This window comes from Archocentrus centrarchus, chromosome 8, assembly GCF_007364275.1.
Source record: "Archocentrus centrarchus isolate MPI-CPG fArcCen1 chromosome 8, fArcCen1, whole genome shotgun sequence".
In the NCBI taxonomy this organism is placed as follows: Eukaryota; Metazoa; Chordata; class Actinopteri; order Cichliformes; family Cichlidae; genus Archocentrus; species Archocentrus centrarchus.
In genome coordinates this window covers 10,929,807-11,042,994 of record NC_044353.1, presented here as the reverse complement: position 1 = coordinate 11,042,994, position 113,188 = coordinate 10,929,807, and the positions used below count along the sequence as shown (strand labels likewise).

At 41.5% G+C, this 113,188-nt stretch overlaps 8 protein-coding genes across 13 annotated transcripts; 3 read left to right on the top strand and 5 right to left on the bottom strand.

The window, feature by feature from the left end:
- Nucleotides 1–19,103: 19,103 nt before the first annotated feature.
- Nucleotides 19,104–22,091, top strand: atp5mf (ATP synthase membrane subunit f). The gene is made up of 4 exons (XM_030736634.1): nucleotides 19,104–19,173; nucleotides 20,052–20,159; nucleotides 21,711–21,827; nucleotides 21,968–22,091. The coding sequence occupies exons 1-4, from the start codon at nucleotides 19,158–19,160 to the stop codon at nucleotides 21,994–21,996; spliced, it is 270 nt and encodes an 89-aa protein (XP_030592494.1). The 5' UTR covers nucleotides 19,104–19,157; the 3' UTR covers nucleotides 21,997–22,091.
- Nucleotides 22,092–22,195: 104 nt separating this feature from the next.
- On the bottom strand, nucleotides 22,196–26,765 carry cpsf4 (cleavage and polyadenylation specific factor 4). The gene is made up of 8 exons (XM_030736633.1): nucleotides 26,225–26,765; nucleotides 26,079–26,129; nucleotides 24,633–24,785; nucleotides 24,430–24,525; nucleotides 24,209–24,302; nucleotides 23,898–23,970; nucleotides 23,548–23,706; nucleotides 22,196–22,879 (listed from the first exon to the last, which is right to left on the bottom strand). The coding sequence occupies exons 1-8, from the start codon at nucleotides 26,325–26,327 to the stop codon at nucleotides 22,811–22,813; spliced, it is 798 nt and encodes a 265-aa protein (XP_030592493.1). The 5' UTR covers nucleotides 26,328–26,765; the 3' UTR covers nucleotides 22,196–22,810.
- A 1,769-nt stretch (nucleotides 26,766–28,534) lies between these two features.
- Nucleotides 28,535–34,207, bottom strand: shmt1 (serine hydroxymethyltransferase 1 (soluble)). Of its 3 annotated transcripts, none has more exons than XM_030735361.1 (12): nucleotides 34,073–34,207; nucleotides 33,267–33,388; nucleotides 32,758–32,903; nucleotides 32,535–32,650; nucleotides 32,257–32,417; nucleotides 31,451–31,532; nucleotides 31,114–31,326; nucleotides 30,864–30,977; nucleotides 30,641–30,763; nucleotides 29,423–29,539; nucleotides 29,202–29,312; nucleotides 28,535–29,093 (listed from the first exon to the last, which is right to left on the bottom strand). In XM_030735361.1, exons 2-12 carry the CDS (start codon nucleotides 33,357–33,359, stop codon nucleotides 28,921–28,923), a joined length of 1,449 nt encoding a protein of 482 aa, XP_030591221.1. In that variant the 5' UTR covers nucleotides 33,360–33,388; nucleotides 34,073–34,207; the 3' UTR covers nucleotides 28,535–28,920. The 3 variants fall into 3 exon arrangements, with proteins under 3 accessions (XP_030591221.1, XP_030591220.1, XP_030591222.1); XM_030735360.1 differs by having other exon boundaries at nucleotides 34,003–34,138; XM_030735362.1 differs by having other exon boundaries at nucleotides 34,069–34,129.
- Nucleotides 34,208–36,694: 2,487 nt separating this feature from the next.
- pdap1b (pdgfa associated protein 1b) lies at nucleotides 36,695–43,762 on the bottom strand. The gene is made up of 6 exons (XM_030735363.1): nucleotides 43,623–43,762; nucleotides 43,254–43,345; nucleotides 41,086–41,193; nucleotides 40,812–40,933; nucleotides 40,379–40,530; nucleotides 36,695–37,742 (listed from the first exon to the last, which is right to left on the bottom strand). The coding sequence occupies exons 1-6, from the start codon at nucleotides 43,633–43,635 to the stop codon at nucleotides 37,687–37,689; spliced, it is 543 nt and encodes a 180-aa protein (XP_030591223.1). The 5' UTR covers nucleotides 43,636–43,762; the 3' UTR covers nucleotides 36,695–37,686.
- A 274-nt stretch (nucleotides 43,763–44,036) lies between these two features.
- Nucleotides 44,037–47,157, top strand: bud31 (BUD31 homolog). The gene is made up of 4 exons (XM_030736143.1): nucleotides 44,037–44,344; nucleotides 44,793–44,915; nucleotides 45,945–46,111; nucleotides 46,696–47,157. The coding sequence occupies exons 1-4, from the start codon at nucleotides 44,251–44,253 to the stop codon at nucleotides 46,744–46,746; spliced, it is 435 nt and encodes a 144-aa protein (XP_030592003.1). The 5' UTR covers nucleotides 44,037–44,250; the 3' UTR covers nucleotides 46,747–47,157.
- Nucleotides 47,158–56,562: 9,405 nt separating this feature from the next.
- Nucleotides 56,563–60,959, top strand: tob2 (transducer of ERBB2, 2). The gene is made up of 2 exons (XM_030736065.1): nucleotides 56,563–56,822; nucleotides 59,186–60,959. The coding sequence occupies exon 2, from the start codon at nucleotides 59,387–59,389 to the stop codon at nucleotides 60,590–60,592; it is 1,206 nt and encodes a 401-aa protein (XP_030591925.1). The 5' UTR covers nucleotides 56,563–56,822; nucleotides 59,186–59,386; the 3' UTR covers nucleotides 60,593–60,959.
- Nucleotides 60,960–68,454: 7,495 nt separating this feature from the next.
- On the bottom strand, nucleotides 68,455–86,499 carry LOC115784044 (thyrotroph embryonic factor-like). Of its 2 annotated transcripts, none has more exons than XM_030735086.1 (4): nucleotides 86,197–86,499; nucleotides 72,514–73,062; nucleotides 71,153–71,370; nucleotides 68,455–69,966 (listed from the first exon to the last, which is right to left on the bottom strand). In XM_030735086.1, exons 1-4 carry the CDS (start codon nucleotides 86,300–86,302, stop codon nucleotides 69,751–69,753), a joined length of 1,089 nt encoding a protein of 362 aa, XP_030590946.1. In that variant the 5' UTR covers nucleotides 86,303–86,499; the 3' UTR covers nucleotides 68,455–69,750. The 2 variants fall into 2 exon arrangements, with proteins under 2 accessions (XP_030590946.1, XP_030590945.1); XM_030735085.1 differs by lacking the exon at nucleotides 86,197–86,499 and adding an exon at nucleotides 73,701–74,019.
- A 1,478-nt stretch (nucleotides 86,500–87,977) lies between these two features.
- LOC115785277 (zinc finger CCCH domain-containing protein 7B-like) lies at nucleotides 87,978–109,108 on the bottom strand. Of its 3 annotated transcripts, XM_030736818.1 has the most exons (22): nucleotides 108,905–109,108; nucleotides 108,573–108,640; nucleotides 108,423–108,459; nucleotides 105,110–105,307; nucleotides 102,396–102,554; nucleotides 100,413–100,493; nucleotides 99,975–100,017; nucleotides 99,705–99,877; nucleotides 97,520–98,108; nucleotides 96,644–96,696; nucleotides 96,458–96,551; nucleotides 96,072–96,233; nucleotides 94,472–94,686; nucleotides 92,844–92,944; nucleotides 92,517–92,698; nucleotides 92,100–92,185; nucleotides 91,607–91,767; nucleotides 91,305–91,410; nucleotides 90,350–90,458; nucleotides 89,961–90,097; nucleotides 89,653–89,819; nucleotides 87,978–88,618 (listed from the first exon to the last, which is right to left on the bottom strand). In XM_030736818.1, the coding sequence occupies exons 2-22, from the start codon at nucleotides 108,629–108,631 to the stop codon at nucleotides 88,438–88,440; spliced, it is 3,093 nt and encodes a 1,030-aa protein (XP_030592678.1). In that variant the 5' UTR covers nucleotides 108,632–108,640; nucleotides 108,905–109,108; the 3' UTR covers nucleotides 87,978–88,437. The 3 variants fall into 3 exon arrangements, with proteins under 3 accessions (XP_030592678.1, XP_030592679.1, XP_030592680.1); XM_030736819.1 differs by lacking the exons at nucleotides 108,423–108,459; nucleotides 108,573–108,640; nucleotides 108,905–109,108 and adding an exon at nucleotides 106,616–106,636; XM_030736820.1 differs by lacking the exons at nucleotides 102,396–102,554; nucleotides 105,110–105,307; nucleotides 108,423–108,459; nucleotides 108,573–108,640; nucleotides 108,905–109,108 and adding an exon at nucleotides 100,119–100,161 and having other exon boundaries at nucleotides 100,413–100,471.
- Nucleotides 109,109–113,188: the final 4,080 nt, after the last annotated feature.

Sequence of the window (113,188 nt, the reverse complement as noted above, 5' to 3'; positions counted from 1 at the left end):
AATTCAGAGAAGACACGCAAATTAAAAAGAAACAGGGCTGGAACGCAAGCAGAAATATTGAAAATGTGAAGCAGCGGGAGCCATACTAAACCATGTCTTACAGAAAAGAAACCTACAGCTGCATGACAAGTACTTTTGGATATTGTTGATTTCACATGTCTGTCTTTTCACAGCGCCGTCACTTTATATCTGAAATGAGCCCAAATGGCAGCTCCATGCTTCGGCATCACTGCATAGAGTGCATTCGTTGACTCACAGCAGAACAACATGTATACAAAAAGCAGAATTGTAAGAAATGACAATGGGATTACTCTTGTACAAAAGAAAAGTATTAAAATATCCAAAAGAAGACAAATTTGTTACAAGATGTCAGCTTTGGTGTCTGTCCCGCAGATTTATTTTCACTGCACAGCACTGGAAAAACCGCACACACTATACTGTTTAGATTCTCTGTTGGCTTCTTCTTCAGTGTGCAATACCTTCATCTGGGCAACATCCCACACTTTATACACAGAAGTATGTGCTGAGAGGGGATCACGAGCAAAAAGAATCACACTGTGGCTGTAACTTTGGAGGTGTACATAGCCTAATTACTGTATGCATGCATTACTGTAGATGCCCCACAGCAGAACATATATCTGACCCAGCTAAAGAATTGGCCCTAAGACTTATTGATTTTCTTGCAGAGTTAGATTAGAAGATCAATACCTCTCTCACACCTGTGCCTAAAAATGTAAAGCTCACTAATAACAATAACAAACCTCACTAATCCTTGTATCTTTAAACCATTCAAAGAAAAAAAAAACTTTTAAAAAAATGGAACAAATTAAACAAATAGAATCACTGGCTGCTCCATTTCAGTGCCCTTTCCCCTCAGACACTTTCTTCTCATTGGCTGCTCCTCTGAAACAAAAGGTTTGAACTGTAGGTTGTGCAGGTGGCTCGCCCTGTTTGACATAGAGAGCCAGGAGTAGAGAGAAAGTCTGAGACAGAGCACTTAGAGCAGTCTGCAGCCATGGTTAATATGAGAATCCACCATTTTAACAGCACAAACTGTGTGTGACAAAAAATAGGGAAAAGCACAATTGATCCACTTTGGACACATCCAGGAAACGTTTTCCTTACCTTTATGAACTCAAATTTACATAGTGCCTTTCTACTCTAACTAAGCACTCAAAGCACTTTTTACTACAAGCCTCATTCACCCAGTCATAGACACATTCATACGAGTGCTTTTTTCCGTACCTAAGCACCTTGTCTAACATTTGCATACACGCTCACACTCTGATGGATGCATGCTGGCAATTTCAGTTCAGTATTCTGCCCAAGGATACTTTGACATGCAGACTGAAGGAATCAGAGTTTGAATCACCAACCTCCAAATTGATAAACAAGCCACAGCCATCCAGTTTATGCCAAATTAAATATAAAAATGCTGCATGCTTTACTGTGTGGAACCTTGAAAAACTGAATTTTTATCTCTAAATTCCTTTCAGTTCCATGATGCAACTCCAAAGGAAAAAGTCAGTGGTTAAAGCAACAGGGAAAAGCAGAGATACATAGAAATACAAGGCCGTAAACCTCTGCCAGCACTAATATGCAATTCATTCACCAAACTCCGCTTCGCTAACAGACATGCAAACATATCCTGTGGCAGAAACGCTTTCTTAAGATGAATTTAATCTGTGTGAAATTCCCTGGATCTGGTACCTGTTTATCTCTTTAGCTGGCTGTTTTGTTTGTGCACCTGTCTCCCTCTCACTTCACCTGTCTGTCTGGGTTATAACTGAGTTTCCAGCTCGCCCGTCTCACCAGCTCTCCGTTTGGCTGCGCACCCGCCTCCCTCTGCTCAGCTTGAAGACTCACGGCTCTGGATTTATGCTGCATGTTGAATAGTAATGGGTCGCCGTGTGGATTTAGCCTACAGCAAAATGTCCAGAAGAGGAAAAAAAAAGACTTCTTGTAGATTTGCTGGTGTCCACATCTTACTTATGTTGTGGGGATCTAAATCTGGTTGCACAATCACGTTGACTGAGGGGGGATGAAAAGCAAATCCCCCATCACTTAAATCTTTACATTTTAAAGCAAAGCCCTTTTTTTTTTAAGGATACTAGTAGTTTTGGTTAAGGTTAGATTAAGTCTCCAGGAAGTAAATGTTAACACTGTGGGAGCGTGTGTCCTGTAAATATTTTTCTCAGCAGCTCTCTGTCATGAATGTGTAAAAAGGTCAGAGCATGTTATGCCTCCTTTGCTCAAATGGAATTATTTTTCTTTCCAACAGTACCCTGAGGCGCTGCACTGACAGAAGTGTGTGGTTTACCATCTGTATCCAATATTTATCCTGCTCTTTACCACATGAGCTTAGAGCTATGCACTCATCCATCCCTCCTTCCAGCCTGGTAAAGATGCTGAGCCTTGACTGTGTCTATATTTAGCTGCCGGTTCAATCAATGACAGCAGAGCCACAGCGCCATGACTCTGCATACTGATAGTACTACTGCCTATAACAGCCGCCGCTCACCTCTGTAGAAAGAGATTGAGAAAGGCAGAGGGAGGAACGAAGGGAGCTAAAGGGAGGAAGATAGGCGAATGAAAGAAAGGATGACAAGAAGATGAGAGCAAAGCAGGCGAAAAAGAAAAGAAGACAAAAGCAAACAAAGACAGATGGGGCCTTAATCCTATCACAGTGGAAGGGTACGAGAAATAGGCAACGGGAGGAAGAAAAGGAGGAGGCAACCGATGTGCGAGGCAGGCAGGTGAAGACGAGAGATGAAAGGAAAGAGCAGGTGTAGATGCAAAGGCACAGGTATCGAGAGATAGAGACAGATGGAGCGAGGAGGGGGAAAGAGAGAGAGATGAAGCGGGAAGAGGAGGTGGGGAGTTCAGACGAGCAGAGATGAAGACAAGTGAATCGAAGGGTGAGACACTAGGAGAGAATAGCTGTGGTTTATGAGGAAAGAGAAAGAGAGGGTGGAAGAGGCAGAAAGCGATACCAGGCGTAGTAGAAAGTAAAGGATAGTTTTAAAAAAAGTGGAAGTATAAGGAAGCAGAGACTGCAGGCCTTCCTGCAGCAAAAGAGGAGAGCGCTCTGTTGGTATGAGCTTGGTGGAGACATGAAAAGTAGAGAGGCAGGAACAGGTTCAGGAGGAAGAAAGAGTCAGAGAGTGTCTGTTGACTGTGATGAGGCTCCAGTGAGATCTGACAAAGAGAGAAAAGAGAGGATTTTCACCAGGCAAGCAGTGCTGCATTGTGGACTCGAGAGAGCGGTCGACACTGACTCACTGCTCACTGGTGTTAAGACCAAATTCAGAAGTTGTGACCTGATTAGGAATTTTAACTTCAGCACCACTTTTTTTTCTGTTCAAAATAAAGCTACAAAAAGGAAGCAGCGTGGCTCAGTCCGAAGCTAACAGTCCAAACCTTTAAAAACATCTTCTCTGATAGCCCTTTCAACCTAAAAAAACCTAGAAATCATGGAGCTGCAGCTGCAGCCAAGTGCCCAACACCACCACCTCAATAGCCTTTGTAAAGGCAGGAGAGCAACCCAGAGATGTGTGCAATGAGGTGGCAACTGGGATCCTGTCAACAGCTAGGGACTGGAAGCTCTCAGTGGACCTGGACAAAGAGCTGACATTCCCACAGCATATTGTCAGCACCATCCTGAGGACGAATATCCTTCTGGTCTCAGGGTTAAGGCACATGTATAAAAGAGGGCCAAATATCATCAACTGGTGGTGAGCTGTTGTGAGCAGGGCTGGAAGGCGAAGTGTATGCCCACTGAAGTAGACTGCAGAAGCTTTGTGGGGCACTCACTGCACAGAGCGCTCAGTACACTGGGCATTACTGGAGGAGCGAAGAGCAGCGTCATCAAGAACATCACCAAAGCAACCGAGAAAGCCTCGAGATGCCTCTGGATACAAAGAGACAAGCGATTCCTACCTGAACACAGGCCACAGTCTGATCATCCGTGGTCGGGTCGCATGGAAGAGGGTGTATGATGTTGGAAGACCCGAAACAGACCCCAGGATACATCAATGATGATGTGTTCAGGTACATCAAGAGATGTATTTTAGAACCCCTGCATTTACAGAGCCCATTTTATTATTAAAATCAGATGTTTTTTTCTCATGCCAACAAGTTAGTCTATTATCACATGGACATAAGTTATGTATTTTTTTACTATGAACAGATTGGTGAAAATGAACATTTCACAGTCCTGTGAAAAATTAAGAACACCCATGATTTTGTAGCTTGTGAAACTAGCTTTCGCAGCAGTAACTTCTGTCTGTCAGTAAATTCTGTCTTGTTAAATGAGACTATTAAAGCCGAGCTGTAGCTGCCAAACAGGTGGCCTCACATTTGGCTTTAGAATACTTTGGTATACAGTTCACAGTTAACTGCTCAGGTCCTGTGGATGCAAAACCATCTAAAATCATCACCCCTTCACCTCCATGTTTGACAGCTGTTACGAGGTGTTTGTGCTGATATGTGCTATGTTTGGTTTTCTCTAAACATGGCACCGTGCATCATGGCCAAACATCTCTTCTTTAGCCTCATCTGTCCAAAGGACATTGTTCCAGAAGTCTTGTTGTTTGTTCACTTTGCAAACCTAAGCTGTGCTGCCATGTTCTTTTTAAAGAGACGAGTCTTTCTCCTGCCAACACTTTCAAACAAGCCACACTTATTTAGTCTTTTTCTTCCTGTACTGTCATGAACTTTAGCATTCAACATGCTAACTGAGGCCTGAAGAGTCTCTTGGGGGTTTTTTTTTTTTCAGTTTCTTTGAGCATTGCAGAGTCTGGGATGAATTTGCTGGGACGATTGTAGCATTGTGTTAATACACACATGAATGCTTAAGAACAGCAAACTGCCAAAACGTCTGCTTCTATAGAGGCGCTCACACTTGCTGATGATCAATTAATCTGGTGCATTTGATTAGCAGCACCTGGCTGCTACTTACCCTCTTAATTCCTATGGAAGCAGTAATGGTAGACTTGGTTTATCACATGACTGTATATGTGTCTCAGACAATTTATGAATCACATTACCAAATAATGGACAGATCTCAACTAATAACCTTTTATTTCACCTGGAAACATCATACAATGACATTCTTGTGGATCTTGCAGGTAGAGACAGTTATCAACAGGAATCATTGGCAACACAGGCTGTGTCCTTCAGTCCTTCAGTGTGAGAAGCAAAACATGTCTGTGTGTAAGAGCAAGAACTTCATTGTGTAACACTCTGGGGAGACACTAAAACTTTTGTTTAGCAAAGTTCTTTTAATGAAGTGGTCACTCCGGGGTGGCTGTAGCTCAGGAGGTAGAACAGGTCAACTACTAATCGGACAGGTGGCAGTTTGAGCCCCGGCTGCTGCAGTCTGCATGCCAAAGTAAAACCTGAGCAAGATGCTGAACCCTCAGTTGCTCCCAATACATTCATCAAAATGTGAATGTGTGCGCAAATGTTAGATAGAAAGATATAGGAAAACAAGTGCTTGTATGAGTGGGTGAATGCAGACACGTTTAAGTGCTCAGATATAGTAGAAAACAGTTGATTTACTTTCTGCACAGGAGTTTTTTAGCAACCTGCATTGTGCATTTGATCCTGAACACAAGTTATTCTTTGCAGAATATAAACTTTTGTCCACAAGATAAAGCAAAAGCATTTTTGAGACTTGTCTCATTGCAGAATTACGCCATGAAAATGACAATGAACGTCACAAAATGAAAATTAAAGGGTGCTGTTAAATTTTTTCTTCTTTTCTACTATCAAAACTGATACGCCGTAACAGGGCTGTGATAAATTTTTCTGGAAGTAATTTACTCAGAGAGATGCTCACACAGCAAAAACCTGCTTCTGTTAATGAGAGGAACATTGCTTCCAGTCATTCCCAGAGAATCCTAACCTTGACCAAGATTCAAGTTTTAAAGTATTTAAGCTTAATTTAAGGGTTTACTGCATGCTGTGGGAGTCAGATGTTGTCTCAAAAGACACACACACACACACACACACACACACACACACACACACACACACACACACACACACACACACACACACACACACACACACACACACACACACACACACATACAATACATAAAGATGAATGTAGATACACTCACACACTAATCTTCCCAGTTCTCACACATGCACATATTATTTCAGTGTCTTCATTGTCTCATAGGGCATGCACAAGGAAAACACATTCAGACAGAATATGCACGCATACACACACACACGCACCCTCACACACACACACACAGACACTCTCTCTCTCTAAGAAGCTGTGAAGACTGGAGAGTGCCTTAAGCACTTGGAAAGCACTTGCTGTAAATCCACACTATTGTTGTGTTTGGCAGTGATCTGTGCTGGGACGGAATTACACGACAACACAGGCAAATCCCAGCGTACTCTTTTCTTCTTTTTTTTTGATGTGACACAGAAATGCACGCAAACACATATACTGTACGAGCATTCAAATAACACACACTGATTTAAGCTTCTGAGACAGATATATAGATAATGCTATTCATAGTCCTGCTGCTCTGTTTTGGTGTTTTCTCAGGAGACATATGTGTTTGCACGCGTGTGCGTGTGTGTGTGTGTGTGTGTATGTGCGAATTTCTGCTCTGAATCGCTCACAGGGTCAGAGTTCAGTTATTTATTTCTCTCTCTTTGTCTCATTGCCTCCATCTCGTGTGCATTAAAAGCTGCTCTGTAACAAACAGCTTCTCCAACACTTCCCTTACTCTGCTTGTGGCTTGTATGCACAGTGTGTGTTTTATTGTGTGCTTTTCAGTGTGCGGACTGTAATTTTATTTTTCTTTGCCCCTGCTGCAGTAGTTTACAGCTAAACAATTGAACCAGTCTGTGTATAATCTCCTGCACAGGCCTGCTTTGGTTCTCTGATCCACGACTCCATTGTTTTAGCTCTCATAAGACGGTTCTCAGACACAGCCTGCAGCTGATCTCAGTGAAAAGCTCCATCAATACTTGTTCAGCACCAGACGGCACACAGACAAAGTTAGTGACTGAGCATTTCAGAGCTAACTAGGGATTTCTGACAGGAGGCAGTGGAGACCAAAACAGATCTAAAAGCTTGAATATTGGACTTACATTAAACAGATGCTTTAAAAATTACTCTAAAATTCAATTCCAACCCCAACAGTGTGCGAAATGTAAATAATAACACAACGCAAGGATTTGCAAGTCTCATGAACCCATGTTTCACCCTCAATACAACACAGAAAACATATTAAATGTTTAAAATATTTTAAAATATACCATTTTAAGAAAAGAATTTTTGAATTTGGTGGCAGCAACACATTTCAAAAAAGTTGGGACTGTTGTGACAAAAGGCTGGAAAAGTAAGTAGCACTAAAAAGAAATATTTAGCCTAACTAATTAGGTTGATTGGCAACAAATCGGTAACATGATCAGGTACAAAAAGAGCATCTTAGAGGGGAGTAAAGATGAGCATAGATGAGCAACAATCTGCAAAAAACTGCAATTAAAAATTGTAAAAATATAAATTGTAAAATAAATTGTAAAATCATTGTAAAATAATGAAGACTGTGAATATCTCATTGTCCTGTTTTTAGTTTACATTTTACATTTTGAATTGGGGTTGTAAGTAAATAATAATAATATCATTATTATTATTATTTATTTATTTATTTATTTTTTATTTAACCAGGAAGTCCTGTTGACATCCCAACCATATAAACTCAAAGACATCTCAAATACTGCAAATACATCATGAAATATAAATCACAATGATATACAATATAAAATATGTGTAATATAAAACATTAAGTGGCTTCTCAAGAGAAACATCCACAAGTCTCCTTCACTGCATTCCTTGTTATGCACTTAAATTCACCAACAGAGGCATATTAAAATTGAGGTATTTCTGTAAATATGCAATTTCTTTCTTATAAGTTCAGCATATGAAATCAAAACATGTGATAGAGATTCTAATATAGCTTTGTGCCTGTTGAAAGTTGGCAAATCAGCTCAGATGTGATGAATTTAAATTTTTACTTGATGAGGACGATGCAGTTTGATATTGTTCCAATACAAAGCATGAAACTGAGGACATAGCTACTGCTAATTGGTTAATTGCCAACCCTTGCCACTAATTGGGCTTTTACATTCACAGTACACATAAACCACAGCATGCTATAGCTAAAACCCTGCAATAAATAAACATTAACTGGGAAAGAAACATAGACACAGAATAAAATACATAATGCATTTATTTTAAAAGAAATTGTGGCGTCTTGTCTGATTCAGTGCTGGACTAAACAGACATTATGATTCATGCACTGTGATGGAATTTTGAAGCTTTGTGCTTTTGAACCATGAATTATTCATCAAGGATAAACGAGGTGTCAGCTGGGTGCTGTCCTAAATAAATGAAGAAGCCCACACCCTGATAAGTATTCGGGATCCACATTGTAAATAAAGCAACCAATTAATTTAAGAATAAAGTGAAAGTCTACTTTGAGCACCCTTTAAAAAAGGTATAAACTGCAGGTGTGTGTTCACTTTCTGCTCTAGTGTGGTTTTGATTAGTCCGTTTGTCATTAGCACCTATTACAATTAAGTGTGTGGGTGAATTTGAATGGGAAAGTTTGATTTAGTGGATGAAGTCATTATCACTGTGCAGAATGAAATGTTCCCTGTGGGGCATTTCTGTGCATGCAGCATCCTCCTCCACCCCGCTGTCCCACCTCCTCTCTGTCAAACACACACACCAGTTTCCTCTGCGGCTGTTATCAGGCTAGTGAGCTTCTCTGAGTATCTCCCCCGTTGATCAGCATATCGCAAAATTGTTGTTACATTTTTTTACATTTCTGCACGTCGAGAAGAAAAAACATGCAGGTCACTGGCAGACGAAGAACGATGAGAAAAAGACATCCGTAATAGCATTAAGTGTATGAAGAAAAACTGGTACTGCCAGAGGAAAGGCAGTGGAGAAGAGGTTGGTGTAAAAAGAGAGAAAAGAGAGGAAATAAGCAAAAGTGAGTGACACTTACAAATGGGGAAGGGAGGAATTTCTTGCAAGGCCAGAGGAAAAAAGTGGCAGTTTTAAGGAAAACACAGAGAAAAGTCTGAAAAAGTACAAGGATGTGCCTGGTGAAGGATGGATGAACAGGGAGAGACTGGCAGAGTGGCTGTTTAAAGGTCATGTGCATTACAGAGTCGTGTGCAGAGACATGGGCTCCATCCCCTCCTCTTTCCTCTTCTTTATCCTTCATCTCCCTCCATCATTTTCTTCCCGCTGCCAGTTCCTCCTTTTGTAATATCTCTGTTCTACCGTCGTCCTCATTCATTCCTGTCTATTCTTAACCCTCACACACAGACCAGCTCCCTCTCCAGCCCCCCCCATCTCTCATTCTTTCTCCCTCTATCTCCCTCCATCAGCTTCAAAGAGCTGTCTCTGTGGCAGACCTCGAGGGCACCTGCCTCTTGAGGTGGAATAAAATCATACGTCCCCTAGTGCCTTTGTCTGTGTGAGCGTGTGCATGTGCGTGCGTGTGTGTGTGTAGCTGCTACAGACTTCTCTGAAGTGCACCGAGGCCCCGGGCAGCACTACAGCAAACAAACAAAACTAATAAACACACAGGTGAACCTGGGCCGCAGGGTCACTTCTGCTTCTAGGTTCATTTCCTAAATGAGATTACGTTACAGTTTTGCTGGTAACGCTTAGAGCCCAAATGAAATTTGAGTGCAGACATGTGTGTTTGTGCTGCATGGTTGCTCGGTGTGTCAGTCTGTCATTGTTTGTATATGTGCATCGGTGTGTGTGTGTGTGTGTGTGTGTGTGTGTGTGTGTGTGTGTGTGTGTGTGTGTGTGTGTGTGTGTGTGTGTGTGTGTGTGTGTAGGCGTTTGATGACAGCATTTGGGAAAATGCCACTCTGGAGGTCGGTGCTGGCTTCTCGGTGGCAAAGGATGAGATTGGATTAGAGGTTCCGGCCCGCGCTGTGTGTAAAACACACACAAGATGTTGGTTCCGCAAAGTGTGTGACTGAATCTGACCTTCATGGAGAGAAGAGAAGAGCAATGTGGATAGACTGAGCTGTTTTCTGCAGGTTGATATTGCAGGTGATTGACTTTTTGTCTAGTATAGCATAAAAGGCCTGGTTGATCTATAATTTTTTATTTCTGTATTTAAACAAAACTGAGCTTTTTGTATTTGGCCCTAAAAATCTCAGCCACATGGTATCTAAGGACATACTTACTCTGGATGGCATTATCTCGGTCTCTGGTAACACTATGAGGAATCTTGGAGTCATTTTAACAATGATATGCCCTTTAATGCTCACATTAAACCTGGATCTAGACCCAAAAGCTCACGGGGACTAGAAAAATACATCATATTTCTCGCATGTTAGCTTGTCTTGTTTCACACGTCTCACATACGAAGTCCTGAATGATCACTCCCCATCGTGTCTTAAAGGACATTTAGTACCATACTGTCCCAGTAGAGCACTTTCCTCTGAGACTGCAGGATTACGTGTGGTACCTACACTTCCTGAAGGTAGAAAGGGAGCTTGCAGCTATCAGGTCCCTCTCGTGAGAAGCTTGATCCCACTTTGGATTCAGGAGACATACAGCTGCTGACAAGTTTCAGCTACTAGTTATTCATAGTTTTAGGTACATATTTCCACCTGTATATGAGGATTTCATAAAGAAAACAATTAAAAACAAGCAGCAGAACTGAGCTGTGAACACAATACATGCACATCATCATGTATTAATATGGAAAACTTGTTTATCAACAAGATTTTTGTTGTAACTCTGTTTTGGTCTCTACCAGCTCATGAGGCAAATATTTAGGTTGCTGCTAAACACTCTTCTAAGTTTACTGCTCCTCTACTAATTCTGTGGCCAGGTACTACAGGGAGCTGTTTAAAACTTCATTATGAAGAATTGTATAAGGTACTTTCAGCTGCCCTTCCTGATTCTACCCCTTCCATTTGTCAAGGTTTGGAGCCTGCATGAGGCGTGCATCAGTTTGTGACTCTGAGGCTGGGTTTGTGTCGCCTCGCAACTACGCCATCATCGAGAATTTTATGCTGTGCCTAAACAGGATTGAAGGTGTGGGCTGTAAAACCAAAACAAAGGGCTGAAGGAAGCTGAAACGGTATGCAGAGCTTAGGGGAATAACAGAGCTTGAGTTTTTCCTCTGTGGCTTTTAGTGACCTATATCCATACAAGCAGTTTGTAATCTATTCCTCACATGAAAATATTGATTTTAATGTCTTTAATGTCTTGATCATTTTTTTTATCTGCTGAATGTGCATGAGACAGATACTTCATAGCAAAAATATGAAAACTGAGCTGCATTTCTAAAGTTTTTGGCTGAACATGCTGTAAAGAGAATTCAATCATCAAACATTTTTCTCTCTCTCTCTCACTCACACACACACACACACACACACACACACACACACACACACACACACACACACACACACACACACACACACACACACACACACAATGTATTCATGTATCCACCTATGGGAATGAAAAGCCGAGCTGAGGATAGTGGGTGTTGGACTTCTCTACAAGTCCTCCATCTAATGAAAGTCATTAAAGAGAAGCAGGAAAATCAGTCTAATAAAGGAAAGAGGTTGGTGCTGAGTCTTGAGTCTTGGATGGAGGCCAAAGCCACACCAGGCATAATTCAGTTGGTGGTGGTGGTGTGTGTATGTGTGTGTGTGTGTGTGTGTGTGTGTGTGTACATGAGGGAAGGGGGGATTACAGAGGGGTTTACTGATTGGTGGGTGCAAGTCAACTCACAAATAAAGCGGCAGTGGCGCAGTGGGTGGGCACTTGCCTTGCAAGTCGGAAGGTTGCTGGTTTGAGCTCCTGTCCCTGCGCTGCGTTGTGTCCTTGGGCAAGACACTTAAACCTAACGGTAGCGCTGGTCTCTGGCTGCATGACCGCAGATGCTCGTCTCTGAATGAGTGATCTGGAACGATCATTTCGTTGTGTGCGTGCACAATGAGTTGAATCTAACATCTAAATTTTCACTTCTTCAGTGAAAAGTCTGTCATAATTCTTATTCAGTGTATACAGAAATCACTGCTCTCTCACTTTGTTAAACTTCTCTTCTTTCATTTCTGAAGGTTGCCGAAAATGTAGTGAGCAGAAGATCGTGAAGGTTGAAACAATCACTGGGAGCAGAATAAATGAGGTAACACAAAGAGCTGTTTTAATTTTGTTTTTCAACAGGCTGTTTACAATACACTTGTCTTAAGTCATTTTCACACATGCACTCCAACCACGAACTTTGCTAGCCATTACCTGGTAGAGCTGCATGTTTGAATGCAAGTGTGTTGTTTAGATCAGTGTAGGGAAATGTCCCATGCATTTGCATTAGGAGAGTGTATTTCATGTGTATGAAGTCAAAGAATTCAGCCAAAATAGGCACAGTCATCTAAAGTGCATTTGTTGCTCTGCAGCAAAAATCAACATGGCTAACACAGAAATGACTGTATATCAAGAAGGCTCATAGAGTTTTCTCTGTAATCAGGCTGCCCTCAGTTTGTCTCGTTGACACAAACACACAATAAACACAACATATACTTTATAGATACCGATAGATGCTGACCAACCCTGTCTCAATTTCTGTGACAATTTATTAGTAATTGATGCAGTGACTACAGCTGTTTCAAGTGTGTAAATGGACAAGGTTGGCGGTTCGATCCCTGGCTGCTCCAGTCTGCATTCCAAAGTATCCTTGGGTAAGATAAGAAATAGTAAGAATAGAAAGCACAAGCATAGAAAGAAGTGCTTGTATGAGTGTGTGTGAATGGGTGAATGAGGCATGTTGTGTAAAGTGCTTTGAGTGCTCAACATAGAGTACACAACAAGTAATGTATTTGATACACTTTTAGTATGACGTTGGTAGCTGAGAGTGTTTCTTGGAACTGTGGGGAAAATACCTGCAGTGTCTCACTTGGATGGAATTGTGTTCCAGCAGGACTGTGCTGTGAGCACGAGAGCACTGATATTCATGCCTCATAAAGATTTCTGTGTGAACACCTGAAATGGTTAAGCAATGGAAGTATTCAGATTCTTTATAAAAGAAGTACTAATGTCACACTAATCACATCTGGAGAAACTTTGTTTTAACTTCACTGAAAGGACATTAAGAAAAGTTAAAGTGAAAAGCAGGAACTAAAGCACTAGTGAGTGCACCATTTCAGTCTGAGGTGTAGTGGAGTTGACGTGGGAAAGATCCATAAAATTGAAATTATTATTTTAGTACAGTACTTAAATAAATGTATCTTATTGTATCCTACTACTTGGTTTAAGCACAGCCTCTGTGTACATAAAGTAACTCCCAACCTGATTTTAAAGTTCTTGGTGTTCTTTTGTTCCAAAATTATATTTTCCAGTGGCAAAATCTGGGATGACACATGGGAGCCTGCCGGTGAATTTCAACATCACTTTGTCCATGTCCGAAGTGCTGCCTCCTTCAGCCAGCGAGCAGCTCTTTGCATATTATTTAACACAAAAGAACCCGAACATGTCAGCTCACAAAGTTCTTGTAAGCATTTTTAGGTGCAAAGGGTAGCAATTTTGTGGAACACTGAACGACTGAAGACATTTAAAAATACATGTTGCCACAATACATGTGTGCTAAGCTAGCTAAGATAGCCGCTGTTAGCCAATCAAGTTCAAGTTTGGCTTACCTCTTACAGGTAATCATCCAGGTACAGTCACAGGGAGGGTTTGCTCATGTATGCTCCGTTACCTACAATTCAGCAGCTCACACCAGTTTGAAAAGTTTAAGGATCAGTGTTGCCAGATTGGATTGATGCTCCAAATAATACAGGTTAATTCATACTTTGATTCATAACTTTTCAACATTACACAATAACTAAACAGCTCACCAAGTGATCCCTCTGCTGCAGAGGTGGGAAGTAACGAAGTACAAATACTTCGTTACTGTACTTAAGTAGATTTTTCAGGTATCTGTACTTTACTTAAGTATTTATTTTTCTGACTACTTTTTACTTTTACTCCCTACATTTTTATACAAGTATCTGTACTTTCTACTTCTTACATTTTCAAACAGACTCGTTACTTTTTAACGTCAGAGAGAAGTTTGCATTTCCGGTCAGTGCGCCTTCAAACATCAAACGATCTGAGCCTAAACGGAGGAATAATAATATATAAGAGACAATCGTACTGGCGTATCCTCCATCACCGGCTTATCGGGTACAAAGGGATTAAATACACAAACCCGTATAATTAACGTCTCATTTATAGCACTATAATCAGGGTTACAGCGGGCCGGACCGAATCCGTAAGTTGCGCTGCGGCACATAAACAGCTTAGCTAGCGCTACTGAAGAGGAGCGAGCATGAAGGGAGTAACGTGTGGCAGGTAAATGCAGCGTTTCTAAATGCTCAACAAATATCAGCAAACACACAAAGTGTGTGCAGTTTGTTACACAGTGTGTCTGCTAGCTAAAAGAAGAGCTGCTGTATTTCAGGGAGAGCAAAGAGAGAGAAGTTCACTCAGAGATGGAGAAAGAGGACAGGAGAGGAAGAAGAGAGGTTAGATTTAAAGGTAAGGACTGGAAAATAAACTGAAGTATGCTGACGTTGTGTAATTCAAAGATTCTATGAAAATGCTGCAGTTTAGTGTTTAATAAATAGGTTAGTTTGTTGTACTGTATTTACAGTAAAGCTCTGTGTTGGACTGGAGCACAGTGTTTGTGTTGATGGTCAGAGTTACAGGTTACATCAGTGCAGCAGAGATGAGTTTGAATCAAAGCTGCTGATGCTGAGATTCAATCACTGAATCCAACATTTCTACAGCCTGTATGCTGTCAGTGTAGGGGATGGAGATCAGCTCAGAGAGCTGTGAAATACTGGGTTACATCTTTGTGAGTTCACTTCATCCACACAGAGCAGTAAACCTCAGAGCAGCAGCAGCAGCAGGTCAGCTGATCACAGCCTGCGCACCAACATCATTTACTGCAGCTCACAATAGAAAGCTGTGATTCTTCTCCCCATGCAGAGCCACTACAGCTGATCTTAGGGTTCCTCCACCTTCTGAAGCCCACTGTAACCCCTGAGTATCCTCATGTTGGTGTTTAGGTGGAGGCACAGTCACCCTCTACTATGGAGGACACAGAGAACAGAGCTGTTTTTAAATTCCCTTTCACAGTTTGTGTCCTACATAACAGATTCAAGCTGAGTGCATTCATTAGAATTAAAATTTAGATTGGAATAACATTTGTATTCTCATGTACTATTTTATATTATTACAATAATATATAATGAGGTTCGGTTTGTTTTACACAAAAATAGCAGGTAGAAACGTCCTCCAAAGAACTACTTTTACTTTCTTACTTTGAGTACATTTCAGAGCCTGTACTTTTTTACTTTTACTTAAGTAGAGAAGTTGAACCAGTACTTCGACTTTTACTAAAGTATTTTTTAACATAAGTACTTGTACTTCTACTTAAGTACAGAATGTCAGTACTTTTGCCACCTCTGCTCTGCTGCACATAAATAAAACATCAGTGGACAGTAAGGTTTGATCTAACTTGTTAAACTGCATCAAGTTTGCTAGCTGAATGACTGGGTGTGTTCACATCACTAAGAATTCAATGTACAGATTTATTTATACAGTTTTCCCAGTTTTCCTACTTGTTGTATTTAAAAGTAGGAAAACTTGGAACAGAACACCCAAAACCATCTCCACCTGTCTTTGTCAGCCAATAGCCCAGAAAATGTCCTAGTGTGGCAACACAGATGAAGAGAACGCTGATGTGCTAGCTATTTCTATTCTGAATGCTTTTTTTTTTTCTTCCTCAGCAGGTACCTCGTTCATTAGTTTAATATCCTTTCTTAGTTCTGCTTTGAAGAGCCACATCTGTCTTATTTCTCTGTCCTCACTGCTCTCCTTATGGCACATTTTTTATTCTTGATATTGTTCATTTTAAAACAGACGGGGAAGATCTCAGCACACAGGTTTCAGAAAAGTGTTTTTGGGTGGGAAGCTGTGAGATGTGACTTAGATGACATTTTAAAGGAGAATCCCTTCACATGTCATCATGCACCTCAGATATGCTTGCAGCTTCAGTGGATGGAACAAGCATTACTGTTTCAAGAATGCAGCTAATTATGGCAAAATATGTATATTGTTACAACGCTTGCGTCATTAAGAAAATGTGACTCTAATGCGCACCAACTAACTCTGGACTGTAAGACATCGTAAATTGTACTTGTCTTTTGTTCAGATCTGAGGAGCAGGCCATCTTTGAAGACATCTTCATAGCAAAGGATGACGACCTGAAACACCACAGCACCACCTCAACCACAAACACAAGCCCCAATCTGAATAAGACTTTGACTGTATCTTCAGGTACATTATGTATAAATGCTGCAAGCTGGTGTTGTGCTGCTCATTGATCGGCTGCCTTTCTGAAAGAAGAAAACAAACATCTGTCTGATAGAGTGTCAGGAGACACCAGTAGTAAACCCTTCAGGTCAGCATTTCAGAATTCATGAGCACTGACAGGCTGTGCTTTCTAAAGGAGACAGAGCAGAGCATGCTATCTTTAGATACCAGTTTAGATACATATTACATTAGAACATATCACATATGATATCTTATTAATCCACAACCCTAGCTCTGATTCATTTTAAATGAATAAAATCTCATCCACGTGTGCATTTTTTTTCTTTAAATAATAAATTCACTTTTTGTTTCCACTGAATCGGTCTCCTTCCTCATAACCTTGTAACCATTATAAGCCAGGCTACAATTTTTTGTGCTTAAAAAGAATGGATATTGTGTATAGTGCACATAACACCCATGTGAGCTGACCCTAAACTGTATGTTACAAAGCTAACTGTGAATTACTGGAACCTGGGCAATGGTTGCAAACAAGGTGGATGCGCCTTGTTGAGTTGTGTGCACATCGAGATCTTGCATAAACGAAACACCACCATAATACCATGTGGTAGCCTCCATCCAGCCTCTCAAAATCTTTTTGCCCTGAAAGATTCAGAGAGAGCACCTTGGCTGGCATGCGTTCAGGATTTCACCGAGCCATGTAACTTTGCAACTTCCGTTCTGTTTCGTTCCGTCTGCAGTTAACAAGCTTGATGACTCATCCCAGCAGGATCACAAAAACACGATACCCACCTACTGATTACCTGACAGAACGTCCAGTCCTAGCATGGACCCAGAGGCCACGCTGAGCAATTAACCTTAGAAAATGTTTAAGGTGCCTTGAGGAATAATCTGTCACAGACTTTGCTGTCTGTGAGTTGCATTGCCCTAAATGATGAAAATCAGTTATAAGCCCATGTCAAAAGTCTCTGGATTTCTCTCAGGGACTCCAGTGACCTTGAAGGCTTGATCAATGATATGAACACTAGTGTCCATCCAAATAAGCCCTTGAGAATGGGCAAGAGATGCTTCATTGCCAAGTAGGCTGTTTGGGACAAGAGTTGTCCTTCCCACTGAGCGCTCTAAACTTGCTAGGCTGTCCTTATCTGTCATATCAACGCTCCACCTGTGAGGTGAAGCATTTTTTGGTCACCAAATGCACAAACTGTGCAACAGAACTGTGCTGCTCCAACAACTGTCAGGGATGATTAAGGCACTTGTGAATAACTATAACCTTGACCTGCCTGTATAGATGAAGATCTGTTGTAGAAGTTGGCATCAAGTGACCAAGTACTCTTGACATGAAGCTTCAGCCATGAAGTGCTGCATTATATTTTCCATAAACTGTCTTGCTTTATGCTCTGGCTGTAACATTTGGGACTGGGTGAGGAGCATCACAGAGCGTCAGAGCTTCTAAAGAGAATTATTTGAAAAACAATTTCATAGAAGGAGACCCAGCAATGCAGTCCGTGGATCCACCAAGCAGCAGATCAGCTCTTCCAAAAAAAGTAGTTGATGGTGGAACCTCAATAGGCGGGGTTACAGGCACCCACTGAAAGAGTGTTGCCCACAGCGTGGTCGGTGCAGCTTTGCTCACCGTAGGTAGGTTTGCTTTCCCAGCTCAGTGGTCTCAAAGCTCACACAGGAAGTCTCTAAGCTATCTTCAGCCTTTTCTCTCTCACTGAGACTGACTAGAAGGGTCTTCCCTAAGGTTACGCACACTTGAGACATTTAGGGCACAACTTATGGTCATTCTCAACCTGAAACTGAAGATAACCATGACAGCTGTTTAATTCACAACAGGGGCAAAGCTAAGAACTCTGATCCAGAACTGTGACCAGGCCAGTAAACACAAATCAGCACCTCCAGGAGACTTTGCATTACAACACAGTAAGACAAACAAGTAGCTGCCAGTCAGTCTTATACAATCTGCTGATAGCATATTCCTCTGAACTGAGCTTGTAGCCATCCATTCATGCAAGAACTGCAGCTGTTTGAAGGACACAACTGGAACCTAGGAGATGAACCTCCTCATATCCAGCTCGGGATCATCCAGGAATTGTAAGAGGTGACAAACTCTGATTGCCTAAAGTGGTGTTAATTGGTGCAATAACAGTGACCTTGACGGTGATTATCTGAATCAATGTCAGCTTTGTGTAAAAATATCACGTTATTCTTTTAAATATCTACCCAATCAATAAGTTATGAAGGGATGATCTCACCCTAATTATTAAACTAAAGTCTTGCTTTCATTATGGTGTGTAAGACACATTTATCCTTCTTTAATACATGCAGAGACCGATAACTGAATGCGACATTAAAAATATCTAATTTTAATAATAATAAAAAGATTCACGGAGAAGTAATTCAAGGAGTAAAAAAATGCTTCAGCCATTCTTATCATTCAGTGCAGAGTACAATAAGATAGAAGAAATACTTTATTTATCCGATATTTAGGAAATTCAGTTGCTACACTGGTTAAAACAGCAACATCAACAACAACATAATAATAATCGGAAGAAAATGGATGGATGGAAAAATAATAAATACGAAGGAGTATTTTTAGAGTAGATCTAATTTGTTGCTCTCCTCGTGGTTTTATCGCTTCTGCCGCCCTCTAGTGAGTATACTTAAAAACTACGATTTCTCCCAGAATGCACTCTGTCCTTTAATTCCCATCATTCCCTGCAGCAAACCTTCTGCACCGGTCAAGATGGCGGACAGGCCAGGTATCGTAATGTTTCTTCTGCCAAAAATATCGCACTTTTTTAATTTTATAAGTCATAGTCTTGGTATTGATGAGGCATTCAGGTACTGTCGGGTGTTTTCTGTCAGACAGGCCGTGAATTTGTCACTTAAGGGTCTTTTTTGGGACTGAAGGCCCCACTAAACCCTTCGAGTCACGTCAAGGACTTTGCGTGTCATTGGCGGCTTTATTGTTAAATTAATCTGCAGGCCGCTTTTCGACGTTTAACTCTACCATTCAGTGTGTTTTCCGGTTTGGATGGAGTTCTAATGATGGCACAGCTGTAGCATGTGTGAGGTATATAATGGTTTCTTGTGGCTAGCTTGCACGGTAGCCTGCAAACACGGTGCGTTCAGCACTATGACGGCCTCTTCGACTAACCTTAATCATAAAGCACATTTACCATTTACAAAAAAAAAAAAAAGAACCAGAATGGCTCTTTTTGTGCTTTACGCTGTTTTGAAAAGTTGTCCAACTGTATTTCATTGATCAAATCTCCAATCAGCTGCACACACCTCACAAATGTCAGATCAGCTGCTGTGCTCCGAGTTTGAATCACTGCAGTTAAAAAGGTTAATTCACTGAATACTTTGGGTGAAGTTGTTAAATATTTCTCAGATTGATCTGTTAGTTTGCTGATTATTTGAATGAGTGGTGTTTTTTTTGTCTGAGGAAAGTCAAAAAGCAGGGAGTTTATGTTGTTAGAGGAAAAGTGCGGACAGTTTAGTAAGACATGAGACTACATGTTTAAATATGTTTCAAATGGCTAATGATTGGTCGTTTGAAATAATTCAAAGCATATTTTATTCATTGTGAACAGTGTGCACTTTAAATGATGATGCTTTGTCTACTTGTTTTTAGTTCCCTTGGTTGAGAAGCGGCTGATGGACGTGAAACTTAACGAGTTGGGAGCCTGGCTTGGAGGGCGAGACTTTACACCCAATGGCATCCTCTCAGCCATTCGCAGGGGTAAAAGTACAACCTGGTCTGACTCCTTCTGGAGGGCAGGGGGAAAAAAAAAATGTCTTTTTACCTCCTGGGAGTTTTCTTTCAATCACTGACTGGTTGTTTAGCTCCTAAATTATTTTCAGTTTCTCAAATTTGCCTGGAAAGTGAACAAAATCTGTTCACATCACAGTCTGCATCTTCTTTCAGCTGCTCCGTTTAGGGGATCATCTGCCTCCGTCTCAGCACGTCCTTAGCATCCTCCTCTATCACACCAGCCCTCTGCATGTCCTCCTTCACTACATCATGAATCTTCTCTGTGGTCTTCCTCTTCTCCACCTGCCTGGCAGCTCCATCTTCAGCATCCTTTGCCCAATAATATTCACCCTCCTCTGTACATGTGAAACCAGCTCAGCTTTGCCTCTCTAACATTGTTGCCAAACGGTTCAACCAGAGCCGGTCCTCTAATGGACTAATTTCTAAACCTGTCCATTCTGGTCACTCCTAATGAAAATCTGTCTTTTTGTCAGTGCCACCGTCTCCACACCATCCATCCATCTTTATTGTCTTGTAAACTGTCCTTTCACTCTTGCTGCTCTCCTGTCACAAATCACTCCTGACACTTGTCTCCACCCACTCCAACCTGCCCGCACTCTCTTCTTCACCTCTCTTGTGCACGGTCTGTTGCTTTGGATGGTTGACCCAGATATTTAAACTTATCTACCTTCACTACCTCTGCTCCTTTCATCTTTACTGTTCCAACAATCTCACGTCACAAACAGTATTTGTCTATTTTAGAACATGTGAGGGCAAACCATTGTTTACATTCTCCAACTGTAAAGTTTTGTCTTAATGTTTTAATATACCTCCATCGGTGTGGATTCCAGATCCAAAAAAAACAGTGGAGGAAAATGGAGAATTGAAGTGTGTAGGCTTGTGTTCACTTTCACACACACGCTATTAAAACTGGACTTTAGTCAGAATTACATTGAAATTTGCCTATACTTAAAGCTGTTAGACTATATATTTTATGTGTTATTTATTGTCAGATTAGGGCCCCTTTATCTGCACAAACACAGGTAGGACTCAGAGTGGCGTGGATAGCTGTAGGCCTAATCATGCCACTATTTCTTTCCTCCACATTTATTCTGTCATTTGAAAAAATAACTTTTAGTTCTGTAATTTAATAAATGCAACTAAATCATGGTAATATAATGAAAATTGAAAAAGTTGAAGTACCAAATCAGAAATGGACCACTGCAGAGTTAAGAGTCTAATCAGTTATATACCTATTAGTATTACTGATAGGCTAATTTATGCTGTGCAAACTTCTTTATGAAGCTCATGTTTTGTGGTTCCATACAGATTGTTTTTCTTTTAGGGTCACAGATTGCTGAAACATGTCTGACAGTAGAGGTTACTGACCCCTGCGCTGGTAGCTTTGCTTATTCTTAAGAGACTAATTGGTGAATGTGGCCTCAGTAGTAATTAAGGTCACAGGATGAGCTGCCCTCTTGCATCTATTGAATACAAAACAGGATATTTGACCATGCTGTTTCCTGCCATCTCTTCTAGGCCACGACAGATATTACAACAAGTACATCAATGTGAAGAAGGGGGGCATTGGAGGTGTAGCCATGCTGCTCGTTGGCTATGTGGCCATCAGCTACTTGTGGGAATACGACCACATCAGTAAGAAATATACACTACCTTATAAGTCTGTTTTTCTTTACTTTAGATTTATTGTTGCACTTGTGTCACTGCTAAGAAAACCTAACATTTTAAACATCTTCTGCTTCCTTGCACACACCCCTTCCCCTCCTCTTTTGTAGAACACGATCGCTGGAGGAAGTACCACTGAGCCCCTTCAGCAGACCTCCGGAGCACCCCAGCTCTCTGTTCTCGGCTCTGTTGTGTTATGTGACTGTTGTGACCAATAAAACAAGGATATAAGGATTCACTGTTGTGTATGTTTGTTTTGGGCGTGGGGTGAGTGTAGTGTTGTATTGGTCAGAAGTGGCTGGCGCACCATTGTAAGAAGATCAGAAAATTATAAGAGGTAAAATCAGAAACGAGAACATTTATTTGTACAGACAGAATATGTTCAGACTGTTAACAAAACGCATCCTCCAGCTGGTTTGTGCTGCCACGCGGCTGCTAAATGAACTACTTTCAGGCTGAAAGACCCAAAATGTGACTTTTAGAGTGAGCTTGGATTTGGGTGCTGACTACAAACTGCGTTAAATTACATTCCTACTGACAGCACATTTGTTCAATTTTTCACGGTCAGACTTACACAGAACATATCATGTGACTGGCAGTTGCAGTCACATGATGTGAGTAACAACACCTGTATTGATGTTTGCTGCAGACTGGACCCTGGGAGTGACTCTTCAGTCACCTGGACTGCACAAACCCAACAAATCGGGCCGGTCAACCTTTTCTGTGCCTGCCACTTTCATGTGTTCGCAGTTTGTAAGGATCAAAAATATATAGTAGCAATGTTTCCCTCCCACTGCCCTGTGTCTGTCAGGTCACACACAAGTGGCAGTTAAAGTCTTTTTAGGTACACCAGCATATAGAGCAGAGCGTCTTTTTTTCCCCTTTCGTCTCTTCTGCTCACATCAGGGGCAGTGAGCTACAGCACTGTGGTGTTCAGGCTTTGAGGCTCAAGGTTATTGTCCACTCAGGAAGGCAAGATGGCCTTTAGTGCATTTGTTGGCATAGTGGCCCTTCTCACCACACTGCAAACAAGGAGAGAAATTAAGCAATTAGTGACATTCACAGGGTGTTCCAGCTGTTCCGAGTAGGAAGGAAGTGGAGAAAGCCTCTACATTTAAAGGGGACCCTTTTTTTTTTTTTTGTCACATATGCTGTTAGTGGTGGATGTTCATGTAAAATGTGTGCAAGGTTTTACATAATGGTATCAGTGAGGTCAAGTAAACCCTGTAAGCCAAAAGCTGAGGTTTCCAAAGGCTTTAAATAATTAGTTTCAGCAGATTATTTAGGCCTGTAAATCATGCAAAACTACTCAAGTTAAAGAAAAAAATAAGTATGGAGCTATAAATCAGTATAATAGATCACCCTTTAAGAAGCTGGATAGGTTCACAAGATTATTACCAGTGATGTAAAACCACTTCTGTGCATCTATTTTATTCAAGGTCCATTGCAAGCACTCAGGTGAAGCACATATTCTAAGTAAAACCTTACAAGTGCATCAAAACTTAAAACTATTGCTTCTAGTGCACTGAAATGTATGGCAGGTGCATGCTGTGGTAGTATAACCAACAATGCAGTTTCATTAATGAATGTAACTAAGGCTAGGCTTCATATTTATGCTCAAAGTGAGAGACTGTTGTCTCAAACACAGTCTGAGCACAGCTTTGATCACACAAATGTCCAGCTGATTCACCTTGTAGCAGGTGACCTGGTCCAGTGGACGAGGCCCTCTGTTGGCATTTAGATTATTCTGCTGAGCAGCAGCCGTCACGTTGTTCTGCTGCCGCTGTGCTGTGCTGGAGTTGGTCAGCTGGATTAAAGAGACCGACGAGCGGCCGATGGTAGGCACAGGCTGCAGCAGGAGACGAGAGAGAGAGATGGCATTTTCAATTTACAGGATATTTCAGAAACAGAGCAGCAAATAATTAGGAAAGGAGCACTGCGAATCATGTTGAAAATTATATATATATTTTTGATCCTCTGAGACGGATCCACACATGCGGGATCCATCATTTGAGTGTTTGCATGCGTGTATGATCTTACCTTTGCCTGGTTCTGGTTTTGCTGTGGCAGAGGAGGCTGTTCAGATGCGCCCATGGGCAGCTCAAATCGGGGGCTGTGGAGGAACATGTCAGTGTTTAAGTGGGAAGTGAAGTCTCAGTTTTAAGTCCAGCTATCTGTCATTACAAAATCAAAACAGGACAATATCCCAGTATCCCAAAGCAAAACAGACAATTTAAAGTGGAATATAAGGTAATTAAATTCCTGTGCGATTTGTTGGCAGATTTAACTTACTTAATGTGGAGCAAAGGTGCTATCAGTAATTAGGAATCAAATATAAAAGGACTGCTTACTGCATAAATTTACAGGATTTTCCTTCTGGACAGAATCCCACCAAGTAGTTCACACAGATCACCCTTCTGGTGTGTCTGTGTCTGCAGTCAGGACCTGAGATATGAAGACAGACACACAGTTGGGGACAAATGATGCTTTTCTTCTATTCAAACCACAGAAGTGACAGGCTTTTGTCTATAACCAGTGGGTTTAGGGTCTTAGTACCAGAGTTTGACCTTACCATGTTTGCAGAAGCCTCGGTCATACCAGGGACAGTCTTTGATCTTAGACTCTGGATCGATGTGAAGGAACGGACACTCTTTGTTGCTGCACTCACCTGTGAGGGTCACAAATTAAAGTATTAATCAGTACAGCATTGAGCGGACAAGGTTTGTGGAAGAAAGTTAAAAAAAAAAAAAAAATGCACTCATGATGTCAACCAACCAAACTTGGAGTAGAAGTAGCATTCAGGCATCTTGGTCATGTCATATTCATGAAGAAACTCGCACTGGTCTCCCTTCTTACACAGTCCTCTGAGCCAGTGTTTACACACCACCGTCTTCTCTCCGCTGATGTGTCGGAACGGACACATCCCACCTGTGAAACAGAGCACACTCTATGACCTTCTCCTCATTAAGACCCACATGGCTCTCAGTGTTCTGCTGGTCACTTAAACCAACACAATTTAATACTTTTTATTTGGACATACTGAGATCAGCAAAGGTTGACCTAATGGCACATATTGAGATGGTTACACAAACGCTTAACAGGACGAACAAATCAGTTCCAACAAGTGTTACATCCTGAAGTAAATCAAATCACATCTTGAAGCAGGGTCTTGAGTCCAAGCTTTCTAAATACTACCTGTGAAATTTGCCTATACTTAAAGCTGTTAGACTATGTATTTTATATGCTTCATTTATTTGTCAGATTAGGGCCCCTTTAAGTTGATTTATCTGCACAAACACAGGTAGGACTCAGAGTGGCGTGGATAGCTGTAGGCCTAATCATGCCGCCATTTCTTTCCTCCACATTTATTCTGTCATTTGAAAAAATAACTTTTAGTTCTGTAATTTAATAAATGCAATTAAATCATGGTAATATAATGAAAACTGAAAAAGTTTATTATTATTATCTCTAACTTTGTCTCCAAACTGCTGTCCCTCTGATGTACTCATGTCTAATCATATCCATTCTGGTCACTCCTAGTGAAAATCTCAACATCTCCAGCTCAGCCTCCTGTCTTTTTGTCAGTGCCACTGTCTCCAAACCATATATCACAGCTGGTCTCACTATGATCTTGTAAGCCTGCCCTTTTACTCTACCCTTCTGTCACAAATCACTCCTGACACTCGTCTCCACCCTGCCTGCACTCTCTTCTTTTCCTCTCTTGTGCACTGTTTGTTGCTTTGGATGGTTGACCCCAGGAATTTAAACTCATCCACCTTCACTACATCTGCTCCTTGCAGGATCACCTTTCCACCTGTCTCCCTCTCACACACATGTATTTTGTCTTTTTTAAGTCTGTCCATCATCGCTGCAAACAAGAAGCAGCTCCAAGCCGATTCCTGATTTAAATTATCGTAGATTGGAAAAAAAGTAATTTTGTTTAGAACTGTTAGTATGAATAACATGAGTCACAGTGTAATGACTATGATCTTCCCCTGAAAGTCAGTGAGGTAGAGCACTGCTGGAGCCATGTGTGGACAGTATAGCTAAGTCTGTATTTGGACCTGAGAGGCTGAGCTTGCTTGAAAAGGATTAGCAAGCACTGATTTGTGTGTTTGGAAGGTATGAAGTGTCTAAATTCTAACTTTACGGAAAGTATTTGATATTTGCGCTGCAGTGACATCACTATAGAGGTGAAACGGGGTTATGTTGTGTTTTTACCTTTCTGACACGCAGCTCTCATGAAGAACTCACACACAGCAGACCCAGACTCTGCAGAGACACACATTATCACAGGGTCAACGTGGCGTCACTTTTACCTGTAATTCCGCTTTAGGTTAACAAGCAGCTAGCATCCCAGCACTTACTGTCCATGCCGGGGAAGGGCAACGGCTGCGCTCCCAGCTGCTGCTCTACAGCAATCTCCAGGTCAAACTTTATGTGGTCCACGTTGGCCAGTATCTCCTGCATGTCTTCTTCAGTCTTCTCACTCCTCCAATCACAGAAATGTCCTTAAAGTTAAGCTAGCTCGAAGTGGAGCTACTAGCTACTGAGTTCCCTCTCAGCCAGCTAACGCGGCTAGCAGGGTTAGCCAGACTAACGGATAAGTTAGCGCTGATCTCCGACCTCGGCGACACAGAGATCAGAACCGCTGCCGTGGTTTGTAACTCAGGTGTCAGTTTTAAAGAGAAGCCGTGGACTCGAACCGTCCCGTATGCGTTTGTTTGTCTCTAAGCTTCTCCTTGTTCTGTGTGGATGATGAGAGGCGCGCAGGGTGACCTCCGACCTGACGGAACCAGGCAAGATTAAACGATCCCAGAGCGCTTTGTTAAATCCACGGACCCCAAACAAACACGTACAAAGGGTCCACTGAAGCCCACTGAAGTAATTTTTTCTTTTTCGATAAAATGCACTGTTGTTCCATTTGTGGTGATTATTGTTGTTTTTGTAAATATTATGTACAAACAAGTTGGGGAACTTTAGAAAACATGTTAAATATCCTGTTATACTCACATAAACAAAACAACCAAATCAGCAGGAACACCAGCCTAAATCAGCCTACCCCCCCCCCCCCCCCCCCCCCCCCAAAAAAAAAAAAATCCAGTTGAATCCAGGTAACCCATAAATCAGGGAAAGAATATACAGTATTTTATACATATTTAATTGTGTCCAATCATGAGCAGATATTCATTAACCACACAGTTGTAATTGCATTTAAAATAGCTCACACTCTTTAACAACACTTTTCAAGGGAGTGGGGTGGGGTTTTATGAATGTGCTTCCTTGCACTTAAACACATGGGAATATTTGCTCTTACTGGTCTGGATAGATTCATTAAACACACCTTTAGAATCACATCTTGAAGCAGAGTCTTGAGTCCAAGCTTTCTAAATACTACCTGTCTCAGAACATTATGAAAAAAAATGTTTTTTTAATTAACTTTTTAATTTCCAAAAAGATCCAAATACTGCCTTTGGCTTTACAAGAAATGAAAAAAAAAAATTTTAAAGAAAAAATAAAAAAGTTTCCATTTCCAATTTAATCAGTGGTCTGTTGTTAAATGCAACATTGTGGTACTGAACCTCGGAGATCCTTTATTCATATTTTACAGGAATGTTTAAATCTGATATATGAAATGATGCTAAGGGTGAGACAGCCTCCAATTTCCCCAAAGTGTGCATGAATGAGTGCAGCAGCCATTTGTAAGAGCAGAGTCCTGTGATGTGTTATTTTGATATTCAGGCTGAGCAATACCTGCTTTTGACTAATTTGCACCCTTACACTAAGCTTCACTTCTCACTTCTTGTCTGCGGATGGAGTGTTAAATATTAAACAGTAAAATTCCTATTTAAATCACAATTTCAGATTTTATTAAAACTCTGTAAACAAATGATATCATCACTTGTAGTTTTCAGAATAAAGTTGGGACACTGTAAAATGTAAACAAACTTGAGAATTTAAAATGGGTACAAAGGTAACACATTAGATGTTTTGTTTTTTTTTTTTTTGGTTGGTTGGTTTTTTGGTGCCAGCAGCACGTTTCAGCAAAGCTGGGACAGGATGTGTTCGCTAATGTGTTGTATCGCCCGTTCTTTCAGCATTATAGACCGGTTACAGACTAACCAGATCACGAGACGTTAAACCAGGGGCTTTTTAGCATTACAACACTATCATCATCTTGTCAGGGAATTTATTTTTTTTTTATTATTTCCAGCATATACAGCATGTACACATCCATACAGGATTATCCAAGTCCAGGATATCCCTTCAGTAAGAATTGTACCAGGAAATACTTTCTGCTTAAGAAAACTTATTTTAACCCTTTAAAGTCAAAGTCCAGCTTTTCAGGACTTGTTCAGAACACAGGATCTGGACATTTGAGTTGCCACAGAAGCTTATCTTCCTTAACTTTTACTCTACTGGCATTTTCATTTGTCCAGTACTCTGGTAATGACATTCCACTCAGCCTCAGCTGTTTTCATACTGCCCCAAAACCAAGATTATTAAACCGCTGTAAGCTTCTTTCATTAGAGTCCAGACCACTGATGTAACACAGCCACCGCCTCCACCACCTTTGTGACTGCGTTCATATTTCTATGCAGGAAAGAGCTTCACTTTATTGCTCCACTTTGCACTTTTAGACTGGGGGAAAAAAAACAAAAACTGTAAAAAGTAACTGTTGTTTCTTTCATTCTTATTTTATTCAAAATGTAATTTGGTTATTTAATTTTTAAAACTGTATATGTATTCCATTACATTACATTACTTTGTACTTGAATCTGTGGCGGCGTGCTAGAAAACCTCCGAACTGTAAACTTAACACAAAAGAAAATTAGATTTCTGAGAAGATTAAAGCTTAAATATGATTGAAACATCTGACACTGGAGGAAAATTGAAAACATTAAATCTGTTCTTAGAGAAGAATCGTGTATCAATGACAGCTGTGATGAGAAGTGATTTGAGTAGTGACAGATTTCACAGTTAAAAAAAATAAAAATAAAATAACAGCATCATATCCTGTCATATTATCATCTGTTCAGCTGCCTTCGGTCTGAACTGCCCTCTACAGCTCGGGCTGGCCTGGCATTGGGAACTGAGCAGCGAAAGCCTCCACCTCAGCCCTGATCTCAGCTACCCGCTGCTGGAACTTCTCTCCCTGGGATAGAGCCTGAACAAACTCCTTCAGAGTGGCTTTGGGACCCAGACTTTTCTGCACTTCCACGGTCAGTTCGATACCTGCAGAAGAAAAGAAAGCATGGATTCATATTTTGGGTCTGTGGATGGCTTTAGCTGAAACTAACAGATACACCAACTCCTTTAAATAAAATTAAAAAATATAGTTACCTCTGTGAATGAACTCAGCCACCTTCCTGAAGTCATTCTCCACCAAGCCTCTGGAGGTAAGAGCTGGAGAGCCAAACCTCAGACCGCTAGGGCGCAAGGCACTTTTATCGCCTGCACAGACGTATGAGGAAAACTAAGAATGGGACTTTGCAGAGCAACAACAGCAAAAATGAACTGTGTACTTATTTACCACACTTTTATGCTTGGAATGCTTTTTGTACCTGGACAAGTGTTTTTATTACAAGCAACGGCACATGCTTCCAGGACCTTCTCAGCTCGTCCTCCATCGGTTCCTTTGCTGCGCAGGTCCAGGAGGATCAGATGGTTGTCAGAGCCGCCTGCACGGGAAGAAATAAATAAAAATTTGAGAACCTTTGGCGCCCAGGTGGCTTAGTGGTGAAGCCGGCGACCACATACATACGCTGCAATGTGGTGCTTGCGATAAAAGCCGCTGTGGCCAAAAATGCAAAAAAAAAAAAAATTGAGAACTTTTTGTAATAAAGTTTTGGTTCACTGTTAATCCCTCTGGATCCCGTCCTCTACTCTGTAATTATGACTTTAATGTTGAAGACCGTTAACATAGCCTTGAACTTGGACTTTCATCCTTGGCGACCCGCGGTTTTTCCAAGGTTCTCCAGATCCAAATCTCATCACGTGTGAACACATTTAAAAAACAAACAAACAAAAAAAAAAAAGAAATCAAAAAGTAGTGGATTTGCTTTTAATACAAAAAATCTTTTTTGATCAGGCAACAGAACTCCTGGGATAGCCTTTGCACAAACCTTTTTCCACCCCATGTTCAGACTAAAGTGCAAAATTTGCCTAATAGCCTCGTTGTCGGCAGAAACCATAACTGCAATCATTCTGACGCCTTTATTGGATTTGTTTTGAACACCTGCTCCTGATCACCCACAGAGTTCACAATCCTCGACCTTCACAGGATCTAGTGCACCACTTGAACACGTAATCATGACAGGCCTTCAGAAATGTACAAACACCGAGCTCTTTTCAACTATACAATAGGGAAGCATCATCAAGCATCGCATGAGTCATGTCCCTTTAAAAAAAAAATATTCATGCTTCAATACATTTGAACATCAATTAAATGAGCCCCCCCCATCCAAAAAACGCCAAACAAAAACACAAAATCAAATTATATTTTAAAAAAATAGAATTATGATTTTAATGCATCACAATTGCAACTTAGCATTGTCATATTAGCTCATTATTATGGGACACATTTAGGGTCCTTTGATCATATGCTGTTATGATCCCATTTAAGATACTTGACTTCCTAAGAAGGAAGAAATCAAAGCAAATGGGACTGGTTATCCTTAATGCCACCCATGCTGAATGCTCTTCCCCACTGTACAACTTCAGCTGGCTGTGGAGAAAACTTTCACTTCTAGTTGTCTCTAATGTGTCTCTACAGCACTTACCGGTGACAATCTTGTAGCCAAAGTCAACGAGAGCACTGGATAGAGCTCTGCAGTTAGCGAGAACCTGCACCTGGTAGGCCTTAAACTCTGGTGTCATGGCTTGCTTGAGAGCTACAGCAACACCTGCCAGTGGAAAAAAAAAACCCGCAAAACAAACAAACATGACCTCAGTGAGAGAAATGAAACAGAATTCTGAAAGTGGAGGAAAATGATGAGTTTAAACCTGCGATGGCGTGGTTGTGCGGTCCTCCCTGCAGTCCAGGAAACACAGCTTGGTTAATCAAAGACTCCAAGTTGTAGAGAGTTTCTTTTCCTTTGGCATCCACACTCCGCACGCCTGAAGAGATGGCGTGAAGGCAAGAAAGAGGAGAATGGCAAATGAGAAAGTAGGGTAACAACAAAAAAGGGAGTAAAAGTTTGGGGATTTTTTTTTTTGTTTGCATTTGGCAAAAGCCTCGGGGTTCCTTTTCTACCTTTCCTGTAGTAAATAAGCCCAGCACGGCAGCCACGCAGTGTCTTGTGTGTTGTCGTGGTAACAATGTCACAATGCTCAAAGGGTGAGGGCACCACTCCGGCAGCCACTAATCCACTTATGTGAGCCATGTCTCCCATCAGATAGGCACCATTCTCATTAGCAATCTGCTTCAAGCGGGCATAGTCAAGGTTGCGGGAATAGCAGCTCGTTCCTGGAGACAAAGTGAAAGATTTTTTTCCCCCTCCTTTTTCACATATACTCAGATTCAAAGCTCCTACTCCTACCGACTTGTCTCGATGTGTAAAACTAAATAAACACCAGGAGCCACGTATTACCTGCAATGATGAGTTTGGGGTGGAAGAGTCGTGCATTTTCTTGCAGCCTGTCATAATCAATGTAGCCAGTTTCTGGATTGACCTTGAAAAAGAAGCAGCAGACCACATAACAAAAATATAACCTCTGATATAAACAACATGAACACAACACCACATGCCTGGACTTTGGATAAAAGCCTATTAGACTGAAATTAATTAAAACCCCCTAGAATAAAAATACTCTTAAGGTTTGGCCCACAACTTTTCAGATGTCGGTGTCACAGCTGATGCGTCTTCTACACCTCTGAAACTTGACAGTACTAAAAACTTCCCACAGCTTCTGAGAAGTTTCAAAATAAATTCTGCTAGATCCAAAGATCCACTTGGTTTTGGCCACTTCATTAGGCACACTTGTTCAACATCTCAATAATGCAAACACCTTATCAGCTGTTTTCAATACAATTAAGCATGCAGACATGGTCAAGATGACCTGCTGAACTTCAGACCATCAAAATAAGGAAGGAAGGTGATTTAAGGGATTTTGAACATGGTTGAAACTGCCAATCTACTGGGATTTTCCCACACAGCCATCTCTAGGGTTTATAGAGAATGGTCTGAAAAACAGAAAATATCCAGTCAGCAGCAGTTCTCTGCCTCACTGATGTCAGAGGTCACAGGAGAAAGGTCAGACTGCTTTGAGCTGATAGCAAGGCAACTGTAACTCAGCAACTTAGCTTTTGTGTTTTCCAAATAATGAGCTCATCACCTTTGAGAATTTTTTTAACCAACGCCACAGAAACCTTTGGTTGCTGAACATGCATGCACACCTTGTATGGCATGGACTCAAAGAAGATGGAGGTTGCAGAGATTTTTTTTTTGTCAGTCATGAAGCCGTGTGTCAGGTGACCTCCATCTGGAAGGTCCAGCCCCATGATCCTGCCGTGGGGCTCCACAACCGCCGTGTAGACGGCAAAGTTAGCAGGTGAGCCTTACCGAGAATCACAAACACAATGACAAATGAGCAACAGGAGCAAAGATGATGCAGCATGCTAGTGTAGAGCCCGACTGAATTAGACTCAGTCTTAAATGCATCAACATTTCATACCTGAATATGGCTGAACGTTGATACCCCATTTCTCTGAGTCCAGACCATAGGCCTCCAGTGCCCTCTTCTGACAAAGTCTCTCTAGCTCATCAATATGCTCCGTACCACCGTAGTACCTGTACACATAAATCACACTCACTATTACAAATGCCATTTACTTACTGTTAATGCCACACTAATTAGATCTAGACACTTGGGATTTCAAGCAGATCAAGCGCCGTACCTCTGGCCAGGGTAGCCCTCGGAGTATTTGTTGTTCATACAGGAACCCAGAGCTTCAAGAACAGCTCTGCTGGCAAAGTTCTCAGATGCTATCAGCTCCAAACCGTACGTCTGCCTGTGCTTCTCTTTTTTAATAATGGAGAACACCTGAAACACAAGCAAACACACATACTTTACAAGGTTATTCCTGCATATAAAAACAAATAAAACTGCCCACCTACTAAAAAGGTTTAGGCCTTCTATCAAAGGGGGGAAAAAACCCCATAGCTTACGGTATGATCAAAATGTTTTTAACCTGTTTAAGTGGGGTTTAATTGACACATGATTAAATACAGTTTTCTTTTTATAAATTTAACTGGAAAATGCACAGACTTCTGTTAAGCAGGCACTTTCAAAGGCCCACCGCAGGCGAGGATTAAAACCTGGCTGTGTCCAGCAAAAATGTGCCAAGCACGCTCTGCAGTATATGGGTATAATTAGATTTTTAAATAAGATCAACTAAACACAAACTTCTGAGTCGCTGACTTCCAGCGGCGCCAGCATCATCTTGTTGTGCGATTCCCATTCTTCTTTGCTCACATGGTGACCATTTGTTGTAGACATGGTTGCTGGTTTTCACACAGAGTGGCAATCTAAAAATTAAAAAAAAAAAAAAGAAAGAAAAAAGAAAGAAATGAACAGCTGTGTGTGATGATACAGCATGCAGAGAGAGCTCCTGACAACCTGGCCATACAGACGATCTATTATCACAGCACAAAGCCTCAAAGAGTGCACATGCAGCAGCAAAACCCCTGCTACAGTACGAAGTCATATGGCCTCATCGGCTAACCTTTGAACCACTGACCAATAAGCCACTGAACTACAAAACCAGCTCTAACCCTGGTTATTTTGTAACTCAGATAACAAGCTGCCTAATCCATGAGGTGTGCAGCTGCCAGATCTTTAGTTTCCCCTGTCCGTCTCCTCAATACAGTCACGCAACTGTTCAGTGTCAGCCAGCAGCGCATGACTCTCCTTACTCTCATCATCTGCTGCCTGTCCCAGAAAGACGGCGACAGCTGTGCACAGTACACTGGCTAAATCCCCTCTGGAGCGAAAGAGTCCCGAACATATCACAAGTAAAAACCCTCCAAACTAGGCTGCTGCTTAAGCGGAGTAATACCTGAAGCTGCTAATGGCAACCGCATGAAACTAAAAAAAACACTCAGAAACTAAAATAAAACAGACGCTAAACTGGTAAACATACTCGTTCTCCCAGATATTTTCTGCTTGCACTAGCATTAAATTCCGCTGTGAAACATTAACCACTCACGGACCGGCTGCAGAGCCTCCCGCGCTGTCAATGCGCTCTGAGGAGACAGTTCAGCCCCGCGGCTCCGCCTCACAGCGGAGGGTAAAGTCCGCCAAACTTCTCACCAATCAGCGCGCAGCTCCTTCTTCTTCGTTGAGTTTTTGTTCTGCATTATGAGCTGCGTTACCGCCATCCTCTGGTAGGAGCGCGCACAGACCAGTGACTGTGTGGAGAGGTGGAAACCAGTTTGTGGTGTTACTCGTTGTAATAACAATACACTCGCCGGACACTTTATTAGGCACACGTGTTCAGCTGCCCGTTAAGTACCTGGCAGCAGCTCAGTGCATCTTTAGACATGTGGACATGGTCAGGTTCAAACTGAGCATCAAAACGGGGAAGAAAGGTGGTCTGAGTATTTCAGAAACTGCTGATCTGCTGGGATTTTCCACAGAGCGGCAGTTCACCGGCCACTTTATTAGATACACCTTGCTGGTACCTAATAATAGCTAATAATACTCAGCGTTTATGTTTCTCCTGAGTACTAAAGAAGTGGTTGGCTGGGTGAGAGGGCTTTTTATAGAAAACAAACAGGAAATGGAAGCTTTTTAATTGTTAGGTCAGTTATACTAAGTTAACCTTTGTTGCATTTTTGTTTAGTTGGCCTCGTGTTGAGGCCTATTTAGTAGCTACTTTTCTGGATTTCTTTTACTATTTTTGGAATTTATGTACATTGTAACAATTTTTTATTCAATTAAAATCAAAACTTACTTTCTCTGTAAACTCTAGAGATGGTTATCTGGGAAAATCCCAGCAGATCAGCAGTTTCTGAAATACTCAGACCAGTCTGGCACCAACAACCATGTCACATTCAAAGTAGTTTAAATTACATTTCTTCCCCATTCTGATGTTCAGTTTGAACTTCAGCATGGTTGCCTTGACCATGTCTACATGCCTAAATGCACTTAGTTGCTGTCATGTGATTGGGTGATTAGATAATTTAGTTAATGAGCACTTAATAGTGAGTGTATATTTAAGTATACCAAGTATACCAGGCTGAGGGGCAGCAGTAAAATACCAGCTCATAGATCTAGTTTTGGACTATTGCTGGTACCATCCATTGAACACACTACCAAATTAACTACATACTAAATAATTCACAGTTAAGATCAAAGGATGGCTATAAGTGAATTACAGCTTCAGTCATTTTAGTTAATATTTATTTCCTTGCAAGTCATTTTAATTAATGCATCTTCTTGTGTGTCTGTTACTGCATTTCTGTGTTTTTCTGTAGTTTTGTATCTACAGATGATTGTGGTTTTATGTGACTGAGCCTTGTAAAGGTTTACTTGATTAGTGTGGTTATAAAAGCTCAACTATAGAGATGGGATGGGACTGAGCAGTAGCTGTAAATAAACTGCAGCACATCAGTTTCATGCTCTGTATTAGAACTGTTAGCTCTCATCAAACATTTAAACAAATCAATGCAAGACAGAATATTTATAGACATTTCCTTTACAGGCATGTTAACATGGTATACTACAATATACTTTATACAGTTCTGTGAAAAACTAAGTACACCCCACAATTCAACAGAACCACTTTTAACAGAAATAACTTAAATGGTCTTCATCAGTCTCTTATATTGTTGAGGAGGAATTTTTCTTCCCCACTCCACAGCCTTGATTAAGTTCATTGCTATTTGTGGGCATTCATTTATGCACAGCTCTCTTAAGGTCCCACCGCAGCATTTCAATCATGTTGAAGTCTGGACTTTGTAACATTGTAACACCTTCATTGTATTTTTCACCCACTCTGTTGTAGATTTGCTGCTGTGTTTGGAATCATTGTCCTGTTGCATGACCCAGTTTGGGCCAAGCTTTAGCTGTCAGACAGATGATCCTCACATTTGACTCTAGAATACTTTGGCATACAGAGGAGTTCATGGCTGACTCAATGACTACAAGGTACCCAGGTCCCATGGCTGCAAAACAAGCCCAGACATTATGGCCAAACATCTCCACTTTGGTCTTGTCTATCCAAAGGCCATTGTTGCAGAAATCTTGTGGTTTCCTCAGATGTAACTTTGCAAACCTAAGCTGTGCTCCCGTGTTCTTTTTAGAGAGAAGAGGTTTTATCCTGGGAACACGAACTTTAACCTTTAACATGCTGAGGCTTGTGCAGATAGTGAAGTAGCTCTCAAGTTTTTTGCAGTTTCTCTGAGCATTGCGTGGTCACCTGGGGTTGAATTTGCTAGGATGTCCACTCCTGGGAAGACTGTAAATGTTTTCCACTTGTGAACAGTCTTCCTCGCTGTGGAAAGATGGACTTCAAATTGTTTTAATATGACTTTACAAGCCTTCCTAGACTGATAGAGAAGCAATTGTTGCTGCCAAGGATAACTGCTGAGGTTTCTTCTCCTTGGCATTGTGTTAACACACACCTGAAACTGCCAAAATGTCCACTTTTATAGAGGTGCTCACAGTTTCTGATAATCTTTTTAATCAAATAAACTTGATTAGCACCTGGCTGCTTCTTACTCTCTTAAATCCTATGGAAGCAGTAAGGGTGGGCTTATTTTTCATGTGATTCTAATTTGGCTTTTTAACTTTCCTAAAAACAGGTAAGGAAACATTTACCCTATAAAACATTTGAGTGCAAGTTAATTTATTGCAAGAAAATAATTTAGTAGCAACAAAGGGTTACACTAAAACCTTTTTGAACTTGTTTATTTCTTCATGGCCTCATGGTTTGATGATAAACTTGTTAGCCACGCCAACATACATGCACATTTACTTGTACAAATGCTGAACCCATCATGCCATTAGCTTTCTCATGGTGTGTAATAGTGTGGAAACTGGGACACCTGTTAAATCTTTTATTAAATGCTCATAATGCTCCACGGGCCGTAGATGAGGTTTCAGAAACTCTTACAGGCATTAGACCAACCACACCTCAGGAGGTATTTTTTTGCCATCAACTAATGACCAAAACCAAAACACACACACAAAAAAAAAATATATATATTTTTCCTCATTTAACTTATCAAATTCACAGATCACTGCTCAATTTTTAAAATGACTTTCATCCCTGTGAATGCTGCTTTAAAGCATGCCGTGAACTGCCCGGTTCCATAAAGCAAACATCTAAATACTGATGTCCACATCAGCGGACTCGGCGTGGACTCTCGCACCTGAAGTTACGAAAGCCCACTCTGAACCATGTCATAGTTGTAAAGCAAATAAATGAACAGACATTTCACTGTTTCATCTTATTAATCTGAAATATTTTCATGTGTCTGTTATATACAATGTAAGATCCAAAGAAACAAAACAAAAAACAACATATTTGTAAAGCTCAGTTAGGAAAGTTGGAATTGTACAATGAGTTTCCCAAAATTAATGTCGAGCGGTTCATCCCAAGTTTACGTGAATTTGATGTCAATTGTAGCTTTACTCCCTGGAAGGAACGAGGCTGTTATTCCATGCCAAAATATACACAACCCCTCTTCACTGGTGTCTCCTCCAAAGGACACATGTTACAGTAAGTGTCAAATACTCTTCATAGGTCTTCCTTTAAAAAATAGTCAAAGATATATTGCTTCAGTCCATGAGCAAGTGAAAACGCTTCAGATACTCGGCATCATTTCAGTGACAGCGAGTTTACTCCTCTAGTCGCTGCTGCCGCTGCTTCTTTTGCTGCAAGAAAAGAAATTCAACAAGCACGAAGTCAGCTGGTTATCCTGCACATCAGGACACGTATGCAGTGGATCTAGGATTGATCAGCTCTTAATGCATGACTAATGTGAGTCAGACTCCTCATCATGACACTTTTTAATAGACAAGACAATAACTGTCCAGGGCCCAAAGTTATAAAACATCTGAGAGTGGGAAATCAGTCAAAGTGAGTGACACATTTTTGTGACACGTTGATGCAGACGTCAACAGCTGTGAAAGGCCTGCTTGATAGTAATAAGTGAGTATACCGTTAGCACAAGTGTGACACAAACTGTAATAAGCTGTAACTGTATTTCATGTTCTGTCAGTGTAAACAAATGCAGTTTTCCTTGTTTTCATAGCTCGGACAACAATGGGTGTACGGACTCAGTGTTGGTTCTGAAACCTTGCACTGATCACTGCACTGTCATGTACATATTACTGGACTATAGTTGACATTCTTTTATCTTTTAATTATTCTCTGCACTGTATATTTTGTAATATTGTGTTATAGTTATAGTTTTCTAATATCTCTGTATATTTGTAATTTGTATATTTGTAATATTGTCTTATAGTTTTTATACTTATTTGTTTTTATGTAAGCACGAAGTACCGCAGCAATTTCCTAATGCTGTGAACCTGTTCACCCATATGGCAATAAAACCTTCTGATTCTCTCCTTCCTGATCTTCAGTAAAATTAACTGCCCAAGATTTTAGCTCCCAGTCCAACTGAGGACAGAGAAATGAGGATATGCAAATCCCTGAGTATGAATGTGTATGGCGTGGATTCAGTGTAGTACTATACATAAATCATGCTTAAGGAGTTAACAGGACACTGCTTTAACACAGAGATACATGTGCACATTGTGTAGGAAACGAGATCTTTATCAACACTAGCAAGTTTATTAAAGTAGGCCTAATATGTTCTTCCTGACTTTTGTAACAACTGTGGGTGCTAATGTTAAACATGGTCAAAGGGCGTCAGACCGCCCCAAGTATCAGACAGCTTTCTTCTACTCTTGGTTGTGTAGGATGTGAATGAGAGCAAAGATCCCTAATGTGGTCAGTTCAGGAACACAGCTCTGGCTGTGAGCAAAGAAGCCCCGCCCACCTGTTTCACACCTGCTATTTGGGAAGGACAGCCAATCAGAAGAAAGTTGGCATTGAAGGGTGGCCTTAAGGCGGAGAAATGGGCTAAAACAACCCGTTTCAAATAGGATGAACTGAGGACCAATATGAGATAAATAAGGATTATTTGAACTGTGAATGCAAAGCTGCTCCACTAGAGTTTAAGAATAAACATATGGAAGTGAAAATGAGCTTAACAGATCAATTTCAGGAGATACAAATAGAGCAGTGATTCCCAAAGTGTGGGCTGGGGGCCCCTGGTGGGCCACAAATGTACTGCAGGGGAGCTGCAGTAAAAACAGAAACATCATAATTGACTGCTACAACTGTGGTGACATGGCTTTGTTTGGGCAGTAATGACGACACTTTGACCACTGCTGCAACTCCTCAAGTAATGTGCAGAATAATCCAGGCTCCCCTCCACTCAGTATGAAACACGAGAGAAAAAAAAACAAAAAACAAAAACAAACAAACAAAAAAAAAAACATGCAAACATCTTTAAGGCAGAGGAGAGGGACATATAGCACATGCAAAATGTGGCATTAATTGGGGTTTTGTACAGTGTAACTGGACAGTGATACATCACCCAACTAAATCTTATCGCCACTTTAAATTGCTAAGACATTTATTGCTATGATGTATGACTGGCACTGAGTCTTTACTTAGAAAACCAAGGGTTTACTCAATAAATTACAATAATTTACCAGTTTTATCAACTTTATTAAGAAAAACCTCAATCTCTCAGACGCTCTCCTTAGTACAGTCAGTACAGAAAATATTATTTATTAATAACTCAATACTGGAGATAAGATAGGTAACAAATGGGATAGAATTTGAACAGGTATGTCTGTTCAGACTCAAACTGATAATGTTTTAAATTGTCAGCACTCCTAACCTGCAAAAAGCTTCATACGATGACTTTCTAGCTCTCAAGTAAAAGTAAATGGACTGGAACTTATGTAGCACCTCTCCACTAAATCTGAGTACTCAAAGCACTTTCCACAACAAGCCTCATTCTCACACACACACGGATGCACTGGGGGCAACTCGGGGTTCAGTATCTTGCCTGAGGATACGGCGACACACAGACAGGAGGAGATTCTGATTGATAGGCGATCTGCTCTACCACCCGAGTCACAGCCGCCCCAAAACTGTTTTAAATCCTAGCTTAACATGCAAAATTATTCCAAGGAGTAATTCTGACTACAGAAATGGACTCAGATCTATTGAAAATAGTATACATTTTCACTTCTCCCCTCAGAATAACGCTGAACACCACAAAAACAACAGAAAGGTGTGTCAATGACAGTGCAATTTTCCAAAAACTATTAAAAGGTGACTGAATGAATGAATTAGCTTTCATTGCCAATTTTCCTCACAGGAAAAAAAAACAAAAAAAAAAAAACAACATTTACAGCCTGCTGTTTGCTCCAGTCTGTGCTTTTTGATAATAACAGGCACAAATGCCTGCACACCTCGAGCTGCTCACCTTTTTTCTCCTCTTCTTTCTTTCTCGCTGCCTCCTCTCTCTGTTTTCTAATGATGGCGAGGCGAGCGAGGTCGGCCTTCGCCTGGTCTGTCTTTCCGGCCAGGTGCATCTTCATGTAGCGTTCCTTGGCCTTCTGCTTCTCGATCTCTTCTCTGTGCAGAAACGCATGCGTCAGGATGTAGAAAGTGTTATAAGTTAGAGGAAAGTTAATTTTACTGTGAAGGTCTGAACATAAACAGCATTTCATACACAAAGTCACCTAACACTGCATATAAGACCTTTTCTCAAACTGTTAACATTTTGACCCTTCAAGCACATAATCCACAATACTCTAAATGTCATAATCTCATTGAAGAAGCTTCAGTGAATACTATATCTTCAAGTATAGTCCCCTATTGGCTTCAATACAATGTGACAGGCCGGAGAGACGCACCTCTCTCTCCTTGACAATTGCCGGGGCTCCTCCAGCTCAATCTGCGTCACTTTCTTTGACTTCTGCGCCACTCTGTTGGGGTTCTCGATTTCTATCAAACCCTCGACACCGGCTCTCCTCCTCTGCAGACACACACCAACAGCTCATATAGTGCAAGGCAAACACTGACAAGACTGTGATCACAGGAAGAGAAAAAACTGACTGACACAGTGCTTTAAATACAATAATAAGACATTATCATGAGTGTGCTGTGATGGAAAAGGCATTGCAGTACCTGGGAATTTTCATCATCGCTGTCATCTGATCCAGAAGCCGGTAGCTTCTCCTCTGTTGTGTCATTCTGCGCTGCACCTTCAGCCTGCTCTTCTTCTTCCTGCTCTTGCTACAATACATAATCACGGTTATTTTCTACCTTAAATATAACTCTGACACAGTGTAAGTACATTTAAATAATACTGGCTCAAATATACACTACTGGTCAAATGTTTAAAAAAACAAAAACAAAAAACACCCCAATTCTTCCTGCTTTATTGAAATTCAAGCAGTTCAAGTCCAATGAATGGCAATGGAGGTTGACCAAGCCTTGAAAGTTGAAAGTTGATGCAACCAATTCTGAAAAGATGTCCCAACCTTTCATTATTACTTAAACCTTCCTCTGTCTGCATAAAAGTAATGCTGTAATGCAGTGGTACCATACACTCATGAGCATTATTTGAACAGTACTGCAGAAAATAATGTGCTACTATAAAAATGTGAAGAAAAGACATCATAAGAGAGAGACCATCATAACACTTAAGTGTTGGTTTTTCCTGCAGAGAAATTGCAAAGAAATTAATCCCATGAGTGCAATGAGACATTAAACTGTTTGAATTTCAATTAAAAAAAAACCTGGAAGAATTGGGGCGTTCTAAGACTTTTGACCAGTGGTGTTAATCTGAATGATTCACTCCGTTTATAGACTATTCTGGCATCAGCTCAAACATCCAGTATTGGTGGTTTTTAACTCCATCAAAGCACCGCTGCAGCTGATTACATTCATCACTTCCTCTCCTCTGGCTGTTGGACAGCATTTAAGGCTCATTAGAAGCAGCTGTGGTGGTTTATGAAATGTCTCTTAACTATCTCAAATCTTTTTTTTTCCCTTCCTCTCCTCCCCTTTTTACTGAACTGCTTTCCAATAAATAAAACACACATCATTATCAAACCATATAAATCAAGAACAAAAATACAACAAAAAGCACAGAAAATAAATTAATTAATTAAAATTAAATATCACCTCAAAGCTTTAAGGCATTTCTCTTCTCCGGTGTTTTGATAAACAAAGAATTTTTACATCATTTTTAAATGCAAGAAAAGTTGGAGTCACCTTAAAAGAAAATCTACATTTATGAATATAAAACTTGCCAACAATTAAACAAGAATTCCACCTTTGTTATCCATTTTAAAAAAAACAAAAAAAAACAAAACAAAAACACTATAATCACATTCTAACACAGGTATTATGTTCTATGAAATTGAACATTCATTAAGAGGCTCAAGAGAATTTAAAAAGCACAGACATTACAGTCCAGTCTAAACCTCAATCTCACAAATGCAGCACATGCATAAATATTATTCACAATCTTTAAGTGAACTTTCGATTTAGGTAATAAAGGAAATAGTAGCCATCTAGTTCAAACTCCGATAGTTTCCAAACTGTCAGCCATCGAGCGATTTTTAAAAAAAAACAAATAGAAAAACTGTTTTGTAACTAGTAATCTTGCTATTACATTTACTGTCCAAGAAGTTGTAATTATCAGTATTCAGAGTAGGAAATGCAGGTGTTAGAGGAGAATACCGTAATATCCCTTGAACCAGATTCACCAAAGCCACCGGAACAGCTTTAACAACTACTGAAAACTGTTTGAATGAACAATTTAACTGACATTTTATTTTAAAATCAGCAGTGGTCCACAGTGGTCCACTCAGTCTAGAATAGAATAGAATAGAACAGAACTTCATTGTCATTATACATACAACGAAATTAATCATTATACAACAAGTTATATAACGACGTTCCGTCACAATATAACGAAATTAGGTTCGAAACAACCATCCAAAGAAGAACAGACAAGACTAACATAGGGGAGATGGGTGTCCGCAGCCGCTGCCGTTTTTCACTGGCGCCGCCAGTCGCGTCTTTGTAAAAACTAATCTCCAATTCCATACTGCAGTTTTATAAGGAATGAACTTATGCCTATAAAGCATTTTCCAATACAGTAATACCTGCACATGAGAATCAGATAACTTTATGAGGTGCCATAACATCGATAAGTTATGTTTTGTGTCCCAGCTGCTATCGCGTTGCATTACGGGAAGTGTAGTCCCCAGCCGTTTTAGAGTTTCAACAACTAACTTGTGTGTTACACGGTTGAACAAACTCAGAGTGTACACTCCACCAACCTTTTTCCTCTCCTTTTCTGCCTTCATCTGAGCATCTATCTCCTCGGGGCTGGTGTACGTCCGCATCCGACCCTTGTGGCCACCTTTCTTACCTGGAACGACGACGAAAAACCACACACAGATGTAATCACATTTCTCACAGAGCGGGGAGAGAGGAGCAACCAGATAGACATGAGACAAACCGGAGCGGTTCAGAGACATGCCGGCAGTAGCCGCTTAACGATGAAACTGCATTCAGAGCGCAGCTACGGGCGTCAAAGAGCCGCCCCTGCGCTACACGTCGCCCCTCGTCGGGTGGCTAACAGTGGGCGAACACACGCACAAAGACTGACTTCAGCACACACTAACAACTTTCAGAGTCATTCTTACCTCCTTTGGGCATTGTGACAAACGAAGTCTTTACTGTATGCTCCCTAACCGGTGAATGCTGACGGAAAACATAAATGTGTCGGTAGGGGCACAAACTGACAGCTGGCTAAACTTACGATTACGACAAGCAGCAGGATACTCTGAGCAGTCCGGTGATATGCCTGTCCATAAATAGTGAACACAAGGGATTTGTTTTAAATCGCGCGTGCCGCTTTAAACTTCACATCAAATAATTAAACAAAGTTGCCGGTTATGTATCTAAATAATATTAGTTTTTAGTTTTTGTTTTTTAACGAGAAATCTAAATCGCATTCTTAAACTTAAGGCAATTAGTAAGGCTTCTAAAGTGATGCAATAGGCCATGCACGGCAATAAAACATCGCTAACCGTCTAAAATAAGTATCTAGTTTTTTTGTGAACTTATATGTTTTATTAGCCTAAGACAACTTTTAAGAAATTACTTAACGCCTTTAAATAGGGGTTTTTTCGAATGATTACGTCATTCGCGAGACGGAAGGCCTTATTCAACCCTCACAGTGACGTCAGATGTGCGCGCCTGAGACGGAATCTTGAGACTAACAGGAAAACAGCAGAAGCGTTTTGTTGTATTTTCTGAAAAAGAGTCAAAATGCCCAAAGTAAAGAGGAGTCGAAAGCCTCCCCCAGACGGCTGGGAACTCATTGAGCCCACTCTGGACGAGCTGGATCAGAAAATGAGAGAAGGTAGGCCAGGAGAGGCTCCCCGGAGCGAGCGGCCGGGTAGCAGAAGCGCTCCGTGGGTCTATGAGGCAGTATGGTCTCCGCACACTGCGGATTTGGTTCGTTCGGTTTCAGTAAATATTAATATTCGTGTGTGTGCATGTGCAGAACTTAAAACAGAAGCGTACTCGGTGTCCACAGATTGAGAGACAATGAGTGAAAGTGGTTTTGCAGGGCAAATCAGGTGGAGGCTGTAAATTATCCCCGGTCTCAACCACATCCAGTAGCTTTGGGAGAAACTGGAAGTTCACCTGTCTCGCCAAAACTCTCCTAACAGGTGTCAAAATCCTGTGTAGGTACAGCCCGTTAGTACATTGCCTCGGATCAGCTCAGTTACCCAAGTAGATGGGCCTCCTGATTTTATGCTGTTCTTACCCAAGCTGACTGTCCCAAATCTTCCTCTGTGTTCCAGCTGAAACGGAGCCACACGAGGGGAAGCGAAAGGTGGAGTCTCTCTGGCCAATTTTCAGGCTGCATCATCAGCGGAGTCGATACATCTACGACCTCTTCTACAAAAGGAAAGCCATCAGCAGAGGTAGGGAGAGCCAGCTGAAGGGCTCATATTACACAGGTTATGTCCTATGCTTAGGGGTACACATGGATAGTGGTCTTACTTGGTGTCTGGAAATATTATGTCAGTTTTTATAGAGATGCTGTAGGGTCCGTCTTACATTATGGCATCAGCAGCTTGTTTGGAAATTTACCAGTCAAGAGTAAACCTCAAATTTTTATTTGAAACAGTAGGAAAAAAATCACAGGAACAAAGCCCTCACTCCTTGAGAGATTTTTGTACTGTTCAGAAGACCAGCAGGATTTTGTCTGACCCCTTGTGTGTTCTCTGAGGTTGTGTTGATGTAGTTTGGTTGGAGGTGCAGGGTCCGCTCACAGAGAAGTGGTTTTTGAAGTGAATTCATTTAATTTTTATTAATTGTTTTATTGTTTTTCATCCTAAGGTGTCTGTTCGCCTTTAGGTTCCTTGTGTTGTGTTGTGTACTTGTGTTGATGTCTAATTTTATATAATTTTATATATATATATATATATATATATATATATATATAAAATTAGACATCAACGCAGTTGCCTTATTCAGGATGATGTTATCTTCACATTTCCTGGGTCACCTTATGGTTTTTTGTTTGTTTGGGGGGTTTTTTTGCCCTCTGTGGGAAAATAATAATAATAATAATAATAATGAGCTGCTGTAATTCAGCAAAGTCTGTCTCTGTAAGAACGGTGGGAGGTGTGAGCTTGAAGCTCAGTGGTACTGAGTAACTGTTCAACCAGAGTGTATAATGCCTTTTTAATGAAGAGTGTGTGAAGTTAAGCCTTATACACTTTCTCCAAATGTGGCCATACTGCTTGGTTTTTATTTAACAACTACTTGTTTTTAAGATTCCCCACACCTTTTTTATTCATAAAGTAGTAATTACTTCATTTTCCCTTTTCCAACTTTTCCAAGAAGTATTTTCAGATTTTCCTAATAGTTTAAAACAGGTAAACTGAAATATATTGATGGCTGTAGTGTACTAGATGCCAAACCCATGTTTTTTTGCTTCCTTGCAGAGTTATATGAGTATTGTATAAAGGAAGGCTATGCAGACAAGAACCTCATTGCAAAGTGGAAGAAGCAGGGCTACGAGAATCTGTGCTGCCTGCGTTGCATCCAAACACGAGACACCAACTTTGGAACCAACTGCATTTGCAGAGTCCCCAAGAGCAAGCTGGAAGTTGTAAGTTTGACAGAATTTCTTGCTAAAATCCTCTTTATTAGACCAGTTTACAAAGAAACAATATCAGTTGTGTGTGTGTGTGTGTGTGTGTGTGTGTGTGTGTGTGTGTGTGTGTGTGTGTGTGTGTGTGTGTGTGTGTCTTTAGTTTATCCTTTACTTTATTCCTGCTGATGTCTGAGTCCAGAGCTGCACAGTGCTCTCTAACCATCAGCATGCTTACCGAGACATCCACAGAGAGCCTCTGCCTGGGGCAAAAACTGAAAGGAATGATTGTTGTTTTGTTTTGTTTTGTTCTTTTTACCCAACAGTGTGATTGGCAGGAAATGTAATTTCTGTCTAAAGGACGATTCACAAATATAGAATAGAATAGAATGCCTTTATTGTCATTATACAGGATGTACAATACAGGATGTACAATGTACAATATCGACATTTTCCAGAGCGTACAAAGCATACTCTTTTTCAGCCCCCACCTCCTCCCCTTTTTAAAGGAAGCAATAAAGGGGACTGAATATGTTCTAATAAGCAGGAATGTGGAGTTATAAATAACTATCCAACCGCTTGTGTTTCTTTTCTCCCTGCAGGGAAGGATCATTGAATGCACCCACTGTGGATGTAGAGGATGCTCTGGCTAACCCTGATCATTGTTAATTTTTATTTCGGACTTATGATTGATTTTTCTGTCAGACATTGGGATTCACTCTCACAACCCTGAAGCAACATTATACTTTTGGAGTCGCCTTCATTTAAATTGATCCACTCACCCTAAGGTGAGTGTAGGGGGAAATTGAGAATGCACCATGAGGGGCCATATTGTCTTAATTACATTATTTTTCCTTTTTTTTTTTTTTTTTTAAATCCAAATAAACTCCAAAAGAACAAACTTAAGATCAGTTGTTTCTGGATCAGGTCATTCCAGCTTCTCAGTGTTGAGCTCATTTCTAATGTGTGTTTTTTCCATTTATAGGGCAGTGTTTGAATTTTTGCTTTAATTCTTATAGTTCATCACTATTGTAGTGCAGTTTTAAATAAAGCGTTTCAAACTGTCTTCTGTTTTGCATTTTACATTTGCATGTTCTTAGTAGAATATTTGTATAATCTTTTTTTATGTCTGAGCTCTGATTTAATGGCTACAAAGAGGTAAAATCCCACTAACATGTAACTTAGAAAATACAGAAGATTACCAAATTAAATAATTCACCCATTCCTCACTTGAGACTTCAATTATGTCAGTTTAATACATAATTACAGAGGTAGAATAAAGCACAGAAATGTTTTTCATGTTCTCTGAGGTTTCTCTTGTATGAATGTGTATAGAAATATTTACTACGAAAGTTAAACTGACATGTTGCAGATCAAAAGTAGACAGCTGTTGAAAAATAGGTCAGAAAATGAAACATTTTTAGATGTCACAGCTTTGTTACATTCCTTTAACATGTATCGTTTTTTTATTGCAGCTTTTAACTAAATTAGAAAAAGACCTCTCCCCTGCAATACCAGACAAGTATTTTTTATTTATATTTTAGAAAATTTGACTTTCTACGGTATGGCACTGAACAGGAGTGGCCCTCCAATCTCATTGTACATTTTGTGTCTACCTAAGGCAGATAACAACCTAAGGACTCTAGAATACTTTGGTATACAGAGGAGTTCATGGTGAACTCAGTGACTGCAAGGTGTCCAGGTCCTATGGCTGCAAAACAAGCCTAAATCACCAGCCCTCCACCACCGTGCTGACAGTTGGTATGAGGTGTTTGGTTTTTGTTGTGCATTGTAGCCAAACATCTCCACTTTGGTCTCTTCTCGTTGAGGGAGATTGTTCCAGAAGTCTTGTGATTTGTTCAGGTGCTATATTTAATTTTTTTTTGCAAGTATGTTTTGCTTCTGCTGCTGCTAAAATGCCTCCAGGTACAGCGATTATCCCCATTTATATACATTCGTCGAGCACTAGTGAAATCTCCAGCAATACACATAGTATAAAGAACTAATAACCCCCAACAATGCTGACTGTATTGGTGGTCATGAAATAAATGTCTACAGTTCTGAAAGATGATGTATTGCCAAATGTTTAAAGAAATACATGCTGTCATTTTAAATTGAACAGACCCTGACACATATGTAGTGAGTAGCACCAGTACTTGCATAAAAAAGAGGTACCCATAACACAAATACTCAAAGAAGAAGGGAGGGGAAAAGGGGGGAAGTTAGGACTTGAGTTCAACCTGCAGTTATCCGTCACCACAGAGGGAGTACAAATGGGTCACTTTCTTTTGTGAATTTACCTCCATGTGCTCTATAGCAGCATGCAGCTGTGGCCGTTGCTCCCCCTCTGCCTGGCTGTATTTGGTACTGCGGGCATTTGGACTGTGTTAGTGTTTCTCTGTTCTTGATTGACTTGAGAAAAAGTTCTCTCTCATTTCTCAAAACCGAACACAGAGGCAGTGCTCTTTTCACACCTCTTGTTTGTGTAAATCAGCACTGCAAATGTGGACGTATTCACAGCCTGTGTGTGGCGTTGATGCCAATGAATGCCACTGTTGGTGCCTTAAATTTAGCTCAGTCAGCAGCTGTGGGCAGGCAAACTGATAACTTTTACTGCATGTTTTATGTTTTCAGTATAAAGTTAAAATATACAGCAATAAACACATTCTAACACACGGTGGCACCATTTAACTATCTTGATCTTTCTAAAGTCACACTTATCAGAACGATTTATGTTTTGTTTTCCTTTATTTAACTTTGATTCCAGTTTTCCTTTCCATGATGTGAGTTCAACTCTTGATTATAGACAGTGAATACCAGGAAAACTCGTCTGTTTCTGCAGCATTGTCCACCTGTCAGCTGGATAATACAATAGAGGATTTTGGATAGAAAAGGAGGATGGAGCTATGGAGGAAGTGTTGAGTCATCTGGAGAAGAAAAAGATACCTTTTCATATGACATAATACATGAGAGAGTACTGTCGGACACTTTCAAAATGCTTCACTCTTTAATTTTACCTGCACATTAGTCTTTGTCGTCACAAACACCACCGGCAGCAGGGGTGCTGTCGAGCAATGCTGACTGATGATCATTTTGTAGATTGTTTACACGAGAACAGTCTGCTGGAAACGGTTTTGTTTTTCCGTTTCGCTGCCCTCTCTCGGCCAGATCTCTCTGAAAAAATAAATTTTTAATGTAAATGACGGTATATACCCTGATAAATAAAGAATATATCACGTTGCCAAAAACAGAAGCTTCTATCTTGTGGCAGGAGTGTTGTTTCTCCCTCGAAATGACTTGATATCATTAACAAGAGAAAAGTTTGATATATATTTCACAAATTTTAGACCAAAAAGTAATTTACAACGCTTTAAATACAGCCAAATATTTTTTGGCAAATACCAGAAATCACTTTTTGGCAGACAATCACATTTTGGTACAACACCGGTATCCCTGCTATCAAACTACAAAAATGGCCGAACGGGGTGGAGTGGAACGCTCTACAACCTGGAGAGGGGCGGGGCGTGAAATGTCTCATTCGCATTAAAAAAGAGACCGCACCAAAACGACGCGCCTCAGTTAGAACAGGTGTAAACGAGGGGTCTGTGGAGTTCTGGAGGAATTCAGACCAAAGCACTGCAGTTCTACTTTATATAGACCACAAGTGAATGATTTACATATGAAAAGGAAGGATTTAAAAGCATGATATGTGCCATTCATCATAGAAGAATGTGATTAATAGTTTCAAGTGTCTTTGTTTAGACAGCTTTTGACATTGTCCATTAAACAGGCAAAAAATTTAATTTTATATCTGAGTGTTTCTTGGTTTTAGACTGGTCGGTTAGTCTAATTTTTTTCCTTTGTTTAGTCAACTATTAAATTAGTCACCAGGAACATTCCTAGTCTGAAAGCTTTAGTTAATGTCACGTCCCCGGCCTAGGGGGAACCTGGGCATAACATGAGGTGCAACTCCTCACTCCAACTACTCTCAAGAAAAGCCAGCAACACAGAATATGTGAAGATCTGAAGCAGCAGTTTATTTTCTTCAGATGTGAGCAATGCCAAATTAACAAACAAAAGATTCTAGTCTTCCCTATTCTTACCCAACCAAAAACAAAAGTCAAACACAGGACAAATATCTAACTAAATATCTTAACTGAAAACAAGAGAAAACTGGTGTCAAAAAGAAATGGCTTCTCCCTCCTATGACTGCTGTAGTGCTTAATATGTACAGTTACAATTCACTCTGTACAATACTATTTACAGCACTCAGGCTTACAACACTAACTGTACAGAGTACCCCACACTAAACACTCACAATTCTCACACTTAGTCTTAGGCTGTGAACTTGCTGGATCTGTGTCACACATCAAAGTGTCACTTAGGTCCACCAAGTCACACAGTTTACGCGCCAGCGCACGTTGTCACAGCACACAAGGGAAACAAAGTAACAGGATTCGGTGCGTCAAAATCAGGAACGCTCACGACAACTGAACGAAATGTAACGCGCCACGCTAACACATCTGCACCTCTATAGTATTGAAGTGAAAATGGTAAGATGCCACCACAAATAAGGGACTGTTTTTCACCTGTGTTACACAAAATAGTGACAGGGACCCTCTTTTCTAACCCCCCACCACCAAAGACACAAAAGGCCCAACTCCCTCGTCCACTCTGTTATCCCCAGGCTGCAACGAGTGGGTGCTAGTTTAAAGGTGGTATGCTGGAGAAGGAGATTTAATCTTCTTAGATGGCTCTCTCCTCTTTAGAATTGGACACTCAGCAATGAGGTGTCCTTGTTCATGGCAAGAGAAACACTCTCAGGTTTCAGTGGCAGCAGTGGTGGTACGACAGAGGTGTTTAGGAGATCCAGTTTTTGGGCTTACTGAACCTGGTGTATAGCTAACAGATGATGAAAGAACACTTGTGTGTCAGAGTAAATTCAGCAGCTTGTACTGCAGCTGCATCAAGAGTTGTAACCTTTTTGCTTCTTAGGTAAGTTAGAATTTTTTTGGAAGCTGATTTTTGAATTCCTCCAACAACACAAGTTCACATAACTTGTCTAAGGTTGTGACTTTGGTTGCCTCACACCATTTATCAAAAAGAGTCATTTTCTCCCTGGTGAACTCCACTTATGGAGTCCCAGTTTTTTTTCACATTCCTGAATTTTTGTCTGTAAGCTTCTGGCACTAACTCGTATTCATGCAACACAGTGGCTTTCACATCATAGCTTAAGCTGTCCTTAATTGAAAGAGCTGTGCATACCTCCTGGGCTTTTCCCACTAGTTTGCATTGCAGAAAAAGGGTCCCGCACACTCTTTGGCCAGTGTAGGGCACCTGTGATGCACTTAAATGCAGTCAAATATGCATCTACTTCAGATTCTCTAAATGGTGGAACTAATTTGATGTGCCTACTAATATCAAAGCTGTCTTCTGGCTTACGGGATAGTGACTGAGGGGCTGACCGAGGAGTGGAAGGACTGGCAGAGGCAGCAGCTCCCTGCTCCAGCTCCAGAGCTCTCACTCTCAAGCGCATGGCTTCCACCTCCAACCGCTGCTTTTGCAACTCCACCTCCTTTATGCACAGTGTTAGCTGCAGCTCCTCTGTAGACACGCCAGTTTGAGGAGGGAGACTTTGCAGTGGGTTAGGAACACCAGCAACAGCACCCAACTCAACTCCTTCTGCAGAAGCCGGCTCACCAACCAAGACCCTTTAACCAAGCACTGCACACAAGAGCTCCTTCAACTCCTTTTTCTTGACATTTGCACATCAAAGAAATTAGAAATAACTACAAGATCATCCTTCTTATACCTATTAAGTTTCTCCCTAGGTGGACTTACAGTAAAGTCTTCCAACTTAAATTCCATACTGCACCCCCACCCCAAAAAACCTGTCAACCAGAAAAGCAGAGCAAAGGACAACATGAACAACTCACCCAAGGGAACGACGAGAACAATCAAAAGGAAAAAAAAAAAAGCAAAGCATCACATGATAAGCATAAGCTTTAGAAACTAAGGTTAACTTTCATTCTTTATGTGATATTTAACTGCTGTCCTCAGCTGTGAAGAGGAGGCATCATGTCCAAGATGACAAAGAAAAGTGGCAGGAAGTCAGACGAGGAGAGACAGATGCTTCTGCAGCAGAGAGGTCAGGCTGAGGAGGAGCTGAAGGAGGAGGAGATGCTCAGCCTGTTTCTCAAGGTAAGAAAAACCAGCAGAACAGTTCCTATGGAGAGACGCAAGTAAACAACAGGTTAGAGTGAGGCCGCTTTGATTGACAGGTGGATTGGTGACAGAGGTGGCTGTAGCTGCCAGCTGTCTGCTAGGCTTCACCTCAGCTCACCTGAACTATCTTCCCAGGATTTCTCCTGCCAGCTCCTTGTCCTGTTTTGGGAGTTCTCTCAGGGAACTCCCAAAATCTGCAGGACCTTCAAACTTTATTTTGATTAACTTCAGCACACAATTTATGAAGTTTAATGTGTTTTTCGCTGATATTTCCCAAGATGACAATTTTTTATAAAACACACACACACACACACACACACACACACACACACACACACACACACACACACACACACACACACACACACACACACACACACTAAATACAGTTTCTGTCTATCTGTCAGTGCAGCCCAGCAACCCTGTTCACATGTTTCTGTGTTTGTGATCAGGACAAGCTGCAGGAGGAGCAGAGGAACACGATCGTGACCATGCAGAAAATAAACGACGGCTGGAGGGAGATGCTCCGCCTGGCCCAGGAGCCCGAGCTGCACCACGAGACCATTTTGTATCAGCAGATGTTTGAGAAGGAGATGGATGACCTGGAAAGTATCATTAAGGTGCTCTGCCCAGAAGAAGTTTCTCCTGCTCACTGATCGCTGTTCTGCTGAAATTCGACTTTCTGTGGTGTTTTCAGGCAGCAGATGTTGCCCCAGTCTCAGCAGCTTGAGGTCCTGCCGCAGTATCTAAAGCTCACTGCTAAATGAAGATGCTCTTGATGAAATCAAAGCCTTTTATGAACAAACCCAGATGAACTATCTGAAAACTTTGGAGGAACAGGTATCTCTCTGAGGCAGCTCCAACTAACATTTTGTCTTCTCCAGCCACTGAGTTCAGTCCTGTTTCACTGTCTTCTTCTCTGTGGACAGATGGCTACAGAAGAGTTCAGGGAAAAAGTGAAAGAAGCCATCCAGAGAAATGTAGAGGGTCTGCAGCACAGCAACAAGCTGTCAGCAGACATTGAAGACCTGTTCACTGAAAGCCAGGAAAAGGTGAGCCCCTGCCCAGTCAGGCAGCTACAAGGACTGTAAGCTTTGCAGAAGGGAGCCAGATAGTTTGCACAAAGGCCTAGAGAAAGAGAGCTGCAGTTGGATGATGTGACCTTCCCCCTTTCAAGATCCCATCACCAACCCCAGATGGATGCACAGCATTCTACAACATGCTGCATTTGTCAGAGAGCACTGAAAAAGAACCTGTGAAAAGCTCCATTTTATCAGCACTACAATATTGCTCCTGAATGTACTGCTGGCTGTTGAAACTGAGATCTTAAACATACAGGTTCTTTCCACTTTGCAGAAATGAAATTACAAATGTTAAAATTACTTGTAAATTGGAATATGTGGGGATGCCCATCATTCCCTTGACTTTATCATCTTTCTTTTCAAATGCTGATTCAAATGTTCCTGATTTAATGATTTCTTCAAGCTTAGCATTTTCCTCCCTCAATTCATTGCATTCCTTCAGTAAACTTTCAATTTTGTCCTTGCATTTCTGGTTGTTGCAATCTTGCTCAACCTCAACAGGTGAAAGCTGTTCCACAGATGACTGAACGCTGACATCCAGTGCGTCCTGCTTTATCTTTTCCTCCATCCTCTTTTTCTGCAGTCTGCTGCTTCTTTCTCCCTCTTCTTCTTTAAGACACACCCAGAATGGCTGACTAAAGGCCGGACAGTCCTGATCCCCCCCAGGACCCCCAGAAGGGACTGGTCCCATCCAACTATCAACTACCACCCAGTAACCTGCCTCAGCCCAATATGGAAACTCCTGTCTGGCATTATAACAGCTAAGATGACACGTGGCACAATGCATGTCCGGAGAGTAAGGGAAGTGATGAAGAGTCACCTGAATGAGAAGAACAAGATCTGAAAGAAAACCGAAAGGACATGCACATCCGAAACAAATAAAGACTGGGTGCTGGGCCAAAAAAAAAATGGACGAAGAAGAAGAAGAAAGGGTCTGCACACCAGCAAAGCTCCTGAATAATATTTATTAGAGACAAACCTTACATGACAGTGACATTTCGGGCTGTAGATTGCCCTTCCCCAGACTAAGTTTCAGATCTTTGCTGGTGTGTGGACCCTTTCTTATTCTTCTAAGAACAAGATCTGAGCAATCAATACCTACACCCTGCCAGTTGTCAGATACCCTGCTGGGATAATAAGCTCACCAAAGGAGGAAATAGAAGCCACTGACATCAAGACAAGAAAGCTCCTTACCATGCATGGAGGGTTTCACCCCAAATCAAGCACCCTGAGACTGTACGCTGTGGAAGGAAGGAGGCCGAGAACTAGTGAGTGTCAGAACCACTATCCTAGATGAAACAACAAAGATCCATGGATACATCAGGAAGATGGCCACAAAGGATCATGTGCTTAGTGAGTACCTCAGGCAGCAGAAACCCGAGAAAGAAGAGGAGAAAGAACAGGAACCATCATGGAAGAACAGGCTTCTGCACGGCATGCACCACCAGCAGATAGAAAAAGTGGCTGACATAGAAAAATCCTACCAAAGGCTGGACAAAGCTGGACTGACAGACAGCACAGAGGTACTAATCATGGCAGCACAGAAACAAGCTCTGAGCACAAGATCGACAGAGGCTGGGGTCTACCACACCAGGCAAGACCCCAGGTGCAGGCTGTGCAGAGATGCCACTAAGACAATCCAACACATAACAGCAGGATGCAAGATGCTAGCAGGCAGGGCATACATGGAACACCATAACCAAGTGGCTGGCATAGTATACGGGAACTTTTGTGCTGAGTATGACCTGGAAGTTCCAAGGTCAAAATGGGAATTGACCCCAAGGGTGGTAGAGAATGACTGAACTAAGATCCTGTGGGACTTCCAGATACAGATGGACAAACTGGTGATACCTAACCAACCAGACATAGTTGTGGTGGACAAGCAGAGGAAGAAAGTCGTAGCGATAGATGTAATGCCATGTGATAGCAACATCAGGAAAAAGGAACACGAGAAGCTTGAGAAATACCAAGAGCTGAGAGAAGAGCTAGAGAGGACGTGGAAGATGAAGGTACCAGTGGTCCTCGTGGCAATCAGAACACTCGGGGCAGTGACCCCCAAACTGGGAGAATGGCTCAACATCCAAGATCTCTGCAAGAATATTGTCCAGGAGGATGCAATCCTAGAAATAGCTAAAATACTGTGCAGGACCCTCAAAGCTCTCAGGCCTCTGGTAGAGCTTGGAGGAGGACAAAGACTGCTCACAGGGGGAGTGGGGAATTTTTGATTATTATTTATTTTATTATTATGCAAATATTGTTGCTGTCATTTGCATTCGTGCAAAGCTAGAGGTTTGGGTCTCAGGAGGGGCTTGGGTCTCATTTCTGAAATCAAAACAAATAGTTAAAATAGAATTATTATTATTATTATTATCATTGTTGCTGTTGGGGAAGTAAAAATATTCATTAGTATTTTAATTTGATCACGCAAAAATCTGTGCAGTTTCTTGTACAGTATATAAGTACCCATTTTAAAGCTTTAAATTCACATGATTATTAACTTTGTGTAGAGTTCATTCACAGCTGTGTAACTGTGTAAATGCAAAATAAATGTTTGAAAAAAAACGGCAAAAGTACAGATCTAAGGCGCACTATTTTTATAAACGTCAACATAATCATGTCATTCAGCGATGTGAACATCATTTCCCACAAGCCCATGCTAAAAGTCCGGTTGCTTTACCGGCTGCAATCCAATAATGCGTGGGTCCTCCCTTGTCTCAGCCAATGGTGATTCTGTTGCTATCACCACTTATATTTTTAGTAAATTGTTCAGCACCGTATGAAACTACAAATATCCCTCCGCTATATAAACTAAAGCCTGCTAGGTAATTTAGGATTTTATATTAACAGGAAAAACGCACTAACCTACCATTCAGTAATTCTGGCCTCACGACATGTCGAGAAAGGCTGGAAATCCACACCATGTTATGTGCACAGAAATTATGGTGCGATTTCTTTTTTTTAATGTTTAAATAAGAATAAAAATTCAACCTATAACACGCAGATAATAACATAGATAGCATAATGCACCGACGAGAGCGTTACAACCGTTATGTTGGAAAGATTATAATAATAGGAAAAAAGTAGTCCCTGCCGTCACGGGGGTGTGGGCAAGTCACACTGTATAAATACGCCGGGTTGTCAAACAGTAAAGTTTCACTGGACTCTCCATGGAAACTGTCAGCGGAAGAGAAAGTGGGAAAATCTTGGAGCGGCTTTGAATTATTTGGGCATCACTGTGTTTGCGTGTGTGTGTGTGCGTGTGTACGTGTGTTGGGGGGGAGGGGGGCAAACAATAGGATGGTGAGAAAAATATCAAGTGTTTGCCATCCGAATCAGTGAGGCAACACATCCGCTTTGAAGACCTCACAAGGGAATTAAAACAGAAAGGCAGGAGTGACGAACCAGAGCAGCGGTAAGGACAGGTGAGTAATTAACCATCACGGCCGGTGTGCGAAACTGGTATGTTTTATTTGAATGTCATTAGAGTGCAGTTTGTGGTCAGTGGGTTGTTTCTCTGTGCTGCTATTTTCCTTTCTAGACGCTTTAGCTGTCCATTTAAAAAAACAAATAAATAAAAAAGGAGGTGGGAGCACTGAGTCTAAAAGGCTGCACAGGTTTGAGTCCCTGTATAGAGACAGCTTTTGTTTTTGTCCGAGCCCGTTAGATTAGCTGACGTGGGCCTCCCGGAGTGTATTCATCTGATGTTTATTTTCCTTTTGTGCTTGCGGGGGTGTTTATACTGAGGGGGGCTGTCTTCCTCGTTTCTCAGATACTTGGTCGATAGGCTGCTCTCCACTTAATTAGCTTTATCATTTAATTTACAGCGACAGATTGGCAGGGAAGGCTTCTCCGCTTGCATATCAACTAAACCTGTGTCCTCTCTGCTCTACTGCCTTTTGACTCACCCCCCGTAGTCCTGAATGCTCCCTTTTTATCTGATGCAAACCCTCGAGATATTTGTCCACGGTTGTCTGTTTTTTTTTTTTTTTTTTTTTTTTCTTTAAGCATATATGTGCACAATATTCCAAATGTGAGGAAATTTAAAATAGCAAACAGTTTAATTTCTGTTGGTGGAAAGAGAGCGACAAAAGGACATAAATCCCAGCAACATTCATTATTCCAGGCGAGCATGCAGGCCTGTCTGTGTTGTCCTTACCCTCAGGTTTATCTCTAAATGGTCTTTTTTTTTTTTTTTTTTTCCTCGTGTGTTGTCATACCAAATAGTGTAGCTGTGCTGCTTGTCTGGCAGCACTCGGTGCTGTGCTAATGCCTGCATGTAAACAAAAATGCCACCCTAGATCCTGCTGATGCCCCGACAGAGAGGAAAACAAGACGAGGATGAAGCCTGCGAGTAAAAATGGAAATGTTCTAATTATGCAAGGTGGCGGTTTGTGGATGTGGAAGATTTGAGTCTTCAGATTTCACTCTGAAAGCACACATCTGCGGACAACAGCTTAGCTGTTTCCCTGTCATTGGATGACATTGGATCTTGTGTATCTAGCCGTTTTCTTTGGGGGTTTTTGGAATGTGAGGTAGGAAACAGTAGGTGGCTTAGCGATTGGTGCACTCCAGGTTGTTTTTGTTTTTTGTTGGTGACCGTGATTGCTGTTTCAGGTGAAGCACCAGTGCTTTCTTTTCTCCGCTATCAGTTTAACTCTATTATTATTATTATTATTATTATTATTATTATTATTATTATTATTATTATTATTATTAAAGGTGAGGAATTTGCACCTCAGATGATGCAAAACAGGGCCCTATTTATAGCCTCATCCTAACCAGCCCCCATCTTATCCTTCAATGTCACCCTTTTCATGGGAAGGGAAGAATCTTAAGTCCCGTGTAGTTGTGTCACCCCTGCAGCCCTGCATGCAGCCTGTGCAGCTTTATCTGTAATGTTAGAATTGTCTTTAATCTGAAGCATTTTTCTAATCTTAGCCTCAGAATCCCCATCTGTCAGGGAAATGAATGTGAGTGAATTGTTTGTGTACGCGGGCGTGGGGGGGTGGTCACATGCAGTGCATGCTAGGAAGTTGTGTTCTGTGGAGTCGGCTAAATGTCCTTCCATTTTACCCATGTTCTCCAGTACATCCTGTTTTTTTTTTGTTTGTTTTTTTTATTCTGCATATAATCTTGCTTTCAGTTGGTATCTGCATAATGAGTATCTGTATAAAGCATTAAGCAAGAAGCACTTCATGGGATCGGATTCAGATTATACAGGATTTATGAAGCACACAGCACAGCATCTGTTACATCCATCAGTGCATCCTGCAGCTGATAAACAGGAAATCTAAAACTGTACATTTAGGATTGCTGCATTTCAATGAGAATTGTGCAGCATGTACACCATGAAACTGATATTCATGCTACCATTTTATCAGTACTGTTTGAATACAATACCAGCAGGCATTTGAATCCAGATTTGCAATATTTGAACTGTTCTCACTCTTGCAGTCGTATGTATTTCTTAGCCTTGTTTGGAAGCTTACTGGACTCCATCAGGATTTGACATTATTTTTGTATCCAATGTAATTGGCAGGAATTTCTTCTATTGTGATGCATTTTGTGTGGGTGTTTTTGTCAGTCTGATGGTGGTAATAATAATTAAAAAAAAAAAAAAAACCTAACTAAAAGATGATAATCTGATTACAACTCCCATGCAACCCTGGTTTTCTGTGTTCCAAAAATGCTGGCAAGATTATCTGTCTGCAGTGAGATATCATCAGAAAAAACAAATTATTCTTTTTTCATGTCAAGTAAAATTGCTCTTCTCTTGTCTTCATAGTTGAGGACCTGCCAACACAAAACAGCCTGCAACCTGCTGCCTCTGCCTTCCAGGTGCCTTTACCATGGTGACGCTAAAAGAATCAAACGCTGTACAATAAGCCGGAGGGGGAGAAAAAAAACTTGTTGCTGCTGCATTGCCTCACTTTCAGCTCCATCCCTTTGAACTTTGTTCCCACAAGAGCACTAACCTGGTGCAGACATGCATCTGGAAGTGAAGGTTGCTCTAAACTTCATCGTGTCCTACTTGTACAACAAGCTGCCTCGTCGGCGAGCCGACCTGTTCGGCGAGGAGCTGGAGAGGATACTGGTGGCTCGTTTTGAGGGTCACTGGTACCCTGAGGCCCCACTGAGGGGCTCTGCCTTCCGCTGCATTCACCTGGGTGCACCAAGGGACCCTGTGGTAGAGCTGGCTGCCAAAAGAAGCGGGCTGGACACAGAGGAGGTGCGTGCAAATGTTCCTGCAGAGTTGAGTGTGTGGATTGACCCTTATGAGGTGTCCTATCAGATTGGAGAGAAGGGTGCAGTGAAAGTGCTTTATCTGGAGGACCCTCCTGGCCTCGGTTGTGACAACGAGAGGGCTGAAGGGGTCATCAGAGAGGCTAAAGGAGATGCAGAGGCAGAGGAGTCCAAGAGCTTGGGCTTTAACCCAGATGCTCAAGTATTTGTACCAATTGGAACCCAGGCATCTCCTTCCTTAATGCCATCCCTCTCAAGCTCTCCCACACCACTGTCTGCCCAGTCCTGCTCTGGGATCTTCAGCTACCCCAGTTCCAGCACACCCACTGATCCCGGCGTCCATTCTTCCAATACATCTACCCCTTCTCCTCCCAGCAGTGGTCTGCCCTACCTCTCCAATCAGCAGCCACCTGCTGCTCTTCCTGCCGCCCGTCCACAACCCATCACCTTCACCACCGCCAGCTTCGCTGCCACTAAATTCGGCTCCACTAAAATGAAGAAGTGCAGCGGGGCTGGTTCAGCAGCTAGCTCTGTCACTGTACCGCCGTCCCAGAGGGTACACTCCCGCTCTCCTACCACCATTTCAACACCAGAGCTGCTCAAGCACAAGCCCCTTTCTCTCTCCTTGCACTCCCTCGGAGGTCCCATCCATAGCCAGCTCTCCCCCAACGCCAAAGAGTTTGTCTACCCAGGATCACCAGGCCCTCTTTATTTTGATGCCGACACACAGCCCATGCAGCCTCTTGCCAGCCCTTTCCAACCTCCGCACACTGTCAACACCCACCCATCTTTTGATCCATTCTCCAGCCCTCCTGCCCAGAGCGTGGGCATCATTGGCAGCAGCAGTGGGATCTCTTACATGGAAAAGCCGCCATTTGTCGAGGGTTTAGGAAGCTACAACCTGCAATATCCTAGCCAGTCCTTCCAGCCTGTCGTGCTGGCCAACTAAGCCTTCATTTGTAATAAGAATTGTTGCAGGAGCAGTTGGGTGTATGGAAGTGATGCTCCAGAAATTTTCAGTTTTTCTAAGAAATTGTTCTAATACTAAGACATGTTAAGAATTAGTTTTACTACAAAGATTTAAAATGTCCACTGAATATTTCATGTGACTTGTTTGGTATCTCTATAACCCCCCCACCCCCACCCCCACACACACACAAAAAACAAAACAGACCCACCCTTCCCATGTCCACTGCTGTTACTCGTCATGTTTTGTGTGTTGGCTTTGACAGGAATGGGTGCATTTCTTTCTACCTTTTAGCTGTTGCCAGTTTCATGTTTATGAATTTGCAATTAATGCTAATGAGGTTTTTTGTATCTGTTGTTGTTTTTTTTTTTTTTTTTTTTTTTGTTTTTGTTTTTTTTTTTTAACTTTTAGTCTATGGACTCTAGTATAGCTCATTTTTGCACTGTACTGTCATGCTGTGAAAAAGGACTTTGCCAAGTCTTGCAGGGAATGACGGCTGTGGAAACTCAGCACTTTGCTCTGCAATCTGCTCTGCCCTACTTGCCACAAATTTGGGGGTGGGGGGGGTGTCGTCCGCTCTCTGTGCATGTTGTTCACTTCTGTTTTGTTGTGGCTCAGAGTGATTGAGACTCTCTGGTTGTGCGGTGGAGCCCGTTGCCTTTAAAATGCGCACGGGCACATTTTGACTGTTAGTGGATGTATATTGAAAGCAGGTTATTGTCAGCTGGAACGTGCACACGACCTGGGTTTCAATGAAGCGAGAGCAGTTGAGATGAGAATCAAGGCACTAAGAGTTATGTAGTTGAATGTATTGCACCTGTCACGGGAAATTGCAGCTGTGAAGGTCGGAGGGAGAGGGAACCTTTTTTTTTTATGAATGTCATAAGATAAATGAATCTTTGAATTTTAAGATGATAACCATGTGCTGATTACCCCCAGTTGTGCACACAAAGATGCATATTATGGTTTCACGCATATTCGAACATGCACCAGTCAGCAGTGTGTGAAGGTGAACAGGCGGAGGAGGAGGCGAGGGGGAGGGGATGCAGCAGCTAAGCATTAGGGATTGTGATAAATGGCTTAGCATGACTTTGACTATGAAGGAGAGGTTTTCCTCTGCATGGGGTGGGTGTGTGTGTGTGTGTGTGGGGGGGGGGGGGGGGGGTAGTTAGAGGGTTCTGTTGCCCCTGTGCCGTTCAGGGTGTATTGGCTTAGAAAGCAACACTTTAAAACCCAGAGCACGTTTCTGGTGAGCTCAAATGGTATTGAAGCCAAAGGCTCTCACTATTCTCTCCCCCTTCTTAAAATTCTCCAGTGATCTCTGCTCCTCTGGCTTTTACAAAGAAAAACCACAATCATACAGTTTGTGTTGCTCTCATGTTCATCACCCCCCACCCCCACCCAGCTGGCATGATGCAAACAGAGATGCAATGAGTATTATTTATTTGTGGCATTTGTCATGTTACTGGATAGCTTGTCAGAGAGCTGATGTTTGTATTGGGGGGCAGATTTAACAGCTGGGTCTGTTGTCATTGTTGGTTAGTCCCTAAAAGGAAGGGTAACCTCCACATGTCCACATCCAGCTGTCCAGCACTTTATTACTGGGCTCCTGATGCTTAACTGTTCCTTTTCCCTCTGTTTGGCTGTTGCACATTTTATTCAGCTGTCATGAAATGCTTTAGAAACGCTACATTTGCATCACAAATGGGAAGGAGATGCAGTCATACTCTTGGTTCTTTGAATGTTTTGCAGACTAAATATTTTTGTACAAGGACCTTTGTTTTGTCCTCATGCAGATTTTTTTTTTGCAATGTGGCATACTGTCATATGCATGCAAGCTTTAGTTCTTTATTTTTGCAAGGGAATGGGTGGGGGAGGCACACATCTCTGGAAATATTAGGAAGAGAAACAATTTTTTTTTTTTTTTTTTTGTCTTCTAATTTGTTTGAAAATGATCACTTACATTTGTATAAGATGTGGTGAGTCCAGGAATATGTGTATAAAAAAAGTTCTTATGTTGAGATTCTTTGTTTAGTTTCTTACATGCTGAAGTTATTTTTTTCAGAAAATAACATGAATATATGCAATCTGAGACATAAATAAAGATGTACAGAATAAAGTATTGAATGTGTATTGTACCTTGTACAGCGTATGTCTAATAAGACGGGTAAATGTATTCATTCTTCAGTTTGGAGTTGGAAAGATGTGAATGTTTACAGTAGGTTTGTATGGGAAAAGGTGGCTGATCTTTTTCTGTGCTCCAAGGGCAGTCTGACAACACTCCCCGTAGGCAGTACATTTAAACCAAAAATCTCCATTCGTCATTTTGATTGCGCTGCCCATCTACACTTGTCTGAATTTGCTGTATTTTCATGTAGCTACCTTTTTTTTGGGGGGGGGCTGTATTTAATTACTGAATCGACTCTTATCAAAAGGGCAAAATGTTCTTCATTTGACATCAAAATTTCCTCCACCTCTCCTCTTCTTTAGGGAGCCAGCATTGTTCCATCAGCCTGATCCTTTTGGTACTGATACTATAGCCATATCCCAGACTGTCTTTGCTTACACAGATGCTCACCCTTCTCCAGTGCAATGAAATGCCATAATCTTAAACTACCCTGAAGGATTCAAGGGGTTTCTACCTCTCTCCACTATAACTCTTTAATAGGAAGGTGACTGGTTTGGAAAAGATGAAGGAAATGAATGTGCTGTTAATGTGATTCCGATCTGTTGTCGACCCTGGTTTAGATGGTGCGTCAGACACTAATGGTGATTCTTTTAGTCATATGCATGCCCAGAATTGTTTCTTTGTATCCCTCGCATCCTGTTTGATCAAAAATAAAAAATCAGCATAGAAGAGGTAGTGGTGAATTTCCTCACTATAAATTGAAAGCCAGTTTGTCACAGGTTTGAAAAAAGTGAATAAAATGGTTTTTGTTTTTTTTGTTTTTTTGGGGGGGGGGCTATTCTACAATCAGGGTTGAGCAACAATGAAGATGGAAACAAGAATTTTGTATTCTGATGTCCTTTTGCTTATATCAACATGTGTTTTACTTTGCACTTTGTAATATTTCATTGTCATAAAATAAATTTATTTTCTATGTTTAAAAAAAAAAACATTTAAGAGTAAAATAGATCTAATAAAGTTCAGATGATGTATAAATATAGTGCTTTCTTTCCTGCCTGTATTTTATTTTTCTTCCTATTTTGTATCTGTACACCCTGTAGATGTATAATGAATATTTCACTACTGAGATGCAATGACCTGTTTTCTGTGCTGCCCCTTGGGAATGGGGAGTTATTACTGCAGTTTCTTATTGTATCAGATTCTTTTTTAAGTTTGTAATAAAAACAGATTGGCAAAAAAAAAAGTAAGCATGGGAAAATAAGCTAATTGCGTCGTCCTCATTGTACGAGAGAATGGGGAGGTATGAAACTGAGTCCTCTTGTGTGTCTCTGTGGGATGATGCTGGAATGTATTTCATGGAGCAGATCTTTGGTTTGTGTGAGTCCTCAAGCATCTCATCCTCTCATTGCGGTAAACAAATTCAAGTGATGTTTGATCAATAATTCAAAGCAAAGATGGAATTCTCAAATGGTGAGCAGCCAGATTGCTCACCAACCCACCTCAGCTGGATCCATCCAAGCAGATATTACTTTGCATTTCATCATCCAGCACGGTCTGTGCCTGCGTACAGCCAGCTGGAAGGTTGGCTTGCTCGTGTCAGAGCTGTGCTGAGTATCGTAATATGTAGCGGTGTGACAACATGCATGCCTCCACGTCTTCAGCACCGACTCACTAAATCCCGTTTCCTCTTTTCATCATCTAGCCATCTTCCCTTCTCCATCCCTATAACTACCTGATCTTTTCCACCGCTTGTCCCCACCTCCTGCTTCCTTGCTCCATCCTCCAAACATACACACACACCTCTCTGGTCTTTGAGGCTGCCGATGTGTTATGCAACGCTGCTCCCCTGTGTGTCAATTTGATCATTACGCAATATCTCCTACTCCACTGGAATACTGATGAGCAGCAGGACTGAGGCAATGAGGGGACACTTAATAAAAGATTTATGGGGAGAAAAAAAAAAACACCTGCACTCAGGGATTATATGTGTGTGTGTGTGTGTGCGCGCGCGCGCATTAAGGATGAGGAAGATGCCTCTTTGTTCACCAGGCTGTGCTTCTTTTGTTATCCACCGTTTGTCACTCAGCACCAGAACAGCTCCTGTTAGAGCTGCCGCAGCTGATCAATGACTCAAACAAGGTCAAAGCAAGAGCCCACATGTCATTAAACTCCAATTTATTTCATATGCATAATACAAGATACAATTAGGACATGGTACTGCAGTTGCATGTATCCAATACATGATTAGGACAATACAAAAACAGAAAAAACAAACATTTATATAAAAAGAACAAAAAGCAAAGACACCACAAATCTTTAAAAATATCTTCAGTTAAAGAGATTTTAAATTGTTTTCCAGGAGCTACTTCAAATATTAAACACGGACATAGCGTCATTGATGCGAAGCACCTGAAACCAGTGCCGACAGTTTCAGGTCAGAACCTTAAAACAGAGGTTTAGACAGAGATCTAATCATGCTGCTTTGAGCCATCTACAGGTGAAAAAAAAAAAAACACCTGTACATACACACTTGTGCCACTTGCAGGGAAGCTGATGTTCTGGGTCGATTTTATACCTACCCAGTTCAACACCAGGAGGAAACAAATAAAATCCCATGGAGGGGTACATTAGGAGGGGCATCCTGTGTACAAATCGGTGCCAAATCAAATGGATCTACACACTGTGGCGACCCCCTTGCAAATGAAGGAAGCATCCAAAAGAAGCTCCTATTGAGCCCAACAAATCTTAATGCCCCAATCTCACAGAATGTACTGTTACTGACAGTTACTTTGAGACCATCGTGTTAAATTTTTATATTTTTCATACTGTATTTTGTAGTCCCTACAAAACCTCAAGCTGGCAATCCTCGACTGCTTTACAGAGTAAGTGTAATGGGAACTGTCGGCTTTTACAGTTGAAATTAAACTGGAGCTTTCAGAAATCATACTGCAATTTCTCTAGGATTCTAGTCCCCCCCCCCCCTGATTAATAAAAAACCCAAGACAAATATCCCCACAATTGCCACAAGGGCTTTAAAAGTGCAGCAGCCATCTTTGTCTGCAGGTGGCAGAAGATGCACCTTCATCCAAAAGTCTAAACTGCAAGTCTGCATGCAGAGATTTTTTTGGGGGAAAAAAAAAAAAAAAAAGATTCGACCTCTAAAAAAAAGGTCAGTAAGTGAGTGTAGGAGTTAAAAATCCAGTTTCATAAGGAGCTTCACATCAAAAAAGAGAAACTGCTACATATTGTATGCATCACTATACAAAATATGATCTTGGTTTATTATCTTCTAAAAAGTTCTCTTGGCCAGTACCTTTAGGCAGCCTTTTTTTTTTTTTTTTGGTTTTTAAATATCCAAAGTTTGCATTCATTAACTACACTGATGTCTAAACTGCACAATGCAGTCGATGTCGAGTTTGAATGTCAATGCAAAAGAGAGAAAAAAAAAAAGTTACAACACAGTCAGGAAACTCAAAACACATCAATCGAGAAAAGAAAAAACACAAAAAGCACCAGCTGATCCAGTGTATCTATAGATAGATCAATCTTTAGCAAATAGAAAAACAATCCACAGTGATCAAAAAGATGCTGCTTTCAGCTGTTTTTGCCACAAGGTCAAGCACTGGCTGTACAAGGATAGGTGGCGCTGTTACACAAGTCAAAAACAAAAGGACATCACAGCAAAGATGTTCTGCTTTTCCTTTCCTGTACAATACACCACCAGCCTACGTCATCCAAAAACAGCTCTAGTTTTCGGTGGTGATTTGCAGACATAAGTACACTTGGTATAAAACTTTAAAAAAAAAAAAAAGAAAAGAAAAAAAAAAAGACAGGTTTACTGGGTTTCATGCATTAAGATCCTGGACTACAGAGGATCGAGAACTGGAAGCACAAATGACTTTGGGGCATTTCTATTTAGTACATCATAGCAAGTTTACATACAACATCATTACTGAAATTAAAACAAGCATTACATAGAGTATTATTGCCACATTTATTTTCTTTCCAGGATTACGTGATTATGAGCACAAACTGGCTGGTAAAATTAAAAAAAAAAAAAAATCTGCATCAGCCAAAAACACTTGCGATACAGAGTCCCATAACAGTCTGCAATGCATTTACTAATTAAGATTCACACTCAGCCGCTTTGGCGGAAAGAACTCCTTTAATAAAGTCGGATTTAAGGTTTTGCCAAATGGAACTAAGCTGCTCTGTGTGTGCTCTTTGCTTCAACCAACAACACTCTGTAGGCCTGCTAAACTTTTAACCATCTAAAATAGCAAGTGTTGGATGAGGTAAAGGAGAGTGCGCCCTGTCCTTTGTGTGTTCAGACACAAAAAACAAAAACATTACTATATACATCTGTTTTGAAAACAAACATCCAAAAGCACAGTTTATCCTTTGAATTCCCTGCTTTGTCATTGGTTTTATTATATAGGTATTGTCCCTAAGAGGAATTAGAATTATCTGACATATTGTTGTACATCACAATCAACAGATGCATTATTACCATCAGAATAAATACAGCACTCATTGACTATTTGGCAAACATAAGGTATAATAGGGTTAATAAAGACATAGAGTCCCTGTCTTAGCAAAATAAAGACCATGAGACATATTTACAAGGTTCAGAAGCAGTCGACCCTTGGGCCGGCCTACGATTTCTTTTGAAAAAAATAGAATCAATCCAGTCCTCTCTACACCATTAGCAGGCAGGCAGTGACCCTAGCACACTTTGATTGCAGTGTGCAGTAAATAAACATCCCTACAGCAATGTGCAAAAGTCTTGGACCACCCCTCATTTATATTTTGCTTCCAAGGAGCCAGACCTTCTTGAAGTGGTTTTGAGTAATAGTTCTCCAGACTTTCTGAAGCGCTTTCAGAGGTTTTCTTTGGACATTGGCTGCTTTTTCATTCATTTTCAGTCCAGGCCTTCTACCTGACCATTTTCAGAGGAATTTCTGTTTGTTTGGCCACTAAACACCAACTTGTGAATCATTCAAGCATTTAAGAAAAAAAAAGCAAAAGGCACCTAACTCAAGGGACGAACCAGTGTTGTGCCTACACAAAGACACCTTAGCAGGGAACATATAAATTTTAATCTTTAAGCGTTTTGTTACTAGCAGTCTGTTGCAAAAATATAATTTGCTCCCATTTCTTTTGTTGCATCTATGAAAAATGCCAAAAGATAACAGTTTGACAGACTTAAAATTATTATCTTTGCACCAACAAGGTGATTCCCAAAAAAAAATTGGCATATCTTGGCACGGTGTGCAGTGCGCTCTTAAAACTTTTGAGGGGACTGGACAAAAGAAGAAGTGGCAGGTCTAAAAAAAAAAAAAAAAAAATATCTACAGCAGATGAACATTATCTGAAAGTCATTTCTATCAAGAAGTACAATCAGATTTTGATCCACCATGCAATACCATGTGAAAAAGTCTGATTGGTAATTGATTCATTTTTCAGCATGAAAATAATCTCAAAAACACTGCTGTAAACACAAATTATCAGTCATGGATTGGCCTCCTCAGAGCCCGGACCTCAACATTATAGAAGTAGTATGGGATCATCCTGACAGAGAACAGAATAAAAGGCAGAAACATCCAAAGAAGAGCTTTGAATGTCCTTCAAGAAGCCTGGAGAACTATTCCTGAAGACTACTTAAAGAAATAACAAGAAAGCTGCCTCAGACAGTTCAGGCTGTGCTGAAGAATAAAGGTGGTCACACCAAATATTAACTTCGGAGCTTGTTAAAATTGTACAAACTCTGTTTCTTTACATTATATATTTCCATGTATGTTTGCACATTTCAATAAATGTCTACACCTATCTCCCATTATCCTAGCAATATATAAAGAAACGAAGAGTGACTCAGGACTTTTGCACAGTACTGTACAAGAGAACATACCCCCCCCTCAATGGAGGGCCCTTAAGACCAACCCTACAGTGTGCCTTCAACAGTAACCCACAGAGAGATGCTACTACCCTTTCCCCATTAATAAAACAACCTGTTCCTTCAGTGAAGCTTTTTGAGGCTCTGGAAGCCGATCGTAGTAGAAAAAAGATATTAAATCACAGTAGCTTTAAACTGCAGGCTTTTCCTGCATTTTCATTAGTATGCTACCATTAAAACAGCTCCCTTTGTGATTGTTTATAAGGTAACTAATACCAGCTTAATCTTAACACACGCCTTTTTGTTTTTTATGAAAAAGTGCAAAATGGATTACACACTATAAAAATGGTACAGGGGGATGATTATATATATACATAACAGTTGTGTTTAAACAGTGTGCAGAGCCGTGCTTGTGTGAAGGAAGAACTCTGACTGGACCACACCAATGAAGGACTCCATTCATGACCCCACCCCCCCCTACTGAAGTACCACCCTAAACCTGACTCCTGCTCTTACATTCATCTCTCCTCTCAGACTGCTACAGGTTAGCAAATATTCTTCTTCTGAGCCTCCTACCTAAGTGCAACACGAGGAACAGAAGGCGTGTGTGTGCACCACTCTAAATACGCAGCTTCTGACTGATGCTACTCATGCTTTGGTCCACTAAGATGTGCTGTACTCTGATGGAAACTGCTGTATCAAATTTGAAAGCGTACAATTCTTTTGAACCAGGCGGCTCGTTTCATGTCCCGTGACTTTCTTAAACTTTTCTTGAGACAAACCATATTTTCTGAACCATGGGAGTATCCCGAACAGTCCACTTCCTCTCTGAGTGTAGGAGCCAGGCGCTCTCCACAGGCCTTCCCTGTGACCACTGCTCCCATCATGCCTCACTGCCTGACCGTGTGCATCCAAAACTCCAGCATTATGTTAAGAAACTGGAGCTGGACACAGTGACTGGAGGTCAGCGAAGACAACAGTGCAAATTTAGATTCCCTTGGTGTTTGTGTCTGTGTTGAAATTTGCGGGGAAGGGAGTTCTGCTTTTGTCTCGTTAATAGGTCATGGGTTTTATTGTGAGTTTTCTTTTTTCCTTTCTTTTTTTCCCCCCTTTTTCTTTTTACAGTGGGCCGTACTTGGCTTCATATCGGGCCAGGATGTTCTTACAGCGACCGCAGTCCTTCCGCAGCTCAGCCACTTGCTGCCTCAGTGCAGCATTTTCACGCTCCAGGAAGGAGGCGCGCACGGTGATCTGGTTCTCCTTAAGTCGACGGGCATCGCGGGAACGCTTCGCTGCCAGATTGTTCTTCTTTCTTCTGGACCAGTACTTCTCATCCTGAGGAAATAAAGGTGAAATCAGTGAAAGGGGACAGAGAGGTGAACCTGCCGACATAAACAAGGAGATTTCACATCACAGATGTTATCTTGAGACCAAACATCCCCACATCCATCATTAATCTCTAAACCACGAGTCACAGCTCTGTTTGCAAATGATTTAAAGGGAGAGTTTGGCATTTCTGAAGTGTGATTGCACATATCAGAATAGTACCTAGACTAACCTGCAGCCTCAGTTCTGGTGCTTTAATGGGTTAGTCTGGATCAAAATCGACATTTAAAGCACGAAAGTCACACAAACTAACTGATGGAGTTGGAGCTTAAATAGCCAATCCTGCATTCTGTGAACCTGTTTTTGATAAAGGCGTCTTTTTGATTACCAAACAAGGTAAAAAAAAAAAAAAAAAAAGTGAAAATATTCTAAATATCTCACACTTAAACTGGCTGAAATGTGCTAGCTTTTGCACCAGTGTTTCTTCATACTGGAGGGGATTTGGAGCACTCTTTTGTGGGTAATACACTGACTGAACTGTGGTTGTTTGAGTTACTTGAATAAAACAAAGCCTGATTGTCCCTTTAACCCCAGAACACTAACGTCAGGGCATTTTCACCCAGGCGACTGTAGTCACATGATTTTCGTTGTGTTGCTACTGAGTTGCACGCAGAATTCATATGGTCAAAAACAAATAAATAGTTGTCAGTTATGCAGGGAGACTGTGTCCTCACTGGACAAGGCTTATAGAATGGAATGGATGAACCAAAGAACAAGTTCCCAGTTCCATTATTTATTTTTTTTTTTTAAAGAATTTTTCCATTAACAATTCTTTAATTTTAAAGCCCCCCCCGATAACTTTTTATTTTATGAGCCATTGTTATGGGGGGGAAGGGGGGATAAGAGTACTTTAATTTGCCATATATTTTTGGACTTTCATATATTTTGATGGGAAAAATATATTAAAATATGCCCGACATTAGCGATAGTGTTCTCGGGTTAATCTAGCAGAACTGAAACAGAATCGGCCATTTCATGTCAAACTATTCTCCTCAGATTTGTCTGTAAAAAAACTACTTGATGTTTTGTCTTCATGAAAAATGCTTAAAAATGGCCAAAACATTTTTTCCTTGAACCTCTTTGTTGTCACTTAAGAGTTTGCAGTTTTGGAAGAAGAAAATTTGTTTCCACTGACCTTCTGCTCGTCGGGAACAAAAACTTTCTTGGCCTTCTTGATCATCGGCTGTGGTTTCAGCTCCTCTTGGGAGAACTTGTGCTTGCGAGGGTTGAACAGTTCACCTCCCGGCACGCTGGACAGGACCAGGTCCGTGGGATCCGGCTGGAAATTGATGTCCACCTCAATGGCGTCTGGGTCGATCGGGGAGGGTGTGTTACGTTCTGCAGTGTTGCCATCTTTAAGTAAAAAGGGTAAAGTAAACTTTGATACAAGACAGGTGAACTCCAATGAAACCTCTTCAAAAAATAAATAAATAAAAAATTGTCCACCACTGCTTCTGCTAAGTGTCAGTGTACTGACATGTGATCAAACCGCCTGCAGGCCAGATATTTGACTATATTAGCACAGGACACCCAACATGAAAATTATATGCAAAAATCTGAATTTTATCGCATTACTTCCACAGAGTAATGCAAAGGAAAGGTGTTTTGCTAAACACTGCTGACTCACCTTTGTGGATTTTCCTAGAGGGCTCATTAACTGAAATAATTTCATGTTGTTTTAACATGAACAAAGCAATGGCATTTTTTGAGAATTATCCCCTGCATCTGGTGAAATGTTACTATTTTGGTGAGGCTTGAAGCATCTAACTTCCGTTTGTTTAGGCTCTACATTGGGCCTCAAGGACAGCTGAGCTGCTTGTTGACAGTGCAGAGATGCGTTTCCTCTTCTGGAGCGCAGACGTAGGAGGGGGGTATGTGAAATTGCGATGTTAGAACTTCACAAGAGGTCGACCATGCCTGCTGTAACATGCACCAGTTCTCCTTAGCGTCAAGCTGACTGTTACTGTGCCGTAAGTACTTAATATGTGCTGGTTGTAGCTGTACAAATATGTGCATTTACATACAGTTTTAATTAGGCTAAAAGGGAAAAAAAAAATCTTGATGCCATTGCTTTTGGCTTGGGGCAGCTGAATTGTGGTTGCTGCTAGTCTTGTTGTTGTGTTTCAATAAACAGGCTCTAGTTTAAATAGAAAACCTAGAGCTCTCAAATGTAGTGGACTGTCATGCGGCCTGTACTGCAAACCTATGAAAGCTGCAGTATGTACTCAAAGGTCCGTGCTCTGTCCTGTGTTTGCTTATGTTGATGCTACGCCAGCATCTACACTCTTAGGCCGAGCAGAATAAAACTATTGCTGTGAAACTGCAGCCAGCAGAGAAAACACACATTTCACTTTCCAATGTCTTGGAGTAGGATTTATGAATCTGGATCAGCACTACTTTTATTATCCTGTCTTATTCAGCTACACAAAATTATTCAAAGGAATTAATGGTTTTCATCAGCTGGTAATGTTGAATGCATGGCTTAAATCAGCTCACCTGCTTTCTTCACTTCTGCTTCTGCTGCTGCTGCCTCCTCAGGCAAAGATTCCTCTTCTTGCGCTTCCTCTTCTTGTCCTTCCTCGTCTTCCTCTTCTAGCTTAGCTGGTTGTAACGTGGTGACTGTCACAGGCTCCTCTGGATCTGAGGTGGCCGTGGAGTCAGAGGGTGGGGGTGCTGAGTCTGCAGTGGCAGGAGTATCGGGAGTAGCTGTTGTAGTAGCAGTAGTAGCAGGAGTGGCGGTAGTAGGTGTTGCAACAACCTTGGGAATGGCTTTGCCTTCCACTGTCAGAGTTTTCTGCAGTTCCTCCTCCTCTAGGCTCACAGGGATACCGTTCTCCAGGAGGAACTCATCCAAGTCCATGTACTCTAAGTGGAAGGTCTCCCCATCATACGGAATGGTCTTCTCCCAGATGGCTGGGGTCAGGGAGGCTGATACCCCTCCACTGCCCCCACTACCACCACCTCCTCTGGAGCCGCCACCATCACTGGCTGCCACAGCTCCTCCATCCACATCCTCAGAGGAACACAGCTTCTCCTTCTCTAATTCTATATCAAAGACATAAAACATAAAAAAAAAAAAAGTTAATGTCTGCTTGCTGTAACTGAAAAGTTCCCTTGTCTAAAAATTATTCATGAGACACAAGGAAGATAAAATTATGAATGGTAAGAGGCTGGGTGGAGGGGGTGGGGTGATGTGACATCTGAAAAACAAGTTGGGTAAACAAAGGGCAACATCCAGGAAGCCTGTCAACCAGTGTGAGAGAGAGAGGGAGAAGGTGCTAAGAAGAAAGGAGGTGGTCAGAAAGTCTACACATGTGACTCCAACCACCATCACAGTAGCCAGGAACCAAATAAAAAGGTGTTTAATGAACCCCCAGGCAGCCCGTCTGTCCTGGTGAGTCTTTAAATCCTGGTTTAGCTTCCTGAATGTCAGCACAGAGGAGCAGGAACTTTTTGTTCTTCACCGTTTGCTCGCAGCCTCGGATTAAACTGCCTCCATGCAACATATGGCGTGCAAGCCGAAACCTCGGCCACACATTTTGGGCTAAACACCAAACACTCAGCACATCCAGTTCAGATTAAATAGCCTTAAAACCGTCACACTCGTTCATGCACGAGCTGGGAAACTGGGCAGCTTTTTTTCTCGTTTTTTTTTTTTTTTTTTTTTTTTTTTAAATGCTCACCGTCTTCTCCTTCCTCCAGGATGTTAGGAGGGGGAATGTCCATAATCTTCTTTAAAACAAAAGGGAAAGACTTCTGCGGGGCCGCTGAAGCGGCGTTATCGCTGGGTTGGAGCTCCACTGCCATCGCGGCTTTGCCAGGCATTGTTCGGTGCCAAGCTCCGGGAAGGCCGGGGCCGACGCTGTCTTCGGTACCGAGAGCTGCGCCCGAAAAACAGAAATACGAGAACCGCGGCTCCGAGCTAGTGTCGACGGTATCGCTGCTTTCAAGCCCGTTTGCCAATATTCAAGCTTTCAGGACTCGAAAACACCACAGACTCCTTCCTTCTCCGTGCTCACCGAGCGCGCTAGTTGGACATTCATGAGACGCGCCCCCCCACCCTCGCGCAATAGTAGCAGCCGATTGGTTGCCTGTGCTGCATATATGAATATGTATTACAGCAGCTCCCTTTTGTTTCTCGTCTGTTGTGGTTACACGTTTGTTTGTTTTTTTCCATTTGACACAAAACACACAAGAAGATCATTGCTTTAAATATTATAAAATTTCACAGACCCTATGTGCTCAACGTGAATGCAACACACGGCCTCGTGCAGCCATCATATTAATATATTTAAAACAAAAATAGTGTTCACACGAAGGCACGAGGTACCCTCACTCATGGACTGCGTGTCCGCGCACGGACCACAAACACCCACACCCAGATTCACACGTTGTGCGCTCGTGCAATGACTTCTCTCTCCTCTCCTCAGCGAGATACTCGTGGCCAAACACGTGCACCCCCACCCCATCCGAATCACGTGAAGGTACAATCTGTCGAGGGGGCGTGGCTTACCGATTCACCGCACGTGCAAGCCAAGGAGAGCTTGGCTTGCAGCGGGTACGCGCACACCATTAAAACAGGCACGGTGCGCGACAGTGTTTTTATATTGACTGGTTTAATTCTGCATGCGAGTTACCATCTATATCGTGTCACCCACATATTTCCCCAGATAGGCTTTCATTCTGCAGCCCGCTGTCCTCTCGTGATTTAACGTATTTAACCGCACAGAATAATTCACCCTAGAAATCAACCCTGTGTCACAAAACGGAGATGTGCGTGTTTGCGCGCGACGGGGCGCGCGCGCGGCTCCAGCATGTTGTTTTGTTTCGGGAACACGATGTTCAGACGCAGTGAAATGACGCTTACACCCTCAATCCAGCCCCCCCACCGATTTCAGCGCAAATCCCGTGAGCTTCTACAGACTGAATACTGAGAGGAAGACTAGACTTTTCACACACTGTCCCATTCAAACACAAGGTTACACGGGAACAGGTGAGACTAGTGTCTCTATTAGGGTTTCAGTGGCCTCAGACATCGGAGAGCTCGTGTCCAACATCTTGCATCATGTTACAAGGTTGATAAAGGTCAAACTGCACAGCAACATCAACACTAATAATAAGATGAATACATAATCCAATATTGAAAATAAGTTGTTAAATCATTTGTTGTGCATTCAGTTCGCACAATTCACAGTCCACAGAGCAAACCAAACAATAAACACGAATCAGTGCCCTCTGCTGTCCATTTAAACTGATTCAATTTGTACCCTTGAAGCTGCTGAGACAGGAGGTCTCTTCTGCCTGTTCCCTTTCACAACAAATGTAAACAAAGGAAACTTTGCATGCACACTACCAGAAAATGGAGACTGTTGTGAAAGTGCGGCATGTTTAACAAACACCTCAGGTGTGTTCAAATGTTCAAACTTTGCTTGTTTGACATGGTAAGTGATGAGGGGGAAATGGGGCAGATTAGGTTGATGGTGCCGTTTCCCTGCATGCTCCAAGGAAAAATGACAAGGATAAGCAGAAGAAAATGAGTGGATGGATGGATCAAGGCCTCAACAACAGTAAACACATAAACCTACTACTAAAGTGTATTCTGCTCTCCAGCTGTACTGCAAAAAACTGCACATCATATCATGTGTCAGCATGAGTTACAAGAGGTTGTCAGCACTGCTACTACAAGATAAAAGGCAATATTTATATTTTATTAGTTTAATGATAAAATACATAGTTAGTATGGTTAAAGACCATGACAGCAGAGCAACTAGTTTCTATAATGCTACAGAAGGTTGTCTTGCAACTTTCAATGTGTAAACACATCCAAACCTCCTTTCAAACCATTTTTTTCCAGCCTTCGTTCAGCTCACTCAGGCTTCTGCAAAACCTTTTTTAAAACAAAAATTTTAGAATAATTTAATATATATTTATAAGCAAGAATAATTTCAGATTTTTGCTGTTTTCATGCCACTGGAAGCATACTATATTGGCACAATTTACTTCTATTAGTGCAGGCAATCTCCTTTTTAGTGGATGCTTGTCATCTACTACAAAGGGGACTGCCTGCACTCAATGTCAACTAGTCTGAAGTATTTTGGTGGTACAATTATGCATCCTTCAGGTGAGATTAACAAATTAAATCATTTCTAACATACGCAGATCTCAAAAGTAATTCATAAGCTTATTTCCTCTCACTTGAACTGCTGTCATTCTCAGCCAGTGCAAAGATTCAATTCTTGCATCTTTGCACCAGCATAGATGTAACTGTTGTGAATGCTTCTGAGATTCTATGGTGGAGGTTTCTCTTGGTGTCTATGGTGCAGAAGGATGGCACAGCAATACCGGACTTGCTCTTACTCAGCACTCCCTCTTTAATCTGGTACAAAAATCACAGCACACAGTCACAGACATCAGTGTGGTCATGCAACCGCAACATTCAGCTCTCCAGCTTGGGATCGTTTTCCTTTTGCTTTTGCTTTCAACAAAAGACATTACAACAAACATGTAATCGTATAGTGGCATTCATTTTTCATACAGTACTTGAGAGTAAGAGCCATTATTTTCACTTCTTTAGGCTAACAATAACAAATCAACATCTTACAATTTTGCTCATATAAAACAAACAAAGCCTACCTGGTACAAAAATCACAGCACACAGTCACAGACATCAGTGTGGTCATGCAACCGCAACATTCAGCTCTGTTAACAGAAATCAGAACAATCACAGTCTTGTACTGCTATACAGCTTTAGAGCCAGGGGCAGCCTGAAAGCTGCTGACTGGCTAACTGGTATTAGCTTAGCATGCTAACAAAAATGCAGATCGTGAATAAAGTTACTATTTGTTAACCAAAACACCTGTAACTTCCAGGTTACATGTCAGCAGTGCTTACGATAGAAATACATATTAACATTTACTGCTGAGAGAATGTTTTCACTATTAAACAAACAAAAATAACTATAGCATTGCTCACACGCACCCACCTCCAGCTTGGGATCGTTTTCCTTTGCTGAGGCACGTACACTGCAGCAATGAGGAACCTTGCAGTTGCATTATTTATCCACCAGGTGGCTCCAACTATTCACATGCAATAAGTACATCAATTTTGAAGAAATTCATAATATAGGTTATTTTAACTCTGTTACATCCACCCCCGCTGAATTTCGCTCAAAATTAAAGATGCACAACTCACAGTATTCACCATAACTCAAGAGAAAAAAAAAAAAAAAATCCAAAAGGAAAGTGACTTGACATGGTTATATAGACATACCAACTAGAAAAGTATCCCCAAAGGGATGAAGCAAATAGAGAGTGGCGCCAACTCACTACCGGCTTCTGGAAGCAGGATGCCATCTACACCCCACATAAACCATGCCCTACAGTAAAGACATGTCCCTTTTAACAAGACTGTAGCTCAGTTATGGTGATACAACCACAAAACAAAACAGACCAATGAACAAAGTGAACTTAAAACTGAAAAATAAACGCCTTATTGAAAAACTTCAAGGACTGACTTTGAGACTTTGCCAATGATCTGACTAGCATCATTAACAACCCCTTGGTTGGACATAACATGGAGCAACCGGTTAACCGGCTTGACAATGCGTCCAAAACGAGACCTGACTGGGTGTACATCACCAGTACAAGAGCTCAATAAAGGTTTGATATTCGTGCGCACGCTCTGAGTAACAGCTGAAGGCGTTTTTGAGTGGTCTAGCTCAGAGCTCGCCACATGGGATTGAGGGCATGAACCGTTCACGTGCTCAGGTTCATCTGCCATCCCCATAACATCATCAGAAGGACTGGTCTCCTCACAACTGTCTGTGCATGCAGTCGACAGACTGTCAACCCAGTGCTGAGTTCTGTTCACAGTATTATCTTGTCCTGCAACAGACAGCAACCCATCTACATCAGCAACATCATCAGATTCACCCACTGAAGAAGAGTGGTAAGTGTGATCCGGGAGACTGTTCACATCCACAGGTAGAAAGTTAACAGGCATCAACAGGTTACGGTGCACAACTCTCTGCTGTCCAGTCATAGGATTCTTGATCACATAAGTGTGAGTGGTGGGATTCACGCTAACAACAGTGTATACCGTTGACTCCCATCTGTCTGCTGTTTTGCGTTTCCCCCTCTCACGTCTGTTGGAGACCAGGACTCTATCACCTGTAGTGATCAAGTTCCCTTTTACACGCCGGTTATAGAGTTCAGCCTGCCGGCTCTGTTCCTTGTCAACATGTCCATGGGCAATAGCCATTGCCTCCTGAAGGTCCTTTGTCAGGGAAACTATATAATTGTCATAACAGCTGACCTCAGGATCCTTCAGTATGTTTTTGAAGAGGACGTCAACTGGAAGACGTGGAACTCTACCATACATGAGATAGAAAGGGGGGTAACCTGTCGTCTCGTGGACAGTACAGTTATACATGAATGTCAAGGTCTGGAGGCGCCGGGGCCAATCGCGTTTAGCGTCAGGAGGGAGGGCACGAATCATGTTGCCCAGTGTCCTGTTAAAACGTTCCACACTACCATTGCCCATTGGATGGTATGGCGTGGTCCGAGACTTCTTCACACCAGCGACCCTCAGCAATTCAGCAACCAGCTGACTCTCAAATGAGGCCCCCTGGTCTGAATGGACCCTCTCAGGAAAGCCATAAATACAAAAGTACTTGTCCCAAAGTTGCTTTGCAACTTGTTTAGCAGACTGATCTCGGCAAGGGAAGGCCTGAGCCAATCTGGTAAAGTGGTCTGTCACTACCAGCACATCAACAGGTTTTTTATTTGAATCCTCTGCAGTCCAAAAATCAATGCACACAATTTCTAGAGGTGCAGAAGTCTTTATACTCTCCAGAGGTGCCCTTCCCTCAGGATCGGCTGCTTTGCCAACAACACACCGTTGACAGTGCCGCACGTAATCCTTCACATCCCGGTCTATGTGAGGCCAAAAGAATCGCTGGCGGGCCAGGTACAAGCTCCTAAACTGTCCTTGGTGACCAGCATTGTCATGAATTCCTCGGAGAACCTCGGCTTTGAGGGAGTCAGGGACCACAAATTGGTACCTCTTCTTCTTAGAAACCTGATCCCGGGACACTCTGTAGAGGATACCATTACATATCGCCAGTCTGTCCCAGTGTTTAAGGAACCTAACGACCATGACATGCTCCTTAAACTTCTCTCTCCTAGAAGGTCGACGACCCCGTTCCACAAAATACAACACTCTTGAGAGAACAGGATCACTCATCTGCTCCTGACGGAGCTCACCCTCAGAAAACACAGGTTGGGGGTCAGTAGCGGGTGGGACCAACTGCGGCAGCTGTTGAAGAACATCAGCCGCACGAGTCCTGGCACTCGACTCCCAAAGAGTGTGCGTCTCAAAGATGGCAGAGACCTCCTCTTTAGTGAATGATTGATTCTTGGCAACCATGGACACATAAGGCTCTTCCTCTGCCTGGCTGATGCAGAGATGTTGACTGGAGTTTGACTGCCTAAAAGCGCCCTGGACCGAGCCAGCAGAGATGGGAAGAGCTTCTCCAAGGAGGTCACTGTAGGGGCAGCAAAGCAGCCGTTCGCCCACAGTGGATCTTACAAATGGCCGACGGCTCAGCGCATCTGCAACAACATTCTTAGAGCCGGGAACGTACTTAATGTCAAATACATAGGATGCCAATTTCGCCACCCACCGCTGCTCACAAGCGTCCAGGCGAGGTTTAGTCATGATGTGGGTGAGTGGGTTATTATCTGTCCACACAGTAAAGATGTGTCCCTTGAGCCAGTGGCTAAACTTATCGCACACCGACCATTTTAATGCAAGGAATTCAAGGCGATGAGCAGGATACTTCCTTTGGGCACGGGAGAGGGATTTGCTGGCAAAGGCTACTGGTCTAGCCACACAATCACCTTCCTGAACCTGTGAAAGAACTGCTCCCAGTCCATCCATGGACGCATCGGTGGATAAGACAAAGGGTCGATTGAAGTCAGGATGAGCCAAGACCACAGAGGACACCAAAGCTGCCTTCAAATCTTCAAAAGCCTGGTGATGTTCACTTGTCCAGTCACTGGGTGACAACTTCCGAAACTGAGCAGCATGTCCTGCACGTGGTCGTCCCTTGTGCCTCTGTTTCTGGCCGGACAGGAGGTCAAAGAGGGGCCTTGCTATGGCGGAGTAATTTGGCACAAAATGCTGGTAATAGTTTACCATCCCCAGAAAAGACCTCACACGAGACTGTGATGGGGTGGCCCCATCAGGCTCCATTAGGTCTCTAACTGTCATGCTGCTGACAGCCTCAACTTTGGCAGGGTCCGTGGACACACCAGATTCAGAAATGATGTGCCCAAGGAATTTCACGGATCTCCTGAGAAGCCAGCACTTTTTGGGGGCTAATTTCAAGTTGTGCATGCGAAGTCGGCAGAAAACCATTTCCAGCCGCTCCAGAGCAAGCTGTTCAGATGGTGCAAAAACCAGCACATCATCGAGGTAGCACAACAGGCTGAGAAAGTTTTGGTCGCCAAAAATACAGGTCATCATTCTCATGAAGCTGGCTGGACTGTTGCACAGCCCCTGTGGGAGGCGGTTGTACTCATACAGACCCATGGGTGTCGTGAATGCGGAGTACTTGCGATCCTCCTCATGTAACGGCATATTATAGAAGCCAGATGTCAAGTCCATCGTGCTGAAAAACGCATTACCACCCAGGGCTGCCAAACAGTCAGCCTGATGTGGCAGGGGGTGAGCGTCTTTCAGTGTCCGCCTGTTGAGCCAGCGAAAATCAGTGCACACCCGCAATTCACCATTTTTCTTCCATACAAGGACAAGAGGCGAGGCAAACTCACTGGCTGACTTCCTGATTATTTCTCTCTCCTCCATCTCATTAAGAACTTGGCGGAGCTTTTGGTATTCAGCAGGTGGAACGCGTCTGTAGGGGAGACGAAATGGTCTCTCATCAGTCAGTCGAATCCGATGCACAAAGTCCTTAGCCTCACCACAGTCCAGGTGATGGCGGGAAAAGACATCTTCATACGTGACTACAAGGTCTGCCAACTTCTCACGCCAGTCTGATGACACATCACAAGACATGAGGTCTAGGTCCCCCAAGCCAACACGTTCCAACCTCTCCTGCACAGTGCCAGCATCCACTGTCGGAACAGATGTCCCAGTGGGCTTAGCATAAGTAGTCTGTTGCCCGAGCTCTGGAAGTTCCAGATCCTCCAGTGCAAGGCAGGTGTAGACGTCGGCAAGCTTGGCATTTCGCCGCAGAACAACAGGGTTGTCTGTGATGTTAAGGATCTTGAGTGGAACCCACCTGTCACCCCAGAGAGGAGTCACCACTCTAGCAATCATGATACCTCTGGGTGCGGAGTGAGAAGAGGTTGGCTCAGTGATCACAGTAGAGCCAGGAGATATCCTAACATTTTTAGGTAGTCTGCCCCACACCAGATACTCACTATTAGCTGGCAGGGTGATGGCTCTGTTGCATCTGACTGTGCCTACTTTGTCTGGCACCTCATCACCAGGCCAGCGATCCAGGCCAGCAAGGAGAGACAGGAACTGTTCAAGTTCCTGATGCCCTGAACCAGATGTTGACACAGCCTCCCAGTAACTTGCATCTGCCTTGAACTGACGGACCAAATGTCTAATGACATTCGAGCCAATGATCAAGTCATCTTGCTGATTATCTACAACAAAAGTGGGAACAGAGATACGACATCCATAGACTTCCATCTCAAGTTCTACCACTGATTTAGGCTTAACACGTACACCGCCACAGCCAACAAAAATGACATTGGGTGCCTCCTCATTATTCAAATCAACAGCATTAGCATCAGCAAGCCTCTGTAGTGCTCCTACACTCAATGAACAGGCCATTGAACCGCTATCCAACATAGCGCCAAGGCTTGCCTTGCGTCCAACAGTAACAGGAGTGTAGAACAGACTGTCACTGCTTCTGATTCTTGTCGTGTTCTGAAAAATAACCGTCTCAGACTTGTCCAAGTCTCTTACACTGTTATACAGCTCTGCTGCATCATGTATATGGGAGTGTCCATCATGACCTGTACAGCCTCCCTCAAAGCACAGGTCGACTAGTTTTCCTGGGCATTGTCAGCTGTAGAGGCTCTATTAGGACATGAGCGCCGCGTGTGACCAGGTTTGAAGCATGTGAAACAAAGTCGGGCAAAGCGGCAGTGAGACTCCGTAGTGTGGCCTCCAGCATTACAGACCTGACAGCTCCCTCCACGAATTAAAGGGTTCCGGTCTTGAACACGCCTACCTCCACGCCGGGAGGTGGAACTTCCATCTCCAACCTTCACTTTATTTAGCAGCTCCCTGAGCATTGACATCATCTCACCAAGCACAGCACTATTGTTTGGCTGCTGACTGGGAGGAACCTGGTCCCCCACTACAGGAAACCCAGATGACTGCTGGTAATGTGGGAGGGGGGTCTGACAAATATTCTGCGGCAAGGTTGTGAGGTTCCGCTCTCCATCCCGAGACAAGGGAGGGGGGCCTGTCAGACGGGGTGGAGGTAGAAAATGCTGCCGGGTCTGAGACAAGAGAGATGAGGGTGAGACAGAGGGCGCCACTCCGTGAGAGAGGGGCAAGTCAGCCACTGGAGACTCCTTGTCATCTCTAACCAAAAGCTCAGCCTGTGTATCATCACAGACCAGTGCTGCTGCTTGAGCCCCGACCAAGCGCACTCTCACAGGAGACCCCCTCTCACGACGATGTTCATCTATCCTCTCCTGAATCTCTTTACATGTCCACTCATGTATCTGCTTGTACTTAAACACAGACGCAAGCTCTGGATCAGGGCAGTGCTTCACAAACATTTTAGCAATCTCACCACCAACATCCTCCATGCGTCTGCCCTGGCGCTCCAAACCTTCCTCAGCCATATCAGCAGCCTTGTTGAGGCGTATCCAGTAATCAACAGGATTTTCTCTGTGGGAGGGCAGGGTTGAATAGAAGTCTTGCAGGGGCAGGCATGAGGATGTGTTGCTGAAATACCTTATCAGTATGTTGAAAATCACATCTGGGTTGTGAGCATTGTTAAGTGAGGGGTCACTTCTCAAGCCAATCTTAACCACATCCCTTGCCTTCCCCATCAGTCTCCCCATAACCTCCTCTGTCTGTAATGAGGTATCAAGGCCTTGTTTCCTGATGTATGATTTCATCAGATCAACCCATTCAGTCACAGTGTATTTGTCTGTATTATCGCCCCTGAAAATAACAGGTTCCCTGTCAGATCTCACAGTAACACTGATGTGGGGGTTTTCGCTGAGTGTATTCACATTGCCACTGGGTTCAGAATGCTGGTTATGTGAATGAACACTATTTTGTTTAGTATCACCAACAGCCCCACCAGATATAATTCTGGCTGCAATAGACTCTCCTATCTGTGAACCCAGTTGACAGATAATGTCACTAAACTGGTGTAATGTGTCATTCCCATCACTGGGAGTTGAGTGATGAGCTCCCCCCCACAAGATTTGTCCCTCAGGAGACCCGTCCGGGACCACACCTGACCCCATTTTTCTGTCTCTCCCAGGCAACACAGGTGAAGCACCCACATCCCTCCCAACTGACCTATTCGACAGTAAATGAATACCTGTTACACCTCTACCCCTCCCAACAGAGGAACGAACATTATCACATATATCACTCAGCTGTAATTTGCTAGCCATTGTACCATAAAACAGAGAAAAGAGAGAAGAAAAAAAAAAAATATATATATATATGTGTAAAACAAATCACAACAAATGTTCAGAGTTGCAGGCGGCAATACAACCAGTTCAGAGAGTGATCCACCTAATCAAAAAAAGATAGCTGAGACAGTTCAGTACCTCAGCAGAAAGCAAGAGCCCAGGACCGGCAACATCCCACCATGAATCTTTAGGAATAGCAACCTCGGGAACGCGATCCGCATCAAGTGGATCTTGAATCACGGAGTCACGGCACCAGTGTAACTGTTGTGAATGCTTCTGAGATTCTATGGTGGAGGTTTCTCTTGGTGTCTATGGTGCAGAAGGATGGCACAGCAATACCGGACTTGCTCTTACTCAGCACTCCCTCTTTAATCTGGTACAAAAATCACAGCACACAGTCACAGACATCAGTGTGGTCATGCAACCGCAACATTCAGCTCTCCAGCTTGGGATCGTTTTCCTTTTGCTTTTGCTTTCAACAAAAGACATTACAACAAACATGTAATCGTATAGTGGCATTCATTTTTCATACAGTACTTGAGAGTAAGAGCCATTATTTTCACTTCTTTAGGCTAACAATAACAAATCAACATCTTACAATTTTGCTCATATAAAACAAACAAAGCCTACCTGGTACAAAAATCACAGCACACAGTCACAGACATCAGTGTGGTCATGCAACCGCAACATTCAGCTCTGTTAACAGAAATCAGAACAATCACAGTCTTGTACTGCTATACAGCTTTAGAGCCAGGGGCAGCCTGAAAGCTGCTGACTGGCTAACTGGTATTAGCTTAGCATGCTAACAAAAATGCAGATCGTGAATAAAGTTACTATTTGTTAACCAAAACACCTGTAACTTCCAGGTTACATGTCAGCAGTGCTTACGATAGAAATACATATTAACATTTACTGCTGAGAGAATGTTTTCACTATTAAACAAACAAAAATAACTATAGCATTGCTCACACGCACCCACCTCCAGCTTGGGATCGTTTTCCTTTGCTGAGGCACGTACACTGCAGCAATGAGGAACCTTGCAGTTGCATTATTTATCCACCAGGTGGCTCCAACTATTCACATGCAATAAGTACATCAATTTTGAAGAAATTCATAATATAGGTTATTTTAACTCTGTTACATAGAGCAAGCCTTAACATTGGTTTGAAAAGGATACTCGTAGCATTTGACGCTTTGTATCATCAGGGATCTAGATAGATTGCAGAACTACTTATATGGATACCTCAGACCAGCCTTGCTGTCTGGGTGTCCTGAGGTAAAAACAGGTTGTATATAGAACAACTCTCCCTTTGGTTTCAGTTACGAGAAGACAGGGACTGCATGGAAATATTGATTTATCTGTTTATTTCAGAACAGGTCAAGGTATATTTGAAATCTCACTGTGACTAACTTTGGCAATAGTAACAGTTCATACACACAAAGACATTGACACAGCCATGCCAGAGAAAAGCTTAAAGAGACATCCGAGTACAGGTGAAGTAACACAACCCCAACATATCTAGTTCAGTTTAAGCTGGAGGCCCTTCTTTCATGCCCTGTATGTCACTCTCTCCTCACATTTCTTATGTCACTGCACTAACAGCATCTAATAAAACAACCAACGAATAACTTTTTTAAAAACAGAAAGTGAGCAAAAAAGTATCCATAAAGTAAACAGGGTGCATAAAGCAACTAATGACATGATGAAACCCTCAGTGAGGACTATTTCAGTGTTGTTGCATCAGGTTCAGACTGCACTGAGTCAGTCTGCTGCCACAACACACCTCACAGCCTTTCATCACCTGTGCATATTTCAAGAGATTAGAGTGATACCACCATACCTGCACTCAGTGAAATGATGAACTGGAGATATTCAGTTACGTTTTTGGGAGTATTTTTTTTTTTTGTCCTTTTTACAGTTACCTATAGAGAAGGCTTTAAGTTGTCTACTAGCATAATAGCATTTCAATACGGAGCCACAATAAAAAATTTTAAGTTGTTTTAACAGCCAAAGGGACATAAGTCACTTCATTAGCTTTATGTAGAACATTTAAAAAAAAAAAAAAAAACATTTCATGTGTTTCACTGAAGGCAGGATAAATAAACATACCACGAAGTGTTGCAGACCTGTTGCATTAGTTTTAGCTCAAAGTACCTAATAAAATGGCAACACAGCAACTGTTAGAGGACAGCATTAAATCACAAGACTAATATTACAAATAATGTAAATAATTAATTGCAGCTACTTTACAGTTTTCCAGTTCAAGTCTTGGTTATAATATATACATATATTCATAGGCCTCTGTTTCAAACTTTATCCGCTAAAGTCACATAATGGATTTAAATACCGTGAAAATGTAGTTAGAGTTTCCATAAATGTAACCATCACCTGCTACAGTCCGCGCTGCATGTTACCAAAAGGAGCGCTCATAAAAAGATGCAATAACAGATACAAAGTTACCAAAAAGATTCTTACCGCTGTCATCAAATGCTGGGAAGGAGAAGGGATAGTCAGCCAAGTACTTCAGGAGGTCAGGCACGTCGCTCCTGTCCCCGAAGACGATTTGGTTAACTGTCGACATGGTGAACTTCGCGTGAAACTACCTGCTCTCCTCGAAAACACGACTCTTACTGACCGTGACGGAGTGAGTAAGTGCGCTTTGAACCAACTTTACAACATCACGGGGACAGCTGCATGTGTCTAAACAACTTGGATCATAACTACCACGCGATGACAGTTGAGCACGCGCATGCCAATCATACCGCGGAGCCTATCAAAAAGCAAGGGGGCGGGTTCTGGAGCATAACAACCAAAACAACAACCTTTACTGCTCGGCTCTGGTTTTTCCCCCCACGCACGGCAGCACGTGCAGCACACAGCAGGCTATCAAGGGTCACGCGCCACCTAGAGACGCGATTAAAAAGTGTACTATAGACTGAACCGGTCAAGGTGTACCTAACTATTGCGTCTATTTTCAAACTATCACATTAAAATTTGACAGATTACCTCAGGGCCTTTTTCTTTTATCAGTATTATTAATATTTCTATTTTTATTTCTTCGATGGGTAGACTTCCACAAATTTCCTTGGACACACTGCAGTAAGTGTTTAGTAATTACAGGCATTTTTTATTCGCCCCATTTTCACAGGCTCAATATTAAATCAGACAATAGGCTGTCAAACAGTTTCATGGCCAGGTGAAAGCTGTTCTCTTGTTGTTCTCACAACAAATGAAGCAGACATACTATCTGAAGCTGATTCAATGTGTATTTTAAAGTGGATGATGACAGAATTACTGTCATGGTCAAGAAAAATAACCTTACAACATCAACACTTTTGAGGAAGCAGCGATATCATTGTCAGAGTCTACAATTAAGAGATACCTTCATGAATATAAATACAGAGTTTACAACAAGATGTAAACCACCGGTCACACTAAAGAAGAGGAAGGTCAGATTAGACTTTGGCAGAAAACATCTAAAAGAGTCTGCACAGGTCTGGAAAAAGGTCTTTGGACAGATGAAACCAAGATGATCTTTTACCAGAATGATGGGAAGATAAAAGTGTGGAAAAGGACAGAAAAGGCTCATGATCTGAAGCAAACCACATCATCTGTCAAACATGGTGGAGGTCATGTTGCGTGGGTATGTATGGCTGCCAGTGCAACCGGGTCACCAGTGTTTGTTGATGATGTGAGTGCTGATAGAAGCAGCAGGATGAACTGTGAAGTGTACAGGGCTGTACTCTCTGCTCAGATTCAGACAAATGCTGCCAAACTGGTCAGACAGCTCCTATCAGTGCACATGGATAGTGACCCAAAGCAAACTGCAAGAGCAACCCAAGAGTTTCTCAAGGCAAAGAAATGAGATATTCTTCAATGGGCGAGTCAGTCACTTGATCTCAAATGAATAGAGCAGCTTTTCAGTTATTGAAGACAAAAATGAATGCATTTGCATGAAATAAAGCTCAAACAATCACATCTTGATTGTTTGATTTAAAATCCACTGTGGTGGTGCACAGAGAAAAGCTACAAAAACTGTTTCTTTGTCCAACAAATTGTTAACCTAACTGTAGCTCTTCACAGAAGACATAGGCTCAACTGGATCAAGTATTGTCTAAACTCTCATTTAGTTAAAAGTTATCAGATAGCTTTATTACTCCTCTTAGTGCTCATCAAACAGTTATCATTAGAATACAGTAATTTGGATTTCTGCTATTGTCTTTGCATAAGTACAAATCAGACTTGGATATGTCAGCTTGTCATATAGGGAACATTTTATTGCACAGTTAAAGTTTTGAACACCTCTTTTCTTAGTGAACTGCACAATGAAGGCACACTTCAGTAATAATCCCTGATTGAGCAAAACACAAACAGAAGGTAAAAGAACAAAGGCACAAGGAAGGCTGCAGGTATGACATATGAAACCTTTATGAATCTTCAGTAATGATCCACATGGGTGTCTTTTTTTAGTGTGGCACCAACACAATTCACAGCGCCATGTAGTTAATATTTTAGCTGTAGAGACACGGGTTCTAAATGTAGCTCCACACACAAGAAATTAAAATCTGCACTTGTTTAAATTCAAGTTTTTCTTTTGGAATATAGATTGTTGTCTTCAAGTGAAGTACTGCTGTTGGTTTTGATTTGAAAACTTTTAATGCAGTTAAGAAATGCAGTTTGGCAGTTATATAAATGGCTCACAAAGTCAAAATCTTCTTAGTCCTGAAGCAGGAAGTTGTACTTTCCAAAGTCGACCTCCTCAGGCATGATGAGCATATCTTCCCTAGCTTTGGCCAGCTTTTGTCGGAGGAAATCTCGTCTCTCTAGCCACTCCTGGAGCTCCTCTGGGCTGTGGGCGTAGTCACAGCTTACACCGTCAGGACAGCTACCATCCAACCTGTCAATTATTAACAGGATGCAGTGTGTTGTGAGCTTTAATGCTTCAGTTTGTCATCCAATCCCAATAATAACAAAAGAAAAAAGAAAGCAAGAAAATCGCTTACAATTATTAGAGATTTAAAGCTGTGTATGGTCTTTCTGACCCTTGTAGGGAAGCTTAGCAAGCAATAAACACACATAAACACACACAGGGCTTGTTCCAGAAATGAATAGCAGAGTCTCTGCTTTATTCAAGAGAAAGTAGAAATTATAATGTCTGACAATGCAAAGAGCCCGAGCTGAAGTGAAGAAAAGAGCTGATAACAAAACACTACCACATTATTTACTATTAATCACCCAACAGACTTTATGACTTAATCTTAGATGGATGGTAAGGTGTGAGAACCATTCTGTATGTTAGGACCTGGATACTTCCCACACATACAAGTGACCTACATCTCAGTGCTGTCCCCAAACGCCTCCTGTGTGCTGCACAGCTTGAGTTACCCCAACTCAGGTTTCCCCAACAGGCCATGTGATTCACATTTGGAATCAAAATTAAAGTGGACCTACTATCCTCATTTGCAGCTCCATATTTTTATTTTTAGACTCTACTAGAGTAGCTTTGCATAATTCATCGGTCAGAATGGCCTTGGTGCAGTCCATTAGTTCATTCTCTGTCTGAAACAAGCTGTTTTAGCTCCTTTCATTCTCCATTTAAGCTGACCTTTCTCTAATTGGCTGCCCATCATAAACAGTGGGTGGAGCTTCTGTGGTCACAATCCCATGTGTGTTCCTGAGATGACCATATTAGGGATATCCCCTCTCTGACATCATACAGAGCAAAGGATAGAAAAAAAATGGTCTTAAACGGACCCTTTAGATCTCTGGAGCCTAAAGCGGCTCACATTGATTACTTGTTGTATATATGCCCAATTAATGTCTTCATTATTACGAACATCCATCACTTTAACAGAAATTTTTAATAAAGCATAACAGGTTCCCTTTAATGATTTTTCTACATGTAAAAACTGATCCAGGGAAAGCTCTTACTTGGGGCAGAGTTCAAAACGTGTGCCCGGGAAACGATAGCTCCACGTCAGGGCTTCATCTCCCTCACAGCTGAACACTCTGTCTTTGTGCTTCTCAGTGGAAATGTGCTGCTGCCACTGCCGCTCGCTGTTACTGTGTTTGCCACACAGGCGGCAGTGAAAGCCACTCTAAATCAAAGAAGGGAAGAAATACTGTCATTATCTCTTTTATTTACAAACAGAAAGCACAATATGGGAGTTTTATGTTGATGTCATGGCAGCTGTTTTTGGACTTTCACTTTTTGAACTGAAAATAAAAGTTAAACCCACCATTGGTTCAGCATAGTCAGTGGGCATGGTGATGCATTTTTCCTCAGGGATGGGCTGTGCAGCCATGGCTCCATCTGCTTGACGGTTATGACCACTTAATATCATCCACATGTCATACATCTGCTGCATGTCCTTCACTACAGGCACACAAACAATTCTCAGATCAGATCGCCGTGAGGGTGTTCAGTGAGTGGACCTCTTTTGATACAAACTGCATTTCCTTAGATCCATTGCAAGTACCTCAGAACAATGTGAACAATAATGAAAAAGGACCAAACACACACACACACAAAAAAAGAAGAGCAGCCAAATACATTAGCAGCTCTAAGAAGTGCTTCCTTTATTTTTCCAATGAAACTATACTGCATTGGGTACTTTTAATAACTTACAGTCATTATTCTTCATATACATCCACATGTCCTTCTCCTCTGGGCTGTGAGCAAAAGTGCAGACTCCAGAGTAGGTACATTTCTTCTTCTCCAAAATCTGTGCACACATCTGCCAGGAGAAAATCTAATACTGTTAAACACTGTTCACACACAAAACCTTGCTCTATCATTTGAAATGTCAACACTAGAGCCCAGCCGATATTGTCGGAAGATATTAGCTGTTCGCTGATATGTTGGTATTGGCATTTATAACAGCTGATAAAAAAATGAAAAAAAGAGTGATGGGAGAAACACCCTTCAACCATATGAATGTGGATGTTGCAGAGTGCCGTTTGGGGGACAAATATGCAACTTCCCTGTTGGCAACACATATTTGGAACACCACAAACACAACAACCAGCTGATCCAATCAGTTGGGCAGAGCATAAATGAGTAATCCATGACTTGTTGTGACAATAAACTGCACCGTAATGTTAACTTAGTGAGGAATCAAAACAAATGTTAGGGAAATATTTTTATGCTTCGTTTGCCACACGCATCCACAGCATGTCTTTTGTCCTGTCTCCCTCCACCCCCACCCCCACCCAGTCGCTCCCTGAGCCTGGTTCTGCTGGAGGTGTCTTCCTGTTAAAGGGGAGTTTTTCCTTTCCCCTGTCGCCAAGCGCTCCCTCACAGGGATCTGATCATTAGGTTTTCTCTGTAATCATTGTAGGGTCTTTACCATGCAATTTAAAGCACCTTGAGGAAATATCAGCCAATATATTGGATTTTGAAATCACCAAATACTGGCAACCGCCTTAAAATTCCTATATCGTCAGGCTCTCGTCAACACAAATAATCAGACTGCAGGAACACACACACACATGCAACCTACAAATGGACATGTCCATTTCAAAAATTTAAAAGCACCATTTCGTGTTTTAAAATGCTTAGGTGTTTTAAAGTGCAGACTTACACAATACTGCGCAGGGAAATCCTTAGCGTGTGGCAGCGGTCGCACCTGAACCCATTTACTTCTCTCTGAGGACTTGACCAGCAGTACTCGCCTGTCTTTAGTCCACCTGAAGGTGACAACAAAAACACTGGACTAAATCATGTTATGGTGCACTGAACATTTTAAATCACCTAAATCTCTAATACGACACACTGTGTTTTAAGATAATTTTTGTCATTTAAGAAAAAGAATATACTAAAATATATATTGCATTGCTTTACAGACTCATGCAGGAACTCAGCACCTTTATTCATTTTACTCACGCATGTCTGGCTTTGGCACCGCAGTACTTGAGGGTTTTGTCTGGCTCGCTGATCAAGCCATCCAGCCAGCACTGACCACAGGCAAACTTCATCCGCATATTCAGACTCTTCCCAGCACCTCCTCCTCCTCCTGGTTTACTCCCACCCCCTCCAGAAGACAACTGTTTAAACGTAAATGACAAATGCTAAATAAAAGTCACAGGTTGGTGTGCAAGTAATCAACATTAAGATGTTTAAAGAGAAAAATGCATACACAGAGACTGGCCACTACAAGCAGATGAATTACAGCAAATATTGAAGATAAATATGACCGTCCTCATCTCAAAGTGACTAAATTACAAGGTGAAAACATTCAGTGGATACTGAGAGCGTAATGACTTCAGCATCTATTTACAATAATAAAAGTAACATTAAACAAGAGGCAGACTGGAACAGGTCGGTTAGGGAAAAAATAATAATGTTCTATAAAAGTCATAATTAAAATGATTCTTACTCTGTTTCCTTTGTGTTTGCTTGTGTTTTGTTCCTGCTTATCATGATACTTTGTGGATATTCTCACAATCTCTTCAAAGCTGACACCTGTAAGTAAGAATTAATAAATAGGGAGAACGATTATAAACCAATGCTATGTTGTGGTTTCAGCTACAGGTATTGAAGTTTAATACTTCGGACTTCATCATAAGGACAGTAACGGCCTCTTTTGCTATTTAATGTTCAACAACTCGCAGCTAACTTAATTTTATTCAAGGAGCACAAACACATAACCAGCTGATGTGATTCAGGATGTGTTCAAAGCTCAGAACCTTTTGCGGCTTCAGATCGTTTCAGCTCACATGTGCTCAACCTGCTGTTCCACACAACAATTTCAACAATCCCGTGACAACAGGAAAGCGCAGGATTTGTCAGGCACCTGTGTCTTGCTGCACCTTCCAGGTTTTGAGCTCGATAACAGAGTGGGCGTAGTGGCATTCGTCCTCTCTCATGCAGCCGTACCGGATGGCTTGGCGGCACAGATCCATGTGGCACAGGACGCTTAGTGGGCGAACCTTTCTGTAGTTTACATTGTGGGTTTGTACCACAAATGCCAAGCACCTGATGGGCACAAAGAAAGAATAACATCAAAGTGCGATGGAGACAGAGGTAAAGACATGGAGCAAAGAGTTAGTGCAGGATTAGAAATGAAGGAGGGTGAGAGAGCGAGGACTCGTAACGACCCGTATGCTGTAAACACACTCACTTATTAGCATCAAAGTTGTGGCGAACATCCAAGTTAGAGCAGATGGTCTGATTGTCTCGGCAGCGCTTACTGATGATTCTTGGTTTACCGTCATAGCACGCCTGGAGAGACACGGTAGAAAGACGAAAATGTTCAGAGGAATGAACAAAAAGAGGGACCAGTGACGAAAGACAGATGAAGGAGAAGATCATCTTTGAAAAGAACATTAATGAATAGATATCATGAGTGAAACATGCTACGTTCAGACACAAATATTAAAAACATATTGTGTATGGAGATAGTAGTGGAACGGGTTGTGCAATTGGGTGCACAGGTTTGAAATACGCCTAAGAAAGTTACAGCACGAAATCAACAAGCAAACCCAGTTCTGATGTGTGCTGGGGAATCATTGTCCTGTTGGAACGCACCAGTTGTTTCCAAGTTTCAGCTGTCTGGCTGTTGATTTGAGGCGCAGTTTAAGAATTTGGAGGGAGTCTTCCTCCTTCATTATTCCGTCCACTTTGTGCAATGTACCAGTACCACGGGCCGCAAAACAGCCCCAGAGCATGATGCTACCACCACCATGCTCAGTCGGTACAGCGTTCTTAGGTTGGAGAGCTTCACCTTTACTCGTCTGAGCATACCTTCTGTCACTGCGGCCAAATAGTTTAATCTTTGACCAGACCAGAAAACTTCACTCTAGAAGGCATTTGGCTCGTCCGCGTGGGCAGCTGCAAATTTCAGTCAAGCTTGAAGGTTTCGATTTTGGAGCAGGAGCTTCTTTCTTGGTCAGCACCCTCTCAGTCCATGGTGATGTAAAACTAGCTTCACTGTAGACAGTGATGCTGGTGTTCCAGCAGTTTACAGTTCACGGCAAGCTTGAGCCTCAGTGGTTCCAGCAGTGACATACCCGACTAACTTGAATTTTCATACAATTGTTTGAACTGATGACCTTGGAATCTGCAGTTGTTTAGAAATGGCTCCAAGAGACATTCCCAACTTGTGTAAATATAGAACTCTCCTTCTTACATCTTCACAGAGTTCAGTCCAATGAGTGCTACCAAACAAATCCATGCTATGCTGGGAAAGAGAAACTATGACTATGATCACTAATGATAGGTTCACAGGCCTTGGCAAGTCAAAAGAGTTTAGAACTTTCAGCTCTACTTATTAAAAGATTCTTATGAGTGTGTGTACATATCAGAGAAAATCTAAAATAAATTCAAACTTGTGCACACAGTTCTTGTTTATTAAAGTTATTATAGATGTAGTTCAAAGAAATAATTAAAAGCTCTAAATTATCATGACATTCATTCAGTTGAATTCAATTTAATTTATATAGCACCAAATCACAACAAAGACGCAGCCACTCATCCTGCCCGTGATGAATGGCTGCGCACTTCTGTGTATATAGTTGTAGTGTAATAGTACAACGGTGCATGCCACATAGTTAAAGTGGTACTTTTGAGGTTTCCAAAGTAAACATTTACTACACAAAACAAACAGACAAACTCGAGTGTGCATCTTTTAAATCTCACTCAAAATGACTGTTTAGCCACAATGCGATCAGGTTAAAGGAGTTCTATAATTCTGCTCCAATAACAAACACAAAAACAGATTTCACATGAAAAGAGCTCACACGCACTAACCTGACAGAGGAACACGAACGTGCCTTTGTCTTCCTGTAGGAGGCGTATGATGCTGCTTACAGGGTCCAGTTTGACAGGTTTTGTCCCAAACAGCAGGTTTCTGTCCAGCTTCCCTTTCCTCTCTTCTGTCCAAACATCAATCTCCAGCTGGTTGTAGGCAAACGTGCACTTCTCTCCATACTTACACACACCCAAGTCCCCGGACTTCAGCAATTCTGGGCATACAAGAAAACATCTCATTCACATAAGCTGCACAAGTTTATTACCTTCCCTCTTTCACTGTGCAGAAATTTAAATTCAACCAGTCACTAATAGGTATGCATTAATACACTTCAAGGTTCATATTTAATCCACAAAATCTGAGCAATTTTCCCAAAAATGTATCAAAAAATAGTTTTAAATGCCCGATGCTTACGACTTCAAACTGCATTCATTAAAGTGATCAAACTCAAAAACATGCTCACCTGGATATGAAAATATGGAAAAAATGACACAGATTCATTAAAGTGTCTCTGAATGAAAGAACAAACTGTGCTCTGGACTGACTGAGGAAACTACAACTGCTGTGAGCTCTGCACTTGCCGTATATTTGGAAAGAAGTGGTGATCAAGCAGCTGCTCTTATGACTATAATCTAATGAACCATACTTTTAGCAGTTTAAGAAAAAAAACTTTCAAAATGTAAAATGTGTCGATATTGCAGAGTGTCAAACTTCCAGTATAGTAAAGCTACAATAATAAGCCAATCATTAAACTGACAAAACAATTTGACAATTATTTTCATAATCTATCATTTTTATTGATTTTTAAAGTAAAACCATCAAATATCTGCTGTTTGTCTCAAATGAGAAGACTTCATTTGTCACACAATGATTAAAGATTTTTGGATTTTGAACTGCTGCTCAGATGGCCGAAGCTGCTACCATGGTCTGAGGGAAATTACACCGCTGCACAAAAGTCTTGAGCCACCCCTGATTTCTTCATATTGTGCTTCCAAGAAGTCAGGCAGCTTTAAAAGGCTCCTAACTCAACGGATGAACCAGTGTCATTTCTACACATAACAGACAAGTTAGCAAAGGACCAATTTTGTGCTAATGAAAAATTAGCACAGTTTGCATTGTATTTTTTCACCAACAAGGTTATTCTCAAAGAACTATTAGCTGAAAACTTTGTATCTCTCAGCATGGTGTAGTTAATCTTTTGAGTGACTGTGTTTGAACAACATTTGAAAAAAGTTTCAGCCTCTATATAAAACAATAACCAGTTTTACATGCTGAGCATATAAGATGATCACACTTTAGCTGCCTTTCAACTAAGGATTATCATTTCCTTCTTAAGATCAAACCATCACACTGGTCAGACACTATTACAGGAATTAGTTTAGATAGAAAAAAAAAATTTTTTTTAATCAAATTTTTTTTAATATTTGAAATCAGAAAAGAAATTAAACTGGGAATGAGAAAGTAGCACAGCGGTTGTTTTTTGTTGTACGACTGCCACAATTTTCAGACTTTACCACTAAAAACCTATTTACCTGCAATAATGACCAAATAACTATGACAAACAGAAAGGATTTGGGATCTTGATCTTGAGATCGTTACCTCTGCAAAGTACAAATTGCCCACCAAAGGACCTCAAGTTTGGCAGTGGTCGCACTCTGGTCCACTCTGCGGGAGGATCAGCTTTCAGTCTGCACAGCAGAATGTCTCTCTTACAGTTATGGACCAGGTCTGGCTTGTGAACGTAAGTATATATCCCTACACCTGGGAAGGAATTAGTGCACAAATATACAATATACATTTAGAAACTGGAAACATTAATGAGGAAAAACAAGTTATTTGCTTTAGGATGCTCATGAAACCACAGGTTCATTGAAAGATCTGCTGAGAAGATTAAACTTCCTGAGTGTAAAACCATCACCAGCAGATGAGCAGCAGGAACATTTTAATTTCTTTCTACCCCACTATTCATTCAACTCCAACCATACCTTCTCGAGGGTAGCAAGCAGAGCAGGCCTGCAGGAACTCATGGGTAGAGGACAGGGGGTTATAGACTGCAGCCAGCCCTTGGTTTTCCTTCTCCTTCATTTCCAAGGTAAAAATAAAATATCAGTTAATGCTAAACAAAACTATAATGAAAGAGCAAGTAACATAACCCTGGTAATCAGTCTTACTTTGTAGTGATTTTTTGCAGATCGCATTACCGGAGCTGCAGCACTATAAGAGGCTGAGAAGCAAGGAGAGAACATAAATTATGAACTGCAGTGAGGTACATGGGCTGAAACATCAACATCAGACACTAAAGGAGAACCTTTATCAAAAATGACTGAAATTTGAAGCAAGTTAATGATGCACTTCATTAGGTACACCTACTCAACTGCTTGCTAATGGAAATATTTAATCTGCCAATCGCATGGCAGCAACTTGATGCATTTAGGCATGCAGATACGATCAGCTGCCTTGTTGATGCCAGAGATCAGAGGAGAATGGCCAGACCGCTTCAAGCTTATTGGAATGGTACAGTAACTCAAATAACAACTGTTTAAAACCAAAATATGCAGCAGAGCATCTCTGAACTCACAGCATGTCAAACTTTGAAGCAGAGGCACTACAGCAGCAGAAGAGCACACTGGGTGCCACTCCTATCAGCTAAAAACAAGAAACTGAGCCAGTGAGCCTGCATGATGTTTTCGAGTTATCACGTTCACAAGATTTTCCAAAAACTTGACCTGTGACCTTTAGCTTCAAGCCAAGCTCACCGAGATTCAAATGCATCTATGGTGTAAATCTGAACATCCTTGGTCACATTGCTTGAGTTATGGCCAATGTTAAAGTTTTGTGGAACAGACACTGACGCCAAGACTATGACAATAGCTCGACTCTCTTTTCAAAACAGCCGAGCTAAAAATTACTCAACTGTTTTAAAGTTTTTCAGCCCTTTTACACATCTTTAAATGAGAACAGAGTAATCACACAAATATATATTAGTTGATGTTTGAGCAAGAAGTCAGTGCCTCTCTAATAATAAGTCACAAATAAATCACAGTCACCTGTTGAGTTGAAATCAGAGAGCGAGTCCAGGCCAACTCCCCCAACTGAGAATGCTGGCGAAGCTACCCTAACACCATCCACAGAGGAAAATGAGTCCAAGGAATCAAGAGAGTCAAGCCGGTCCATGTTTTTAATCCTAATTTTAGAGACATGACCACCCTGACTGCTTGGATCAGAGAGTGTCTCTGAGGGATCTAGTTCATCTAGCAGTTCATCAAGGGACTTTTCCCCTACATCCAGCTCTGTTTTGGCCTCAATAACTTCCTCAGCAGCAGCAGCGGCCCTTGGCGGCTTGGCCAAGACATCATCGAGGGAATCAAGACCATCCAGAGCATCCAGCTCCGTGGAGGTCAGTAGTAAGTTTGAAGCGTCTGCGCCACCTCCATTTCCAGAGGTTGAGAGGTCATCTAGGATATCCAGTGTAGAAGCTGATGCGCCGAGCCTACCACCAGAAAAGCAGTCCAGGGAGTTGAGTTGGTTGATCGCCGAGTTGAAGAAGGCTGGGGGTAGCTGGGGTGTTGGGGCTGGCAAGACAGATGGGACTGTTTGTGTGCAAGTGGATGTCCTACTGGGCACTGAGAACACTGCCTGTTAATAAAGAAGGCAGGATGTATAAAACATAAGCCAAACATCACAATGCCTCAATTAGATCATTAGATTAGAGAGTTGGAGTGCAAGCATACAGAGAAACTACACCAATACAAAAGTGCATTTATGGTAAATAACCCATACTTAAAGCTGCATTAATCAATATTTTTGCATAAGTAGTTGATCAAATGTAATGTGACTAATATTAGTAAGTTCACAAAAACCGAACTCTTTCTTATTGTCAATTTTGCAATTTTCCAATGTGGAAGTTTCTCTGATGGATGGATGGATTTTTTTTTTTTTATAACTCATCCTTCTGGATACTGCAGGTATGTAGCCTGTACTAATTAGCAGATATATGTGCCTGGGAATTTATAATGGCCAACAAATGAACATTTTAAAAGTAAAGAAGAGATGGGAGAAAATGCCTTCCACCATGTTCTGAGTGTTGTTGTGTTGATATAGCATAGTTTATTCACCAGAGGGCAACTTCCCTGTTGACAACATGTGTTTGGGATGTCACAAACAGCTGATCCAAGCTGAGGTGGGCAGAGCGTAAATGAGAAATCTTTGACTTGTTTTGACAATAAAACAAGGTTATTTTTTAAACTGCATCGTCAAATTAATTTAGTAAGGGCTAAATTAGAAACATAAACATTAAAAGCCAATGTATAATATTTTTCTTAAAATTTCTTAAAAACATTCTTAAAAATCCTATCTCACTCAGGCTCTAATCTTTGCGCTCCATCCTCTGATCCAAATATGGTTATGTTTGGCTCCGTAACACCAACATGGCAGTGGCCAAGCTAACACTTCCAAAACAACCAGCTGACATCATGCTGGCTACATCCATCTTTTACATACAGTCTATGTTGTTGTTTAAGATTTTGAAAGCAGGACGTTTACTTGTGACAGGGTATTTTTACACTGTACTACAGCTACTTCAAATAAAGCATCTATATATTTCTTCTATCAGTATGCAAAATATTTATTCATAACAAAATGATTCTGTAATACTTTGTGTAATACTAGCTTTTTTCTTTAGGTTGTGGGGCACTGCACAACGCCTAAGAAAAGAAACACCCATACAGTGCTTATTAATCAGTTATCAAAAGTGTATTTCTGATTTGGTTACCCAGACTGGACTGGTCCTTCTTTTACATCCCCAGCTTTAAAAAAATAAAATCTTGAAACATCCCTGCTTTAAAGTTGGAGTCTTGTTTAATCTTTAAGTACTGGATAGTGGAACATTTCATTCAGACGTCACTGATGCCTCAACACCCTCATGTAATAACTTTGTCTTAAAAGAGATAAAAAGACCAACAACAATTTCTGCACTGAGTGAGCTGCTCAAAGCAGAATTTAAGAAGCTTATTTTATTGCAGTAGCAAATGATCTAATTTGTTGCATAAATGATTTAAAACCAACGTGCTCCTTTAAAATCACTGAATTTCATTCGAATTAAACCTTTGGGCACTTGGACTTTAAAAGTATATTACTGTAATATGTTACAGACATTTCTCCACAGCAAACAGAAATCTTCTTCCATCATCAGCAACAAAAAACTACTGGTCTGAAAGCACTGAGAGGCTTTACCTCAGTTGTGCCTGGCTCAGTGGAAACACAGTCCAGCAGACTGTCAATGTCATCTCCCATCAGCTCGGAGTCCTCAATAGTGTCCAAATTTTCAGGTGCTGCAGTGTTAGTAGGTGTGCTGCAGCCGGTAATTGTGGAAGGAATGGAGGACTGAGGCATGCTGGGGAAGCTGACTAAAGAGAAGCAGGAGACAATTTACTTGGACCAAGAACAGCCAGATGCGGATGCGTAAATGTTGCCTGTATTGTTAATAGCGTCAAAATTCCTCACCTGGTTTGATTCCATTATCATTTTGTGTGTTACCAGCAGACATCTGGAGGGAAGGAGGTCAGTAAATCATTGTCAGATGAAAGATGAAAGTAGTTAGTGTCTTTTTTATATATATATTTTTTGAATGGGTGGTGATAAAGCTACCATCTCATGATAAAGTCTCTTCCTGAGAAGAAAACATGGCTCTCTAGATTTGAGACACAAAGTAAGGCGAGGCCCAGATAAGCACAAATCTGCATGACTGTGTGCACTATTAGTTGCTAAAAATCTACCGACCATCAATCTTCCTTGTGATATAAACAACTACACTTCTCAAAAACATCAGCTGTGATAATAATCGCTGCTCACATGTGGACTTTGTCCTATCTGACTATCACAACAAGGAAGACTGATAAAGTCCTAAAATCCACAGTGAACCCAATCTAAACATTTACTCACCTTTGCGCTGACGTAAGGTTTTCGAATCTTCAGTCCCAGATGGGTGGCCAGTTCCTGTGCGAGCTCATTCACCTGTTTGTCCTGCCAAGAGTTAAATGGATGAATTCACTGAAATGCTACAAGCTACATTTAACATTTACTATAACACAACCACGAGACCTAACCACAGACGAGTTTCTCTCATCTTGTTAAAAGTATTCATGGAACCAGTTCTGAAGAGAGACGTGTTGCTCCAACCGGATAAAAAATAAATCAATACAAACGCAGACAAATGTTTGACAACTGATTAAACTTTACTTTGAAATGAGATGTAGCGAAATCTTAAGAAATAAAACCAAAAATCATCCACCATCAACTGACGTTAAGAAAATCGTCATGACGCACTGTGCAAGAGTCTTGGGCCACTCCTCATTTCTTTATAGGTTGGCTGGGGAAATGGGAAACTGGTGCAGTGATTTATGAAACCATGTGGAAACATAAAAGAAAAACATAGTTTGTACAATTCTAACGAGCCTGAAAGTCAATATTTGGTGTGACCACCTTTATTCTTCAGCACAGTCTGAACTCTCTGAGGCAGCTTTCTTGTCATTTCCTTAAGCAGTCTTCAGGAATAGTTCTCCAGGCTTCTTGAGGGACATTCAAAGCTCTTCTTTGGATGTTTCTGCCTTTTGTTCTGTTCTCTGTCGAGATGATCCCACACTGCTTCAATAATGTTGAGGTCCGAGGTCCATGACTGATAGTGGTTTTGGATCATTGTCATGTTGAAAAATGAAGATGTTCCCAGTCAGAAGCTTTCCAGATGATACAAAATGGTGGCTCAAAATCTGACAGCACTTTCCTGTGTTCATAATTCCATAAAATTTTGACAAGATCTCCAACACCACTGTCTGAAATGCATCTCCAAACCATAACATAACTCTGTGTTCATAGATGGCTTTAGACACTGTCTGTTGTACCTCTCTCCTGACCTCATCTGTACATATTGACAACAATTTAAACAACCATCCATCCATTTTCTTCCACGTATCCAATTCGGGGTCACCAGGAAGCTGGAGCCTATCCCAGCTGTTGTGGGGTGTGAGGTGGGTTACACCCTGGACAGTTTGCCAAGCTGTTGCAGGGTTAATACAGAGATACAGACAACCATTCAGCCTCACATTCATACCTACATCACCAATGTTAGAATTAGCAATTAACCTAACCAACACGGGAGGAAGCCAGAGTACTTGAAGAGAACCCGCACAGACAGAACATGCAAACTCCACACAGAAAGGACCCAAGCTGGATTTGGACCCAGGACCTTCCTGCTGTGACTGGCTTCTTGACAGCCACCCTTCTACTGAGACCATTTCTGATGAGGCTTCAGTGAACAGTAGATGGATCAGCTGATGGTTAAGATGCATCTCTCAGGTCCTGTGTCAGCTCTTTGCTGGTTGTTAATTACCCAAATTTGGGAATCACTTTGTTGGTGTAAAAATACAAGTTTATTCCTGTCAAACTGTTGTATCTTTGGCATTTTTCATACATTCAACTAAAGAAATGGGAGCAAATGATGTGACAGGCTGCTAGTAACAAAGTACCTAAATATACAAATTAAAATTGGTTCTTTGCCAAGTTGTCTGTTTTGTGTAGACACAACACTGGTTCATCCCTTGAGTTAGGAGCCTTTTTTATTCTTGAATAATTCACAAGTCTGTGTTAAGCAGCTTAACAAGAAATATATATATATATAAATCCAGGACTGAAAATGGGCGACAAAGCTGCCAATGTCCAAAGAAAAACTTTGAGAGAGCTTCAGAAAGCCTGGAGCACAATTGCTTAAGACCACTTTAAAAATGTCTGGAAGCAAAATAACATGTATCCTACATGTTCATATTCTACAAATCAGTCTTGCATTTACCCAAAAGATTCATATTCAGACCTTGATGACAACATTTTTAAGACCTAAAAGCATAAACGCTCCCATTTCTGTCCTTCTGTTACCTGAGGATTAATGAGCAGATAGCTGGCGGTGCAGTCGTAGGCCTCCTTGTGCTTTCCAAGCTCCCTCAAACAAAGTGCCTTCTTGTACAGCGCTCTGCGGCTGTCCTTGCAGACTTCCAGCGCACTGTTGCAGTCCAACACACCTTGTCCATACTCCCCCTGTGGAAAACATGAGAAAAATACACCAAAGAAAGAGCAAAATTAAGGCAGACATGAATCAGTGGCTGGTTCATTTTTTTCTCTACTTCATTTTCCCATCTGGCTTTAGATAAGACTCTACAAGGTAGAAACTGCACTCTCTTAAATCACAATGATTTAAACTCAATGTTGCTTCTAAGGAGTGCTTCTCTGGTATGACGGCTATCCGCTGTGAGGCCTTGAATGCTGATAAACACATCTAAATTACTTAGTGCTGTTAGGAGCACTAAATCAGAACAGAATAGTTTTTAGAAGTGGCTTCATAGATCATCTGTGAGCAGTGGGAATTTTTTTTAGAATGGAAATTCCAAGTTATCCACTGCAGGAGAAAATGTGGACATCACCAGTGGATCTCTACCTTTTCTTCCTAATACCCTCTATAAATAAATAATTATTTAATCAGATGTCCCATTTCCAGTGATGCACACTGGAAATCATGTCAAGCACTTGATTTTGCCCCCCCCCCCCCCCCCCCCCAACACAGGAACAATTTTTACAAAAGCAGACGTCACTTAAGTTATTATTATTAGTCTTTGTAATCACACAAACATGGATTTAGTAATATCTGTGTTGACTCCTGGTCAACACTGGGCTTGGCTGGATGACGTGTGTGTCACAGACCTCTGGACTCCCACAGTGTCACATTCAGCCAGGACAGCCTGAAACCGACTGGGTATGGATCTTATTCTTTGAACCATTAAAAAAAAAAAAAAAAAACAGTGACAAACACCAGACCTGTAGTTATTGCATTTTTGCTAGTTTGCCTGCATTCCAGTGCATGCACAGATGTTGGCCTTGTAGTTTAGTGTGCTGCTTTGAATTAGAGCACACACAGATCCACACCAAGTCACGTATGCACAAAATTTCCATAACTTCTCTGACACCACGGCAAGCATATCCAGCCATGCAAGCCCCTCTGTGGAGCTGTTAGTAGACCCAGTCTGGTTTGAACGAACTGATAAGTTTCTTTTCCAAGTTTTCGTGCCACCTTTGCAAATCAGGTCTAAGCACAAAGCAAAGCTGAGGCTAAAGTTTTTGGGCTTTTTTTTTTTTTTTTTAAGAAATGAGGGGAATCTCCAAAGTTACTGCACTGTAAGGGAAACTATGAACGAATGAGGGCAGTGCCTCCATAGTGTAGTGTTTGTTGTTTTTGTTTAAAGTTTCTTTATTTGTTTTTTGAATGCACCTAAAATTATTTTTTAAATGCAAATTAGAACAATAGCTACGCAAATATATATGTATAGAAATACCATCTATATTCGTAACATAAACACATACATACAGAAAAAAGGAGGAAAGGGTTCTATGAATCAGAGATGTCTAGAGGTGCCATGTCTTCCACCTGATTCAGAATTGGTTGCCAGGTAATCTAAAGGATGTGTGCACAACTTCTTACAGCATAGCAATTTTTTTCCAGAGTTAAGTGATGCATAAGATCTCATGAAGCAAAAGTTGGAGGAAATGTATCTTTCCATTTGAGTAGTATAAGTCTCCTTGCTAAGTGGGTGGCAAATGCTTTCATATTTTTGCTGCACAAGCTAAAATTAAGTTCTAGTGGTACCACTCCAAATATTCCTATAATGCAGAGAGCCTCTATAGCTAATCCTAATACATCAGAAAAAAATGTGAAGATCAACACCCAGAAGTCTCTTAGTTTGAGACAGAGCCAAAACATATGAGACAGAGTCGCTGGTGGTGATCCACAGTGATCGCAGATGTTTGGTGTGCATTCAGCCAGTCGTGTTTTGGATGAATGAGGCTATTAACTTCTCTATACTCGTGAAAAAGGATGTTGTCAAAAAATTTAAAAATCGGTATACATTGAAATAGATATAAAAATGTAGGCATTCATTTTGACCGGATTAACACGTTCACCTAACATGTGAAAAGCCTCCAGTTCAAAAACAGGCGTAGACACAAACCCAATTAAATCCGAATCAAATCCATCTGCTGTGGTGGTTACTTGTAAACAAGGGAGCGATTCAAGGCAATCCAGCCCCGAGCAAGCAACGTATTTGAGTCTAAACCAAAGTGGAGGACGAGTCGTGCTAGTAAACATTAATGGAGTTCATGTTCAAAAATATTTCCATCTGGTTTTTAAAAACAGAAACCAGACCATTTCAGACTGGCATGTTAATAGATATTAAAATCTCAAATTCAATCAACAATCATTTCAGGTTGATCCACTTTTGCGTGGCTCATGCACATATCAGGTTTGGGTGTGGAGCCATTTGTCACAAGCATTTCTTACAAAGCGTCTTTCTGAAAATGAAACAGAAAAAAAACACATTTATGTGTTTTTGTTTAGTTTACATTTAGTTTATGTCTAGTTAAACCTTAAACACATTGTATCCATTGTTCTACAAGAACTTAATCATGATTGGTTTTTTTCTCTTGTTGAGAAAATTACAAGACAGGATCTCGTAGCATGAGACATATGAGACATACAACATATTTTTCCTGTTCTTTTCGATATGCAGAAAGCTGCACAGACACACGATCACGCGTTATCTCACCATGCTGTGGTAGGCAGCAGCCCGGTTGACATACAGGCTCTCGAGGAAAACTTCAGATATCTTGATCTCCTCGGCTTCAGCGTAGCATGAGACATTCAAGCCTTCGCTGAATTCTCTGACAGCCTGCTCAAACTGACCGTCTCGGAAGAAGGCGTTGCCCTCATCAAGCAGGTTGCACACTAACTGGGTCAGGAACTCCTGAGAGGAGCAAAAGAAAGAAACAAGAATTTTTTTAATTTTAAGGTCTACCTTAATACTCACATGCTCATGCTTTAATAATATTGTAAGCAGAATTTTAGTATGTACTCTGCACAGGGGAAAAAAACTGCATATATTTATATATTTATGATTCATTGGTTTTATGATTAATCATAAATGAAAGCGTGTAATTTATTAAAAATTGAAACTGGTTGTTGTGTCTGCACGTGTGTGTGTGTGTGTTGGGGGGTAAATAACCATATTTTGTGTCACTCTCTGATACGTTGACATTTTCTCCAAAGTAATTTGAGATAAGTTCAGTATATCACCAACATCACAGGAATCATGAATGTCTGCACAATTCTTTCCCAGTTAACTGTCAACACATCACTAATAACCACAAACATCAATGGCATCAGTGGCAGAAGGGTCAAAGTCACGTGATGATTGCCCTTAGGCCCATAATTGGTTGGACAAAGAGTTTTTATAGTTATAGTTTTGCATCTGTACACCAACACAGTGGATTTTAAATCAAGCATCATGTGACTGAAGTGCCGATTTTCAGCTTTAATTCAAGACGTTTAACAAAAGTGTTGTACTGACTGTTTAGGAATTACAGCCATTTCTATACACAGCCCCCCATTTTCAGAGGATCAAACTTAACTGGACAAACAAATAGACTTTCAAATATAAGGAATGTTTTTATTACATGAATAAAATGCTTTGCAGTCAGAACTAAAACCCACAGACATCACCAGATGCTGTTTCCTCCTTGAGATGCTCTGCCAGCTCTTTACTGCAGCTAGCTTCAGTTGCTGCTCATTTGTGGGTCTCTGCCTTCAGTTTTGTATTTAACAACTGAAAAGCTGCTCTATTGGGTTGAGATCAGGTGCTTCTTTTGCAGTTTGCTTTGGGTCATTATCCATGTGAAGAGCTGTCTGATCAGTTTTGCAGCATTTGGATGAATGTGAGCAGAGAGTACAGCCCCGTACACTTCACAGTTCATCCTGCTGCTTCTATCAGCAGTCACGTCATCAATAGACACTAGTGACCCGGTTTCACTGGCAGCTATACGTGCCCATGCCGTAACATGACCTCCACCACGTCTGACAGATGATGTGGTTTGTATCAGAGCTCTTTCTCTCCTTCTCCACACTTTTCTCTTCCCGTCATTCTGGTAAAAGTTCATCTTAGTTTCATCTGTCCAGAGAATTTTTTCCAGACCTGTGCAGACTCTTTTAGATGTTTTCTGCCAAAGTCTGATCTGACCTTTAGTTTATCTTTAGTTGTTGTAAACTGTGTATTTACATTCATGAAGGCGTCTCTTGATTGTAGACCTTGACAGCGACGTGCCTGCCTCCTCCAGCGTTCTTGACTTGGTTAGGTGTTGTTAAGTTGTTTATCTTAAGTACAGAAATAATTCTGTCATCATACACTTTAGTTGTCTTCTGTGGTCTTTCAGGCCTTTTAATGTTGCTGAGCTTATACAACATCCAACTGCATATATAAGTGTCATTAAACAGTCCTCACCTGGCTGTGAAACTGCTTCTCAGTCAATTGATTATTTTTGAGCCTTTGAAAATGGGGGAGGGTTTAAAAAATGGCTGTAATTCCTAAACAGTTAATTCAACACTTTTGTTGAACCCCCTGGACTGAAACTGAAAGTCTGAACTTCAGTCACATCTGGATTGTCTCATTTCAAATACGCTGTCTACTTTTCAGAGTTCTGGAGTCACTGCTCAGCCCAAACACAGATTACTTATTATTATGAAATAAGTAATCTGTGCAGTAAGTCCACCCTTTCTGCTTCCATAAGAATTAGACAGGTAAGTAGCAGCCAGGTGCTGTTAATCAAATATACTTGTGAGCAGACATTTTGGCAGTTTGCAGGTCTGGAGCATTCAGGTGTGTTAATAGTGCCAAGGAGGAAAGACATCAGCAACGATCTTACAGAAGCCACTGTTAATGCCTATCAGTCTAGGAAGGGTTATAAGATCACTGCCAAAGAGTTTGAAGTCCATCGTTCCACAGTGAGAAAGATTATTCGTTAGTGGAAAACATCTAAGAGAGTTGCCAATCTTCCCAGGAGTGGACGTCCCACCAAATTAACCCCCAGGTCAGACCATGCAACACTCAGAGAAACTGCAAAAGACCCAGAGCTACATGTCAGACTCTGCAGGCCTCAGTTAGCATGTTAAATGTTAAAGTTAATCACAGCACAGTTAGAAAAAGGCTGAACAAGTATGGCTTGTTTTTTTCCAGAAGAAAGACTCTTCTCTCTAAAAAGATGATTTTAGCACAGCTTAGGCTTGCAAAGTTGCATCAGAACAAACCACAAGACTTCTGGAATAATGTCTTTTGAACAGAGGAGATGCAGATATTTGGCCAGAATGCACAGCGCCACGTTTGGAGAAAACCAAACAACATATCAGCACAAACATCTCACACCAACTGTCTGCACAATGGTGGGGCGGTGATGATTTGAGCTTGCTTTGCAGCCACAGGATCTGAGCACCCTGCAGTCATTGAGTCAACCATGAACTCCTCTGTATACCAAAGTATTCTAGAGTCAAATATGAGGCCGTGTGTCTGACAGCTAAAGCTTGGCCAAAACTGAGTCATGCAACAGGACAGTGATGCCAAACACAGCAGCAAATCTACAACAGAATGACTGAAGAGAAGAGAAAAAAACATTTAAAAAAAAAATCAACAGATACATGACAAAGTTGCCCTGTTTAACTGCAGGTAGGAGTTTAACAGAAAATCATGTTATACTTGGAATGGGAAGACCTGATTCTAACTTATTCATGATGGGTAAAGCTCCTCTGTTCTCACCATGAGTTTTGTGCTGTTAGGAGAGGTAGAAGCAGGTGAGCTGCTCTGAGTGTGCAGAGTTGTGATGTGGGTTTTTTTTTTTTTCCTTCCCTTTAAACAATTAACTATCTGACTTAATTACTTACTTAAATGAACAATGAGGTATGGTTTTAAAAAGTGAAACAAGGTATCCAGTGCTCGATTTAACATCCAGCCAGGAATGAAAAGAAAGAAGGTAACAAATAAGCGAGTGATCCACACTGAAGCAGGCACAAGACATAACAGCTTTAACAGTTAGTACCTGATAGCCATCGGGGTCAGGGTACGCCAGGGATGACCTAGAGCAGAAGAACTTGTTAAAAAAAAAAGAAAAAGAGTACTGACACAGCTATGTTATAAAGCGTTCAGGGACAGTTTCACTTTCACTCTGGGTGCATTAAAATACTCTTACTGTATGAATGCCAGAGCTTTGTGTATCTCCTCTTTACGTTTCTCTCGGGCAGGGTCCATGCTTGTTCACTGGAGGGAAGACGTACAGACCACAGAGGGATCAGAAGAAGGAAATATTAACTTCTCTGACAGCGGCTATGAAAGGCAGCTATTCTCTGATACACCCACTTCCTGCGAAAGCACAGAGAAAGAACTACAACCTCAAAACCTACGCCCACCCCGGGCGGCATTCATCCTCATTCACTGTTTATTATTTGCACAAACATCCAGCATGCGAGGCCGTGTGTTTGTGTGTGTGTGAGGTCAGATTGGGCCAACTTCAGGCACACCTACCAGATGAAGAAACGAGGAAGTTCATTGAGCCGAAGCAAAGTTTAAACGCGTCTCATGCTGGTTCCGGGAAGAGAGAAGACGGAAGAGCTTCGGCTGGAGAAAAGCCCCGAGGAGCTTTCGTTTCTGACGGGCCGACAATTCACACTACCCGGGTAAGTTTCGATTCTCAGCAGCCTGACCACAGCCAGACAGCTGCAGACCTCCTCCCCGTTACAGACTGCAGTCACGTGGCCAACAGGCGCCTGTGCATCACAGCCGCGCGGCCAACCAGCACTCTGACGTCTTTACGAGGGGAAACCAAAGACGTGTTGTGTCTTCTGGGATGGAGGAAGGTGGAGAAGGGTTACTGTTTCCTCTCAAATCTTTATTTCGGGTGCAGTCACGGAGCAACAGATACACGATTTATCAGGTTTTTATAGACTAAAGAACAACAATGGAAGGTGCAGTAATGAATGAGGGAGAATGCAAACACGACATAAATAGTCATTTATTTTAAAGTAATTAGAAGTTAAATACAGTACTGTTCAAATGTCTCGAGCCACTCCTTATTTCTTTACATTTTGCTTCCAAGGAGCCAGACTTTCTTGTCATTTTTTTTTAAGTGGTCTTGAGCAATACTTCTCCAGACTTTATGAAGGTCCTTCAGAGTTTTTCAAAATTTTCCAGTCCCTGCTTTTTACTCATTTTCAGTATAGTCCTTGTACCTGACCATTTTCAGAGAGATTTTTTAATTGTTAAGCCACTTAACACTGACCTATGAATGTTCAAGCATAAAAAAGGCACCAAACTCAAGGGATGAACCAGAGTTATGCCTACAGATAACAGACAGCAAAGAACCAATTTTAAATTGTATCTTTAGGCACTTTGTTACAGCAGTCGGTCCCAAAAACACATAATTTGTTCCCTTTTTTAAATCAATGAAAAATGCCAAAGATAACACAGTTTGACAGGAATAACAGTATTTTGCACCAACAAGGTGATTCCCAAATAACTATTAGCTGATAACTTGGCATATCTTGATATGGTGTGAGATGGGTCCTAAAAATCTTTGAGAAAACTGGACAAGTGGAGGACAAAAGAAGAAGAGGCAGGCCTAAAAACCTAAATACAGCAAATGAACAGTAACAGAAACAGAGCCCAGACCTCAACATTATTGAAGCAGTGTTGGATCATCTTGAGAGTGATCAGAACAAAAGGCAGAAACATCCAAAGGAGAGCTCTGAATGTCCCTCAAGAAGCCTGGGGAACTATTGCTGAAGACTACTTAAAGTAACGACAAGAAAGCTGCCTCAGAGAGTTCAGACTGTGCTGAAGGATGAAGGTGGATAAATGTGACTTTCAAGCTCTTTAGAATTCTTCAAACTCCGTTTTTGCCTTATATACTGTATGTTTGCAGGTTTCAATAAGTTGCTGCACCTTTTTCCCATTTTCCTGACAAAATACTTTTAAAAATGAGGAGAGGTTCAGGACTTGCACAGTATTTTATGTTATCAGTCCTGGTTTCTTTTGTCAGCAGCACTTGTAGGTCATGTGATGATTCCAAAGGCCTGAAGTCAAACCTCAGCTAAACAAATACACTCAGGTATTTAAAGAACAGATGTAAATGTATAAACCCTCAAAAATGAGCATCTAAAAAAAATTCAATCCAAAATTGACTGAATTATTGAATTATGAAAAACATTAATGTTTATATTCATTTCAGTAAACGTCTTTTTCTCCTTTTTTTGTCACATAACAATCTTTGCTGTATTTCCACCTATATTTTTATTTATGTACAAAACACTGTAGTGAATAAATAGAAATAATGAAATGAGGGTGACTATAGAGTGGTGTTATGTTGGTAATATGGTAAAGATTTCAACAAGTAACAACAACATTACTGTACCCTGCTTTTTCTGTTGCATTAAGCCAAAGGCTCCGAGTTGATCAGTGAATCTTGTTTGTGAAGGAGATCACCAACTTTGTCATTAAAACAATGGCTTGAAATTAAATTATGATAAATCATATCGCTTCAATCAGAGCTGTCAGACAGGTGTGTATGAATCAAGTGATGACGGGAAAAGTTAAATATATAAAATCGACCGTTTGAATGATTGAATCAGCCAATCAGAAGCTGGTAAAGTGGAAGCTTCAGACTAAAAACAACAAGGGCAATGAAGATTCCTTCATAATAGTGTGATAAAGTAGTGGTTAACTCCTGGTTCATATTCATATTTGTAAGTAATATTAAACCCTTTAAGCAGACAAAGACAAAGCTTATTTCTCCCCAGACTTGAACAACAGGCTGTGCTCTGAACTGAGCAAAGTCCATTTCAAATGGACTTTCAAACAGGACATCTCTGCTATAAACCAACACAGCACTCTATAAATCCTGCTGTGTGCTTAAATTTCAAAGACAAAAAAGTGAACTGCAAATCACACAATCACTGGGCACCGCATCACAGTCATATCTCACAAACATGCACAGTGACATTCTCAAGAATGAGAGCAGTTTGACAAACGGAGCCTAATAAACATGTCAAAGACCCACCTGCTGAGTTATGCCATTTGGGGTGAAGAAGGTGCCTTTTTCACCCCCACACACATCTATAACATATTGGAAAGAGGCCCACCAGCAGATTGCTTTATGGCACCATCAAGTGTCTGAAAATACATGTGCAGTACTTGGAAGAGAAAACATGCACTTTGAACTCCTGATTCTATGTGATTACTGACTGATTGAGGATGCATGCAGGCATAAGTGTTCACAGCTCAGACTGTAACGTTTACAGTCATGAAGGACTGTCTGAGATTAAACCTTCTGGTGATCATAAAGACTTTTTCTTTGAGGGTCCAGTGCCCAACTGCAGGGACTTTATTTTACTGATAAGGATGTAAAGTTTAAATAATGCTACATTTCTATTGCTATTGCTAAAAAAAACAAAGAAACGTATTAATCCTATAACAATGTAAATGAAAATTAGTGAGGAAGTGAGGGCAACTGTGAAGAAGATGAATAGTGGAAAGGTCCCTCGTGATGACATTCCTGTGGAGGTATGGAGATGTCTAGGAGAAAGGGCAGTGGGCTTGTTTAACACAATCCTGGAGAGTGAGAGGATGACTGGAGAAAAAGTGTACTGGTACAGATTTTTAAGAACAAGAGCTGTAGTAACTATAGAGGGATAAAGCTGAAGATAAGGTAAAGAGTTGCTGAAGCTAGACCAAGGAGAGAGGTGACGATCAGGGAGCAGCAGTATGGCTTCATGCCGAGAAAGAGCACTGCTCCAATGCTTGCTTTGAGAGAGAAGTACAGAGAAGGTCAGAAGGAGCTGCACTGTCTTTGTGAATCCAGAGAAAGCATATGATAGGGTGCCAAGAGAGGAACTGTGATACTGCATGAGGAAGTCAGGAGTAGCAGAGAATTATGTGAGGGTGGTGCAGGACATGGATGAGGACAGTGAGACAGTGGTGAGGTGTGCAGTAGGCGTGACAGCTGGATATAAGGTGGGGGTGGGATTGCATCAGAGACTGGCTCTGAGCCCCTTCTTATTTGCAGTGGTGAGGGACAGTTTGGTCAGTGAGGTCAGGCAGGAGTCTCTGTGGACTATGATGTTTGCAGACAATACTGTGATCTGTAGTGAGAGCAGGGAGCAGGTGGAAGAGAGTCTGGATAGGTGGAGATATGCTCTGGAGAAAAGAGGAGAGAAGAGGAGTGCGTGAACAAGAGGGAGACAGGTGAAAAGGGTGAATATGCAAGGCGCCAAAGTACTGAAGTTGGATGAGTTTAAATACCTGGGGTCAACCAATGGACAGTGCACAAAACAGGTGAAGAAGAGAGTGCAGGCAGGGTGGAGTGGGTGGAGACGAGTGTTGAAGATGATTTGTGTCAGAAGCAGAGCAGCAAGAGTTAAAGGAAAGGTTTACAAGATGGCAGTGAGATCTGCTGTGATATATGGTTGAGAGATGGTGGTGCAGACAAAAAAAACAAACTGGAGGTGGCAGAGTTGAAGATGCTCAGATTGGACAGGATTAGAAATGAGTACATCTGAGGGACAGCTCAGGTTGAGCAGTTTGGAGACAAAGTTAGAGAGGCAACGCTGAGATGGTTTGGACATGTGCAGAGGAGGGATGGTGAATATATTGGACAAAGGATTTTATAGATGGAGCTGCTAAGAAGGAGGAAAAGAGGAAGACCACAGAGAAGATTCATGGGCATAGTGAAGGAGGACATGCAGAGGGAAGAAGATCTCAATAACGCTGCAACAGGTTCGTATTTTTCACAATAAATATGAACTGATCCGAATA

Excerpts from the sequence above, each read along its gene's own strand:
- atp5mf (XM_030736634.1), top strand. Across the intron at positions 20,160-21,710 it reads CCTCTCAGCCATTCGCAGGG|GCCACGACAGATATTACAAC; the intron begins GTAAAAGTACAA and ends CATCTCTTCTAG. Across the intron at positions 21,828-21,967 it reads GTGGGAATACGACCACATCA|AACACGATCGCTGGAGGAAG; the intron begins GTAAGAAATATA and ends CCTCTTTTGTAG.
- cpsf4 (XM_030736633.1), bottom strand. The coding sequence starts at position 26,327 with ATGCAGGAGATACTGGCCAACGTGGACCACATAAAGTTTGACCTGGAG. Across the intron at positions 24,526-24,632 it reads CTACTTCTACTCCAAGTTTG|GTGAGTGCAGCAACAAAGAG; the intron begins GTTGGTTGACAT and ends TGACCCTCACAG. Across the intron at positions 23,971-24,208 it reads AAATCCTGTAAATTTATGCA|CCCCCGATTTGAGCTGCCCA; the intron begins GTAAGCAGTCCT and ends GTTCCTCCACAG.
- shmt1 (XM_030735361.1), bottom strand. The coding sequence starts at position 33,359 with ATGTCTACAACAAATGGTCACCATGTGAGCAAAGAAGAATGGGAATCG. Across the intron at positions 31,533-32,256 it reads TTGAGTCCATGCCATACAAG|GTCAATCCAGAAACTGGCTA; the intron begins GTGTGCATGCAT and ends TTCTTTTTCAAG. Across the intron at positions 29,094-29,201 it reads GGCTGAGTTCATTCACAGAG|GTATCGAACTGACCGTGGAA; the intron begins GTAACTATATTT and ends TTTCTTCTGCAG.
- pdap1b (XM_030735363.1), bottom strand. Across the intron at positions 41,194-43,253 it reads CAGAAAAGGAGAGGAAAAAG|CAAGAGCAGGAAGAAGAAGA; the intron begins GTTGGTGGAGTG and ends TATGTATTGTAG. Across the intron at positions 37,743-40,378 it reads GAAAGAAGAGGAGAAAAAAG|CAAAAGAAGCAGCGGCAGCA; the intron begins GTGAGCAGCTCG and ends CTTTTCTTGCAG.
- bud31 (XM_030736143.1), top strand. The coding sequence starts at position 44,251 with ATGCCCAAAGTAAAGAGGAGTCGAAAGCCTCCCCCAGACGGCTGGGAA. Across the intron at positions 44,345-44,792 it reads GGATCAGAAAATGAGAGAAG|CTGAAACGGAGCCACACGAG; the intron begins GTAGGCCAGGAG and ends TCTGTGTTCCAG. Across the intron at positions 46,112-46,695 it reads CCAAGAGCAAGCTGGAAGTT|GGAAGGATCATTGAATGCAC; the intron begins GTAAGTTTGACA and ends TTCTCCCTGCAG.
- tob2 (XM_030736065.1), top strand. The coding sequence starts at position 59,387 with ATGCATCTGGAAGTGAAGGTTGCTCTAAACTTCATCGTGTCCTACTTG.
- LOC115784044 (XM_030735085.1), bottom strand. The coding sequence starts at position 73,842 with ATGCCTGGCAAAGCCGCGATGGCAGTGGAGCTCCAACCCAGCGATAAC. Across the intron at positions 71,371-72,513 it reads AGCAGAAGTGAAGAAAGCAG|ATGGCAACACTGCAGAACGT; the intron begins GTGAGCTGATTT and ends TTTTACTTAAAG. Across the intron at positions 69,967-71,152 it reads TTGTTCCCGACGAGCAGAAG|GATGAGAAGTACTGGTCCAG; the intron begins GTCAGTGGAAAC and ends TTATTTCCTCAG.
- LOC115785277 (XM_030736818.1), bottom strand. The coding sequence starts at position 108,631 with ATGGACCCTGCCCGAGAGAAACGTAAAGAGGAGATACACAAAGCTCTG. Across the intron at positions 100,018-100,412 it reads AACCTTACGTCAGCGCAAAG|ATGTCTGCTGGTAACACACA; the intron begins GTGAGTAAATGT and ends CCTTCCCTCCAG. Across the intron at positions 96,552-96,643 it reads CTGCAAAAAATCACTACAAA|GAGAAGGAAAACCAAGGGCT; the intron begins GTAAGACTGATT and ends TTGGAAATGAAG.